Source organism: Agelaius tricolor, unplaced genomic scaffold (genome assembly GCF_023055355.1).
Source record: "Agelaius tricolor isolate 1412-34295 unplaced genomic scaffold, bAgeTri1.0.p SCAF_5, whole genome shotgun sequence".
Classification (NCBI taxonomy): Eukaryota; Metazoa; Chordata; class Aves; order Passeriformes; family Icteridae; genus Agelaius; species Agelaius tricolor.
In genome coordinates this window covers 44086832-44231010 of record NW_027269265.1, presented here as the reverse complement: position 1 = coordinate 44231010, position 144179 = coordinate 44086832, and the positions used below count along the sequence as shown (strand labels likewise).

At 39.2% G+C, this 144179-nt stretch overlaps 3 protein-coding genes and 1 long non-coding RNA gene across 5 annotated transcripts; 2 read left to right on the top strand and 2 right to left on the bottom strand.

Annotated features, from left to right (window-relative positions):
• The first annotated feature begins 11147 nt into the window (after nucleotides 1-11147).
• On the top strand, nucleotides 11148-23979 carry EHF (ETS homologous factor). Of its 2 annotated transcripts, XM_071428421.1 has the most exons (8): nucleotides 11148-11613; nucleotides 14064-14309; nucleotides 14629-14688; nucleotides 17070-17138; nucleotides 17229-17297; nucleotides 20413-20472; nucleotides 22888-23083; nucleotides 23880-23979. In XM_071428421.1, exons 1-8 carry the CDS (start codon nucleotides 11517-11519, stop codon nucleotides 23977-23979), a joined length of 897 nt encoding a protein of 298 aa, XP_071284522.1. In that variant the 5' UTR covers nucleotides 11148-11516. The 2 variants fall into 2 exon arrangements, with proteins under 2 accessions (XP_071284522.1, XP_071284524.1); XM_071428423.1 differs by lacking the exon at nucleotides 17229-17297.
• A 21155-nt stretch (nucleotides 23980-45134) lies between these two features.
• On the bottom strand, nucleotides 45135-57228 carry LOC139590248 (uncharacterized). Its single transcript, XR_011679286.1, has 2 exons — nucleotides 57188-57228; nucleotides 45135-50290 (listed from the first exon to the last, which is right to left on the bottom strand). It is a non-coding gene; the product is annotated as an uncharacterized lncRNA (long non-coding RNA).
• A 21207-nt stretch (nucleotides 57229-78435) lies between these two features.
• On the bottom strand, nucleotides 78436-91749 carry APIP (APAF1 interacting protein). Its single transcript, XM_071427624.1, has 8 exons — nucleotides 91438-91749; nucleotides 89116-89216; nucleotides 86194-86242; nucleotides 84767-84884; nucleotides 83564-83699; nucleotides 80847-81014; nucleotides 80190-80312; nucleotides 78436-79166 (listed from the first exon to the last, which is right to left on the bottom strand). The coding sequence occupies exons 1-7, from the start codon at nucleotides 91732-91734 to the stop codon at nucleotides 80213-80215; spliced, it is 969 nt and encodes a 322-aa protein (XP_071283725.1). The 5' UTR covers nucleotides 91735-91749; the 3' UTR covers nucleotides 78436-79166; nucleotides 80190-80212.
• Nucleotides 91750-91815: 66 nt separating this feature from the next.
• On the top strand, nucleotides 91816-127901 carry PDHX (pyruvate dehydrogenase complex component X). Its single transcript, XM_071427623.1, has 11 exons — nucleotides 91816-92001; nucleotides 98132-98215; nucleotides 103043-103143; nucleotides 107859-108064; nucleotides 109326-109424; nucleotides 114661-114832; nucleotides 116244-116391; nucleotides 118855-118913; nucleotides 121592-121750; nucleotides 123889-123953; nucleotides 125211-127901. The coding sequence occupies exons 1-11, from the start codon at nucleotides 91860-91862 to the stop codon at nucleotides 125473-125475; spliced, it is 1500 nt and encodes a 499-aa protein (XP_071283724.1). The 5' UTR covers nucleotides 91816-91859; the 3' UTR covers nucleotides 125476-127901.
• The last annotated feature ends 16278 nt before the right edge of the window (nucleotides 127902-144179 follow it).

Here is a 144179-nt window from a genome sequence, read left to right as displayed (position 1 = left end):
ATGTCAGTTGATTCCCTGTTGCCAGGGAACTTTCTTTTAAAAATTCCTTTCTTTCATTGTGATTAAAAGAGAAAATAAAAATAACCCAAAACCCAACCAACAAAAAAACTCTAAACGACACAACTAACAAGACCCAACCAACTAACCAACCAAAAAACCCAAACAAACAAACAAGCAAACAAAAAGGAAGGAAGGAAAAACCCCTGTAGAAATAGCCACAGTTCCACAGAACAGAAATTTTGAAATTCAGCCAGCTCTGCTTAGGAATTCCTAACTCATTTTCAGGATCATACATAGGTCAAGGGTAGCTTTTTTGATTTAATACTTCAAGTGCAGGTTTAATTGTTTGGCTAACTTATCATTCAAATCTCTACTATTCATATAATAGCCATGATGCATAGAAGAATCTTGTTTTCAGTTTGAACAGGTCTCCTTTTTTTTCCTTGAGAATTCTTTCTCTTGTTGAATACCTTCTCCCTGCCCTCAAAAAACCCACATTCAACCTAACTCATCTGCATGTTGAAAGATTTCCCAGAGACGTGATGCAATGGATAGCAACGGAGCTTGAGCTGGAAGATATGAGTTAGACTGACTTCCCCATTGACTTGTTACGTGTCTTAAGTGAATAATTTCAGCTCAATGTCTCTGTTTTCCTATTTGTAATGTGGATGCACTGCTGGTTCCTTCCTTCATTTCTATGTTTTGTGCTATTTACTGCCTTTGCTGTGTGTGCGGACTCTTCCTTTTCTGCTCTGTGGTTGTCAGTGTTTCAGTTCTTCCATCACCATAGATGCTATTACAGTAGATGAGCCCTGCAGGCTTAATTTTCAGAAGAACTTAGAAGTAGCTCAGTTCCCAGCTGAGTACCTACTTCTCATGGACTCAATTTTGTTTTTTTTTTTTCCTGTGAAATAGTAAATTAAGAGATGGAGAGTGTGTGGGTTCATATATGGGAAAGCAAACCCTCCCAGTCTTTCAGGTTTTATCTCTCAAGAAAGTCACTTTACTGTTTACACTTAATTTGATGCTTTTTCCTAGTAATTTTTGAACCACTTAGCTGCTTTTTCTTTGTGCATTTTGCATGATACTTCTGACTTTAGTCCTAGAACCGAGTGTTGCTTTGACTGGTTCCATTGATGGAAAAGAATAGTATTGAGCTCTTTTCTGACACCAGGTTATTCTGTAGCAAAGGATGTGAAACAGGAGAGAGTTCACGTAAGAATTGAAAGAGCACATTTGTACAAAACCCAGTGGGAAAAGCTCTACCGTCAAACCAGCCCCGGCTGTTGAGGCAGATGCCTGGCTTTGCTTTTTTTGTTTATATTCCAGCAAATCAAAGCTGACCTGTGTTGTTATCGGAGTAGAGCAGCAGGTGCAAAAAAATAACTCTGCTGCCAACTCAAACGAAAGGGTAAGACTAATACCCTCTGGGAGGTATTGAGGAGATAACAGAGAGCCATGCCAGCAACTGAATTAACGGCTCTATTTACGGTGGGTTTTACTTAATAACCTGCTCCTAACACTGACACATAAATACTCCATTGTATTGTTTAACGCAACCACTGGAGAAATCAATGGAAACAGGATGGGCAGCTCTTGCTGTGCCAGGTGAGAAGGAGCGACGCCACGGAAGCGTTGCTCTTCTAACCACAGGCAGGAGGGAGACAAGGAAGGTGGGAAGGTGTTCTTGGCTTTTACAGAGGTGGGGAGAGAGACATCGTTTCCCACAGCTTCTTGACTTACCTGTAGAAAGTGGCTACAGAGCAAGGAAACCTCATTTCCCTATTTTCTGTTTGCTTTAATAAAGGCAGTGAGCATAAACAGGTGGTGGCACATATGTAAAGTACTGTCCCAGTGACATGTGGCTCTGGGAGGCTCACAGTGCTGGGAGCAAGGGGGAAGTGAGCCTGCTGCTCCTCCAGCAGTGCAGCAGACAGCCCTTGTGCAGCCACTGGAGTGGGACACCAGGGAAGTGGTCTTGCAATCTCTTACTCTTTTCTCAACAAATACAATATGAAGAAACTGCATGGATACAGCTGGGCTCCAAGTAAATGTTTACTGAAAACACAAATGTGAAAGACTGCGTCGTAGCAAAAGTAATGGTCAGACAGCAGCTTTCTGAAACGGTGTCGATGGGTCCCACTGGGATGTTTCAGTGATAGCCACCCATGTGGGGACAATTTCCTTTGCAGACAGAGATTCACCTTGGGATACTTGGTAGTCTGGGGAGGAATGCAGGGCAAACAAGCATCCTGGATGGAGCTATCCCATAGGTGGGATCAGCAAGTCCCAGCTTGATGCGAGGGTATGTGGTAGAGGAGTTAAAAACCTTCTCTGGCAGCTCTGCAGAATGACTCTTCCCACCATGAACCCTGCATTAGCTCTGCTACATCTTCTCTTTGAAATATGCTCTTCCTATCCCATCAGCAAAAGAGTGTGATCATACTGTGGTTAGTCAGGCGGTGGGTTGTAACATGGTATAAATACTTCTATCAACTGGGCTGGATCCCCAGAAAGCTGCATAGTTTAGCATAAAATTCTTTGTGCTTAATTTCCAGCTTCTCTGTTAATTTGTGCTGCAGCCCTCACATATTTAATGAAGAAGTACAATCGGTTTGTTGATTGAATGAATCAATTAATATAAAAAGTAGTAGTCCAATGGGAAAATTTGCACATTCCCCAAGGCATCTTGCTGCTTCGGGCCTCCATCCCAAGTTCCTTATTCTGTTTGCTTCTCTCTCAGAAACCAGCCCTAAAGAGGAACTTTGCAGTTTCCAGGTAGAGGCCCTTTATTAAAACAAAACATATGAAAAAGAGTTTACAAAATGGAAAAGAGAAAAAACACAATTGTGCTTTTTTTTTTTTTTTAAGTAGGCAAATTAGTGGTTGTTACTGTTGAAAACCAGACAAAAGTCCCATAACAAAAGAGAAGTGTTGGTGGTGATAGTGGTTAAAGTGAACTTCCACATGAAATACTGGCTGCTGCTGCAGCATGTATCTGAGTGGCTGTTATGTCAGCACCGAGTCAGCATCTAATGAGAGCCAAACATGAATACAAACACAATTATTACTGTTATTATTGTCATTATTCACTAACAACTGAACAGTCACACAGGCTATATTAGCAGTATGGAAAACATTTCCCTCAATACGCTGTTAGTCTTTAAAGCAATGCAAAGAGAAGCTGTCGTGGAAGGTAGAGGGAAGTGGTTGGGGAACCAGAGCCAAGGGAGAAGGAGAAGGTGTTAGAACATGATGGTAATATTTTGTTAGCTGATGAGGTTCATGCGTAATTATAGACGTGTGGCTTGTCAAGTTACAGGGCCATCTAGAGTGCTTTTTGGCCATTTGTATATTTAGTGTATTGTAAGCAAAAGAAAGGTGTTTAGCAAAAGGAGATTAGGGAGATGAGCTGGCTCCTGGTTAGAGGAAGGATGTACCAGAGAGATAGGAAGGACATGAAAGGAGGTGTGGAGTTGTTCCATGAGGTGTGGTATTAAGTGCTGAAAGAAGAATAAAGAGCAAAGGCAGTTTTTCCCATTATTGTGTTTCCAAGACTCTGTATCCCTGAGGCTAGCCTGATGAATCTATGGCAAATGACTTCTAAATATTCAGGAAAAAATGGTTGACCCAAATTATCATGAACTTGCTGAGGTGGTGCAGACAGACAGTAATGAAAGCATTGCTATATACCAGTCAAAGCCAACTCTGAAAAATAAAAAAGAAAATAGCTTATTTTTGGCCAGTTATTTTTGGCCAGTTTTTAGTGAATCTAGCTACTTGTTCCAAACATTCTAAGAATACATTACTGCAAATATAATCCAAATATCTATCAAAAGAAATAAATTTTTTCCTGACTCGCTTTTGTATCAGCTCTATGATAGCTACTTCTAATATTATTATATGGATCTGTGCACAGAACTTTGGCAAAAAGGAGGATGAAGTTTTTGACAGTAAAATAAATGATGATATTATCCTTTTCATATTAAAAAACTAGTGGCATGGCAAGAAGGTGCACATCTAGCCTGTGATGTGACAGGAAAGTATGGATCTGAAACACCAGATCCTTGATAAGTGGCAGGTTGCATTTCACTGTTTTCTCTGCTAAAGTAACATGACAATTGGGAAAATTTGAAGTACAAGCCCTTGGTAGTTAACACGGTCAGACACATCTATGCCTTGAGGATTCTCTGTTCACAATCTGCCTTCTGTTTGCTTCTGATTTAGAAAAACAAACAAACAAATATCTCCTCTTATAAAATTCTTCCTTTTATTTTCATTTTACTAATGAGTACCTTGAAAATTGAAGTCAGTTCATATGAAGATTATTGGGGAAAAAAAGGGGTCAGAGAAAAACAACCTATGAAACATTGCATATCATCAAGTAATTTTTTTTTCCTTGCATTCATAAAGTGAACTTTGTTCTCTCTCAAAAAGGAAACTGAACTATGGTTTTGTCTTTAAATTACATCGTTAAAAGAGAGATAAGAACCAAACCCAAACCCTGGAGCAGAGGGATAGCCCAGATACAGATCTAGATCCTAACTTTTCTACCCAAGGTTCTCTTCAGTTAAAATATATATGCAAGATTTTGAAGCATCCATATGAACATGTTTAAACAACCACCACATATCTCTTACAAAAGTTGCCTTGTAGTGCATCATGAAAATAAGATCTTTAGTAATAAAATATTCCAATCAAGCTTTATTTGATTTTGTTTATCACGATCCTATCTGTAATGTAGGTATATGTTAAACATTCCTTTCCCATTCATCTTCCTTTTTCTGGTCTTTCAGTTTACCTTCATGTATACATTTAATGTACAAGGTTCAAAGAAAACAAAAGAATAAACCAAAGTCTTCCTTTCCAAAAGCCCACAACAGTAAATGATCAAGGTCTCAATATAGTCTCTGAAAGCTCACTGAGAGCTCACCAGTTTTGCACATGTAAAGGTGGGTTTATGCATATGAACCACAGCTCTGTACTCCAAAAAATACGTAAGCAAAGAATCGTGCACTTCAAAGAGTTGTAGTAGGAAATAAGATTTGCCCAAATAACCCAAAGCAGAATCCTGAATACTAAAAATTTTGGAGATTATTTAGTAAAGTTTTTATAAAAATGATTCCTTGAACTTTATAGTCATAATGTGATTCAGTAACCAGATTTTGTTACTGTGGCCCAAAGGGCACATGAGATGGACTAAAAATGAAATGCATCAAATGCTCAGTATGTTTTACAACAAATACTGGGTGTGATCAGAGTGTTTCTTCATATGAACTTTCTTCAAAGCTTTCTAAGATTTTTTTAGTTCTCTTAGTGGTGAGTCTTCAGGTTATCATAAAACAGGTGAAGCTGCATAGACTGTCACCTGAATGGTACCTTGCAGGCCACAGCAGAGTGGTCCAAAGTTGAACTTTTTGCTGTGAAACAGATGCCTGTGCATAATCAGCCTGCAGATGCATTGTTTCTTTTGAGGCTTCTCTCTGCTCTGTAGGCAGGGAAGGTAAGGAAACAAGGAAGTGTGTGTGCTAGCTACACACAAGGAAACAAGAAACCTGTAGTGTGCTAGCTACAATTGAATCTACGTGGCCAGAAGAGAAGCTAACACACTGCAGAAAAGGTCACATCTGAAAGTGAGCAAGGATGATACCTTATGTAGGAGTCTGGCACAGACACCAGGCATGAACCTGAGACCTTTGCAAATTAGACAGATAAAGATCACAGGGCAATCTTTGGGTCAGCCATGGCTGTATATATAGACACACTGGCTCAGACTAGGACCCTGGAGCCCTGGTAGTAATGCACATTAAATGAAAGGGAATAAAAAAAAACCATAACAGAAGACCCAAAGCTCACAGTAACATGCAAACAGGCTTTCAACATTCATATATTCAGCTTGTGCCTGCCCTTACCACCACTGGAGGTGTAAAATAGCTGGTTGGAATGCAAAGCAGCTAATTGATCATATACATTACAAGTACAAGGCATTTAGGTTTCCAAAGCAGCCGTATGTGTAAAACAAGTCCACTATGTGGACAAGTGCTATGTCCTACATGTCCTTTGTGATGTCTTGTAAACTTTGCCCATTTAGTAGTCTTTTGATTTTTCAAGAAAAGGATTAAAAATACAGACTTTGTTACTCTTCAGTTGCAATTAACACATGGTATTATTTATTTTAGATCACTGTGTAAGTCTTTGACTGTAATCCAAGATGCAGTAATGATCTAAAATATTTAACATACTCTGTAGATACTTGTTCCATAAACTCCAAGCCCTGAAAAGCAGGGATTGTGTCTTCACTGTGTACATAACACACTTCAAAGAAAATAGACCCAGGTGAAATCTACATTTGAAGTTCAGCCATAATGGTAAAAGGGGAAAAATGGGGAAGAATCCCATAGGTAAATATGCCAAAAGAGATCCACCCTTTTGGACACGCCAGGAGGAGCTGCACTGAGCTTGTCTCAGCTAGAAGTCCCTCTTAGACTTTGCATAGCTTACAGGTGGAGTCATGGCTTAGTAGTTTCAGTCTGTTTTGCCCTAGACGTTGTTGTTGTGTTTTGAGCAGAGTGCTTTACCAGTGGGATGGATGGCGGGATGGTTTTGAGCAGAGTGTTGTGTTTTGAGCAGAGTGCTTTACCAGCAGGATGGCTGGGGGCCCCGTCCCCTGTGGACCCCTTTCTCTTATGGGCTCCCCTTCCACGCCCCCTTAGTTCATTTCAGAGTTGTCCCCATGAGCAGCTATACAAATTGATATCAGAACAATCACTCTGTACTACTGAACTACTTCAGGATTCAATCACTTTCTCTGTACTGCTTATTCGCCTTTCCTGTGTTTGGAATTTTCGTGTCATTTAATATAAGCTGTTCTCAAAAGATTCTGGTTCAAAGAAAGGAGAAACTCTTTCCATGGTTGTTAAGATTCATTGTGTTGAATGTGGAAATGGGGATCAGAGTAATTTATTTTCAGAGCACACCTGTAGTGCAATAAAATAATTCGCATAGAGTGCACTATACAGTGTTCAAGGTTCAAGGATTTGTAAATATGTTTTTCTGTAATGCTGGATTTGCTCCACAGGCAGGCCATGGCTCCTTGTTCTTTCCATTACCGCTGTTTACTCAGAGTGGTCAGGTGGTCATGGAAGAGAAGAAGAGCAGAGCAAATGACCTGCTTCTACTGCCAACTTGCTGGGTTGTGGCTCAGCCAAAGCTCCTTCAGACTCCAGTGAGAGCTTTTACTAAGAGAGACCTTCAGGGTTTAGTCTTAAAATACCACCTGATATAATGAATGCTGGTGAAAGATTTTGTTTTTAAATGCATTAATCCCTTCTAATAGGACTCTAGAAGGAATTTTGCTGCACACCAGTGCACAACTATATCTAACTGCGCTGGCTGAGTAAAGTGTTATTTGCGAAGTGTTATAACTCCAGAGACAGCACCATTTCAGGGGAACAGAATGGGATTGTGTGTACAGACACCTGCCATGCAGACATAGACATTTGTGTGTGTATGTCTATAAAAATACATGTGATTATATATTCAAATGATATTTCATCCATGCTTTCATTTAAAATGTACCATGTCATAGTAGAGGGAAAGATTTCAAGGGTTTTTTTATTTTATTTTCCAAAATATAAGCTCAGCTAGAGACCCTTTTAATACAATTTCCAGAGGAAATGAGGCTTTCCTGGTAATTCCGTGTTTTGGCTTTTACATATGGCCTGTAACAGTCTTTGAGTTTCATCACCAATTTTAATTAAATTTGATATGGGGGTAGAAGTCCCAGAGATATGAAGTTTTTACAAGATTAATGAAAACTGGCTGCCAAGCACAGAAGGAAAATCCATTAATACTTGATCTGAAAGAAAGAGTGACGCTTGAGCTCACTGCTTTGAGACAATGAGATATTATGAATGCCCCAACCGTGGGAAAAACTTCAATCAGCACTCACATCTTACTAGACACTAGAGAATCCAACCACAAGATACACATTCATAGGAAACAAGGCTTCATTAGTTCCACAACTCACTTTGATACATGGAATATAATTAAAAGAAAACTGAACATTTTATGTGTCCTTCCCCTTGAGGTTTCACACCCTTTAACTGGGTTTGTCTGTATGCTGGGGAGATTTGAGCATTTGGCCCTGGACTAATGAGGAACACACTGGTTCCAATATCCTGACTCAAAATCTTTTCAAGTATGGGATGAGACACTGCTATAAGCATAAATCTTCCATGAATTTTTAGCAAAGAAAGGCATATATAGGATGACATGAAGAAAATCCCAGTTTAGTTTTCATACAAAAAATATTGTTGAGCATAATGCTGTATGCTTCCAAGCAAAGGTGTGGAAGCTGTTAGTATGACTTTATAATCCTCCTGAACAAAGTGCTAGAATGATTTCCAAAGAAGGAACACCCTTGCATTAAGATAAAGGAGGTGACCTGAAAATTTTCAAGACACCAAAAAACCTGTTCCTTGAGTAATACACAGAACTTTGGCAAAGTTTAGGTTAAAGCTAAATCCAGTCCTTCTTCTGTGATTAATGTCATATTGTAAATTCTCCTTCTTAGGCACAATTGTTCCTACAGGTGATACTAGAAATTAATTGAGTTATTGAGGTTGAGATAATTTATTTAGCTTCCCAAACTGGAATGATTGATTAATTAAATTGTAAAGCAAGTTCCATGGACATTATTTGAAAATAATATTAATGTTCAGGGATACGGCGAAGAGCAGTTATCTGCTAGGCTGCGACAGGGAGAGGACATTTTAAAGGAAAATGACTAAAATCCATATCTCAGGAAGAGGCTGTCAAAGTTCTTCTTTTCAGATCTGTAATGTGCATTGGTTTCAGTTACTGCTAGGGTGGAAAAACTGTGCAAGACACATGATTTGGTTTATTTAGCTATCCATAGCTTCAGTTGCTGAATAAAAGCGTCATAGGATCTTTTGGTTTGGAAATTCACCCGATTAGTTATGAAGAAGAAAAAATTAACTGAATTTTCAGGACTAAATTACTCAGAAATAATTTCAGTTCATATGCACGCTTTCCCAGGTGTACTTGTAAGCCTTTTGCACAAGTTGTGAATTCTGTGTAGAATTCCAGAAACTACAGAATTTGCGGTATACAAAACCACATAACACAGTACTTTTAATTCTGAGATAGATAGCTTCTGAAATTGTGAATTCAGTTCAATGAATTTAAATTATGAATTGCATATTATAATTTTTTAAAAAGAAATGAATTCAACAAACTAAGTTTCTAAGTGTGTTTTCCTAATCCTCAATTTTTATTGTTTTCCTAGAATAGATGGTATTTTACCTCACCTCTATTTGATACTGTAATAAGGTCTTTTTCATTAATATTTCATTCATTCATACCTAATTGTCTTTAATGATTTAAACCAAATTTAAAGAAATAACTTGATACATCATCAACCTTTATAGCCTCCGAAGTGTATGTATTGACTGTCATATGTTATTGCTTAAAAGTTCTTGCACGTCAAGTATATAATTTATATGCATTATAGGCTGAACATGTTTATAATCATGAGACTGAATTCAAATTCTTCCTCACACCTTCTCACTCACAATACTAAGTCACTTGGCCTTTACACAGGGCTGAAAAAAGTCTTCTAACTTGTATAAATGTACTGACTGATGTGATAATCATCTTTCAATTTGCCAGAATGGGACAAGAAGAATCTCTCTCAATTGTTAATGTTTTATAACCCAATATCTCTACTATGAGAAATTAAATCCTCCTTGCTAGTGGTCACTGAATCACAGATTGGCTAGAATTAAAAGTGGAAAGAGACTGACAAATCATCCATGGTTTGATTTTGCCATTCTGTGTATCTACCAAAAAAAAAGCCCTAAGCTACTTTACACTGTAAAGCACCATTCTCTGTGATAAACACTCTAAGGCTTTGGTTTTTTAGGCAATTGTCAGTAACCTCTCTCCCTTTCCCTCTCTAATACATATCGGGGGTAGGGGGGTGCAGGGAGGAGGGGGAAGAAATAGGTACTTGTAAGTTTTAAGTTACATGGTTTATTTTAAATGACAGAGGAAAATACCAATCCAGGTAATTTTCAGACTGCTTCTTTAAAACCAAGGCTGTAAGTGTTTCTATTGACTCCTTGTCTTTTATCAAAAAGGTTGCTGGGCATCAGCTTGTAGGGGGTACAGATGTGCTCTCAGTGGATATTTTTCACTGGCCTCAGTGGATAAACAGCCAAGACCAGTGGCTTTACCCTTCACAAGTCTATTTTGTATTTCATAACCTTTTTAATTCTAGGGTGAAGTCTAGTTGCATGCACATGCCATCCTGATGTCTAATGTTTTGTTTTTACAGACTTTGCGGCTTTCAATATTTTTGAACAGGGGTTTGGTTTTCTTTTTTTTTTTTCCCTGTGTATATAAGAATTACAATCCAAAGCCTTTGTAATGTTTAACAAGCTACTTTCCTGATGTCCTCACAAATATCTTTGGTTATTATATATATTTTTAAGCTTTACAACTTCACACCACTGAAAGATAATATAAAACGTCGAGTACCCATCACTGGGGAATTTTGTATACTTTAATTGGAATGGTTAAACATGGGATAAATGTAACATTTTTCTAGAATGTCATACAAGTAGGTTTTTAGTTTTTAAAGTAAAAAAAAGTACAGGACAATATTACTCATGGTGCTAATGCTAAGATACATGGAAAGGAAATTTTGCTTAAAAGAGGGAATGCGGTCTTGGGGGTGCTGTCACTCCACTATATTGATTCTGTACAGACAGCCACAAGAATGGCTGTCTCATTTACAAGATCTTTGGCCATCTGATTTTTTTGGTTGGTTGAAATGTATGATCTGTGATATTTGTTACCAAGAAGTGTTATAGACACTGCTGACACAGATCAGATAAGAAACTGGGTCAGCTGACAAGATATTCCCTGTAAGGCTACCTCCCTGTAACACTTTGGGTATATCCTTCTGTGTGAAGGATTTTCTGAGCATGGCTTGTAGTCTACCATATAGTTTCATTTGCAATTATTGGAAAGTTCTTTCTTTCTCCTAAAAGAAAAAAAAAAAAAAAAAAAAAAAGAAAAAAATAGGAAAACTTGTTTAAATCACATTTCTCTTTAAAGCAGAAAAAAAAGAGTAAAACTATTTAGTATTTCATTTCTCAAAGCTTGGCAGTTTTCATGTATTGCTCTGTCAGGAGCCTTGTCTTTTCATTCGGCTTCTTTTCTGATTACAGATTATTCATTTATGGATGGGCAGCTGTAGAAACTTGCTTCTTGCGTATGCAAATTAATCATGGTAATGTTTATCATAAGGAGATTTTGTGGCAGTGGAAAAGGGGTTGTGTCAACATGTTCTTGATTTCAGTTGTGTCTTCTACAAATGGAATTGGCCTCCTTGCTTCACCTTCAGTGGATTTTTTTTTTTTTTTTGCCATTTACCTCTTGGACTAGACACCGCTCACTAAGGAAGCTGTTTGATTCACTTACAGATCATGATTTTGGAAGGAGCTGGCAGGATGAGTATCAATTCCAGCAGCAATCTACTCCACCAGCAGCCTTCCTGGACAGACGGATATTCCACATGCAATGGTAGGAGGAATTGAACTGCTCTGAGCAGTATTTTTGGGAATAAAGCCAGGGGAAAGGGGCTGCTACACCTTTAAGCATGTACAAGTATTATTTTTCAGTAGTACTAATTTACCGGAGTTTCACTTCTGGTAAGAAAAATTTTCTTTTGTTACTTCATTTGTAAAAAGCTGAACTTACAATAGGGACCAGTTTATTGTTCATTTCCTTACTGGCTCTCTTTCTTAAAATTTAACTTTGTTGAAAATGCCAGAAGTTCTCTCTTAGTCCAGAATTCTTTCTCTCGTACCTTTACCCCTCGTGCTTCCTCTGAACCAACATTACTGTTTAATGCTAATCACCCCTCTGGCTTTCCAGGGGAATAGTATTTTTATTCCTTTGCTGTATTTGCTTTTTCGATTCAAATTTCTAGATAGCTTTATAATTAGACTGGCATTAGAGCACTAAGTAGCTTGTGGCTTGTGATTTTTTCTCTTTATTTCTCCTTACTGTTTTCTGATTAATATCTGGGTATGTAAAAATGTATTCATATATATTCTCTCAGTATAAAAATATATATAAACCTGTATCTGTATAGGTGCTTGACATACTTTTAGAATTCTCTTCATTATTCAATGGACAGGTAAAATTTAAAATCTACGCAGACAATCATATGCTACTCTTGTCCTTTGGATCCAAATAATACTACAACAAACCTTACAATTAAAGTTCCCACTTAAAGAAATGCTTATTCTTTTTGCTGTGTAATTTCTAAATACACAGGAATACATCAACATATGCTTAATAAATGTGCTTGTTTTTCTATAATATTGTCATACACGAAAAAAGTAATGTCTGAGTTTCACTCTTCCATAGGATTTTGTGGAGGCAAATGGTGGGGGTCTACATCCAAGTTGCAGGGCGAAACTCCTCAGGATTCACTTATGCTTTAGAGGTACAGGAATCTCAAAGTTCAGACCAGCCTGCCCAGTAACTCACCACTAAACTTACTTTTACCTAAGATACTTTCTCCTCTCACGAAAGTATCTTTGCTAACATTAGGATTCTCATGGCCTTTGAAATCACTTTACTCTTCTGAAGTGATAAGAATACAAATCAATCTCCTTTTCAGGGGATATATGACAGCTCCAGCATACCTTTTTTCGCTGACATACCACATTTTAAATAATTTCCACACTCATTCCCCACATCCTTCAATAGTAGGATGAGGAACAGTACTGCAAACTCCCTAAGTTACTTACACAAGCCTTGTTGGCTAATATTGATAGAGAAAGCTAAATAACTGTGGGTATTGTTTCTTTGTTACCTGGAAACTGTCCTGTACCTTAGCTGAAGAAGCCTGAGGTCTAGTGCGCCTGAGTTAAGGTGATTTCCTAAAATGTGCCAGTTCTGGTGCTTGTGGTCCTCTGGCAATGTCCACTGCTGTCAGTGTTTCTCACTGTGTGGTTAATTTTCTTCTAGAGGAGACTGGGAACAGACTGGTGCCATATCCTGGAGCAAGGTCCCTGCAGAGCTAGGCCATGGCAGTCTCTCCTCCCTCTGTAATCTCTCATGCCGTCAGCCTTAAACCCTTCTTGCACTTGTGAACATTTTATCTCACTGTCACCTCTGTCTGGCATAGTCCATTTTCCTCCTTTCCCAGGGAATAAATTGCACTGAACTCTGTGAGGACAGACCAAAGCAATCCTGCCTTTGCTCTTATCTTACATAATGATCCTGTCCCATGTAGAATTTCTTCCATTTGCACATGCAAATTACTGTCGTGCAATGACATACAACTGAGAGCAGTTAAGGAGATTGCCAAGAAAAGACTCAGACATTCTAACAAGAAAATTAGGCAGCTTCCATAGCTAAAAATGAGTTTTATAACTACATTCAGAAACCACCTTACATGACTACAGCAATAATCTGCACCATCAGAATGCCAGCTCTGTCGTGGAACCATGGCCCACACTGATAGGCTTTTACTGTGGAACATTATGAGAGTGCTTTTAACTTTCTTTTTCCCAACACCATAATTAATATTTAGCCCCTACTAAGTTCTTATTCAAAGAATAAGAATAAGAATCATGTCTCCTTATGAGAGTTTTGCAAGGCTTTTCCATCATTTTCTGATGCAATAAAGTAATTTTTCCACACATCCCTTTTCAGCAGTATTTCTGTAAAGTCTCTTCCCTCAGAGAACTTTGGTGTATTTAGCCAACATTAATAAGTTAATTCCTGCAAATCAATCAGCCAAGAAGTGTGTAATGAAATAATGCCCAATTTTTAGTTGGAAAACTGAGGCCAAAACCCCCACAATATCTTCTCCAGCAATAGCTACTGAGCCAATGTTAAGGCCTGAGAAAAGCATCTAGATCTGCAGACTTCCAAGACATGCAATTTGGCTGTAGATCTTATTGTTGATGACTATTATGCTATCAGAGACAGCAAATATTTTTTTTCTTTTCCAGTATCCAGTAGCTTCTATGGAACCCAGTGGCACGAAATACACCCACAGTACTGGACTAAGTTTCAAGTCTGGGAGTGGCTGCAGCACCTCCTTGATACCAACCAGCTGGATGCCAACTGCATACCTTTCCAGGAGTTTGATATCAATGGGGAACATCTGTGTAGTATGAGCCTGCAGGAGTTCACTCAGGCAGCTGGGACAGCAGGACAACTGCTTTACAGCAACCTCCAGCACCTAAAATGGAATGGTAAATAAATACTAGAGAGAGACATGTGTACATTACTCTGAATTCTGGATCTTCAGAAGTCATTTACGTTCCCCAGAAGCCTGCCTGGCAGATTATACTTTCTATGTTTGCTATTCTGCTTATAGCACATTTATGGTATTGCTAAATTTCTTGGATATGACTTAAGGCAGAAATCTGAAGGATGAAGAAGAGAGGGAATGTTTTCTACTCCAAAATCAGCCTTCTGGCTCAGGTGTAGAAGTTGCTGCTTGGAGCTAATACATTTGATTTCTCTGTGCTCATTCTCACACTTCCCATCTGCCAATTTGCTTTCTTGCAGGTCAGTGTGGAAGTGACATGTACCAATCTCATAATGTCATTGTGAAGACAGAGCAAACAGGTGAGTAGCAGTTGGGTAAATTGTCCTTTGAAAAGAGGGGATCCCTCTTCCAAGGGAGACAAATCAAAGTGGCATTAAATAAAAGGGAAAGTGTATCATGCAGAATTAAAGAAGCAATACAGATGTCAGTCCGTGCCTACTTCTGAAGTTGCAGGTAATACCACATGCATGTGGCCACTTTTCCTGGGAGACCTCTGCAGTATCAGCAGTCTACACTGATGTTCAAAGTTGGAATAGTTTGAGGTGCTCCATGGAAGCAGCTTTGTAGAGAACTTCATTCTACACTTCATTCAAGAGATTTCAAAACAACTATTTTAACAATATGCTCCATTAAAAAAAAAAAGGAAGAAAGAAAGGAAGAACAAATATTTTGTTGTGAAGTGCTGTAATGTTTAAAACACGAGGAGATTTCCAAAAACCAGCTTGGAGAGAAAACAAAATGTTACATTTTAAATGTTACATTTTCTCCACAGGTTTCAATGAAACTGAAATTCAGGCAGTAGTTTGGTTTGATCAAATCTGCATTTTTGCTGTTGCAGTTCTTTCTGAGTGTGTTTATAGTTAGATCCCTTTCCTCCCAGGGCTTTGTTCAACTGAGAAAAGAACTTGAGCTTGATTCAACCGTCCTCTTCAGGCACAATTATTTTCCTTGTTCCTTTGCCAGATCACACCTGTCCATATCCACACTCTCTATCCCACTAGTCCCAGCCTCTTTGTATGTAGGTGTGCCCATGAGCCACATTTTGATATCTGCTGGCAGAAAAAATACTGATCTGTTGCATGTGGTGTCTCCAACAAATACTGTCAGCCTGTTTATCCACTTAACCTGTTGGAGCCCAGCCTCTCCAGCCAGGAATATTGCCCACATTCTCCTTGCAGCAGGCAAGGATTGCAATCTGCAATCCACTCCTGCTATGGGAGATGTGCATGAGGCAGCCTTGCTGCTTGCCAGAGAGGTAACTCCAGTAATCCTTTAAGTCCTGATTTATGAGATCCTGGTGTGATATTATTTCCTCCTCCTACCAGACATGAGGCAAAGCACCTCAGCTGCGTATCTTGGAAAGGACTAACTGACGGGTGGTTCTCCTGGATGAGCTGAATCAGGAATGGCCTGGTGGGCCTCTGGTGGTGCCAGCCACGGCCAGTTGGAGTGGGTTAAGTTTCTGCATGTGGGGGAGCAGGAATTGTGGATTAGAACTGCTGGGAAAGTTACTTCTTGTGAGGCAGCAGGGACAGGGCTGGTGGTTTTCAGGGGAAGCCCGACTCACTCCAGTAAATCATCACAGCTGCAAAGACATGGGTACTGAAAAAGGGCAAAATGAACAAAGGTGAACACTTTCCCTGTGTTCTGGCTGTGTAAGGCCTGTTTTCAGAGGCAACATTAGGCAGATCAGGTGTCCAAGCAAGCAAAGGGTGTGTGCTATTGTAGGAACGCAAGCTCTGGGTGCCCAAACATGCAGCTATTAGTTAGCATGCCTGCTAAATTCCTATGTCATAAGTGGTAACTTGGCCAAACATGATTATTTAGCTGTAACTCATTTTGGGGTTTTTGATTTCATTTATATGAACATGAAAAAAATTAGGTTTAACCTAGATTTGAACTTTCTATCTCATCCCTTCTGACCTGGTTTCAAAAGAAAAAGAGATTTTTAAAGCTTCTGACCTTAAACAGGCACTGTGAAGGAGGTAATTTCCAGACCAGTGTACAGGTCATAAAGACAATATTTCTGTTCTGCTTATATTGATCCATATGACCAGAAGGTCACTAAAAATGATTCCTCTTTAATCATGAAGGTGGTTTTTAGGTTAAGGATGGGGACATAGTGTGCCTGGAATAAAATGGCCCTTCATCTAGGATTAGGCTTTGATGTTTCTCACTATGTGCTTAAACAATAAGCTGTGTTTCAGAGAGGACTTTCGAGTTCTACCATTGTAGAAATAAACACTCATCATAAGCATCCTTCTTTTTTACTAGATATTTGAAAACACTTTCATCTCTGTGGCTCCAACGCACTGTCATAATCATCAGGGGCTGAGAATTCAGGACTGGATTGGGTAGAATTAGAGTTGATCTGGCATAGGAAACCTCCTCCAAGGCCAGGCATAAATGATATACTAGTCAGGAAAAGGAAGAGCATAATACATTATTTCTAAAAGTCAGTGCTTTGTGTAAATATATTTGCCTGAATATGCAAAACTCCATGCATAATTTGAGTGAAAGGAAATAATTTTGTACATAGCCCCTTCACTTCTTGGTTCTCTTGACAGCTTTTCTTCTTTTTTTTTTCACATTTTAAATTCTTTCAGTGCTCAATATTTACCTCTGTGCTGAAAAACGTTCTTTTGGTGATCTAATTTTCTTTTTGGTCCTTTACCTTCAGATCCATCATTAATGGTGTCCTGGAAAGAAGAGAATTATCTTTATGACAGTGGCTATGGTAGCACAGTAGGTAACTAACATCACAATACTTCATGCATTCTGAGATGGCTTTATTGTTGTCTGAGGCTATTAGTTTAAACGTCTTCTTTTTAATTCCCAGACTTATTGGACAGTAAAACATTCTGTCGTGCTCAGATTTCCATGATGACACCTAGTCACCAATCTTCTGGTAAGAAACTTGTAATTATATTTTTAATTGTTTGTCACTTGTCCCAGAGCTACTGACATGTAATAGTCTCTGTGGTCTTCTGTCGTAGGATTGCATCTGAGCCTCCAGTAATTTTAAACCAAGCAATGATGATTCTGACAGATTTATTAGCTGTCATTATTACAATAGCTTTCTTTAAAGAAATGCTTCTGTCTTCTCTCTGTCAAGAGGAAGATGATCAAATAATCTGTAATCTCCACATATCTTTTAAAGTGACTGAGTCAAAGGGGTAAACATTAGTGTCAGAGAGACAAGACATTCCAGCTACACCACGCTTTCCTGAGGTGCAGCACACGGGGCAAACAAGTGCCCCATTCCTCCCCAAAGCGGCTGTGCTCCCCGGTGAGCCCGTGATTCATGCTGAACAGGCTGCTGGCTTTGGGCCGGGCTGGGCTTGGCCTGGGGCAGCTGCAGGGCAGGCACCAAGCCCTGTGCCCAAACGCACCGGCACAAGGGCTTCTGCTGCAGCCTCTCTGAGCTGACACGGGGTGCCCACTGAACCCCCCGCCTTCTGTGAGGAAGAGCTCAAAGCTGCCTGCTGAAGGGCAGGAAACACAGCAAAGCTGTGCCTGGCCAAAGTGCAGTCTGATCACACTGGTGAAGGCCCTGTGGGCCCTGTCCTGGCACCAGCACGGAGGCGGGAGAGCGAGGCAGTGGGGAAAGAATAAAGCAGAGGAGGCAGGGGAGCGAGAAAGCGGGGAGGGAAGGCAGGTTCTTCTTAGGAGGCCGTCAAGCAGAGATCTGAGGGAGAAGGCACTGGAAGTCCTGGGAGGAGAAAGGAGAGTGTGTTGCTGTAGTCCAGCCTTGCTCTGGGAACAGCCCTGGGCTTCTGTATGTGCCCATGGCCCCAGCCCCTGTGCCTGCCGTCCCCTGCTCCTCCATCCTCCTGAGCTGGATTGGCCAAGCGACATACTGTTTAAACCAATGCACTCAGCTACATTAATTAAATTAACAAAAAAAAGTAACAAATTAACAGAATTAACAACAATAAAAACCCAAGCCAACAAAAAACAACAATAAAAAAAAACCAAAAACCCAAAAAACCAAAAACCAAACCAAACAAAAAAAAAATCTACCCTCCCCCCACCCCCCCAAAAAAAAAAAAAGGACAGAGGGAGAAAACTTGACCAGAATAAGAAAACCATCAAACCTTAAAAACCCCAACCAAACACCCTGTCTTTCTCCACCACCTCCACCCACTCTCACAAGATGGCTACCAGGATTTCAGGGCTCTCTGACAGGGCTGGGGACCTGTCCAGATCCTGGCACGGTGTGTTTATCTGCTGACTGCTTAAGCCTAGAGCTAGGGTGGCACGCCAAGGGCACAGCCTCCTGTAAAAACTAAATTTGTATATCCCGTAAAAAAATGGCTCATTCCTGAATCATATGCAAATAATGTGTAACCTTTTGTCAAAAGTTTTGCAAGACGGCTTTGTTGAAACTGCATCATAACTCTTTTCATCTGTCAGGCCCCAGCCTCCTAACATGGCATGTTTGAAACCAGTCTCCACGTAGGAGCTGTGGCAGAGCAGGAGGCTATTTACACAGCTGAAATCCAGAATAAATCACTGGCTAGGCAGAAGGCAGCTGAACTTCCAAGAATAAATTTCCAGCTAAGTGGAGCATAACAAACATTTGCAAGCGAATTGTAGGATTTTAAAATGAGAAGGATTTATATGAGGGCAAATAAAGAACTGGGTCCTGCAGTCGTTACCTGGAGTTCCCACAGGCTTTTAATAACATATGGGGAATAATAATCTGAGGAAAGGCAGTGAAATAAGCCTCATTTTACTTCCCCCAAACCACACCCCCCTCCAAGCTGAGTGAGGTTCAGGCTAGTTCCTGCTCTTTGAGAGTGGGAAGGCAAAATGACTCAGAGCACGTTTGCTGCTTGGGGGTCAAGGACAGTAATTTATCAGACTTAGAATAGCAGAGGTTAGGCCTATCCCCACGGTCTTGTTCAGTTTATGTTTCCAGTTATGTATGAATAAAGCAAGTGTGTGAATAACTTTGCATCTACCTTTTCACATGCAGTTATTGCAGTAGCTTGTGCAAATCTGACAAGTTTCTATGCAAATAAATATTTCCTGTGAGTCATTTTCCCATGCAAATGCCTGGTTTCCATGAAAAGTATGATAATTGTGCATTCATAGAAGCTGGGAAAACATGCGTGGGACCTTAAGCTTTGCTTTATGGGATTCAGGGACAAGGTATGCTGAAAAGCAAACACAGAAGGGGCTCCCTCTCAGGTCTATCCCACAGATTTTGTGAGACTTAGAGCAATCAGATGAAAGCTATTAATTAAGTACAAGAGCAGAGCCAGGCTGCGGTGGTTTGGGGGCGGGAGGGTTGAACGTGCAGACTGCGAGGTAGGTTACATTCATGAACAGGCGGAACTTCTTTTTTTTCATTTCTGAAGAAATGCTTGTGCCAGAAATCCTATTTCTCCTCTGGCTGGCTGCAGGTGATAAAATACCATTGATGAGAAATGGCTTGTTCCTATGGCTCTGAGCCACAGAGAAATATATGCTTGTCCTGCTGCCAAAAACTCCTACCAGCGCAGCCCCTTTCCCCCACCCTGCCCCCCTAAACAACAGCACTTTGCCAGTTCATTATGTTTTAGTCAGGTAGGTGTTCTGTGCATTGGTACCAGCACATACATTTCCCATTAGATCATCTCTTCAGAAACAAATAAGCCCCCAAAGATACGTGCTTCAGCAAAGACTAAGATAATGGGACAATTCAGGATTCCTTTTACAGATGTGATCATCCTATTTTTCCCTCTCTCACACACAATATGAGGTGAGGTATTTGTTAATCAAATTTAGCTTTCAAAAGTCAAATGTTTACCTCTGCATTCATTCTTTATTCATCAGTGGTCTCTTTGAGAAGTGTGCTGATTAACATATAGTACAGAAAACAAAACTCTCCCTCCTCACTTAGATTACCTTCCGAAAAGTGATTATCTTTAGAAGAGATATTTGTTCTTTTTTGTGGTTTTATTTCTTTCAACCTGCTAGTCAATGGAAAGCCTTTAATCAAATTTACAAATAGGCTTAATTTTCCTTCTCTGCAGACTCTTCAGATGCAAAAAAATCGCAAGATCATACCCCAAAGTCCCACACCAAGAAGCACAGTAAGTCAACATCCATGCTTATAAGGGTTGGTTAGTTGATTGAAGGAAAAAGAAACAAATGAAAATCAGATCCTATTTGGGAGGGAAGAGGAAGCATTTTGAATGCAAAACTCGTTAAATCATTATTGTGAATGAATTTGGAGAGGATCTGACTATCTAGTACTGCTTGTTTGCGTCATTTTTGGACTCAATATTGTTAAACTTTTCAAATTGTTTTTATCAGTGAGGGCCTATGGGGAAGCAACCAGAAACCAGCTTCCTCTGCCCTGTATTGAGCTAGGCTGGTGGAGTGGAGGAAAGGAATGATGAGGAAGACCCAGGATTTAATCAGAAGGGCCTGTGCGTGGGCACAGTCATGCTGGTGCCTGTGCCTGCCAGGTGCAGCACACACCACAGACCCTGCTCAGCATCTCCTTGCAGAACTTCTCACGCACGACATCACAAGCAGGCACCTGTGCCTCAGTCTTGCCACCTTCTTATCCCCTGATATGACAGTCTCTGCTCTCCCCTCACCTACATTTTCTGCAAGTTTTTATACAACCTGACTCTGAAGACAGGATACCATAATTGTGATTTCTGTACATAGTTCCATTTACATATTTTACCGAGATTTTTTGATGCTGAAAATATCCTATGTATGTCTTTTCCATCCTATTTATTTCCCTGATTATAGGGAGGAAGCTATAGGAAAGCTTAGTATGGTCTTTCACTGCATTTTGTGGTATTTGCGTTCATCCTTTTTCAATATGACCTCCAGATTATGTCTCTTCCTGACTCTTCTTACTCTTGTTCTGTCGCTTTGCCCCAACAGAACTCCTGAACTTCATATCTGTACATAGATATCTAGGTGGTGGGGTTTTTTTGTGTGTGTGTGTGTATAATAAGGTTGTTCATGAGAGGATCAGACCGGACTGGTGTGAAGAAAGTCCTGGTGTGAAGAAAGAACTGAGGTCTGTCAGCCTGTTCAGCTTGGAGAAGAGAAGGCTGAAGGTTGACACATCCCAGTCTCCAGCTTCCTCAGGAACGGCAGTGAAGGGGGAGGTGCTGATCTCCTCTGTCTAGTGACCAGTAATAGGACATGAGGAAATGGAGTGAAGGTGTGCCAGGGAAAGTTTAGACTGCACAACAGAGAAGGTTCTTCACCCAGAAGGTGGTCAAGCACTGGAACAGGCTCCCCAGGAAAGTGATCACAGCACCAAGCCTGACAGAGTTCAAGGAGCCTCTCAACAATGCTCTTAGTCATATGGCTTAGTTCTGGGATGTCCTGCAAGAAGCAGGGAGTAAGACTTGGTGATTTTTATAGGTCCTTTTCAACTTGAGATATTCTGTGATTCTAACATCTCATCAGTCACAGCCTGGGCATATAAAACAGGTGACACTGGCAGTCTGGGCTGATCCTCTTCATTTCCAATTCCTTCAGTACTGCTCCATATCATGACCATAAGTTACTGATGTCCAGATAGTCTACCACATTTTAATGGGTCCAGGAAACAATTATAATAATAAAGAAAAATAATGGATTCGTTGACTTAAATCTAATTCTACTTATACTGCACTGCATACCATTTTCAAGTTACCTTCACATCTTTGACTAGCTTGTTTCCTTCTTAATTTGGTCTAATTGCATGCTTTTGAAGTCAGACCAAAGGACTGCTGTCTTACTGGCTCACCTTGTCACTGTGTTTGTTATTCTTCATTTGTAAACTACTTCATCTGACTTGATGGATTTATTTTTTTTTTTTTGACCTGGACTTTCTGGTGCTATCTTTATAGTAACTGTGAGATGTATTTGTGATTAAACTGAGAGGTCCACCTGTTGAACTTGGAGATCTGTTTTTGTCTTTTCTACACCATGGTCAAACTTTTTGGTTTCCTTTTTACACATGGTTTTGGCTGGCCAGTTTTGTCACTGTCTTTCTATCCACTCTACACCTTCTTACTTACTTATTCATGCAGAATGGCAGTTCACCTCCTGTGCCTTCTGTCTGTCTGTTAAATGCAAGGAGGTTCAGTGCCTCCTTCACAGTAATCTCAGCTGTTTCATGTGCCGCACAATAATATCAGGTTACATGCTGTGCTGTAGACAGGGATCAGGAGAAATGGGCAAATGAGATGAGGGGAAGGCTTAAGCATGTTCTCTTTAGGGCAGAAACAGTGCCAAAGGCAGAAGGAAGCAGTGGGAGGTTTGGACTCTGCTTCCCCTGGTTGCTGGGGCTCCTACCTACCTGCCTGAGGCCAACGTTTACCTGCAGTCGAAAGGCTGCCAGTGTTTTTCACCTGCATATCTCTGAGGTGGGGGTCGTGTGCTCCAGAAACTATGGCCTGAGTGTTCACCCTCTGTAGATGACATAAAAATTGCAAGCATAGCCCAGAGAGCTCTTGAGACACTCCTTCCTGCCCTCTTTCCTTTTTCAGACCCTCGAGGAACTCATCTTTGGGAATTTATCCGAGATATTCTTCTCAATCCTGAGAAAAACCCAGGATTAATCAAGTGGGAAGACCGGTCAGAAGGTGTCTTCAGATTTTTAAAATCTGAAGCTGTGGCTCAGCTGTGGGGAAAGAAGAAAAACAACAGCAGCATGACTTACGAGAAACTCAGCCGGGCTATGAGGTGAGCTGGATGTTGCTGAGGAAGACTGTGGCTCATACACAGACCAACTGGATGGAGGATTTGTCTGACTTTTAAAAATGATTTCTCAACAGCAGAAGTTGCTTTCTTTGACAGTCTCTTACACCAGTTTTCAGATTGTAGCATGATGTTCTTCTCCTGTTTCTGTAAAATATATGATATATAAAACACAAATAATTGCTAATAGATGTGTAAATTCTGTTTGGCTCCATCCATACAACCAATGTAGGAAGGGAATATGGTTGCAGAAACCTGAGAATGTTTAAATGGCCCAGTAATGGCTGGAGAGCTTGTTATTTCCAGCAACATTCAGAAACTAGGTATAACCCACCATCCATTGTCTTAAAATCGGTATTAGGATTTTCTTTCCTCTTTAATTCAACATTTTGAGAATTTTTCCATAATCTCTGAAACTTCAAAATATATTTTTAAAAGGGTGATGAGGTTCTTTCCCAGTCTGATTTTCAGATCCTGGCTTATCTGGGAAAAAACCCTGTGAAATCTCGTAAGAGTGTGTGATAAATACAGCAATATGCCTTGACCTGAAACACGGTGAAATTCAAACTCAGAAGCTAATTAATATAAAGGAAAAAGAAAACATCAATTTTTCCTTCTCTGTCATTCAGTTATAATGATCTTAGATATTATATATATATATATATCTCAATAGAAAATCAAGACTTTTTAAGCTAGTCTAAGGGATTGTCTAGTTGGCAGTGGCCTTTTAGGACCATAGGTGAATTTACTCTTATATCTTTTTCTGTTTTTATTTTAACAGATACTATTACAAAAGAGAAATCCTTGAGCGTGTGGATGGTCGGAGATTAGTATATAAATTTGGAAAGAATGCTCGTGGTTGGAGAGAAAATGAAAATTAAATATATCAAGAAATAACATTTAAAACACGTGGATGTAAATATTCAAAGACTATTTTCTTATATTTATGTATCAAACTGGGGTGAGAAAACAATTCTACTTCTGTCGGGAAGAAAGAACATTATCATTATTGGTGTTAAAATTATTTTATTTGAAGTATGTCCTGTATGGGGAAAAAATGTACACAGTTTTCTGTGATATAAGTTAACATTATAGAATTATGATTATTTTTCCCTTCTTGTGAAGTTTTCCTCTTTTTTTTTAATCATACAGGCATAATGTGATTTACGAGTCATGTAAAGAAAGGGAAGGAGCTAAATATTAGGGCATTTAGGGAGTATGATAATCCACTTTGGAAGGCAACAATAAGTGGAGGAAACAGTAAAGCATCTCTGAGCCAAGTAGCCTTCTTCCATAGTCAGATGGTTTATAGCTTTCCTTGGCCAATACCACTTGTTCCTTCCTGCCTCTGATTTCTGAGTGTTTTAATTCTTTGCTGGCTTTCAGCTGCTTTTCTTGAATTAGACAGTGGGTTCCTCTTCAGCTGGCTTATCCCAGCCACAAGAACAGTGGCTCTGCAAGCTGGCTGTCAGCATGTATTTGGAGAGCCCATACTACCTCCACCACTGAGACCTTTTTTTGTGGGCAGACATTTAGGACCAGACCTTACATGATACTCAGTGTCCTCCCTAACCTCCTGAACTGCTGGAAGAGTGTCGATCTTGGGGACCAACAGCTGTTGAAGGAGGATTGTTTTCTGACTGGGAAAACTTATTAAAAGGCACTGGTTTCCCAGTAGGAATGTTAGTAATCCTCTCACCCTCTTGTACTTCTAATTAAAGCTTTCAAATGTGTGCCATATAGAGCAGTGAGGAGGTGGGCAAACAGAATCTTTATTAATCCCTTGGCATGAGGAAGCAGTCTCCCCAGCTGTGGTCCTCCTGGAAGGTCAAGTCTCACTTGGACAGATACTTTCAAAAAACCTTTGAGAAATGCAAAGCTAAACTGTGTGTAAAATATTAGTTCCCTCTGCTTTCCTCAAGTCTAACTCTGTACTGCACTTATATTTGTCATTTGTGCTTGGGATTCTTGGAGGAAAAACCCCATTAACATAAAGACACTGAAATTTTAGGGACATTCAGATCTGGGTCAGTATTTTGGGTTCACCTCTAGCAGCACTATGCAGGCACTGAGTGTTCATCAGCAGCTTTTCCTTTCTCCAACTCACAAATGCTTTCTGCCAGCACTGAGCATATGCAGAATGTAGGGAAATAAAATCTAGAGAAGGCAGCACTTCACCAGGTCACTGAGTACGTGAGATGTGGGAGTCGAGAAACAGGATTGTCTTGGTGATGTTAACAGAGGTGAAACCAAGATCAATTTCAAATTACTTTTTCAGGGATTGGAATTTGGAAAACAATAACAGGGACTGAGAAGTCCAAATTTAAAAAAAAGAAAAGGAAAAAAAAAAAAAAAAAGAAAATCAAGCATATTAAATCCATCCAATATCTATTTCCTGAGGCATCCCCTGGGTTTGAATCCATATTAGCAAGATACAGCTGGAGGTTGCAGGATATTCTATTTTTGTTTGTCTTAAAAGGAAATAGAGATGAAACCAAGAGACAACAGAAGTATCAATATGAAGGGTATAAAAAGTGCTTAGCAATAATTTGTAGGCAAACATGAGAGCCTAACTTGTTATCTACACATGTAGGGCACGTTAAACAATAGCACCACCACCTACACTGTGTATGCGAGAGCTGTCACCATCAATTACCCATACATGACAATTTTTACTTTTCATAACCTGGGTGGAGAGAGCTTCATCTTATTTACAAATCAAATAATAAGCTTGTGTACTTCAAAGCATTTTTTTCTCTGTCTATCTCTCTTTGGTTTTTTTTTTTTTTACTGTCTGTGCTAGCCTTGCTTGCTTTTGCAAACTCAATAATTTAATTTTTTAGCTTGATTTGCTACATTTCACTTCCTTTACCATCATTTTGTAGTTCATATAGCAAGGATCAGGCCACCAGATAAGAAGAGCACTTTCACTTTGCTCCTAAGACCATTTCTTCCCCTTACCTGATGGTTGTTTGTAGCCCTTTGCTCTATGCTCTTCACACCACCTCCACACCCTGGGTGAAAATCTGAGATCAGTGGTACCATCACAAATCTGCAATGCAGTTGTATCTTGTCTTAGGTTAATGTTTATCTTAAAGCAATGGATAGTAATACTTCTTGGATTTGCTTTCTACTTGATCTCTCACAAAATTTCTTGGGAGATAAAATGAACCTGCGATACATACGTGCCACCACTTGGTTGCTGAGCAGCAGCTAAACCTGCTTTTGAAAGGTTTTGAAAGATAAAACTGTACTTAGAAGCATTCTGTATATATTGAGAGAGTGTTTACGTTGGGGTGCAGTATAAATGGTCTTCCACTGTCACATCTTTCAGCACATGGAAATCATGCAAGTCTCTGTTTCCACCCTGCAGAACTTTGCAGTGTTGTAGGTACTTGTACAGCATTACAATAGCAAAGTTGGAATAGAAGCCAGCCAACATTTACTCTGTTTTACAAACCTTTGCCTAAGACAAACACAAAGGACTGTTTAAAATTACAGTTCTTGCCAAGGACAGATGCAACCAACCAAAGAGAGTCTTTTTACCAGACCTAAGCAAACGGAGAAAATGAAGAGATGAATTTTTATGTAAATTGCTATTTAAACAAAAAGCATTTCTGATTGCTCTTTTATTTTGTGTTTCAGAGGCTGAGCAATCATATTTTTAGATGTATCCTTTAAGTTAGCAGCTGCTGAACTGGTAGCACCATGTGTATAGATTTTTATTGTACTATAATTTTTCGTATGTATAAAGCTCTAGATAGGAAAGTATATTGTATTTATACAGTCAGATGCAAATCACAACGTCAAAGGGTTGGCATGAGCACTCTCAATATTTTCTGCACAAAATTAGAGCAACTTGCTCTAAAAACATCCTGAGAAAATGTATGTAGGCTGTTGAACTACATAGACATTAAAATGTTTAGTTACATTTTCATGTTTCTTTCTGCAGCACATTGCATAATTCCTGCTTGCTTCTCACAGCACCGTCTTCAATGTCTACGTATGGAAACAAATCCAAGTTAGATATTTCACTATTGCCATTGTAAATCTCAGCTTGGAGACAATGTATTCACAAAATGGTTCTAAAGACTGTTTCTATTTTTGTGAATATGATATAAATTCAAATAAAACACTAATGAAAGAATATATTTGATTAATTTTTATCTTCCCTTTTTTATTTCTTGTGATTGGAAGTGACTAATGTGAATTCTTTCAGTACTGAATAATATTTTAATATTTATGAAAGGACTGCCGTAACTACAACAAAATCGAATAGCTTAAATTTACTGATATGTTGAATACCTGATCTATTGTGAAGATACCCAGTTTCCAAACCTGTTTTATGTCTCACAGGTCTCACTGAAATAATGGATTATGTCAACACAGCTAGATTGACTTTCTTGTTTGGCTGCTAAACTTAACAAAGGCCTGACTTCAGCACTGATTTAACTTCAAGGTATTTTGAAGTGTGCGCAAGGGCTAGGCTGATTAAGGATGCCATTACTCAAACCGAGCATTTCCTTTACTGAGTCAAAGCAGCTGAAACGAAAAAATCCTGTCCTTTGTGCTATTTTCCATCTAAATGGTGGCTATGCAAAGGGGACATCTCTCCTGATCTACTCTGCAGTTTGAGGTAAAAAGAGTGAAAATGCCTTCAATTAAAAGCAAGTCAGGGCAGACTCCTCCTGTGGCATTTGCAGTCTGGGGGCTGTGGCTGTGCCAGCTGGGTGCGAGGGTGCCCTGTGCGGCCACCCTGCAGCCCCTGTGGTGCCCTGCTGGGTGTCCCCGGCTGGCAGCACCAGGTGGTGCAGAGCAGCCAGTCTGACACACAGAGCTGAGCCTGCTGCTGGGCCATCACATCTGGAGTTGGGCTGGAATCTCAGTCAGGAGCTTCACTGCAATAGGACAAGCCTCATCATCATGCTCTAGTCTGCAAACGTGCAGAATTTTAAGCGAGTGGTTCCCCTGCCATGGAAATGATGCATATGGGTGTTTGAGGATGGTGCCTCTGGAAGTGTTCAGTCTATATTGAACCAGCCTATATTTGAACCTGGAATTTCAAAGGGGCTCCAATATTATGTCCACATAAATAGGAGAATGGGTTTGAATTTTGAACCCAAGTACAAACCCCATGTTTAGCATGCAAAATCAGTGTCCCAAGAGTGGTCATAGTTTAAGAACTTGGGAGTCCCAAATTAGGCTTCAAAAGGAATCGGAACTAGATTTCAGGCAAGTTCAGACTGAGATTTAAATGAGCACAGCTGGTTTTCCAGTAAGTGATTGGGGCTTTTATTTCTAGCAAGCTGAGGCCAATATTTGAGACAAACAAATATTTGAGGCCAAATTTTGAGACAAAAGTTTATTACACACCTAATAAACTCCCCCCGCACCCCTATTTAAAAAAAATTAAAACAAACCAAAACTTTTCTTTGGTTGTCACTTAAAATCGAAGAAAGCTGCTGCTTTCAGCTGCAGTCTAAGGCCATGTGAAATATAAACTCAAAGCAAAATTCAGTTTACAAATCCTATGTAAATTGAGAATAACTAAGAGGAGTGCTGTAAACGGAGTCTACCTACATCTTAACACGATATAAATTTGGGTGTATGTCTGCATCAAGGACAAGTGAGAATTGCTTCAGGTAAGCGAAATCTGATACTAGCAAAAAAAAAAAAAAAGATGATTAAGAGTTACCAATAATAATAGCTTCCAAAAAATGGGTTAGTTACAATAATTTGAAAGAAAGGTTGTCTCTCTGGATTTTCAGTATTTGCTCCCTTGCTGATGGAGATTTGCACAATGCAGTCTAAGTCCTAAACTTTGAGCAAGCCAAGAATTTTCTCCAACAACCACCCTTTCCCCAGATATTTAGCTCCTTCAGTCACTTCGGTGTTAAAGAAAATGATAGGGAAAGAAACAAATAAAGCAGGAAGAAGTGACTGGGTCAATGACCAGGTCTTAATGCACCAAAAATTCTGTGTGGAAATACAAAGGCTGTATGTGCAAAAAAATTTAATAACATCCAAGTCAGTCTATTTATAGTCTTTCCATCACAAGTTGGTCGCAAAAATTAAACACAAATTAGTGTTTACAAGTTTAATTATAGCTTTTAGAAGAACAAGAAATTATAGCAATATTCCTGTGTGTACTGCATCATCTTGTGTACCTAAAACAAATTTAATTATGAAAAATGACTGAAGCATTATTTCTGCTGAAGAATTTCTCCCCTCTGTATTCAGTAGGATATGATATCCTCTTTGCTTTCATCTTGGCTTGAAATTCAACAATAAGATCCAATCTCAACATGGGGAATGAAGAAGGAGATGGATGATCTGTATTGTAGCAGGTATTTCAGCAAAAGGCAAATTGTAGCTTGTTCTTTCTAAATTCTTGGTTCCTTATTTAGCATTTATACTGTCCCTGGGAACAAGATGTGAAGTTGGGGATAAATACCACTATCAGTGACACATCTTGTGAATTTTGCAGAGAGGGAGCCTCCCGGTCCCTCTGTAGGAGTGGTGAAGAGACCTTCAGAGCATGAAGATTGTGAAAGCCCCCTTCTTATACCTGAGTATGTTGAGAGGCTGAATTCAACACCTTAAAACCTGTTTCCTGAAGCTCCTGCCTGTGTTTTGAAAGCTTTGGACAATAATGAAGCCTTCAGCATTGTGTGGCAAGGGGATTATTGTACTTCACAGCTCACTAGGGAACGGCACGGGATGGCCTCATAGCAGCCAGAGGTGAGGAGAAGTGCTGTGTTTGAGTCCATGCAGAGCTTCTGGAGACTGCAGGGCTCAGGAGAAGTGCTGTGTTTGAGTCCATGCAGAGCCTCTGGAGACTGCAGGGCTCTCCCTGTACCGAGGTCTAGTGCCACTGTACACCTTCATCTGCATTTCTCAGATGTGCCAAGGCAAAGAGGGGCTGGAGACTTTTAAGAATGCATTGCAAATGCTTTTGTGAGTGCTGCAGAAAGGTCAGAGGGTTACTGGCACTGCTGAAGTTCCCAGAGGTGTTGCTGACATGAGGATGCTAAGACACAGGTGCCAGCTGGAGAAATGGTCTGGGAGAAGGGGACTCTCCCTTCTTCAAGTCTTGCTAGCTTTGCTCTCTATTTGTCCACTTCTGTCTCCATTTTTTTCTCACATCCCTTTCTCAAGTGGTGTGGTTGTAACATCACTGACTGTACCCACCAAAACTGCTCTTTCCCTGGAAGGGGATATAAAGTGTTTGTCTTCTGAATTGTTGAGTTCTAAGACCAAACCTTCTGGCTCTAGTTCATGTCTTTATAGGTGGTTAATTTGCCAAAGTGGGGAGATTCAAAAGTGCAACCCAAATCTGTAACCAGGGGCTGTCTTAGGGAGTCACTGGATTTCAGAGAGGATGGAGGCTCACACCACAGGTCTGATCTTGCCCAGCCTCCTGTAGACTGCGGTACTTCTCAACACAGTCATCCTGTGAAGCCTGTGCCCAAACACTGACAGAAGGAGAAACAACATTCACCACCAAATACTCATAGACTGGAATCTTATGCTGTCTAAGATCCCTGTATTTTCAAAGAAAGCTTAAATAGACATACAATTAATTAAAAAAAAAAAAAAAAAAGAGAACACATCACCTTGAATTTCATCCTGCTCACAGCAGATAGAATCATAATGTCTCAGGTAATTAGCTTTGCCTGAGATGATGATCACTCATTTCAGGAGTATATAAAATCTATGAGTTGTGATGTGAGGCAACCTGCAACTCCCCGTGCATCCTTCTAGAATTCCCTCTGTACTCCTGTATCTCTCTCTAAATCGTACCTCCTCTCCTGGGGAAAGGCTCCCCAGAGCTTATCAGATTCAATTATTGCTGTTTCATATCAATGTTCTCATGTGAAATCAGAATACAAATAATCCAAGACTACCTCCATACCCCCAAACAATTACAAATGCTGATGAATCACCAGTTATTCATGCCAAACCAATATTTTTCAGTATTTTATAGTTCATGAGTGAAGCATTTCAGCATGTTCAGACTGAAATCACTGGCATGCCAGGAGGCATTTCATGGAGAAGGGCACTCTGCATGGGGACACATGGCAAACCCAGCAGCTGCCATGCAGTCATATTTGTCTTATGGACACTGTGTATTTTTTCCAGTAGGTTTGGAGGCGAAGGGTTATTAAAAGTTATACTTACTTTCAAGAAAGTTTAGCGTTAGATGATAAAGCTAATCCAATTTTTTACTTTGCTGCCACTCTATGACACACACATGCACTTTGCCCTCCTACTTCCCCAGACTTTTCATCTGATGTAATTTTTAAATACACATACAATGAAAAATTATGTGGTGGTGTTAACACTTTTTTTTTTCTGGTGTGTAGAAAGAATTTAATTCACTATGCATGGATAACCCATTTGTTTATACTCAGGTTAAGAACAAAGCCAGCTAATAAGCTTTGCTGTCACCTTAAATAAATGGTTTCACAAGATAATAACTCCATGCAGCTACGCCCAAGGGTCATCAGCATTTTTAAGGACTCTTTATGTTTCAGAAAAAGAAGTCACACTGTAAAAGCCAGCAACACTGTGGGAGAGATATTAAAAACTGGTATTTTGTTTGGATATCAAGGTTAAGAGTTACTGGGGACCTGTGACCACAGAGGCTTTAAGCAGATCCCCCACCCCACAAAGGGCGTACACCAGCAAGCCTTTCCTCAGCTTGGAGGAAAGCAAGGCTGGAAATTGAGCCTTATCACAAACATATGTCCCAGATCATCCCCCATGTGAAACACCTTGAGCTTGATTGCAGATAATAGTCATAGCCTGTTCAAGCTGACTTGAAATCCTGCTGAAAGGGCAGCTCCGGCTCCCTTGTCTTGTTTCTCTGTGCCTGTTTGTTGCCTAGTGTTTGTACCAGCACTGCTAGATCCAGAAGTTATTCTGAAATGAAAAAGGTAAGTCTTTTTGTTAGATCTCCATATGCTGAGGCTGCAGGATCCTTAGTCCCAACTCAAGAGAGCAATTGGAAACCTGCAGTCAGAGGAACAGGAGTGGGAGATGACTTCCTACCCCTTTAGCAACTCTTTCAGTGTAAGCCAATTTGTGAAACCTGAAGTGATCGCCTGCTTCATGGAGAGACTTCATGTGCATGTGTGTGAGAACCTAGGAAGTGTGTAAATATCTAAATTAGCAACACCTTTCTTTTAATTTTGTATGGTAATGAGATAATTTTGTGTTTTACTTTTATGATGCTGTTTCTCTGGCCTTAAGAGTGTTTTTGTGTGCTTATCAAAGCACAAATATCCAGGGACCAGTGAGACTGGGGCACGAAACTCTTTTAACACTAAATGTGGCAATCCAGGGGTATTGCAAACTTCCTCTGCTGAGCAACACAGCCAAGTTTTCTGGGGAGTCAGTAACACAGGGTATTTGTTTGAGAAAGATACCTCCTACTAGTGAGTGTCCTCACAGGATGGTGAGCAGGTCACATGAGTCACAAGGATCTCTGAAACTCTGACATCTGTGCCTGAGGAGTGAGGGAAGAAAAGGAATCAAAACTACTGATAAATGGGTTTGGGATGATGTTGGTGTTTTTTATTTGTATCACCAAGATAAAGAGACATAAGTAGTGGAATGTAACTTTAAAAAGAGAAACTGCAAAGATGAGTTTTGGGAATAGCTTCTTGACTTGTCCTTCTGAAGGGCAGGTTGAGTAACTGGAGCTGCTTGGTCTGCAGAGCTGTTCCATGCTCGCTGTGCTGCAGTGCACAATCAGAATTAAAAACTATTATAACTGTTATGACTGAAATTGCAGTGTGATGCATCAAGTCCTTTTGAACTCTGGATGGTGCATTTGCCTGTTAATATCTGAGAATAATTACCTCATCTCTCCTAAGAGAAGTGGTTGAGGCCCTGTCACTGAGCACCAGTAGGGCCTGATTTTCAGAGGCAGTGAGCAATCACCTATCAATGAAAAACCAAGATGGAAAATAAACTGCAGGTAACAGACTGGTGCCAGCAGGATAGGATAGCTGTGAGCTGTTACATATTTTTTCATTTTCAAACTTTTGGGATTGCATTATTTGTGTTCATGTGATATACTAGTAAATATGGGGTTTTTTTAAAAATACTCTGTAATCAACCCACACAGTTCAGTTCCTCTGCCAGTTCCCACACCCTCTTTCCTCTGCCTACTGAAAATGCTTGGTTGAAAAAAATCCTAAGAAACCACAAGTGGAGTGGATCATCACACCCCTGCAAAGGCTTGGTTGCAACAAATTAATTTCTCTTGGCTAGATTCTTCCCAGGGCTTACACATCTGCCCAAAGGAGTGAAGCAGAAAAATGCATCTCCTACCTAATGCTGAGCAACAACTACACATTTGGTTTTGGGTGTGATGTCCAGGCCAGACATCTGCTGTGGGCACAGAGGTGATGTGGAGACAGCAAAGCTTCTCTGCCTCAGGTGGTGGACACGGGCAGATGGGGAACTGCCCTGTGAGGAATAGATGCTGCTGCTTCCTTCCAGGAAAATTAGCAAAGAAAATATGACTCTGAGGAAGTTTATGGGTTTATTTGAAGCAAGACAGCTACAAGTCCTTTTATACCCTGACTGAGGTACTAAGAGGTCTATGGTCCAAATGTTTGGGTAGCAGAAGGTGGATCCCTTTACAGCTGGGGAGGCCAAGATACTGCAGTAACAGTGCCCATCCTCCTTTTCCTGCTATGTCCTGGTGAAAAGGCAGGTAATGCACTGCAGTGGAAAGGGATAGCATGGAGAGCTCAGGTTTTACTATCTTGAGATGTTCTGGAGTATGTTGGTTTTTATCTACCAAATGCAATAAAGCATAAATCCTAGCTATGATCTGGATCATGTGGAAATGTACCCATGACCTGTCTGTCACATGTGTTCATATATCTGTGTGTTCCCAGAGAAATTGTCCTATATAGTGGGAGTTCAAAATTGCCAAGCATTTCAGGATGTGTCCTCTCATTTTCTCACTGGAAAAGTCTGATTTTTTTTTTTCCTCTGGCTATTGTTTTGAGATAATGAAGTTGGAGGCTACATACAATTACACTTTCCTTTAGTGTAATTGTAAAAGTGTTTCTCCTAAATTCTGCTTTTGATAAACAGAGTGATGTGTTCATACCTCTGTGACGTGCTATGTGCTTACTTATTAAAGGACTTTGTTGTGTGCACAGGAATATGAAAAGAACTGTTTTGGTTTCAGTCACTTGGAGGGATCTTGTAGTGGATGGTGCCAACTGTTCCAGACAGAGACTCTGCAGCTCATCACTGTGCCATGGTGTATCCAGACACAAATCTTTCTCAGTGCTTCAGGTGATTGCAGCTGAAGCACAAAGTTGGCTTATGACAGATGTCTGTGTGGGAGATGCAGCTGCAACACCTATTCTTGCTGAATTATTTCTGGAGCATGATATGTTTGAAAAGACCATTTCTGCAATGCCTTTTGCTTTATTATACAGCTTTATTTTCTACTCTAATGTGGGGAAAGCAATAGTTTGCCACAGGGACCCAGTATAACCCACAGATGAGACAGCTCGGATAATAGTCTCTGGAGTTTTTTTCTCATAAATTTTTAACTCTACTTTGGGCCTGTCAGTTTTATTTCACCATGTAGAAACTATATAACTGAGCATGGTATGAAAGTGGAAAATTTCTGCTAGTAAGGTTTTTCTTGATGCATGACTCAGGGGAAAGAACAGGAAAGAAATACTAGGTTCTTAAATTAATCACAATGTTTTTTGAATTGGGTTGGTTTTATGCCTATTTTTTATCCAGAAAGCATGTTGCAGTTAAGTAAAAGCAACCATGACTTATGACTGCTACAATTTTAACATATTATTTTTTAAAATATTGTGAAAGTTTAAAAAAATATACTGCAATATATATAAAAAGCTATTTTTTTAGTTTGGAATAGATTTATTTTTTCTTTTTTCTCTGTACCCATCTGACTAGTGAGAGCCTTTTGAAACTTTTCCACTGGAAATTTGGTTGGACTCCTGATCAGCATGCCCACAAAAATCAAGATCAGAAAAAAAGAAATGACACCTTAGAATGGAATGACTAAAGAATATGAACTGAATGTTTCACATCAGCAGGTCTTTCCAAAATCTGTTCAAGTGGTTTAGGAAGGTGTTTGAGGCGATCTTTGAGTTAACAGTGTGTTCAAAGAAGAAAGTCAGAGCTATGGTAAACTGAAAATGTAAAAGCAGAAACTGTACTGTAAAAGGGGATGGTGAGGAGAAGAGGACCAAGTCAAATGTAGGTCAGAAAGTGTAACTGCAGCTTCTCCAAAATTGCTACCCATACTCTATTTGCAAAACACGTGTAAAGCCACAATGGATTTCCAAGGACAATCCCAACCACTGTTATGCTGTGTCAGTGTGATAGGCTGACATTTCTTTATAAACAGGAAAGAGACCATGTAAGATTTACATGTTTAGGCTTTTGACTGCTTCATAGATACTTTCATAAACAAAGCATGAAAACAGGATCCTAATGAAATTACTCTAAACTGTGCTCAAACTCATTGCAAAATTGTACTCCAGGAGTGGCTATTAGTGATTCACTGTCAAACTAAGTTGAATTAAATGTGACTCCCCTGTGATCTTTCATGGGCCAAGTACTATTCAGTATTTTCATTAATGACTTTGCTTATGAAGAAACAGAGTCAGTTTGCTGAGTTTGTAGGTCATGCCAGCCAGCCCTTTGAAGGAAAGGGTGAAAATTCAGGATCACGATGATGATACGCTAGAAAAGTGATAAGTAAATAAGTAAAAGGCCATTCCAGACAAACAAAAGCAAGAGCAATGGCTCAATGTGTTGCACAAATATGCAAATTGCACAAATATGAGGTGGTAATGACTTATTGGATGGTTGTTTTGTAAAAAGAAGGAATGCAGTGTTGCAGTGGCTCACCGGTTATAAACGAGTTGGCAGTGCCATGCTGCTGTGAAAAAAATAGATGAGAACACATAAATAGGTGTGACAGCTGTGAGATAACAACACTGCCCTTCCAGCCTACTCAGCAGAAGTGGGACTAGCTTTAGATGCAGCAACATGTTCAGCTTTGGACACTGTACTTCCTTTAAAATTAAAAAAAAATAAAAACCCAAACAAAACCAGTTACCTGGTAGTGCAGCAAGAAGGACTGGAGAGCTAATGAAGATATTTTATGAAGAAAGTTTGGAAAACCAGAGTAATTTTACAGAAGGATAGTAGCAGTCTTCAAACATGTAAAAAGTTGTGAGACAAAAAAAGATGAATCTTTCCCCATTACTAGTGAGACAAAAAGAGCAATAACAAGCCAGAATTATAATGAATGAAATTTGGGTTACATGTATGCAAGAGATTTGTGATGGTGTGGACAGGAATCCCAACAGCAGGCATTTGTAAGAACAAGTTAGACCAACATCTTAGGGAAGTGCAGATGATCTTTCTTTTGGGTGAGGGATGAACTGGCATCATCTTAGATCTTTTCCAGCTTGTCTTTTTATGACTCTGCAGTATGTCTTCATGAATCATGTAAGCACCAATGAAACACAAATGTCTCCATGAAAAAAATATTTTTCAAAATCTTCTGACCAAGCTACGTACATTGACAGTTCATAAAGTTGGCTTTTGTTAGGATTTCACTGTTGTGTTTGGTCAATTTTTTCTATATTTTGCAAGAAATCATAGGCATTTCTTGGACAGAAGAGTAGCATGTGGACAAACCTTTTAAATGCAAATATGTGCAGTATTCAAACTAGCTGCAGAGGACAGGTGGGAGAACAGCTCACAATGACCTACTCTGAGTCATGTTTGAGCCTCACCTTTTTAACCTGCTAGGTAATTGTTTACTGTGTACTGTTTCCCTGCAGGTGAGTGATAATGAAAGTTCAAATGTTAAAAGAAATTGAGAGGTTGTTGTTCTCATTACATTGTGGAGAGCATTAACCTAGACTGGTCTATGCTGCTACACTGGCAGCATCATGTGCTGCAGATAACTGCTGTCCTAGCTACAGGAAGATGCAACAAAAAATTTCCTGTATGCATATAACACAATTTCATCACCCAGCCTAGTGCAGTGTCCTAAAATACCTTTCAATCCTGTCTTCAAAATATTTTTGTCAGAAACAGAAGTACAGTAATCCTCACACCATTTCTATACACGAAAGAATGGCAGTCTCTAGTTGGTGTTTTTGAGATGCTTATGTACATGCCTATGTAGACTTGAGCTGAATCAACTTCCTCAATGACCTATGAATAGACCCTGAATGCAAATGCATCTGCCACGTTCAAGCAGCTGCCCTGCTCTGGGATTGTCCTTTCCTTTCATTTAGCTGTCACAAAGCGCTCTCATTTCTTGTGAAATGCTTTTGCTGAAAGTGTTAGAAAAATAAGGTTAAATCGGTTTTATTTATTTGTTAGAAAAAGTTCTTAACCTTAAAAAATGAAAGGTAACATAGACATTTCTGGTTTGACAGAAAAGATCATCCAACCAGTTAATAAGCCTGCCTAGTTGACTTTTGTTTCATGGAAATTGAAACTTTTAGCCGATCCCGTTCTTCTGGTAGGCACCCAATGAAAGGTGAATATGTGGAATCGGTTTCAAAAGAAACAGAACAAGTTAAAGGAGTTCGTGCCATTTTCCCCCCCTTTTTTTTCCCTTTTCACATGTAGATCATCTCTTTTGCAATAGTTTCATTCTCTGGTTTCACTCTCCAGTTTTAGTCTTCAGCTGAGTTCTCAGCTAAAGAGAAAAGCTGAGAAATCTTATTATTGAACTTCCATATCGCTATCAACAAAGCACCAAGGAAAGGAGATCTAGCCATCCAAAATGCAGCTGATAGAAACAAAACGCCTTAGTGTTGATCTTCTAAGCTGAGTTATACTTGCTCTGTAGGAAAGTAGTAACAAAAGCCTGGCTGCAGCCTACTAAGATCAATTATCTGAGGATCCTCTGTAGTGAAGGAACAATTTTTGTGTTTGCATGTGGGTTTGGGACATGCAGGATGTGCAATGCCTGTGTTGGGAGAGTCAGCAGACAAACACTGCAGGTCAGCAGCACACTCTGCACGACACTGCAGGAAGAGTAAAAATCCTATGCAAAGAAAGAGCAAGCCTATGCTGGCTGCGGTGTCAGATCAGATCAGTTTGGAGCAACAACAGATAAGTGCTAATGACTAATTTACTTAGCACTACTAAGTTAATTCTATTACCTAGAACAAGGCTCTCTCTACCTTTAGCATTTGGAGAATTCCAGTGCAAAATCAAAAGAGAGATGATGACCCAAGAGTTAACAAGAGGGAAACATCTTCCTGCACTTGCCAGACCACAGCAAAATGGATTTGGCACTTAGTTCTGTCATCCTCAGGTACATGCAATGATGTCGGGCTTGGATATATCAGCAATCAAGGACTCAGTCTTATGCTGCTATCTTCTGAGGATAACTTGCTCTCTTCCTGATGCCTAATAGGAACTGGGATATGCCTAATCAGACCAAACAAAAGATGTAGAGATTAAACTGCACCATTGGTATGCACTGGTGAGATGCCTGGGGAAGATCTCTCACATGCAACAGCTTCATTTCCATGCTTAAATTATTTACTTCTTTATTAAGTCCACTTGAATCAGCATTTCATCCCAGGAAATTAAATGTATGTGAAAGAAGAGTTGGCATCTTGACCACAAGATATGCTATAGGTGTGGATTTAAATACACAAGCCTGCAGAGTTAGATATTACTAATGAGGGAAATAGAGCAGAAAAATAATTTGCATGTGCTCACTCTTGGGGGGAAAAAAAAAGTTACAGAAATCCTAAAAGATCAATGAAAAGAATTTATAAGCTAAAAGAAAGCAGAGATATCACAAAGATATGAATTCTCAAAGTACTTCTGTTTCAGTTCATGGGTAGACTCTTGATTTCAGCAATGTAGGAAAGGTGGCAGAATGATCTGCTTATAGTTATGATACAGCTTTAAGACTCTCTGAATATTTCCATCATTCTGAGAAAAAAATCTATAGCTTGTGAATAACTCTGTCCTCCCCTGCTCAAGACCAGAAGCAGTCATGATATTTTGGCATGAAATGTTTTGTCTCCAGAAACTGCTAAGGTAAAATTTTCCTTGTGATCCCCTGTAGATTTTATTGTCATTTTAAAATCAGCTCCTGCCTCACCCCTTCTCAACTGCAGGATACAGGAGGAGGTCTGGAGAGATGCTGCTGGAGATGGCAGCCCTGATAGACACCAACCTGGTGCTCCAGGGATGATGGTCCTGCGTAGGCACCATCCAGCAAGAAGTTTTAGTGATTCTTCATGTGAGCTGTGAATAGGAGCTGACTGCTGCAGATGAAAGATTCCATATCCCAATTACTCACTGCTCAGTTATCCAACACCCCCCAAGGTTTTAAATTTCTAATGAAAGCACACTTTGATCTTGATTCTCTCGAAAGAGGGCAATTTGTTAACCATGAATCAATAGGATTGCCTCTTGCCATACCAAATAGTTCAGCCATGTTTTAAGAGCTTTGTAAAATCACTGTAGCAGAGAAACTGGGAACTTCTCTCACTGAGAGTTTTCTCTATTCTTTACAGAATCTAGGATGTGATGTAACTTTTCAGTCTGGATTTCAGTTGAATTTGTCAGTGAAATGAAGATGTCAGGAAAAATAAAAATTAAGAGGCATGCCAAGTTAGTTATGGGAGAAATCTTCACAAACAGCTATTTGCATTCATGTGAAGCACCTTAGATTAATATTTATTTAATTATTAGCTGATAACAGATTTACTTTGTTGTTGTAAAGTGAAGATGTAGAGGCACGTGGAGAATCAGTCATCACAACTGATGGAGAAACATCGAACCCTTCCCAGAAGCTGACAAGAAGAAATGCACAGAGTTGCTGGGCAATGCACTTGGATACTTGAATTAAAAAAACCATCCCTAAATGGGACTCGTTGGTAACTGAGCACCTCACAACCATCATCACAGCACCCATCACATAACTGAGCCTGGCCTAGAGAGGAACAGCATATTTTAATGAGGGCAGATCTGCAGGTTGGTACAGGGGAGCACTGGGGCTGTCCCAGGCCACACAGGCAGTGCCAGGATGAGGACATTCCTGTGGCTTGTTTCTGTTAATCCAATACATTTGTCTTCATCATATAGAAGAACATAGTCTAAACAAAAACCTGGCAGATGGGTGGAATTTTTGAGGTAGTTGAAACAGTGGAAGAATTTTATTTATAAACATAGGTGATCAAGTATTTGAGAGGTTTTCCCAAGAAAACACCAGCAAACAACTGCTTTTTAAAGGCTTGGAGGAAAGATTTGGGAAAGCAAGGGCAGGTCACTAGGGAGCTGTAGGATCTCTGGCCTTTCCAATGCTTCTGAACAATATCCCAGCAGTGAGTCAGTGCCTGGTGGAGGCTGGGCACTTGCTGGTCCCATGGCAGAGTCCCTGTAGGTCACACAAGTTTGTCCCTGTCCCCAGTGCTTGCTCAGCAATGCTGTGGTTGCTTTGAATCAGGTGGCCAAAAGGAGCTGCAGCTTTCTCCTGTGGTGACTTTGTTTCCCTTGGTTTACAGGCTGCAGTCATGCACGTTCCCAGAGGTAACAGGGCACAGCTTTGGGCAGAAGGCATACCTGATGGCTTTCTTTCTCAGTTCTGATCCTGCATTTCCTTCCATGTGAGCTGCAAAATTCTTGATTTCTCTATTGGTGGCTGGTATAACCCAATGGTTACCTTGAATTGCGGGTGTGAAGCCAAGTGCCTGGGAGGCAAAGCTTTGTGCCCAGGTTAAGTGTCCCCTCCAGTTTCTACATAGAAAAGATAATTTTATTAATACCTAACATTTTCTTGTCTTTGTTACATGTAATGATGCTAGAGCAAACTTGGTGAAGTTGCAAAAGGAGCAAGTTTATCTGATTGTATTTGTTTTCCTCCACTGTTCTTTCAAAAATAATTAGATGTGATTAGTAATATTTGCTGTAGCCTGGCAATCCATATAGCGGCAACAGATGAGATTCAATCTCAGGTGAAACCGTCATCCCCAGCTAATGTGTGTGGGAGAGGCATGCAGACAAGATTTTCAGCCCATTTATTCAGTTATGTAATGGCCTTTTAAACATTTTCCATTTATAGTCCCTTTTTAGTTTACTCTAAGTTACAATGGCTTCATGTCAATCCAAGCCATAACATACACCAGACAGCCCAGCCATAAATCAGAGCAGCCTATGGTCTCTGTAAATCTCCTCTTTAATGAAAAAAATGTTCATTCCCTGCCCTTTAAAATGAGACTTGAGAAAATTATTATTTTGCTTGCTACATTGAACAAACCTGTTCAGGGAGACTAAATCTTCACTTAAATGTTTCAGAATATAATAATGGTTCAGAAAAGCTTCATTTTTAAAACATTTGAACATACCTTTTGTGTTATCTGGCTTCAATCATGATTGAGAGAGCAAACATGGTGGGGAAAATCAGTCATGCAGTATAACTTTCAAACTCTCCAAAGTCAGGAGCACTGGCAGGCTCTTTTTGCAGTATTTCCATACATCTCATTAAATGAGGTTTGGATTGGTGTGTAAATTAGGATATTTATGGGGCTAAGAAAAACCCTGGCTCTACTGCAAACTAGTCACAACATGAGTTTCAGCAGTGTTTGCTTCTTTAATTATCTTCACTTTAGAGCTTCACTCTCTTCCTAACTTTTTCAACCACCACGTACCTAACACTGAGGATGTTTATTTCTTTTTATTAAACATGTCCATGGTGAGTTATTTGAGCTTCAGTGTTGGGAGTCAATGCTTTTCCTTCCATCCCCCCTCCCTCTGGGCCCTCACCATAGGCATGAGCCAGGATGCAAACCATGAAGATGGGGCCCTAAGGAGTGTAACCCAAACCCTGTGATACCCACCCTGTGTACCCCAGCATGGACTGTGCAGGGTTATGCAGTGAAGTCAGGCCCTCTGCAAGGTGCATCTCATACATCTTCCCCAAAAATGAGCAGAAAAAGTGAGGAACATGGTAATGCTGGTAAGAGCTGTGTTTTCAAGAAAATCACTGTGATGTCCTGGGGCTCCCATTATGTCAGAGCCAGCAAGTTCAGCTCAGGTGTGACTCAGGACAGGGTGCAGTGTTGAGGTGCCCTGGGTCATCCTGAGCAGCCAGGCTGGGGACAGGCTTTTGTGGAAGCAGGATGGCCACAAAATTAGCACAGCTGCTCTGCTGAACTGCCTGTGCACAGTGCAGCAGAAATCCATCCCCCGTGGTTTTTCACCTGCTGCCCAGGGCTGTTGTAGCTCCTTAATTAGCAGGGCTAGCCTCTTACATCATTAGGTGGATCTCTGTTTTAAGGATGATGTTGCTTCTGGTGTTTGGACTGGCTTGCACAATTTTGCATGGTACTGCTTGTCACCCTGACAGACAAACTGAAATATCTGATCAGATCTTTTGCCTCTGTACTGGGCAATGAAAGGCACATGGACAATTATGCACCCATCTTGTCAAGGTAGACAACCCATGTGATTAGAGAATGTGCCAGGGAGGCATGCAGCTGTGTTCCATTTGGTGTGCCCAGGTACTGGTGGCACTTGAATTGTGTGTACATGGCCAACAGCCAAACCTTCCTGGGAAATGGGATAAGCCTCTGGCAATCAGCCCATGCAGCACTCCATGCAACCACTGCTGGGTCTCCAAGCACTGGGTGAAAGCAGCTGGGGTCTGGCCCCTCTGTGCTGCCTCCTGTGTGCCTCAGGATGCACCCCCAGTGCCCTGGGTGCTCCTGGTGCTGAGAGGCAGTGCAGGAAGGAGAGGCATGGCTGTGCTGGGGCACTGCTGAGCCTCCCTGGTTCAACACCCATGGCCAGGGCTCAGCCTCTCCTGCTCTCCACCTTTTCACTGTGGTGCACCCCACATTCTTTTTTAACTTATTTCTCCCTTGCTATGAGGGACCCATGAAAACATAGTGGGCCATAGGATGGATGTTAATGCCCTGCCAGCAAACTGATTGACAATGTGGGTGCCTCCCTTCCAGCTGCAGGCAGAGATGGGGATAAGGTCAGTCCCTTGCTGAAGGTCTCTGGACAGGTGCTCCCAGGAAACCAAAATGCTGCCTGGTCTGTCTGCCTGGGGGAGAGCAAGTCCCTTCCAGGGCATTCTGAGGGATGTGAGCTCTGGTGGAAAACCACAGATCTCCAAGTTCCAAACTCCCACTCTTTCAGTGCAAGAGGCTGGTCCTGCTCTCTGTTGGGTTAACAGCTGCAGAGGGAGACTGGCACTGCTCTGCCTGTTTCTGTGCTAATAAAGACAGACTGTACACTATATTTCTTCTCTGTATTGACTTTATCAGATTGAAATCTGATGGGTCTGGTGTATTTGTGAGAGCCTTGTGTGCATTGTTCTGCTGTTTGGTTTTGATAAAACGTGGTATTGTACTTGATGTTCTTTAGCTACGTCAAACCTTGCTTCATGGCTAATGCATGGCATTAGTCCATACCACAAGTTGTGCAATGCTTTACAGCAAAAATATTGATGCTTCTTGGGGATTAAGAGTGTTATTTCAGTGTAAGTTCAATTGAAGAAGGAAACGCAGGATTGAGGGAAGAATAATTTCACTGCAAAATTAATTTTGGCAAGTTGGTTAAAGAAAAATCCCCTTTTTTCTTTACCCATTCAAGCATTATGTATTCATCTGTTTCTAAAAGCAAACTTTTGTTTTCCTTTTTGGTTTTAATTTCAAGCTGAAGCAAAAGAGTAATGATAAAAAAAGCAAAAAGTTAATGTTTTGTCTGGAGCCCTTCAGAAAGCACAACTAACCCAGGCTGGGGGAGAGAGAGAATTATGTAAGATTTTACTGTATCTGGTCTCTTTCCCATTCAATATTTCCTGTAAAGTCTCAAGAATTGGGAGAGTTCAAGCCAGTAATGTTTCTTGTATCTGACCAAGTTTCTACAATTCTGCTGAAGAGAATGAGGTGTCAGCAGAGGTGTATTTAGTCAATTCTGCACAGACCTGGCACTTGAACATAATGATTCTGGGAAGCTCTGATGGGAAGTAAACACATATGGCCTCTGTGGTTATATCTGAGCTGCTAAATTGAACAGTGAAGAAACACTCCTTGCTTGATGGTTTATGCCATCACACTTTCACAACATCCCTGGCACACTTTTCCAGCAGTTCTCAGCATGTTTTAGGATGGGCTGCTCCCCACTAGAAGTCTGTATGGAGAGAGGGAGGCCAATGGTCCTGGGCACTGCAGGGTTTAGTTTGCCTGCAGGGACATGGTGGTGGGATCTGCAAACTGAATGGGCTTTGCAGTCCTACAGAAGCAGGGTGATGAAACCACCTGGCCCTTTGGCACCCCAGGCCTGTCTAGCTGAGCCCTTGCTGAGCTTGCAGCTCTGTGGTTTTTGCCTTTATGATGAGAATTTGAGATTCTTTACCCCTGCTAAGTGGATAGCTCCTTGTCCTAGCAGGGCTGAATATATTCTGCTCCTTTTTCCCAGCCAAAGAGGCCCCTGTAGTCTGGAGGGCAAGGACCAGTGTGGGTTAAATGGTCCTGCTTTACAGGAGAAATGCCACCTCCATTTCTACAGGTAGCAGCAAGATAATTCTCTCACATCCACCCTTTGGACTCTGATTCATGAGCTCTATGCATTCATGCTGGGCTGATAAAAGAGATTAACAGCATGATGGGCTGCCACACCTGTCTGTCTGTTATTGCTCTGCAACAGAGGCAGTGAAAAGGCAGAGTGTCAGCTTCGTATGCTCTCCAGGTCATATGCTGGTAGAGACAAACAAGCTGATTTTTGCTTTTGTTTTATGCTACTCTGCCTTAAAACAGTGTGTGGCAGCAGTGTGTGACACATGACCCCTCAGATAAATAAATAAATAGATTTTGAAATTTCATTTCCAGCATAAATTCTTTGAGACTTGTTCTGCCTTTTTTTTTTTTCCCTTACAAAGCCCAGTCTCTACTAAGACTGGCAGATTGTTATTAGCACTGCTACTATTAACCACAGGAATAATAACAGCAGTGAATACCTACATGAACCAGATGAGTTTATTAGATGCCACAAACAATTTTTATCACACAATGAAAACGTTTATGTCATGTAGCTTAAATAGCTAAAAGCCAGACCACTGGCTTTCCTCCAGAGTATTTGTGACTATCCACAAAGAAATTTTGGGGTCAGTGTTGCACATTCAGAGCCAGGCTGTCTGAATCCAGAAGTTCAGAGAAGGATGTTCCACACTTATGCAATGACTTATTCCAGCAGGATCACTCCATCTTGCTCTAAAGCCAGCACTCATCCATATTACAGGGATCTTTCCCCACTGAAGTTTGCATGTGGTCTTTTTGCATATTAAATTCCCGAGTCCTCAGGTCATCATTTGCATCGTGTATCTTCCTCTCCTGGGCTGATGAAGTTGCAGTGTAACAACACTGAGGCTAATTGTTCCAGTGCTACAAAGATGTCTTGGAACAAAGCAGGTTTGGAGGATGATGCAGAGCAGGTGCTCTGCAGAAAACAGGATGATCTGTTGTCCAGTGGCAGGTACCGCATGAAACCACAGATGGTGTCCTTGGTATTGGCTACATTTACCTCTAGATGTTTCAAACCTTCACAAAAAAGAGAGGCAGCATAGACAACCTCCACAAGTATCTTCCACATCTAATCCTACAAGCATAACATTAATTTATGTTTTGCATAATTACGTGTGTTTTTCTTGAAGTAGATCTGCCTTTATTTTATTTACACCGTGTTACAGCTGTTACTACATTCAAGGACATAGATTCAAAACTGGATTTAATCTCTGTGGATAAGTCATCTTGAACAGATGAAGGGAGGAAATCCTGCAAAGTCCAGTAAAAATATTTTCAAGTAATACAAATTTTTTTAATAGGATTTTGTAATTTACCCTAATGATCCATAAAGAGAGATATTGCTGTAGCTGAGCTGCCTAAGGGTTTTAAAGTTTTTACAGAAAGATTATACATTAAATTCCACAAAATTTCCATGAGGAAAATGAGAATATGTGCTGTTATGATGACTATTTGTCCTCAGGCTATAGTAAGAGAAACAAAACTTTAGCCAGTGAAAGCAGAGAAAGCTAAACATCACATTGCAGTTCCTTGCAAAATCTGTCCTTTTCTTTTAGCTGCAAGTATTAATTGGTGGCAAAGAAAAGCGAGTAAGGGCAGTGGAGTCAGATATAGCAGTAACCTTATAAAGGGCCACTCAATTTTTAAAAGTAATTTCCATATTCATATACCACAAAGTATTTTTTTAATATAAGCTTTGTTTTGTTCCTGGAAACTTGTAAGTTTCCAGGTTGTAGTTGTAATCAAAATACAATGAACAAACCTAGGAATATTAGAAATATTACTATCAAATTATTCATGAAATACTGACAAAACAAAAGCTGGAAAACAACTGTAGAAATCAATATGAGGGGGGTTTAGAGGTATGGTTGGAGGTTTTTTTGGTGGCTTAGTGGTCTCAAACCAAGATACTTTTCTTTGTGGTTTTTTTGGTATATAAAGTATCTTATTTTTCTTCTTCAATACGAGTAGCATAGGATAAAGGAAAACCTAACTAAAATGCAATAATTCCAAAAGTGAATCTGGAGAAGCTGTGCCACTATTTTACCCTGAAAGAAAAACTGTTTTAAGCTAGCCTGTGAAATTTACTGTTTGATTCAGCTGGACGTTCCAGGAAAATACCTTCCATATAATACCCAAATAGTTCAACTGCAAACACACTGGCAACTATAGCAATATCCAATTACAGCACTCTATAGTCAAGCAACATTGTTTTATAGCAAATACCTTTGATAGCAATTTCCTAGTGTTTGTTTTATGTTTAATTTAAAGCAGGCTCATAATAAAACACGCTTATAATGGCATGACTCCTTAAAATATATATTTATATACTGTACCTCATCAGTTAAAAAAAAATCCCAGCAAACCAAGAGAAATAGTCATGCTTAGCAGAAGAAAGTGCAGGGGAAATTAAAAAAATAACAAAAAGCCCAAATGACATGTAAATGAGCAGTTATCTCTTATCCTGCTGTGATGTCCAGATAAATAAACAAGAATTAGTGTAAGCTTTTTTTTTTGTTAACAGATCATTCCATAGAATTAGATATGTTTGGTTCATTATGAGCTTGTGAGCTGTAATTAGGGATTTTCTAGGTGCTGTGCAATGAGCAGGTAATTCAGTGTTGTAGTGGCTCTCACATTAACCCCCTCACATACATGTGCTTCCAGTGCACTCAGTATTAGCAGCTAACTAATGAAGTAAATGAGCTGAAATTACTGCATGTGAAGAGTTAATTAAGAGTTTTTAATACACTTTGTGATCATAATTCAGTGTGCTGCACAATTACATACCTGGGAAGAGTAGAGCTTTCAACCTGATCAGAGGCTAATATGGTGGATCATTTCTCTTTTATAAAGGCTGCTGATTTAGCATTCCTTAGTTGATAGAGTTGATCTCCATAAAAATAGATGGTAAGAACTAGGTAGAAATAATAACTAATTGCATAAGGCTTTTGGGATATGCATTTGCATTGCATATATTCATGCCTACTTGCTAACTGCCATCTAAGAAATAGATGTATGTATACATATGTGCCTTATGTGAATGGATGAATGGGTGATTCATATTTTTCAGAAACTTTATAGACAGAAATTCAAATATTTATACTAGTTTTAGGAACACCACGAAGTTAGATTTCTTAATAGCTTGTTTTCTTTCTAGAGATAATGAATCACATTTTATGTTTCTTAACTACCTAGGAGTAGTTCATGAATAATCAGTCATGCAAAGCTGTCACACTTGGTTAAATAGCTCAGTCCTGTTTTTACTGCTTCAGTCCTTTATATCTTTAATTACCTTTATTTAGCTGATATGAATCACCCCAGAACACATACTCTCCTAGGCAGCCATATTTCTGCATGAATTCTGCAAAGCACTGATTGCATTTCTGGCTGAAGTGCAAAACCCAACAATGTATCTCTTTTTCTTTGGCATGGTTATGGGAAGATTTTCCGTGGTTCTTAATCCTTTTATCTACAGAGAGCTTGTTCTTCCCCCCTCCACCTTCCTCCTTTCACCCCCTGCCCCCCACTTTCTTAGACATATTTCACTGCATTGGTATTTTTGCTCAGTTGCCTTCTCATACAGATACACACATTTTTGCTTTATGCAAATCCCTTGTGAGAACACTTTTTCCAGCACCTTCAGTCCTGGAATAAAGTTCTTTGGATATTCAGCCCACAATGCGGTTGTGGTTCCTCCGTTTGCAGTCGACTCTGCGCTCCTCTGTGCCCAAAGCACACTGACTCTAAAACCACCCCACACAGCTGGTCTCCAGCTGGCAGCATGCAACCCTGTGTTTAAGACAGCAATTCACTCAGAAGGGGCTTGATAATTTCAAACATAAACATTACTGACATAATAAATGCCTGAAAAAGCCGCTTGGCAGCCTAACCTACTGCACTGCTCGGGTACTTGTAATGAAAAAGTGATGATGGGTTAAAGTCATAGCAACTAGAAAAGCCAGTTGGTGACTGCCAGAAACACTCTCAGGCTAATGTGAATGTCACTTTCCATTTATTTTTTCATAATCCTGCTGTTACAGTGGACAGACAGATTTGTTATAATGGCTAGTGTCTGGAGATTAAGCGTGATTAATTCTCCAAAATGAAAGGACTTCATCTTCATGCAAAAAGTTAATTAAGCTCTAAAAATTGTCTTGCAAATCTCCAAAGGAAAGACTGTCAAAAAACCCCAAAGAAGATAAACTAGCTGGATTATTTCAGGATGATAATTTAGTTAGATCTATTACTTCAAATTCTCTCCCCTTTTTTTGAATATGTTTTAACTTCTTTTCAAGGACTGCAGCTTATTATGTGTACACGAATATAAACAAATTACTCTTCCTTGTTCATTGCAAGGGGTTGGTCTAAATGACATTTCAAGGTCCCAAGCCATTCCATGATTCCACTACTGTAGCTGAGAAGATGTGCTTTGGGCACAGAGGAGTGCAGAGTCGACTGCAAACGGAGGAACCACAAACGCATTGTGGGCTGAATATCCAAAGAACCTTATTCCAGGACTGAAGGTGCTGGAAAAAGTGTCCAATATTTCTGATTTTTTAACAGGCTTATGACCAAGGAGATGGTATTTCACATTTCTGTGTTTTGGACTAGGTAATGTAAGTATTCAGACAAGCTTTCTCTTCTTCCCAGTTCCCTTGAGTCCCCTTGAGCTTTTATCTTGTTTTCAAAATTTTCCCTTGAAACTTCCAGCTCATGAGTAATAGGGAAACATGTATAAAAACAACACTTTGAAAATACCTGCTCAGAGATGGCTGCACATCAACAAGTCATTAGCACCCTAACCTTCTGATGCATGGTCTGACATCAGCCATGCCTGCAATCAGGCTGGCAGAAGCTGCTGTTCTGGCTGGTCCTGCTTTTTCAAATTCCTCTTTGCATATTCACTGCCAACTGCACAAAACTGATACGCCTTTTTGATGAAACAAAGGAAATATTATTGGACAAACTGCTGATAACAATGTGCTGTTATTTGCATATCTAAATGCTGGCTTATGAGTAAGCACTCTAGATCTGGGAATGGGTGGGTTTCAGTCAGAATGACTGAGACTGTACCTCTGCTTCAGTGAATAATACTCACCAAGTGTCCTCCCATTGTCTGTACACAGGAAGGTAAGAGCCACTCTTTCCAGTCCACCTCTCAGTACATACAGAAAAAACAGTAATTTTTTACTCTAGTGTGATTTTTCTTCTAGATGTTCCATGAATACATTGATAACCTTCATCCCAGAAAGTTACATTACATGGAATGTTCACAGAGGTATTTAACCACGTTTGAAGTTTCTGGTACCCACAACTGTGATTCCACTTGAGTGCAGTTTATTGATATTTCTAACACAAATGTGTTATCTTTTCCAAGCCTTGGACAATGAAGCTGATGAGGTCATTTGTGCCTCAGTCTGAATGTCTTACCTCTTTAATTGGGATGTGGTTCCAATGTTTTCCCATTCTTCTTTTCATCCCTACCTACCTGCTTATCTTACTTGCCTTTTACAGTTCTGCTCCTCCACAATTTCAGTGATAGACAGCAATGTCCCCTCCAGTTCCTCTTGTACTTCCAACACTTGATCTATTTTGGTAAACAAGATGACAAAGGTGCTCTCTTACACATTGTGCCAGGTACAACATGGCTCAGAGTGCGGGGCAGGGGTTTTACCCACCCACTGCTTATTTATTCCCTCCAAACTGAAGCATGCACTTGGGAGCTAGCACAGATAGAACAGCTCCACGTACCCACCCTTTGAAGGGAAAACCCCAGGTGAAAATCAAAATGAAACAAACTCTTTATGACCTATGGACCTGTTTCTTGTAGAACAGGTGTTTCCAACACTGGAAATTCAGGTGCTTTTTGCCCTGCTCCAGGCTCTGGAGGTGGTCCAAAGCTGCTCTAGGAAGACCCTGGTGAGACAGGTGTATTTGGCATGCCATAAGCCAATGTGTCACTAGTCCACAGTCTCTCTGAACTCCATAATTTCCTGAAAAAAGGATCTTCCTTCCAAGTCCTTTGATGGATGAAGACCTTTCTCAAGATACTGCAGCTTTCCACCCACAGAAGAGATTAATTTGGAAAATGCCAGCAGTGAGGCCTCACACTGGCAAAAACTCTTCTGCCCTGCATTTAGCTGAGCAGCAGGTGCTCCCTGTGCCATCCCTGTGCACAGACAGGGGAACAAGAGTCCCCAGCTGTGGCACTGGGACATGGGGATGATAAGCAGGGGGTAGCCTGTGCCTGGGTTTTACCCTGGTGTGAGTTTGTGTGTGTGTAGCACTGTCTGAAATAAGATTCAAGGGATCAAAAGCTCCCTGTCTCCCAGGCTGTATGTGCATGCTTTACCACCAGGAAAGCTCTGCAAGTGGTGATATTGTTAAGGATTCTGGGACAGTGGGGATTGTGCTTATGGATGAAAATTCAAAGCTGTGAAGATGATAACCTGTGGGACTTTTTAGGAAGCACAGGAAGCAAGAAAGAAAAGGATAAATAAAGAAAGGGGCTAATGGACTTTCTCCCCTATGTCTTTAGTTCATGCAACACCCAGATCTTTCAACTCTCATCTTCACTGTAAGAGACCTAGTGGAAAAATAGGAGCTGGGTTGATGTTAGGAGTGCTGCACAGTAGACCCATCCATGGTGAATATGTGGGAGATGATTCCTACCCTGGGTCTTAAAAAGCTACTCATGTTCTCGTGTTCTATTCAGCACTTTGTCCTTCCAAATGGTCAGGGCAGTTTGGAAAGGTTGGTACGGGAGTACTTTAACAAATAATCCCACAAAGTAGTGAAGGATGTTGATGGACAGGTCTGTTTAGTAGTGCCATTTTAAAGAATTCTCCTCTCTGCTGTAACCCAAAGTAGGCCATTTTCATTGTGCCCCTGCAGGACCCCCTCTGCAAGGGCTGTGGGAACAACTGGAATCTGAGTTTTCAGAGCTCTGCAGAAGGCACTCCTACAGAGAGCAGCGTAGCTTGTCTGGCTATGACCGATCTGACCTGGTCTGCAGGCAGGATTGGGTAGGTGATGATGCCCTCTAGTGACTTCCTAAAGAGAAAATGGGATGGAGCAAATAATGAGGGAATGTTTTTGACCTATGCTGATAAAGAATTTAGGGCCCCTGTCTTTATTTTTCTGTCTGACTGAATGCAATTATTGTATTTATTGCCAGCAGCATGTTAAGCTGTTCCAACATAACGAGGCCTTTGTGAAATATTGGGCTTGGTATAGTTTAACTCTTGAGCCTTTATGTTAAGGAATTCTGCTCTACTCTAGTAGAGTTTGCATAAAACAAAATAACACAGCTATACTATTCCTCTTTAAATAAGAAGATAATTTTTTATAATACAAGGGCTATGTTTTCATACAAACCTTATTACTCATACTATGTCAGTTTTCTTGCCAAGGGAAATTCAGATTAAAAGAATATAAAAACTGGATTTATTCTCTGCACTCATTTAGTGGTCCTTACTTAACTTTTGGGGATGTCTCCACAATTTCCTTATTTTTTCCCAGCTGAGTAAAATGGAATTTGAATCAGATGTTTTATAAGAACAGTGTTAGTTTTGTGGGCAGTGCTTTCTGAATGCAGCTGAGTCAGTTGTAAGGAGTGTAAGAACAGTGGGTATAAAAGGTTGACAACCAACACGTTTGCATTCAGAGTACCCTGACCCACTCAGCCCCTTTGGTATGCCCTCAGTGCTCCATGAACTGAGCCTTTCTGCAGAGATGCTCTTGTTTGCTCCCACACTCTCGTGTCTGTGCAGCTTTTCTTGTTTCCCTTGTAACAGAACATCACAAAAGATCCTCTTCTGTGAGATCTATCACATATACACATACTGCTTTAATTCTTGAATTACAATCAGAGTTTTGCTATATCATTTCTCTTGGAAAGAGACCTCTTTTGTGTGTGTATATGTGCATCTTCTCACTGAAAATATGCCAGTGCTAAATAAAAAACTCCAAATCATCTCGCATCCAAAAACTCCAGTAGTTTCCCTTGTTGTTTCACCATGGTTGTTCATAGCTTTGTTTAGCCTCAGTCAGAGGTGAAGGAGTAGGATAATGAGGAGGGGAAAATATATCCCCTTTGTGCTTGGCAAAGGAGCCACCATCCTGCCCCTTCAGTGCCTATTATTTGTTCCCAGAATGTGTGAATATGGCGAAACATTTAACAAGCAAATATTGTACCAAATCTGCATCCTCTTTGTTTGCTTTACCCCTTGTATCTTCAAATACTCATCCTGCAGGATCTCCAGGATGAGGGGAGGGCTGTCCTCCTGCTAATGGATTGTGCCCAGCCCAGCATGGCCCTCAGCCCTCCCTGTCACCTCTAGACCAGCACTGTACCAGTGGGTGGTGTGTGAGGTCGCAAGGGCTGCATGGGAAGCCTGCAGGCATAATGAGCACCAGGTAGTATTGGTGAGCTGAAAAGGGATGCAAAATAGGGAGGGGGCACTTAGAACAGAGGTGATAAATTGAAAAAGGTAGGGAAAGCAGAATTATGTATTTGACTTCCAATTCAACCGGGTTTTGTGTGTCTCAATGCTCCCAAAGTCTGGGAAGCAGAGGTGCCATGTTTGTAAGAGTAACAAGGGCGACAGAGGAGGAGAGAAATGCACAAAGAAAAGTGTGTTGGAAATGGGGCAGATAAAACCCAAGTACATGCCACAACATGCCCCAGCCTTTTATCTTTGCTGTCACTTGCCAAGTGACCATCTGAAATCATCAGAGGCTATTAATTAGATTGGCAATAAGAATTCAGTAGGTGGAAAAGTGGGACAATCTGCTTACATTACACATGTCAGCACCTATGACTTCTGTGCTAATTCAAGGTGTCTGTTTTGACAGTTCTTTCAAGCTGACAGAAAAGTGCTCTGGATGGAAAGAGGTGTACTTAATCTGTATTTCACTACTTACAGGTCTCAATTAGAAGAGGGTAAAAAGTGTGTTAGACCGTGTATTAATAGGCCCTGTGTAAAAAGGGCATTCTACCTACAGAACCTCCCATCTGAGAGGATAAAGTGAGATGTGAAATAGAGGGAGGTGCCTCTATTTGTTTGGCTTGAGGAGTCCTCAAGTAAGACTGTCAATTATCGAGGTTAATCTTATTCTTTGATCACAGTCTTTTTTTCATGTAGTAGCTGTCCTTTTTAATGTACACAAATGCTTAAAAAAAAGAAAGCCCTACCTTCTCGGTACTCTTATAATTCAAATTGTTTTCTTAGTAACTTTTTGTGCACAGGTTGTTTTTATATATAGATAATATTTTTGAAAGCTTGAGTGAGTTCATGCCGTACTGGAGGAGAAGAAAGCAAGCCTGTGCAGGTGAATTTGAAAGAGCAGGTCTCTTTAGGACATGTGATGTGCAAGTTCAGAACTGTATGACATGGTCTTTACTGGCTGCTCTGCCTGCACTTGTGGGCATCCCTTCAGCTCTCACTCTGCCTGATTCCCTCCTATGGAAGGGTGCTCTTTAAGGGTGTGCCTGGCCATCACCAGAGGACAGTTCCAATTTATTTGCTGTTTTTCCACATCAACAGTTAGTACAGATGGTGCAGGTGCAGGATGTCACACCTGTGTGCCTACATGGGGTGAGGAAGAAAATAGGTTTTCTCCTTGTCAGGCAGGGTGATGGTGAAGGAAAAAGTCTTTCCTAGATATACATTAAATATTTGAGCAGGGATTGACAACAGAACTGGAGAATGCCTCACTGCTATGTCCCTTTAGTTTAACAGGGGGAAAAAAAAGAATTAATTAGTAAATTACTTCTATTAGGAATTATTGGGGCAGGTTTTACTCAATTACTTTATCCCAGTATAAGGGCTTATCATGGACCTGGAAAATTTATTTCTGAGTGTTTACAGTCCCTGTGTGTTGATGTATTGGGGTTTTTGTTTTCTTTTTAGTATCAAGTAGTAATCTCTGACACTGTGGTTTTCAAAGTACCTCTGTGCATGTACTCAAACCACAGAGCTTCCAAGTTTATGCTTTTTCTTCATGCTGTATCTGAAAAAGCAGAATAGATAAAAGAAACACCACATTTTCAAGGGAATCAACACTTCGGGGTTGGATGGCTCTTACATTTAAGCAACTTGTTCTTTGCCTATTGTTGGAATATCACAGACAGACTGACAGGAATAGGTCTCTGCAGGCAGAACTGAGAGCAGGGTTTGGCTGCAAAGCCTGGATGACTGGGAAGGGTACACAGGAGGGCAAGAACCTGTGTTGTAATTGCATAACCGACAGTTGAAAAAAGCTGCCTTCAATTATGAACTAAAAAGTGAACAAGAAACACTGAGATAGAGATTCTTTTAATCCTACACTTTCAGTCACATGATGGGACAGGACCACACTTCGAGGCAATCTGATTTTCTTCCTATAGATTTAGGATTCTTCCACAATTCCCTAATTGCTGTGGAATGTTGGTAATAACAAGCAGGGCATTATCACTACATCTGAATTGTACAACACTAGAATAGTTTGCATTTCTTTAGTCTCATTTACCATGGGGAATTTAGATGTAACCTGACTGGTGAACCTACATGATTATATTCCTCTTTTTAGGCATGCAGAAATTGAGATGAACTGTGCTGGTATTTTTTTTTCCTCCACACTGTATAGACTAGAAAAGCCTGAGATTGGAACACATCCTTAAAGGATTAATTGCCTTAACCCCTAAAGTATATCTACAGCTTGCACAAAAAAATAATTCTCAGCTTCAGGGTCTTAGGCATAGTCCCAAGAAATTCACAGAAGGAACTTCTTTAATGGTTCTTAACTTCTGGGTTCTTTAACACAGAATAGGTTTTCTCAGGCTTTCAATATACATTGCATTTCTAAGAAACACATTAAAAATGTATTAATACTGAGAACATGCATAATCTCCTATTCCTGAGACCTGCTTTGTGAATGGTTATTTGAGTGGTCAGATCATAGTTCTAACACTCTTTCTAGGGTCTATTTCTACAGCACACAGAATTCATACACTTCTTACCTGCTGGTTTTGACTGCACTGTAAGACAGCAAAAGATTTGAACCAAGGCTTATTTGAACTAAATAAAAATTTTAATGCTTTTAAAATCTACACAGATTATTTCTAAATACCACTTCATTTTGAGCAAAATGTAGTATATCTTGTCAGTAGAAAGTGGATCTTTACTTTCTCAGAATTGACATCGGAGAAACTCTGCTCCTCTGGCAGATGAGGTTTACAAATTAAGTGAAAGTGTGTCATGCTGACTACTTTAAAATGCTTCATTATTAATATCTCTCCTTTCTTTTTTTTCCTCTTGGAGAAACACATGTAATATAACAGAGTGGTTTGGATGGTGATTACCAGACAGTGGTGCACAAAGAACCAAATGTATTAAAGACAGGAGGATCATGTGTGTGTGCTGGGTTTGGCTGCGATAGAGTAAATTTTCTTCAGAGTAGCCAACACAGGGCAATGTTTGGATTTGTGCTGGAAACACTGCTGGTAGCACAGGGACTGGAGCAGCTGTGTGGGGTTTTTGTGGCTGGCTGGGGTTGAGTCACAACACAGTGGGTTGAACTCTCTCTGTGAAATGCTCTTACACGCTTAAAGTGCAAGTCACGAGAAGCAAAATGACAGTCTCTCCTTTCCATACAAGTGTGAAAACAACTAGATACCCCGTGTTGATAGATGGAGGAAAAAAATTACATAATTTTTGGGTTTTCTGTTTCCCAGCAGCACAGTTAGCAGTATGCCCAATAGCTCACTATACATTATGACCCCAAAAGTGTAAAATCAGTGTCACAAAGAAGTAGTTTTTGGTCTGATTGGTGAGATCTGGTGAGAGCTCAGGACCCTGGAGAGATGGGTATCTTGTATTTCCTTCTCCCCTGATTATTATTCTGAAGGATGTGTGCTGAAATGCCCAGCCCATTGCCCAGGATCTCTCAGCCATCTGGTGACCCTGACTAGCCTTGACCAGACTGGGATGATTGTTCAGCCATTTAACTGTGGGAGATAACATTAGCCCAAGTTCTTGGCCATAACCCCTCAGGTTCCAGGCTAGTGCATGTAGGCAAGATGAACCTATCACAGCTGTGGTTTAATGGGTAGAAACAATTAAGTAATTATAAATCAATGAGCTCTGTAACTCCGGCATTATAATAATTACATTTTAAAAGGCACTACTTAGTTACAATTCAGGAATTATTTACAGGCAATAATTAAGGTCAAACTGACTTCTTCCTGTTACATAGAGCATTTGTATGAGCAGCATGTCAAACTATAAATAATTAAAGGCAAACCTAATTGCCTAGTGTACTGAAGTGTGTCATTATCCTAGAGATTATGCTCTTGTGTCTATCACTGGTTATATTTTAAAGATAAAATATGTCTTTTTTTAATAAAAATGCAAATTTTCTTAATATGTTACTTTTTGGTTAGAATGGTATAATTTCCTTCAGGGTTTTCTTACTCAAGCCACAGGAAAGGATATAAACTTACAGGAAAAAGAGTATGGCATATTCCATGTATGAAGCAATCCTATGAAGAAAGAATAGATGAGAAAAATTAGTGCAATCATTTTACAGGATTATTCCCCACAGTATATTTCCCAGTGCTTTGTCTGGTCTAGTTTGCAAAGATGCAAATGATGTTGGTTTTATTGCTTCCCTTAGGGGAGATTATTCCAGTCTAATAACACTCACAGTTAGGAAATTTTACTGATGTTCAAACTGTTTTTCTTTACCTGACTTTACCCCCATTGCTCCTAGTCATAAATTCCCACAGGCAATTCAGAATAGCTCCTCTCCTTCCTGGGTGTTCTGAGCCAAGCAACACACAAGTATTTCTTTTAATCTTCCACCGGAGTCTCTCTACACGGTGGACGCTGCAGCCTTGGAGAGCCTCCAGGCTTGGAGGCAGCCTCTGGTCCCTGCCCTGTGTCCCCACCAGGGTCAGTGCCTGGACACAGCTGTGTGCAGAGATGGCCATTCCTGCAATGCTTACCCCACACAGGGCCCTCATGGTACCCACTGACCCCTCAAGCATTCCCTTGCAAAAGGATTTCTTTTCCAGTTAGAAGAAAAGTCACCTCCATCGTTGGTAACCTCAAGGAAAGTGAATCCATAGGATCAGCACAGTCATAAAGGTAGGGAGGGATCCCAGGAGGTCTCTGCTCTGACCTCCATCACAGAGAAAGGCAAACTATGAAAGCAGACCATGTTGTAGAAGGTTAGCCCAGATGGGTGTCAAAAGCCCTCAAAACCACACATTCCCCAGCCTGTCTCAGTGATCTGTTTGGACACTCCATTTTGTAATTGAAATAGTTTTCCCTTGCACACAGCCAGAAACTAATCTTGTGCTTGGTAGTCTCCTAGGATTCATTTTATGTTTTAGCAGAAACAGTAGTCAAAAATTGTCTCGTGAGCTTTGAAAGGTAGAACACACCTCTCCAGTTCTGGGTCAGCAGAATGCTGTCAAGTTACCTTCTCTCTTTCTTTCCAGTCCACTGTCAATTTGTTTAAATGTTAAACCTGGAGAAAAAAAAAAAAAAACCTTTGCAGTAACATCTTAATGAAGCATACTTAATGCTTGTGTTAAAACACTTTGAATTTAGTCTTATAATTATGAGAGTCATTTCATAAAATGCTGCTAAGTTTCTAACAAAATATTTCATATTACATGACCATGGTTGTCACACTGTGCAGTGTTTCTGCATTATTTGTATGGAGAGTGGAATTTTCCACAGGGAATATTCTTCTCTCCTGTCATGATATTGACACCAGATGCCCTTGGTGACATCTCCTAAAGGGATTTGCTTTCAGAGTGTGGTGTACAACAGAGACTCTGTCACCAAACTGTCATCCCTGTCAGTGCTCCTCTGCTATCTCTGTATTCCTACTGCTGAACAGGAACTGAGCCTTTTCCTGCTCCATCTCACCAGTGCAAACCTCCTCTTTTTGATCTCCATTGCCACTGGATAATTAAGTCACTTATGGTTCCCTTCCCTGAAATATATTGCTGTATCTCAGAGTTCTGGCAGACTTGATTCTCACCTGGGAATTGTGCTCCTCCCAGATGGATGTGTCACTGATAAAGGGATGATACCTATCCTTTTTGCAACTGCAAGTGTAGTGCACATTTATTTGAACTGGTTTTTTTCAGTTAACAATCTCTTGTTCTTGCAGTCTTTTGGAGACCCCTGCCTCTTCTTGCTCTCCTCTGTCACTTCCAGATGCCATATTTATTGAAGTGGGATTATCAGTTCCATAGGCTCAGTATTTCAGTTAAAGTCTTGCAAACACTAAGAACAGATATTTCATGCGTCTGTCAGGCTGTGCTCTGCTTCACACATCTGAGGGTGATGTCAGTCTCTCATTTTTTGTTTGTGGCTGCATAATCTTTACTCAAGTGCAGCCTGGGCTTTGGTAGATTCCCTGCCTCCATGTACTCAAAATTATTTTTGAACAGTCAGTTTTGAATTGCCCATTCTCTTTTTGTTGAGTTGAACATATCTGTGTAAGTGTAGCATCCTCCACCTGACCCTTTCTCAAGTTCTAATCTGTTTTTCTTCCAGTTTCTTCAATTTTCTTATTGATAACTACAACAGTCACCATTGTTTTCTGAGGCTCTTCTCCATATTTTATTCTGAGTAAAGGGTTTTGTAAAATATAGTTGTAGTGCCCCATACACCAACAGAATAATTTGACTAAAATATAAAAGCCACATTATTTGTAGTGGGGAAAATAGGCATTAGGTTAGGAACAGGTATATCTGTAAAGGGAACAAAATAGAATGCCTGCTTTATAAATTATTGCAAGGGAAAAATTATATGTCTCTATGATAAAAGGTTTCTAAAACTCAAGGATGATGTATTTCATACAAGGGCTGCCTAGGAAACTGTTTCAAAAATAACAAAATGAAAGAGTTATGTTCTAAAGCAAATGTGTTTATTTTTCATTTAACAAAATATCGGGTTGACAACAAGATTCTTTTGTGGAGATGAACAGATACGCATAGAATCCAAAATAATAACTTAGGGATACTGGAATAGCCTTTAGCAAAAGTATTTCAAAGGGGACAGGATTTTCAAAAACTTGGCTTTGTCTTAAGAACCAAATCAACTCACCCTGTTCTTAAAGACTTGTGGCACACACGGCTTTGAGCACTTCTGAAAATTTGCCTATGGAGGTGGATCCTGAGCACTTGAAAAAATTATCCTTGAGCTCTTTGGGAAATCTGGCTAGATTTTAGACAAATGCCTGTTCTATGATCTCTTGCCCTTTGATATACCAAAGCTTCTCATTGCTATTTGATGAACTGCTTGCTGACAGATATTTATTAGTTTTTAGCTGACTTTAAAAAAATAAGGGAGGAGGGGAATCCTGGATTTTGTAGATATGTGACTGAACTATAGAGGGAAAATAAAACAGCCAGCCAAGCAATCAATGGAATTTCTCAGTCTCTTGAGATGACCCAGAGGGTACAGTCCAACTGCAGGCCTGGAGAGACTTTCTTGCACTCCAATCTTTAGTTGCATAGAGCTTTCAAGGTTTTATTAATGTTACTGAGAAATGTTTGCATAGCCTTTTCCACCAGCAAGGGGTAAGAAAACAGAACAAAATTTTGTGCTTATGCAGAGAATGGTTAGACAGTTTGGGAAGTATTTAACAGGTAAGTACCATAATTAATCCCACCACAGAATAATTTTTTCTGATAAAAGAAATAATAAGAGCATGTGTAGTGAGATGTATCCTATATTTCACAAAAAGCTGATTTTAAGTATCACTTACAATGGCTGTATTAATCTAATTAAGTGTAGCAGGCATTTATCAAGGTTTCTGGATAACATTCATTACATTACATTCATGTTTTTCTGGTACACATTTTGACACAACACATCATGCCTATTTTCCATCCTGACAGCATAAATGTTCACCTGGGCATTCTTTTCCAGCCTCCCACCCACTGAAGAGCATCTCAAGTGAATGTACAGAATACACATTCCTGTATATTTAACTGACAATTAAAATTTTAAGGCTTCCCTGCATTTCTGAATATATATTGGACAAAATGCAATCTGGTGCAAATTCAGATTGGATCAGCAGGGATATTTTGGCTGGCCTGGAAGTGTTGTAGGTGAAACTGTAAGGTACCTGCTGCAATATACTCCCAACTGTTACATGAGCAGAGGCTGATTCCTGCCAGACTGTCTGGAAGAACTCTGCTGAATTCTTTTTCATCCATGTATATTGAAATGGGCCATTTTTTTTGAACATGCCTCTCTTGCTGTACTCACAGATGTTAAATTTACAAGAGTAGTAATTATTTGCAGGACTAAGTGGTTAACTTGCTCTTGTTTCAACTACCAGTGTTATCCTGACTAATCAGTATTTAATTCTGCATTCCACCTCTCTATTGACCTTTGAAAACACTTTTTTGCTATCTATCAGATAATAGTACATAGTAGGAATTATTTCAGATCTTATGTGGATGATTAATTCTCTGCTTTTCAACATGGTGAGAAGGGTAGGCTTCTTCAATGCATTTCTAAAAATTACATTGAAGTAGTTTCTGACCAATAGAAGTGGCAGAATTGTGCTATGGGTGCAGTGATCCAAGCTACATGATAGAAGACAACATTAATGCTTTGTTTTTAGAAGTTGTTTGCTTATTCCCCATAGCCTCTTTTCAAAGATTATCCAAGAGATGCTTAACTATAGGAGCAAGGTAAAGATATGATTGCATAATACATATGGTTTAGGATGAGTTTTAATCTGTACTGAATCTTCTCACTAAATAATGAATGATATGTAGCTGATGGAAGAGATACAGGAGAGAAAGAGCAGCTGGTGTTTTGACTGATTCTATGATATTGTAATTATGTTTCTAAATCTGTGCCAGGTGCTTTAACAATTCTAGCAAGGATTTATTTTATGTGGATGTAAATAAATACAGATTGTGGTTAATTTTCCTGTTTCCTGAAATAAAACTTTATAGGTGTCGGTGAAAACAATGAGATTGAGGCCTAGGAAAAATAGGAGAATTTATTACTGGAACTGTGCAGCAAAAGTAATGGGGTGCTTGAGAGATTGAGTGGGCAGAGAGGGGTGATTTAGAGAACATTTAGCAGGTTATTTCAGTCCACCAAAGGGTCTCAGTAAGCACATGAAAGCTAGGAAGCGACCAAACTTAGGGCATGAGCCCACTGGGCAGAAAATGACTGGATGGGTACATATTGTATGGCTAAGTCATTAATCAATTGAAAAATGCCTTGCAGATTGATGACAGAAGCTAAGCAGCAGGGAATACAGGGGGGAAAATCAAAACAAACAGATTAGATGTAATTAAAGAGCAAGGCAGAAGAGATTTGCATACAAATTTTTTGACTCACCTGCTTGAAAGCTTGACCGGCATCATGCTTGGTTATTTACTGAATTACACCAGTACAGGGAACCAAGGCAGCAGACCTGGTCTGGGTTTAAGCAGGTGGTGAAGGGCCACTGGCTGAGTGAAAGCCCCTGCCTGGCAGCAGAGAGAGGCTCCTGCCAGGGGTGAGGGGCTAATGAAGGCACAGCCACGCCTAGAGCAGCACCCAGGGACCCCAGACCAGCGCCAGTGGGGCACAGAGGGCAAGGAAGGATTTGCAGCTGGCAATAGCACACGTATCGGTTTGAGGGCATCTTAAATTATTATATTCTTAAGGGTTTAACTTGATTCAAATTTAGATATATATTTGAATGCAACATAAGTCAGATAGCATTGGGGATAAAATGTTATTACTTACTCCCAAATAACTGTATTTAACACTGGTTGTCTCCACTGAAAGCATAGAAATAAATGAGAAAGAAACAGTCTTGTTCAACCCACTGTGGAAAAAGCTTGAGATTTTTGTGAAATGAGGTCATATTTTCTATTTCACAAAATTGTTTTTTTGGTGGGTTGTTTTTCTTTTTTCTTCTTCTTTTTTTTTTTTTTAATATCCTCTAAAACCATATGAGATTATAACAAATCTTATAATTTTCCATTTAAGTCTTTATGACAATGGTTATTGTGCAATTTACATTTCAACATACAGTTATGCTCTCTGGACTTGAGCCCTACTGGAGCATGATCAACCTCAGGATAAACAACAAAGAGAGGATATAATTATATATACTCACAGGAGATGAAAATTAAAACTGTTTTCCAGTTTATAGATGTCAAATGGGCTTAAGTCAATTAGAAAAATCATCTTTTGCCATATGTTATAGCAGTTAATTAATTTTAAAGTGAGGGATGGTCACCTAGTACAACTTCTTCAGCAATTGTGCTTTTTTCAGTGATAAGCAAAGTATTAAATCTTTTCCCTGCTGCAGTCCCTAGCAGCAGAAACCAGTCCTCGCCAAAATCATAAAACCTTATTCCTTATCCTCCTCTAAATCCCTCCTCAAAACGTTTTTCTGCTGTGATGCTCATGAACCACTCCCATCAGTTAGACAAGTAGTGAGCTGCAGTGAAGTTTGTTTGCTTTACAACTGTAAAGCAGACTTTCCAATCCACTCCCACCTTGTTCATCTCTTTCATCCATTGCTTTTATCCTGTCTGATAAGAACCCTGTTAGATCTGTGATGCAGGAACTCTTTCTTATTATTGTTTGCAAAATACCTAATTAAATGGAATCCTTTCATTTGGGGTTTCTAGGTGCAACTATAATATAAACAGTAAATAGTAACTTTGTGAGATTACCATTAACCCAAAAATCTCAAAATAAGACCTCATTAGTAGGTGATGTGCAGTGCACTGGGGTGCCACAACAGAATCTCAGCACCAGACAAATCCTGCCCACTGACATGGAGGAATGTTAATAGATTTGTGGAACTGTGCATGTGTGAGTCTGCACAGCTTGCTCTCAAAACACCATCCAGACTAGGATGGTAGAACAAAAAGTATTTCCATTGTAAGATATTTTGTAGTACACAGCAAAGTACTCTGTACATACTTAGGTCTGTTTTATTGGTTTTCTGGTGCCCAAAGAGCCTCCCACAGTAACAGAGCTTCGATAAAAAGTGTAATCTGGGATTGCTCACACTGGGACCATAATAGCATATCTTGTCCTGCAGTGAAAAGTGTTCCATCCCAGAAGGTAAACCTTACAGGAGAGGTTGCAGGTGAAAGTGCTGGGTCATTTCTGTGTGACTGGGCTTTTAGCATGTCAACATGGCTGTGGTATTGATAATTAAGTCAGAACTGGCAATGAAAATGAATACCCAGGGCATCACTAAGCCAGGAGGAGAACACTTTGTCTTTTGAGAAGTCTGTGTAACTGGTCATACCTGTTCTAAAATGAGTACATTCTTTGAAAAGCATTAAAGGAAACTGACCTTACCTTAGTGCCTAATCATAATAAATGACAGACTGAGTTAATTATTACTTGGCAATTCTTTATTTAAACTTTGTACTAAGATTCATTTGCAGTATATTCTTTCATGCAGAACATAAAAGATGTAATTGTGTGCAGAGTGGGAGTGGTGTTTCCCTAGGTCAAGTAAGGAATAATTCCTTTATATATTTGCCCTGTATGAAAAATACATGCAGGCTGTACATGAGTATCCCAGTTTATGGGACTGCTTCTAGTAATTGTTTGCACAAATTGAGGACAGTCACTTTCCTAATGCTTGGGTGTCACTTTTCTTCTTAGACTGGTAGAAGGGAGCAAGATATTGATGTGTTTGCACAGTGCAGCAGAAACTGGGTGAACCCTTCAACACCCAGTCTTCATCCTTGCCTGCCACATGTATCAGTATTTCTGAATTAGCTGGTTTGATCACTCCATGCCACAGTCTTGTAGGACCTGGTAAAAAGTCAGGGCTCAGACCTTGCTCCCAGGCCATTGATTAGCCATCCCCAGGGATAAAACAAAGGAATTTTTGCTGAACCTTTATACTCAGTGGACTGAAGCTGGCCTCCTGCCTTAAGAAACCTGTTACAGACACTGTCTCACTGGATCGTTTTTCTGACCCAAAACATGTGTGTAGCTTCAGTATGTGTCCCACATGTGTAGTTGTTGCACCATGAAATTTTTGTGAATTTACAGAGGTATAGGACATGTGGAATTAAATGTAAGCAAACAGAAGCAGAAGTCAGGTTGGAAAACATTCATGTAACTTTCTGAAAATAATGCAGCATCATGAGAAAGGGGGAATACTAGCAAATACTCTGGGATTTTATTCTGCAAAGTAGGATTCTTCTTTTTATTTAGTCGTCCTCTTTCCCCCTCCCTAGCTCTCCCCCCCTCCAAATAACAAGTTTCACCTCCCTCCCTCCCCCATCCCCCCAAAATAAAAACTAAAAGACAAACCCTCTGACAACTCCTGAACCTGACTTCCCTGGATAACCATCAGGTTTCTATCAAAATCAATAGGATCCTGTTGAGATTGAGATAATTCAATGCCAAAATTGTAAATAATTCTCAGCCAGGCATGAAAGATTTCTTCTCCTCAAAACTCCTGCCTTTTCTCCCATCTTTGAGGGCTCTTCCTACAGCTCACAGCTGTATTTTGAGCCCTTGGCCATTCCCTGCCTTGGGAATGGTGGCAAGCTGGTGGCAACTCCCTGGGCTGGTTTTTAGCAGGGCACGAAGCCTGCCATGCACGAGAAGGGTGAATGAGCTGAGTCAACATCAACACAAAGGTTAAGAGTGAAAGTCAAACCCAACCACTTCAGTCATGGCTGGCTGATGTTTGTTAGTAATGTCTGGGCTGGTACAGGTGAGCTAGAGAACACCAACAAAAGCCTAGACTCCATTCAACTTTAGAAGTTTCACGGAGAGGGAAAAGGAAGAAAAGTAATTGCCTTTGCTGCAGGGGATCAGGAGTGATGTCTTAGCTGCACTACACACACAGAAATAAGCTGTGAAAGTCATCTCTGGACATCCTGTGGGAGACTGGAACCACAAAGCTGCTAACAGACACTTTAATTAGTGCTAAAGTTACCAGCCCTCAGGGCAACTTCTTTTAGTAGCCTTTCTCTGCAAGTACTTTGGGTTTACCTACTCAGCTCTCTGGGAGTCTCTGCACTGTGGAGCTCTCATCTCAGAAGGGTCCAAGATGTGTGGCTGTATCACAGAGGAATGCAACCAATTACAGAGGAAGGAAACTTGTTTTTCCAGTGTAGGGAAAATGAATGGTGTGCCACAGAGTGCTCATTGTTTCATCACAGAGCCACTGTTTTTTCTGTTATCAAATACTTTTATAAAGTAAATGTTTTTCTAAGCTCTACTATTTTTCTGCCCTTTAGATACTCTTGTTCTAGGTTCTTCACCCTATATTTTTCCTAGTGCTTTCTTCATGTGTGTGTTTCTTAATGTCCTCTTGGCATCTAAAGTCTTTGTCCTATTTGACTTTTTCAATAGGCTTCCTTTTCCTTTTTTTTTCCCCCTTTATTCTCTCTTCTATACTCCTCTCCCTTTCCCCCAGTATTGTATTTATTTATTAACTGTACTTAAACAGCCTCAGTTGACCACAACTGACCTTCTACCATGAGGGCATATTATACTGGTCACAATCTACAGAGCACAGCAGAAAGGAATTTTATCCTCTTTTCACAGATAAGGAAAACATGGCTCTGGCCATTCAGTGTCTTGACCTAACCCATGAAAGGAAGCCAGATGCTTTTTGGGGTTGAGAGGAGGACAGGATAGAATAAGATAGCATAGAATAGAATATTGTATTTCAGTTGGAAGGGACCTACAGTGATCATCTCTAGTCTAGCTGCTTGGCTACTTTCAGGGCTGACCAGAAGTTAAAACCTGTTATTAGGGAGAGTGCCTATATTATCAGGGAAAGTCCCAGATGCCTCTGAAATACTGATGGGTTTGGGGCACTGACCAACTCTTTAGAAAGCCTGTTCCAGTATTTGACCACCCTCTCAGTAAAGAAATGCTTTGCAATGTCAAGTAAGGGTTTATCTCCCCTGACACAGCTTTGAACCTGTCCCATCTGTCCTGTCACTCAGTACCAAAGAGAACAGATCAGCACCTGCCTCTCAGTTCCCTTCTTAAGAAGCTGTGAGGACCAAGGAGGCCACAGCTCTGCTTCCTTTTCTCCTCACTGGACAAAGCCAAAGACTTGGCTTCCTTGCTATAGGACATTCCTTCCAGCCTTTTCATCAGCTGTTTTGTCCTTCTCTGGATGCATTCAAGTACTTTCATATCCTTCTTAAATTGTGGGGCCCAGAACTGCCCACAGTGAGCAAAGTGAGGTTGCACCAAAGCTAAATACAGTGGATTGATCACCTCTGGGGATGCTTTTTGGTGCACCTCAGGATGGAATTTGACCTCTGGGCTGTCAGGGCACACTGCTGACTTCTGCTGAGCTGCTGCCAACCAGCACCCCCAGATCTCTGCTGCTCTCCAGCCACTCCTCTCCCAATTTGTATTTGTGCTCAGCGTTCCTCCATCCCAGGTGCAGAATCCAGACTTTGTACTTGATAAATCTCATCCCATTAACAGTAGCCTAATGCTCCAATCTATCCAGATCTCTCTGCAAGGCCTCTTGTCCTTCGAGCCAGGCAACAGCATCTCCCAGTTTGGTGCTGTCAGCAAACCTGCTAATGATGCATTCAGCTCCTGCATCGAGGCCATTGATGCAAACATGGAGAGAGACTGAGCCCAGAGCTGAACCCTGAGCAATGCTGCTGATGAATTGCTGCCAGGCAGGTGAAGCCCCCTTCACTACAACCCTGTGGCTTTCAAACACATCTTGTCCCAGCACACTGTGTACCTACTCACCCCACAGCTGGACAACTTGTCCAGAAGGGTACTGTGATGGATGGTATCAAAAGCCTTAGGAAAATCCAGAAAACCCAGATTGTCCATGACTCCCACTGATACAAGGCTATCAGTCTTTTTTTTTTAATTTTTTTTTTTTTAACCACACCCTCTATGTACACTTTGTTTCCTCTTTTGTACTTTTCCAGAGCGAACAGTACTCACCCCTGGCCACTTTGCTGAGTGGATACATTTCCACCATTCAGTAGCAAGGATCTCAGGTTACAGGATGTTTCATCAAATACAGAACACCTGTATTGCATAACTCAAGCAAGTTGAACAGTACACCCATCTTGAAATAACACTAGACACACAAGTTAATTGCATAGTTGCTGTGGAAAAAAAAAAAAAAGCCACTAAAATTAATTATTTGGTGGTAACTATTCTGTGACTCTATCAGCAATGGCAATAACTTGCATGTTTAAGTTAAGATAACATGTTCAGTGCTTGCTATTTTTCAGTAATCATGTAACTGACTGATATTTAAACATTTTAAAATGACATTTTGGAAGAATGCTTGCACAAAAAATCCCAAGCTAATACAGCAAGAAAATGTTACTCCCATGACCTCTCTAAACATTACTGACAACTCTTATCATAACTTATTAAAAAACAAGTGGAAAAAAATAGAGTGAGTACCCTTGTTTAATTTTATCCTTGTGCTGCTGTAGGGCAATGGGGAAAGGTGCATAACTGGGGGAAAAGGAGGAAGAGAAGAAGTACTTGATTGACATGCATAAATGAAGATCAAATAGTCTTTTTGGTTTTGTTGTCCTCTTGTGTGGCAAATGATTTGGTTGAGGACAGGTTTTTTGAGTTTCATGGTGAAATTAATGCTCTATCTCATTTACAAAGCAAAAGGACTATTGTCCTTTTACTCTGGGTGACATTAACTCTCCAAACCTCAACTTCTACTTCTGAGAGCAAGATAGAATCAGCTTCATTTAATGGGAGTGGAAATGAAATATCCAATAGATCTAATAATTAGATTTGAAGTTCCTGATGTGGAAATGAATATTTGGCTGATAAGGGAGAAAATTTGATCTTTAGGCTCTCTAAAAAAATCCTGGTTCAGGACAAAAAAAAAATTATTAAAAAAGAACCATTTTTTTTCAATTCTCTCAAAAGAAGTTTTGAAAGAATAGGTTTTCTCAGTGGATTTTAGCATTTATGGTTGCATGTTAACAGGAAGAGCCATGTACACCTACCATTAAAATAAATAGGATACAAATAAGAGATTGTTTATTCACATCCTCAATGTATGTCTGTATTGCAAGAAAAAAACTTATCTGTATTAAACCACTTGTTTTAGAATAGAAGACTTCACCGGTTACAATGATGCTGTTACAGAGGTATTAAAAACTCCCTTCCTTTCATACCACACAAAGGGGCTTCTGCTTTTATTTTGGGTGAACTTAACCTCTTTATAGTCAGAACAATGCAACATTTAACACTGTAACATGACTGCATTCACAAAGGCACTATGTATCTGTGTTACTGCATTATTTTGAAAGTGCATTTACTCATTTTTACACGTCAGCAGTTGAATAGGGCCTGGTATCTTTTATTCTGGGTGTCTGGAAGATTGGGATTCAGTGTTTTGAGTGCTAATGTAATACAGAGATCTTGCAGGAATAGTTTCTAGTAGAAGCTCACAGCAGCTGTTTTTCTGTCTGTATTTTGTTAAGATGCTTCATTATTAAAGGAAATTCTAAGGGAGTTGTTATCCCATATTAACACATAACAAGAGATTTCAATCTGTTATTGAGTCATAATAGCTACTGGCACAGTGGTTTTTTTTTTTTTGAGTAGTAACTGGTTGGAGAGCAACTTCTGGACATGTTCCTGCAGCAACGCCCACTCTTCTAGGGAAAAGGATTATCAATGCAAATTACAGGGGTGTGTTTATTAAAGGTTACTAATTTGAAAAATGAAAAATTTGCTGAGATGAATGATTGGACCAAAGGAAGATTATAAGAAACATGGAAAGCAAAAGAGGTTTTTGTTAAAAGGGTGGCCTGGAATCTGTAATTGCTCATTTCTTTAGATTTATTCCAAAATGTTTATTCAAACCTCCATTTCAAGATCAAGGACTTTTCTCAAGCTTCTTAAGTATTTTTATTAGAGATATCAAATCCATAGGTTCTTTTCCTTGCCATCTAAATTTCTTCTGGAATTGTGTGCAATAATCAAAAGCCTTGAACAACCAGGTACATACAACAAATTTAAGGTTTAAACCTTTCAGGTTTAAATTTAATTAAATTTCAGCCAAAATCTTGATGTCTTTGGAGGGTGTGAGCACATCTGGGTCAGGCTCTGAATGAAATGTTTTTTGTAACTGACACAGAAAAGAAGCTTTTACAATTCCATTTTATATAAATGACACTCATTCAAAAATCTCCAGTACAGAGTACACTGTGATTCCTTCTGCTGCTGGAGGTTCTTCATTTCTGCATCTCCCATGACAAAAGCTTTGCTGAATGACAGTACTTTAGCTTCCTTCTACTTACTCATCTTACCCTAGCTCAAGCTAAAAAAACCCGACCAACCAAGAAGTAGGACAGAGATGCAAGCATCTATCTATAAACTAAATCCAGAATAAAATTCAAGACTCCCCTGTCCCATGTAAATGACCTATTGGTTGCTTGAGGTTTCATAGGTACCCCTTGCTATCTCTTTCTGAGCCAGTGAATAATTTCACAGCATTTTCAGCCAAAAGGAATGACAGTACTCCCACCAAATTTAGGATAACTAAAGTTTTAGCTCTTGTCCTGAGATGGGAGAAACGTAGTTGTACCTCCTTATTACAAAAGGGTACCAGGTTTTCATAATTCTGAATAACTGCCTTGGATACAACTTGATGGAACTGGTACTTCCTTCTCCTCAGGAAAAAAAAAATTCCCTGGTTACATTTTATTCAAAGACAGTGCTTAGTCATCCACCTTTAGGAATGGATTCTAGGTTGGGATTTCTCAAATAGGAGGAGGCTGCTATTCCGCTCTGTTCAGTCTAACACCCAGATATGGCTCAAGATTAAAGAGCTACTGCTGCTCCCATTGTCTGCTACTGGTTCCTTATTTTACTTCACATACAGCTTGCATTTTAAAAATGGAAATTTTCTTCTATTGTTGAGTACAAAATTTTTACAAGGCAGTTCATTCCAGGTATCAGAAACCTACCTCCTTTTTTTGGGCAGCACTTTCAAGCCATAAATGCTTGAAAGATGCATAAGGAAGAACAAAACAGTTACAGAGCTTAGGTACATCACAGAAGAGTTAAACACCTGATATTACTTCTCTGAACAGGAATTGATTTGTACCCAACTTGGAAATCACACCTTTCTCTTTGTGCTGGTTTTGGCTGGGATAAATATAATTTTCTTCATGGTCCTTGGTGCAGGCCTGTGTTTTGGATTTGTGCTGGAAACACTGTTGATAAGAGAGGGATGTTTTTTATTATTGCTCAGCACTGTTACACAGAACTGAGGCCTCCTTGCCCCACCCCACCAGTGAGGAGGCTGGGGGTGTACAGGGGAGAGGACACAGCCTGGACAGATGGCTGAAGACATGTCCCACACCATATGGTGTCATGTTCAGCCTATAAATCTGGGGAAAGAAAGAAGAGGGATATGTTCAGAGTGATGGCATTTTTCTTAAGTCATCATCCTGGCTGATGGAGTCCTGCTTTCCAGGGGATAGCTCTACACTGCCCATGTGAAGTGGTGAATTAATTCCTAGGTTTGCTTTGCTTGTGCATGTGGCTTTTGCTTTACCTGTTGGACTGTCTTTATCTGAATGCTTGAATTGTCTTTTTTTCCTCTCCTGATTATCTTACCCAGCTCAGCAGGGATCATTAGGCAAGTGGCTGTGTGGGGCTTAGGCTGGGATTAAACCACAACAGGAACTTGGAGTTCCTCTAAGAACTCAAGCCTTGGAGTTTGGGGAAGGATGTTGTGATTCTATACTGCTCTTGTGCTCTTGGAGCTGAATTCACTAAATATTTTAGGTAATCCCAAGAGCCTGTTTGGGTTATGGAAGCTAATTCCCAGGGATATCTGCAAATCCTGAGGAAGAGTTGTATCTCCTGCTGCTGAAATCACAATCTGTGCTCAGCCCCTCAAGGAGGGCGTGCAAGAGTTCTGCAAGGAAATCTTCAGTTGCTTACATTATTCTTTATCCTGGTGAAATTATCTCTGGCCTGATCTTGGACTTTTTAATGTTTTAGTCTTTCTAGTTAATATAAAAAGCATAGAAAACTACTGATAAATTTTCTCTATAGATGGAATTAGTCTAATTAATTAGTTATAGCCAAAAGTACATTTTCAACACAGAGGTGGCAAGGTACAAAAATACAATTTATGAAACTATCCTGACTTTAATCTCTCCTGGATAACAGCATTTTAGTGATCCCTGCCGTATTACTCGGATTTTCTGGGGTTTTAACACTGATTACTTGTGGCTTTTAGCATACTCCTTCCTGTTCATCTGCACCCTATTCCTCTGTTCAGGAATCTTGTGTTCATGGTAGAACTTTTACCATGTATGAATAGTCTGTATTCCTTCTTTCATACTGAAGCAGTTCTCATGTGTGGGCAGTTCTTCTATGAAGAAGTCTTTGTAAATCTGTCCCCTGTGTTGTTAGGATCAATTCTGGATATAGTACAAGGGGAAAAAATGAGACTGGTAAAGATGGGTAAGGCAGATTGGAACCTTGCAGAGCTTTGAAGGATTTCTGGAAGTGAAGCTGTGAATGGCCTATCATTAATAACAAAGGAAATAAGCAAAGTAGTTTTGGGATCTTTTTTTCCCCCCAGAGATTAAGCCTTCTGATAAATTTCTTCACATCAATTTCTGCATAGATTTCCAAACGCACAGAAAGATGATAAGGGAAAGCTCATGTCTTGCATAATGCTGCTATATGGCATAATGCCACAATTTTGGTCTCAGTGTTTCAGCTTGGGAACCTTCATCAAGTTAAACATAGGCTATTTTTATGGAGAGAAATTAAATATAGCTGGGATGACTGTCTTCAGTCTGTTGTCTCCCTATGGGAACAGGTTGCATTGTATTGTCATTTCATTGTCTTTGAGAATTTATTTTGTGCAATGCGAGTTTCAAGTTACACTGAGGGTTACACTCAGGTTACACTTATTGTCTACTCCATCAGCCTTTGTTCTCTTCTGCTTTGAATAGAATTAGCTCCTAATTTTCAGTATTAGATAGTTTTGCTTTTACCTTTTCAAAAATTCAGTAGGAATCGGTGCTGTATGAACTACTTAAAATGTCTAGACCTTCTTTTTCATATATAGAAGTCTTCCTTACTGAGGACTAGAAGTTTCAAACAGGACAATACATCTTAATGTAGGTTAGTATACAACTCTTTTATTGATAATATTGAAGTACTCAGGCTACTAGAGCTGTACTATTTTAATCATAGTTATAATAAATCATGGTACAATTTTCTAGTGGAGTGGAACTGTTTAATTGGTTTAAAGGTTTAAAAGGTGTTTAAACTGAAATGGACAGTGATCATCATGCTATTTGTTTAACTGTGCTTATTTGCCAAAGTTGCTACCACTGCTACTAGATGCTTTTTTATTTAGGTGTCTGAGACCTTAATTATAATCTCTCTTTTTGACTTTCCTACAATTAAATAACCTGTTATCATAATGTTTTGCCCTTTCCTCTTGTGCTATGGTTGGAGGCTTGATAGCCTGAGCTGTCCCTGAAGTGCTACTGAATGGGTTCTCCTCCCTCAGCTGCTTTTCAGAAACAGCAGCTGCCCTCTTGCTACACCTACACATCTCTTTGTATGCCCATTTATTTTAACCATGGCAAACAAACATGACAGCATTGGGATTTTTTTGCCTCTTTTTTTTCCCCTGGTAATTGGATTCCTGGGTTCAAATAACTTACTTATCCAAGCAGAGTAAAAAAGAAAAAGAAACCAATTCTTTCAGGTATCACTAGAGCACTCTAGCCATTAGCCAGCCTCTAAGCCTGTTTACCTGGAGGAAGTACCAGGTGGCAAGTATGACAAATTCTTTGCTTTGATAATGAGATTCTCCAAATAAAACTTCAAGCATGCGCCTGAATTTAAAATGGAAATAGAGAACCTCCAGCCCTAAGTATTAATCTGTTCAGAAACAGCACTGGTATGTGCCTTGATTTTTCATTGCTAATGTACTTTCTTTTGTACTTCTTTCTGCTGAACTCCTATGTGGACACTTCTTTATTTATATACAAGTTGAAAAAAGTACTGCATTAGGAAATCTCATTGGTTTTGCCTATGTTTTTCATATGTGTAGTCCTGAACCCCTGTTTCTGTGGTGCATGCAATATTTCTGAAGTTATCATAACCTGAAGGGGAGGGTATCAAATAAAATGATGACCCAAGAAGATGCTGTAGCTTGATTTTGAACATGTGACAGAAATTCATAAAAGGAATAGTTTTTTTATTGTATTAATTAAGTTGCAGGGACTGTTAAGTTAAACTTAAAATAACCCTTTTAAAAGTTGTTGAGGATAATGAATTACCCAGGAGGAGTTAGAGCCTGCTGCTGCCAACTAAAGTGCTTGGAGACTTGAGATAGAAGTGAACGATAAGGAGCAGCTTTCATGCATTCAAATAAATTACATGTTGGGCTTGGCCTAATCCTGGCAGCAGAATGATCTCAGGGGTTTTCCCTACATTATCTTGGTCTATGATTATGCAAATATCCTTTTAATGTAGCGACTCCTTAACAGGAAATTAGTCTCATACTTGCTCATATGCTCTTGCAATCAACAGACACTTGCTTGCAAAATCCTAGTGTGTCTGAGATACAAAAGACACATTAACTGTTTTAAGTACCAAAATTTTGCAAACAGACAATAACAGGACATGCCCAGATATGTCAGGGATGTAGCAGATGAATCAGGAAAGAGATGTTTGCAACACAAAAATATTCCTGGGTTTGAAAGTTCAACCAGAATGCAAATGGTACTAAGTTTACATTTGGTTTCAATGATTGTAAGGAAAACACCAGAAGGAAGAAAGTCTTACAGAAAAGCAGGATTAAAACTGAATAAAGCACGGAAATGAGACAAAGCATAAAGACAAAAGAAATGGAATCATTCGTGTTAAGTGCCCAGCAACCTGCAGAGCCCAGGCAATGCTCAGTTGTCATTCACACATATTCCTTCTCACAGTGCTCTCAGGAACTGCCATGCAATGGGAACTGCTTTGTCTGGAGAACAGGAAATAAAAAATGGCATTATAAAACAGAGGTTTCATCTGGAAAGACAGAGAGCTGGTGTCCTTTGGGAAGGGAGAAATTGGAGTCACAAAAATTGTGCTGTGTTACTTTTGGTAGTCTTAATGCACATTTGAGTAAGCAGGACAGCTCAGTTCCTGATTTCTTGGGTTTGTAAATTCCTTCTAGGTGCATTCAAGTTATGTAACCTTTTTCTTAACTACAAGTTTCTAGCATGGGGAAAAAATACCAGTTAGGTATTTGATATCAAACAGGGACATAGCAGTGATTAAGTTGGCAGCTCGTACTCAAGGTGACCTTCTCTGTTTTTTTTTTTCTTTCTTATTCCTGATTGAAATAAAGACAGCTACATCCTTAGAGTTAAGAGGGGAGCCTAACAAAATGAATCCCATAACTTTCCAATGGGATTTAGGGTAGTATCTGATTCATTCAAGGTCTTTTGAAACTCCCATCAAAGTGAACTGTTTAAGGCATGACCTTAAGGTAACAGTTCAATCAGCCACAAAATCTAGACATCCAGCTCTTTGTTTTAAATATAAAACCTATTCTTTCTTCTATATCCAGTGTATTCTGTTTGTAATAACCAGAAATTACCATTAGAGAAATTGAAGCTAATCTGAGGCTCATTAAGGAGACAGAATTTATGCTTAACTACTTAAATAAATTCCTGTTGATCTGGTTTCTGGAGATTAACCTGTAATTTTATCTGTCATAGATGGGAGAAATTTGCTAGTCCAACAGCACAGTCTCTTAGAGTTAAAAACCCCAACAGACATATATAAGTACAGAGTGTATTTGTCAATGGTACTCAGAGTATATGAATTTCCACGATTGCCCATCCACACAAACATGCTCAATCCATTTTTTGGACTGAGCATTAGGCAGTCACTGGTTTTCTTTGACTGCTCTAGCAAAAACTAGCAGATGCTAGATTAGGTGTGCAGACTATAGAAAAATTTAAAAATTTAATATTTGGAATTGCTTTTGATTTCAATAGATTAAAATCCCAGGAAATAGGCGATGGATGTGGTTCCACTAGAAGTTCCACCTCCAAAATAATTTTGCAATGGTTCACTCAGTATATGCTGAAACTCTGGCACTCATATTTAGCAGAAATACAAGCCTGTGCTAATCAAGTCAACCAAAAGTCAGATTTTATTTACCATCCATTATATGCAGTGAAACCTTTAGCATTACCAGAATAAATGCCTGAGAGCTCTTTTTCAGACTTAGGGACTTAAAAATTCACTCTTAAAAAATCAGGCCAGGTAGCATTCTTCTGTAGTAACATTAAGCTGACTTGAAATTTAAGCTAATGTCCAGACCCATGAAGGGTCAGATTAGCTGGTAGCAAAGTGCAATCACAGGCTCCTCTACACACTGTTACAAAAGTCTGTCTCAGCTCAGAGGGCTGTCCTTGAAAACTGCCTGGCTCTGTAAGGCACAACTTTCTATTGTACCTAGGAAAACAAAACAAAACCAAAGCCTGCAAGGGTTCACCTCCCCTTAGAACAAGCCTGAAATACAAATATGAAGTGGCTTGAAAAATGAAGCATTTTTCAGAGGTTTTTTAATTATTTTGAAATCAGGAAGGATTACTATCAAACTATATATTTTCTTCTACCCCTCAGTATGGGAGTAATCCATTCAGAGTGTTCCAGGGATCTTTTTTCCCATTTACCATCTTCTGTAAAATAGCAAAAAACTGTTACAAACCTCTTTGCCAAAATATGCGGCAAAAAAACAATTTAGAGGAAGGCTACTGGTTTATTTGTAATGCTGCACTAGTCAGTGGGCTTTTTTAATATTAATTTTTTAATTAAAATTTCAGAGTTGAAGAGGATGCCAATTGTTCAGGCATTACAGCATTTACAACAGAACATACATTGGCATCATAACTGCTTATGGTAAGTTAAGAGTTCTATCTCTTTAACATTTTGAGATCCTGTATTCTGCAGTTTTATTTCCTTCTTGGAAAGCAAGCAGGATGTTTGCTAGGAAGTTACTTTTATTGAGAAACGTTGGAACTTACTTAGCTTTTTGGATGAGCCATTTAAATGGGAATTATGTCATTCTGCCATGAGCCTATCTGTGATACTAAACCTAGATAATCAGCTTTGGTGGAGATCAAGTCTTTGCTGCAAACAGAAAAACACCTAGCTGGCTTAAAAGCCTAATATTCACATCAGGAAAAGAGATAGACTTAAAAATTATGTGAGTCAAGAAGCTTTGAATCGTATGAGACATTTTCCTATTTTTGTTCTACATAATCAGAGCTGTACTGCCAGAGCTTTGTGAGCACTTCAGGAAACAGTAATCATTTCACAGGGTTATGAAGCCACCAGAGTTGTGAAGGCATTAGTTTCTTTGATGAGGATTCATATGAGAAGACATGAGATGGGTGCATTTAACTCGTTTCCAAATCACTGAATGGGACTCTGAGCATCTAGGAATCCTGTATGAAAGAACTTAACTACTACTGTAGAAATGTGATTATTTACAGATTTTAGAAAGGCTACAGAGCAAATTGTAGCTGCATGAGAAAGTGAATATTGTAACTAGCACAACCCCAAAGGAATATATTTGGCAAAAAGTACCTTTCCTCGTGCGTGTTCTTTTATGGTTTGTCTTTACATATGCAAAACAAAAAAACATCAAATGTAAAATTTTCTTCATGCTTATAAAACATCAGTATCATGGAATGACACAATTATCACCTATTCTGAAATCATCATCTGAATACCACACGAAGTTATTTTTTGCAAAAATCAGACACTTTAAATAAATAATTAAAGGCCACAATGAATAGATGGCAGCTAGATTTCAAGATTAATTGGATTGTCACATGAAGTGCTTTTATTAGTACATCCACAGGGAAGAAAAGTTAAGAGAATTAGAGTCTGCTTTCCCTTAAGGTCGGCTGCACCTCTCAAGTCTTGAACACACTTCAGAGATATTTTATGCTTAAGTGAAGTAGCCTGTCCAAAGTCACCCTCTGGTCTAAAAAATATCATTTTCATACAAGTTCTTACTGCAATCCACAAACATTTAGAAGATATGGAATCACTGCAAACTATTTGCCACTGACAAATGTCTAATAATGAAAAAAAATCAATAAACATATAGCAAACAACCTGTAGTTACTCAGTGATAACCATTATTTCACCACAACCAAGGTCCCCCTAAGGGTTAAATGTTGCACACTGCAGGTACAGAGGTAAAAGAGGGAAGGGCAAACATGCCTAAGGTACACAAAACACTGACCTTAATTGTCATCCTCAGGAAAAGGGGGAAGTGGTGTCTGCCATCTCTGGCATCAGCCATGTCCTCTTGCCCTGCTCTAGGTTCTCTTTGGGCCCATCTTTGACTTTGATTCAGTGTTTTTATCAGTGGCTTAGTAGGAAATAATTGAAACAATTTTTCCCCCACTCCCACAGTAGTTTTATTTTAGGCTGATGAGTTAATTCACCTCATGGAAGCCCCAAAAAAGTGCCAGAGATGATGGAAGGGAAAGTGGTGGGAATGCACAGCCCCTAGCAGAAACCAGGGTCAGCTGGCACTTAGCCTGGCCCAGCTCACCCTTGGGACTGAGGTCTCAATACTCAATTAGAAAATTGGTCAACTGAGCTTACACTGATGCCACCAGGGGGCCATTCCAGAAGATTCTGAAAGAAGACTCTGTCATAATTATGTGAGACTGTGTTTTAATGAGCAGGTTGATTAAATCTACCTTGGGGTGGGGGCTAAACAGAGGTCATACAAAGCTGTTATTCAAAGTGAAGGAATTTAAAAAGGTAAGACCCAGAGCAGTCCCTCAGTAACAACTGCAAAATACATGCTATAAAATTTCCTTCTCATTATAATGACAATTAGGAGAGTTTAAAAATACATATGCTACAGGCTTAATTTAAAAAAAGAAAAAAAAACCCCAAAAACATAAACACGAACATGGTATGAAGGAATCAACAGTTCAAACAATGCTTTAAACTTTATTAACTTCTAATTAAGGGGTTGTCCTCACTTTTTTCTGGAAGAATAAAAGCTACAATAACTTTCAGAAATATGCAGACTTATTTCAAGTTAAATGATGTAGCATTAGGGCAGGATCAACAAGTGCAGGTTGTTAAAATATGAATTTTTAAGGCACAAAACCAAAATGTGACATTAGTTCTCCAAAGTTTTTCAAAGTATTTTTGCATCTGAATTTTCATTCCTCCTACTGTGGCATTCGACAGGACTTGGAAATTGCAACAATGATTGTTCAGTAGTTGGGTTTTTTTAACTCTCCTTTAATTCCTGGGTGCATTTAACAGTTAAAAGTTGCTGCTGACATTTGTCAATCAGCTGAGGATCAGCACCCCCTTCTGGCTTCAATAGTGTGGGGTGAAAGCTGGAACTCCCATCATCATGTAAGAAACCTGTACAGGAGAAATAAAGTAAAAGCAAAAATATTCTAAAACTTGTCACAATAAATCGGCAAAGGAATATTAATGCCACTACAGAAGCCCAACTTATCCAATTGCAGGGGCTGAGGAGTAAATTTAGAATGGCCCTTGTGGGCCATGAGTTAGCTTTGTGCAGGAGTGGCAGCCAGCCTGTCTTCATCACTGCAGGCAGCAGCAGCAGCACCCTGAATGCCAGCTTAGGCAGAGCTCACTGACAGCACACCTCCTGCCCCACTGCTTTGGTCAAGAAATTCCTTTATAATCTCAGTACTGGTACCTTTAAATTTGTATTTTCCAACTCTGAAATGTTATGCTACCACTGCATTTTGCCATACCAAGCTGTACATATGTGAGAATTGTTTCAGGTATCCTTCAGGTAGAGTGCCCTGATCATATTATCTTTGGGCTTTAACTTCAAAAATTTCTTATGAAAACTTTCAAAACTGATCATTGCTACAGTAGAAAACAGAAAGTCAATGTGATTTCCTACAGGAGGTAAACAGGTAACACTAATCAGTGAAACTCAACCAGCCACACTGAAGGAAAAAACCAAACCCCCTAAAACCCCCAACCAACCCACCACATAAGTAATATCACTGAGATGGTCTGAAATCAAACCTGATCCTGCAAGCAGAACAAATGTGGGTGTTCAGACATCTCTGTCTACATCAGCTCACTAGGCTCTGGCCTTTTTAGTCCATTGGCTTTTCTGGAAATACTTGATATTATTTTGTTTTAAAAAGAAATCACACTCCATGCTGTACATTGGCACTAAAGATCCACTGGACTTACCTAACCGTTAATACATATAAATTTTGCTGCATTGTGTGGAAAAGGAGCACTATTTCAGGCATAGAAACAACTGCAGTGATAATGGAGCAGACTGGGGGAAGATGAGCAATACTGAAGTTTCCTGAGTGGGAAAGCAGACTGAAGTGATGGTGTCATCTATAGTCTCCCCCTCCCAACAGATCATCTTTACAGATAAATTCACACCTGAGTATAAATGTTGTTGACATTTACAAGATCCCATTTTCTCCTGCTGGATGTTTTGAAGGATCTAGCCCGTGCTGCTTCATCTGCACTGCGATATCAAACAAGTAGTCATAACATTCACACCTAAAATAAATAGGGAAAAAATGCAATGTAAGTAAAGCTCAAGCCTTATCATGTTTTATGAAAATTAGTATTTTCCTTCCTTAAGATTTTATCACCAATGTGATAGTCTGACTGGACAGCTCTATTATTGTTTATTTCCAATGCTGTTGAATGGAAAGTGCCATTTTCCTACATAATACTGATTTGCTGCATTTCCATCAGCAGATGAGGTAAATTCCAAAAATGGGACTAGGGAGGGCTACACAAACAGTATTGGCAGGTGTCATATAAAAGCATAGACTGCCTGTGTGTTTCATATGAGAAGGGATTTGTTGACTTGTCTGAAAGGAAAATGTTGGCAACCCTATCAGCCAGCACTGATATAGAAGGAAAACCAAGCAATGGAATCATGGATGAATCCATTCCCAAAAGCTCCCTATACATGCAGTGAGGCCTTAATATTCTGAATCATTGTCCATGGACTGGAAATACACATGGCATGAAGCTCATTAAGATCTTGAGGCAAGAGACAGCATATTCCTGAAGTGTACTCACATAGTTTTGGCTTTTTCCCATGTCTCTCCCCATACATAAACACCGTGACGTCTGACCAGCACAGCACAAGAGTCTGGGTACTTTTCCATTGCACGTGCCATTCTCTCCTTGAGATCCTTCTCTTCTGGTGTATTCTCAATAATAGGAACCACTAGTGTATCATCATATCTAGAAAAAAAAAGACATCTTCATGTATTTAAAAAACCCCTGTGCTTAGATGTATGAAACTTTTCCCTAAGAAAGAAATTATCCTCTGACTGTGTAAAAAGTTTAATTCTCATCACTAGATTTTATTCTCTTCTCTTGTGAGTCATGCTGTAGCACGGGAATTCTCAGGAACATCTCTCACTCCCAAACACATATTATGCTGGCAATGCCTGAGCTACACTTGAGGCACAAAAAGAAAATAACACTTTAATCTATTAGGTGTAGCTGTTTATTCCCATATCACTTTGTAGTTGGGTCCCTTTACAACTTTTTCAAACTTTTTATCCTGTACTGGCATCATCTACAAGTTTTACCTCAGATTAAATTATTTAAAAGAATCCTATCATATAGAAGGAAATGAAGCTGTTTGCTGGAGAACAGAAAAAAATAATTTAGGTAGTCCAAAAAGCCCCTGGAAGATTGTCCTGCTAAGGCATATAAATAGAAAGTAGAGTCAACACATGAAAAATAAATTCTCTATGATGGAGTCATTGGTGGGCTACATGTGATCTTAAGAGAGCCTGAGAAGCCCAGCTCCAAAGACAAGATGATGCACGTTACTCAGTGGAACTTGCCTAAGAGTTTCTTCTGAAGGAGGACTGGGATATTTTGGCATTGTTTGAACCTTAATTAACACTAGCAGAAACTTGTTTAAATAGTTTTAATAAGTCCCCAGTTCAGGTTCAGAGTTATCATTGAGATCACATAGATATTTCATGAGTGGATGCTAGTAGTACTTTCTTTTGTGAAACACAGAAAGCAAGCAATGGTAAAAAACCCAACACCAACAGCTTATATTTGAAATCAAATATTCAGAAGATAAAGTCTCATCTCTTACGGTTCTCAATGCTGACACTTTCTCAAGGGAGGCTATAAAAACAGTGAATGAAGAAAGTGAGGTGGTATTTGAAGCTCTGACTCTTATAAATTTGGAATGCTAAAATTACACTTGGAGTGTTTGTTACTAATGAGGCCAATTGAGTTAATGGATTGGCTTCCTAGTTTCTGCTTGAGCTTGGAAGCTGCTATAAATATCATAACTGATTCCTAACCAGGACTATAAGCTTTCTATCAAGAGCTAATACCTAAAAAATGTCAAGAAGACTCTGAATGAGCTAAATACTTGGGCTCTCTTTTTTTTAAAAATTGAAATATAAGCAGCCTATGTTTAGTCAAACATGGATGTAAAATACCTTGTGACAGTCTGACTTTCAAACCTGTTTACTACTGATCTAATTCTCTTCTATGGAAATCAAAGGTAAAACCAGTGTGGCATCACTGGAGTCATATTTAGGCAAACATATACTTCTGATTATTCTATCTGTAGCATTTTCCTGGACAGCTTCCAGAAAAGATTCATGTAACTAGAAACAACATGCAATCCCTTTTTTGAAAAGCGCCATTTTGTATTTTGAATCCAAGGACCCATTTTTCCTTTGAATTCAACGGGGAGGCTTGTGTGAGGCAAGACAGTGGAATCAGTCTAGTGTGAATGAACATGTGCTTATGAACCTGGAGCTTTGATTTCTTGGATTTTTCTGGTAAATTAATAGAATGACACAGAAAACTTGGAGGCATGGAACCCAATAAATCCAATGTTTCCTGACTAACGTTTAGGAGTGCTTCAGAGCTCAAAATGCATATAAAAAATTGTTGTGGATTTAAAAAAAACCAATGTTGTTAGACAATTGAGTACAAGGGTTTGCATTTTACCACATTAAAAATGCACATGCTAATGGTGACAAGAAAGTAAAGCTGGCAAGTCAACCAAAATGGAATAAAATATGCCTGGTCATAAAATCACATATGGCTTTCTCCCTTGCCAAAGGGCAACAGTTAGATACAAAAATTAACATCAAAAAGTGGAAAGAATTTAGCATTTCAATTTCTCATCTCCTTGTCACATGTTATATAAATGTTGTTTGCAGATCCCAATTCAACACTCTGTGGGTGGAGACCTCAAAACAAGCCATCACACATAATTTGGAATAACTCAGCACTTACCTCAGAGCTCATCCTTGAAAAGTAATAACATTATCTTTAATGAGCTGTTTATTCTGAATTTTCTTTCAAACTCTGTCAAGTAAATCTGAAATCCTCTACTCTCTTAACATGCCCTAAACTAGCACAGGCAGTGATATGTGAAGTCCACCCAAATGTAGTTTGTACATGCTATCAATCCAACCTGGTGTTGGCTGGCTCCAGTTTCAGCTGAATGTTGTACAGATGTGGTAACATCTCAGGATGTAGCTCTTTATTTGGCTTCTTCCTGTAGCTCAACAGACCACAGCAGCCTTGGCAGTACAAGATCTTATCTCAGATCTCTTACACAGGCTTCAGATCTTACAGAAAGCCAGTGGTGACTCATTCATTCCAGAGGTCTTTTTACTTCTTATTCTTAATACTTTGTATTATACACTTTCAAGTATATAACTCAAATGACTTGTATTGATATTGCTGAAAACAAATGATCAAACACCACACTTCTATTTCTAAATATAGAGAAATACCTGTAATAGCCTCCTGAAGTACACTTCTGGATTCCTTTTATCATCTCCTGATGGGTAATAGAGAACTCACTCCCTGGGTAAAGAAGGGTAGCCATAACAGCAGCCTTGGAATGTGTATGGATCACTGCGCCTGCCCCTAGGAGCAGAAAAAGAAAATTTAGAATTAATTTTAAAATGTCTCTATTATGAAAATTTTATTCACATACTTGATTAATTTCCTTTGATTAGGCATCTTAGCAAATGCTGATCTGCTGTATGAGAGGAAAAAATATACAGCAACTTAAATGAAAGTATAAGGTAATTACTCATATAAGGGATAATTATGGATTGTCTTAGGACACTTGTGTCAGCTTTCAGTTTGTGACACATTCCAGGAGAGACACTGCTTGTACAAATTCAAGCAGAAACACTACTTGAACACTTCTTTACATACTACAATGACTGAGACACTCTAATTTTATCAGAGTTCTGAGGTTATAAGGAATTCCCAAACTTATTTGTTAAATGAAAGTTTAAAGCTTTTTACTCTCTTTTTATGTTTTCCTCAATTATCTGCTGATTCTCTGAAAAAAAATCATCATCTTACTGCATCATGATGGAAAGATAGGTAGAAAATAATTATAATCTACTTATAAAGATGCAATGTTGTTATTCCTTGAGGACACAATGTAAGCTGCTTGTGCAGGAAGACCAGAAGAGACTCCCAAAATCCTTTCTCACATAACAGATGTAAATTCTACACAACATCAAAAGCTCTCTATTACTATCTACCTGCAAAAGAAAAGTTTCATACTCTTTTCAGTACCCATTCCTATTTTATAACTGTTAATCTCAGCCAACGGATGCAAAAGGATTTAAACTGTAATAGCTGAATTGGCAAAACCAATGTAAAACTGATGTAAAACTGCTGTAATCCTGGGCTTCCCCTGCAACCTACCAATATTCTGCACTAAAATCTGTGCTGAAAACATGACCACAGGCATAGCTACAAGACAAGATTAAATTGCAAATGATGCTGACAGGATGTTACTGTGGATTATATCCCACTGTATATATATACCTTTGCATATCAATTTATTTTATAGTTTCATGTTTATTCCACCCTAACTTCTAGGTATAAAGAATATGGTACTGAATAGCAATTTTGTGGATGTACATATACAGTGTTTCAGTCACTGCTGAACTGCAAACATTGCTACATACCTCTCATAGTGTAGGCATTCATAAAAAGAGGTGTGCACTGGCTTTTCTTTAGTTTCTTGTGCAGTGGAGGACCACTGATGTCCTGTTCATTCATGTCACAAACAAACATATCTTCTGGCTGTAAGAAAGAAGAAACTATTTTGATCTGTGATAGTTTTGTTTGATATTTAACCTCAAATAGTTTTGTTTTCCCTCTAAGGAAACAAATATATACAAACCATGTATTTAATAGAGAATGTGATTTGAACTTTGTAAAAGTGCTGTAATGCTCCACATTTATTCCAGCTTCTAACACTACTTACCAACACTGTGTAATGGAAATTAGTATTAGGTACTTTTTCCTCAGACTGATGCCATGCAGATATTTGTAAAACTACAATTTTCTGAGAAAGGAGATAGTGTAGCTCAGTAATAACAACTGATCAAAAGAAAAAGTAGTAACTGATTCAAAATAAGAAATGTAGATGTACTTTTCCTTCCCTACTTAAAAGAACCAACAAACAACACAAGTTAAACTTAAAAAATAATACACTAAACTTGTAGAACTATTTCTTTTTAAAGTTTGCTTTTAGTAGCTTTACATGAATGTTACCTTTGCATCAATTAACTATTCATAATAGAATTGTACAAAGAATTGTTCAGGATAGTAATAAAATTTTAATGTTATTTTAAAAATCAGCAGAAAATACAATTACAGGAGATTTCCTCACTGACTGTGCTTAATCCTCTGTTACTGTGAGCACAGACCACAGCATTGTGGTTATCTTACGTACCTTTGCCTGCCTTACTTCTCCACATCCCCAGCAAACACTGCTCTAAGAACCCAAGTTTCTATCAGAGAAGAAATTCCTTTCCCTCCTCACTGTATTTATCCTCAGATTTATGAGATGACAAATCCTTTCCATGTATTACTCTATCCTGGGGGAGTTCCTGCTGTCATAAAATAGGTATTGTTTACCGTTCCCCCTCCTCTTACATTTTGGGTTGTTTTTTGGAAAACAGAGACAGGTCACCTTTTCATGGGGAGAGCCTAGTTATTTACTGAGTATATCAAGACAAATATTTGCAATCACTCAAACGAAAATAAACAGCAATGAGGTGTTAATGTCTATTTACATGGGTAACTTGAAACTGTAGCCAGACAAGTCCAGCCAACCAAGCCTGACAAAGAATAAAGCTGGACTGGAGTAATGCTCCACTCTCATGCTGCTTTGTGTTAATTTAAAGCAAGGAGAACATCAAGACTAATCTACACTGGCCACTGAAACACATACTGGCTTCCTATCATAGTGGACTGGGAGAAATCAGCAGTTGTTTCAAATGCATAACAAGTTTGTAACTTCACATAAGGAAAAATCAAACTCTAAACAAAGGGACTTTCATCCATCTCAAGATGAGCTCTGAGGTAAAAGCACAGTTCAACACACCTGTATTCTTTCCTTTTGGACTCCTGAAGGAGCGATGTAGATTTCATCCCTAGGAAAAGTTGCAGATGAGAAAAATCAGTAAACACAGCTGAGCAATGACTGTTCCACCAGACAGGCATTCGAGCTCTTGAGCCACTGAAAAGGAAATAGCAAATCTAGACCCTGACAATTAAAAAACTTTCTTGTTCTTTCCATACATTGACAGGCAGATAGTTTTCAAAATAGAACCAAATTGTACAATAAATTGTAAATAAAATCTTTAACTTGCAGGGTTACAAAACCCTCCTTTCAACTTGACAGATATCCGAAACACATATAAGAAGTGCAGTCTTATTTTTCCAACAAAGAAAAACAGCCTTTCCCTGCAGTAACTCAAACTCAAATTCTAGAATTGAGAATAAAAATTAAATGACAAATTGCAAACAGATACTGATCTGTGACAAGGCAGGGGACAAAACCATTACATAAAAATCCATAAACTATCTTAAAACAGGAATCATTATCTGCAACATTTAACATTGTAAATACTTTTTTTTTTTAAGTGTGCAGGTTAGGTTTCTAGTGCAGTTTCATGTTTAGTTGTGTTGATAAAGAGATAGCACTAATTCAGTGTAATTAAATGACTGAAATTTAAGGAGAAGAGCATCACTTCTTGCAAAGACTACATGAACAAAAAAATCATAAAAACTGATTGAAACTAAAATGATTTCAAGATGGCACTGCATTCTTTTCATTATTAGCACAAAATCCCCAACTATATTCTCTCTCTGAACTGCAATCACTATTTGACTTCAGCAGTCACGTACTAAATTCAGGAGCACAGAGACATCTAGTGAATAATTAGTCAAGTTACAGACACATTTCCTATGGACCATGGGATCTTTGCAGCTCTGGACAAGAGTATGGAGCTGGAGAAGGGTCTGGAGCACAAGTCCTGTGAGGAGCAGCTGAGGGAGCTGGGGGTGTTTAGCCTGGAGAAAAGGAGGCTCAGGGGTGACCTCACTGTTCTCTACAACTGCCTGAAAGGAGGCTGTAGTCAGGCGAGGCTGGTCTCCTCTGCCAGGTAACCAGTAACAGGACAAGAGGAAATAATTTCCATTTACATCAGGAGAGGTTTAAATTGGATATTAGGAAAAATTTCTTCTCTGAAAGGGTTACCAAGCATTGCAATAGGCTTCCCAGGAAAGCAGTAGGCTCACCATCTCTGGAAGTTTTTAGAAGACCTTTAGGCATGGTGCTTAGGAATGAGGTTTAGTGGAGAACTTGGCAGCAGTAGGTTTATAGTTGGACACTTGATGATATTAAGGATTTTTACCAACCTAAACAATTCCATGATTTTAATTCTTCCAAAAATAAAACTCTTAAGATGATGTACTATTCATAGTGATAAAATGTCTGTGAAGCACAGAAAAATGTGGCTTTATCATATTTGTAATTTTTGACATTCATGAATTAACGCTGCTGCCGTTGCATTAATTTAGTCTTGATTCATTTGTATGAGCAAGATAAGAAATCAAGTGGTAAACTCAGTTACTTATGACAGACACACAATTTTTCTTGAACCAGATTTTTTTATTTTTTAGAACTTAACCAGAAAATCAGATGATAAAATAAAGTCTTCAAATACAAGATACCTCACAAAGAATTCTACATCAATTTTTAACATGCTATGCCAAGTCCAAATTGGCAATTTTTTTCCTTAATAGTTGATATGAACTGCACAGTGAGTAAGGCTGATTAAGATTACCTGGTAAAAACAGTTGTTATATTTGAATCACATTTCAACTGTTCCTTTACATTTTCCTGTCTAACAATGCCAACTAAACAAGCTATAGAACTACTAGGGAAAACTACATTACTGTATTAGTGCATTCTCTGATAATGCCATTTGTCTTGCCAAAACCAACAGGAGTTGCACTGGAATGACAAAGAAAATAGGCTACATTTAGGTACTGATGACAAATTAGTGCTAGAAAGGTCTTCCCACAGAATTTACCCTCTTTTAATTCATCTCATTATTATTACTGTTGTGGCTTTGCTTGCAAAATCAAGCAGGGAGGTGAAATGACCTGCACAAAATCCAAAGAGCACAAGTATGAGCATTTAGGGTCTTTTATTCATATATATAAAATACATCTTTGAATAGCAATGGCTGTTTGTGCATTCATGCAAGTGTATACCAGAAAAATGAGATGTCAGATACTCTCAAGACAGTGTTACAGCCTGGTGACTGGGCACAGAACTGCAGGCACTGTGCAAGGCTCTTTGCAGAATGAGGACTTATCTTTTTTTTCAGTGGCCACTGAGAGGAGCTCTGTTCCCACTAAAAGGATTGGAGATTATGAAAAGGTGGGAGACAGGCAAATTAAAACACAAAGTGGTGCTTCTTCGTAGGAGACACAGACCAAAAACTGTTGTTACCTGTCATGCTTTAATTATATGTAAAGTATTTGTCTCCTTAGAAATTACCTCAGTGAAACAGCAATTTCCTTCTTAGAAGAAATATCTGGCCTGTAAAATATATCCAGGGTGAGACTGATCTTATTTAACCACAGGCATTTGAAAGCCATGTGCCTGCCTGATGTAACCCACTCTAAACTCCATAGTCAGCGAAGTGAAAAAGGGGGAACACGTTGTTCTTTAAAGGCAATTCATCTCCTTTAAAAAAAAGGTAGGAAAAGGACAGGATAAGGTCACTCTCTGAAGCTGTCTCTCCCTGTTGAAGGGACTGCAATGATTAATTCAGACTATTCACCTTCCTCCTATATGGTTAATTTTGGCACACTGCTCATTTCATCCTCTAACTTCTTGCCTACTCTCAACTTGCAAACACTTCTCATGGAACTGTAAAGCCCTCACCAAGTACTAAACACAGCCACCTCTCTCTCACCACCACATTATCTCTCTTTCATCATCACTTACCCATGTTTCAAGCTGATTCCTCCACCAGTTCCTGTTACCCAGCCTAAACCATAAAACAGCCTACAAAGCTCTGGGATAAGATTCCTTGGATGTAACCCATCCTAAAAAGAAAATAAATAAATAAATGAGAAACCATCAGAAACACCTCACACCTAAGAATTCAAGCTCTCAAATTGAGTTTAAAGGATTAGTACTTTCATACTGCAGCAAAATGGTCTAATTTATGCTAATGAACTTCAATTACAAAATAACTGCATGTTTACACAATGCCCTTTATGCTCTGCCAGGGACATCACACCTTGAAACAAACAAAACCCCAAAGAAGGTACAAGTCTGACTATCCTTCACAGAACAGATCTCATCTAAAGTTCATCTGAGTGCAGTGGGCCATAGCCATGATACTATTGCACAAAAAAAAAAGGAAAAATAAATGCATCTAACATTATCAATTTTTAAAAGCTTGACTAGTGGTTTTCCTATTAAATCAGTTTTTATGTAGGTTAATTTTGCTTGATTTACAAATTTCAGTAGAACAGACTTTATTAGTCAATACACATTTTTAAACAGCACTCAAAAATACCACAGAAAATACATGCTAATTATTTTATGAACTTTACATTCCTACATTTTTACTACATGAAGTTACTTTACATGCAGTTTAGTCAGAAAGAAAATAGCATTATTTTAAAATTTCTTTAGGAGGGAAAAAACCCCATCTTGTATTTTTTCCATATTCCATTGTTTATTACATTAATATCCATATCTATATATCAACCAAAGGTATCTCTGGTAAGGTTTCTACCTACATTACCACAGTAAAACAGCTGCTTTTATGGTGTGCTTTTATATAGGATTCTTTTTTTTTTATTGCAGCAACTAGAAGCATTAAAAGTTTTTCTAAAATGACAAATGGTTAGCTGCTCTACTGCTCACCTCAGTCATTAATGCCCACCAAAAACATTTATAAGAAAAATATTCTGTTTAGCAGCAAGAATCCACCTTGGGGTGGGGAGTATTTTGTCAACACCAACAGAATAGAGCAACCCAAAGCAAAAGCAGCACACAGCAAAAATGGCAGGCAGTGGTTACTTGGTGCCAATACCTCTGCTGAGATGTTTAGAAAGAAATGCTTCCAGGTGGTGGTGGACTTGCACAACTAAGGGTGGGGATGGAACAGGAGCACAAGGCAGAGGCAGTGGAGAGTGGGAAGGTGAATTCCTGGAGATGGCAGCCTGGGGCACATTTTACAATGTTTGGAATCTCCTGCTCTAACCTCATCTTTACAACCTCCAGTGACAGTGAGATGTGCTCTCTCTTACCAAAGATGATAGACATGCAGGAGATGGTGTTCCCTCTCACCTACACTGTGACAATGTTTTCTGTATTACAACAACTCAGTCTGCTGCCTTTTTTTTGCTTTACTTTGTTGATAATGAACTGGATTATTGCCCACTTTCCTGGCAGGCCACATTATCTAGGCTGCTGATACCTCTCATCTCCCTGCTGTCAGCTCTGGCTGGTTTTGAAGCTTGGGCTGGTCTCTCCACCAGTGTCACACACAAACTGGAGAGGTGTCTGAGCTTTGTCCAGGCAATGCTTCCATATGCTCAAAGTTTGGTGAAGCACAGCACTGCCAGCTCATGTTCTGGTTGTGATGATACATAAAACCCCAATCAAAGACCAATTAAAAAAAAAAAAAACAAAACAGAAGAAAACCAAATCACAAAACAAACCTAAACAACTCCAGTTAACACAAAAAGAACCATGAGTCCTGTAGATGCCAGACTGACAGCTGGCAACATTCTGGAAATTGGCCTAAATTTTACAACACGTTTATATAGGTGCACAGAACTGCCAGGGTTGGAAGAGACCTTTGGAGACAATTCAGTGCAATCCCCCTGCCAAGGCAGGGCCACCCAGAGCAGGTGACACAGGAAAGCCTCCAGCTGGGCTTTGAATGTTTCCAGGGAGGGAGCCTCCCCGACTCCCTTGGGCAGCCTATTCCAGGGCTCTGCCAGCCTCAGTGTAAAGAAGTTCATGGCCGCGTTGAGGTGGAACTCGTGTTTTAGCTTATGAACACTGCTCCTGGTGTGCCGGACACTGCCTCTGCCTGGATCCTGCTGCCTGAATTTCCTCTCGGCCGCCAGGGCACGCTGCCAGCTCATAGTCAACTTGCCATCCACCAGTACTCCCAGGGCCTCTCTCCTAATTAGCAGCTGCGAGGCTGCTGGCCAGTTAGCGAGGTTCAGGAGCAGCCCAGCCCCGCGCTGGCGGGGGCTCTCGGAGCGGTGGCGCGGCCCCGCCGCCCCCCGGCCCCGTTACCTGCGCCGCGTCCCCGCCGGCGGCCGCCATGGCGCGGCCAGCGCGGGGTCCTTGCTCGGGGGCTTCTTTGGGGCGCCGCGCGGGCGCCTGCGGAGCGCTGGGCATGCCCGGCCGCGGGCACCGAGCCGAGCCGCGGCGGGCGGGATGGAGAGGCTGCTGCTCTTCCCCCCGGGCCGGGAGCCGGCAGGGACCAGAGGAGATGCGGGTGCGCCCCAGGGACGAACCGCCAGGCTGGACGCGGGTGTCCGCGCGATTAGATTTGCCCACGCCTGAGGCGATCGAGGCGGCCAATGCCATGGCAGGTGCCGCGGGCGGAGCAGAGGGGCTCGCTGAAGCCACCCCCCGGCGCCGGGGGCGTGCCCGGTTGTTTCTGCTCAGGCAGGCAGCGGGGCAGCCCCGGCGCGGTCGGGGGGCGGGGGAAGATGGCGGCGTCCCTGTGGCTGAGCGGCGGCGGGGAGCGGCTGCTGCGGCTGCTGCGGGCCGGGCGCTCGGCGCTGGGCGCGGGGCTCTCCCTGCCCGCCCGGCCAGGATGGAGGCACCTGCACGGCACCTGGGAGCTGCTGGGTGAGTGGCGGGCTGGTGCCCTGCTCTAGGTGTATCTGCGAGGACATGCGGCGGAGAGAAGGTTGAGAGTGGTTGCGGCGGGTTGACCCTGGCTGGATGTCGAGCACTCAGCGGAGCTCCTCTACAGCTCCCCTCCGCAAATGGGCAGGGCAGAGAAAATAGAGCAAAAAGTTCAGGTGCTGAGATAAGGACAGGGAGACACCATTGCTCCATTACTGTCATGGTAGAGCAGACTCGACTTGGGGATATTAATTGAGTTTATTGCCAATCAAGGCAGAGCAGGATAATGCAAAGGGGGGAACAAAATCCCAATACCAATACACCTTTCCTTCACCCTGCTCTGCCCTCTCCCTTCCGGCTGCGCAGGGAGACGGGAACGAGGGTTACGGTCACTTCATCGCATGCTGTTTATGCCGCTGCTCGGGGAGCGGAGCCGGAGCCCCTGCCCTGCTCCAGCGTGGGCTCCGTCCCCCGGGACACAGCGCTCCGTGAGCTGCTCCGGCGTGGGCTCCCTCCCCGCGACACAAACCTCTGCCCGTGAGCTGGGCAGAGGCACAGGGAGCTGCGGTGCCCGGGGGGTTCCCGGCGTGGGGAGGCGAGCTGGGCACAGCTGGGCAGGGCCCCGGGGAGCTGGGTGAGCCGCCCAGCACGGGGCTGTGTTCGCCTTGGTCTCTGGAGGGACTGAAAGCACATTGGCATGTGTAGGAGATGAGCTGGTAGGAGAACTCGGAGAGACATGTAAGAATTGTTAAAGGTCTAGAAAGGAAGGAAGTGAAATCTACAGAGGAAAATAAAATTAAGCCTAAATATATATAAAATATTTTGTTGGGGATGAGGAAAAGTTCTCACCATTGAAAACAGGAATGTGTTTTCTAAGTGGACGTATAGCTAAGCACTGAAAAAGAAAGTTTTTTCTACTTGGTTATTTTGGTCCATGTTTGGTAATTCCACCACATTTTTGTCATCTTACTCTCCTGATAATGTTTCAGGTAACTGGAGAAGGGTGTGTGATGTATTTTTTATGCAATTCTATTTGGTTCTTTAAGGGAAAAATAGAATTTATTAATTGCATGTCTAGCATGCTTTCCTACATAGAAGTCAAGGTGTGAGGTTATGACAACACCCTTTCAAGATGTATTTTTCGGGAGTTTGTTGTTACACGAATATCAGGCAGGTCATTTACCCTTCCATGTTTTCCTCTGTCTCTAAGGGATGTGGGAAGTTACAGATCCTGAAATGAAATGTGATCTTTCCCTGCTTGCTCTGTAAATTACAACTTGTCAAACATTTAAACAATGATCAGGTGCATTGTCATGAAGTCCTGGTGTGAAGTACCTGAACTCTTTGAGGTTTAAGTGTACTTACACAAAAGTGAGCTTTCGTTAACCTTTTGTAATAAAACTCAGTAGTAGTTCAGAGCCACTTTCATCATTGTGGTCTAGACCTCAACATCCCCTTCTTTCCAGCACTGGTTGCCTTTGCTACTTTGCAGTATGAAAATCTTTTCCTTTGTAAAACCTGCTTTGTGTGATGCAGGGAAGTCTGTCCCTTTCTTGAAATAAATGTTATTTGTTTCCAAATTTTATTAGAAAAAGCTTGCTTCTTTCTATATATAATAGTATGCAAATATAATATAATGCATGATAAACTGCTTCTAAATTGGTCTTATTATTTAACTCCTTAAATATATTTTGTCTACAGTTCTCCCAGACAATCTATCGTGTTTTTTTATGTTGAGAGTACTTAATATACAGCTGGAATTAAATTTCTAAATTTGGATAGGCGAGTGACTAAGTTCTTTTAATTCCTTACAGTAAGCTCTGAAGTGTTAGGGTGGGTAGATCACACCTTTAACTCATTCAGGCTTTCCTCATTCAACCCTTCTTAGTGTACTTACAGCTTTCTAAGGTGGTGTGTATTTTAGTGATACCATTTTTCTTAACTTCATTGTTGCTTCTAAAATTAAAGATGAGAAGTCATAAATTCCCTGGTAAAATACAGCTCATTTGGACATAAAACTCACCTTTGATTCCTAGTTTGACAATGTAAGTTTAAGTAAATTTTATTTTAGCATTGCTTTTATTTCTCTGCTTTTCTGTTTCTGAAAAAGCCACTATTTGAAGTATTGGTTAATGTGGATCTAGTTTTTCAAGTTACGTGAATTTTTTTTTTCTTTCTATGTTTCTGTCCTTGTTTGTGGTGCTGGTAAAGGAAAAGTTGTTTTGCATAATTAAAACAATTAATTCAGAATGTAATTCCTAGTTGTTGGTCACAGAGAAATAGGAAAAAGAGAAAATAGACTAGCGTGACCTCTTTATGTTAAAGTGTGTCAATTTTTCTTTGTTTTTAATGTTTCATAATCTTATCATTGGTGTTATTCTCTACTGACTGCAGAGTGTGTGTAGGAAGTTATGAAATCTCTTTCTGGTGGGACAGGTTAAATTTGCATTGAATTCCTTCACGGAGAGAGAAGGCAGCAGAAACGTTGCCAGACTCGATGTTTAAAACGTGTCACCAGGAACAAATTCTCTTGGATACACAGAGAGCTGTCTTTAAAATAGCAATCTCTGGTTTGTGTGAGGTTTGTTTGGGTTCTTTTTAAGTCTTCCTCCTTTTATATTCACATAATTGAAGTGTAATAACACAGCTGCTGTTGATAGAAGTAAAAATCAGTGGGTGGTGACTGGAAGTTCAGAAGTTTTACTTGCTTATGGTTCTAAATTCTGATCTGCCCATGAGCTTAGCCTTTGAGATTCTGTGCAAATTGCCAGAACTTTTTGCTGACCCACAATTGAAAAGCAATAATATTTACTTCCCAAAGTGCTTGTAAGGGCTGCCTCTACAGTGCAACTAACTTATGGAAATGCAGCGATTCCTTTCACTATCCCCTTTTTTAATTTAATGAAGGCAAATAATATTTGGTGAAGGTAATTCGACATTGTAAGGTTGCTTTTCTTTGAGGAGGCACATTGAAGCCTGGTTTGTGTATGGTCATTAACTCAAAAGTAACTAAAACAGCTCTTAATTGCAACAGCACTGAACTTCTCTGAGCATGAGCCTCTCTGGACATAAGCATTAAATGGGTGCACAAGGTACTGTCTTCTACTTTGTATCCAGCTTAATTTATTTGTCCATTTCCTAGCTACTTGCTGCTGGAATTCCTCTCCTAACCAGAATGGATTGTATACTTTGTGGTAGTTGCTCATAACATTGAAGGGAAAATGTTACAGTGGCACAAATTTGTTGCTCAGTTTTTGTATTTGTGCCAAAGTACAAAGCATATTCTGGGAAATGGATCAAGTAGCTCTTCATGGAAGAGAAATGTAAACCACTGTGTTTAAAAATTAATTTTTCCTCATTAAAAATGTGGATTATTTTCACTTTTTAAAATAAGGTCTGTCCACTAGTTCTCAATAAACCTAGATATTTGTGGGATATGACTTCAAAATAATGTTTTGATTGTGAAAGTCAGACTTGTCAAGTTAGACTAATGAAACTGAGAACACTTCTTTGCATCCTATAATGTATCATATAATATATAATGTTTTCTACTTACTGTTATTGAGAAATATTATTTTAGGGTAAATATGTATAGTACAAGACGATTGTTAACTCATACTTTAATTTGTCAGTCATACTTCAAATACTAACTACAAAACTTTATTTGGTAAATGAACACAGATAAGCATTCACATACAGAACATAGTTAATTTTTCTGTTTATTAGTCCTAGATGAGAAGTTGCAGAAAATTTTTTAAAGAAAGTGCATGGAGGTAATTCAGATGGAAATTGTGAGTGTTACAAGGAACATTGTCTGGATACATTTCTAAACATGACAGTCATGAGTAATATTAACTGAAACTACCATGGAAAGACTGAGGAAAAAAAATGTGCATCAGCTCATGCAATCTTCTGGGAACATCAACCATGCAATTGAGCTCATTTCCACAAAACTCAAGTGGTTTTGGTAGCATTATCCTGATTGTGTTGCTGTCTTGGGGACTTTAGGGAATAACTAACATTCTGCTCTTGGTGCATTTTGAAATGTAAGGATCATTGATGGCTGCTTAGGTCACTAGAGGTTTGCTACAATGTTTCCATCACATTTTAAAAAAATTTTGGAGTGGTTTGGATTGGAAGAGACCTTTAAAGGTCATCTAGTCCATCTTCCCTGCAATGAGCAGGGACATCTTTGAATAGACCATATTGCTCAGATCCCCATCCAACCTACCAGTGATGGGGCATCCACCACCACTCTGGGCAGCCTGTTTCTATGTTTCACCTCTGTCATTGAAAAAAATCTTCCTTACAGCCAGTCTAAAATTCAAACCACTACCCCTTGTTCCATTGCTGCAGGCCCAATTAAAAAGTCTGTCTCTGTCTCTCTTAAAAGCCCCTTTAGTTACTATTGAAAGACTGCACTAAGGTCTCCCTGGAACCTTCTCTTCTCCAGACTGAACAACCTTGACTTTCTTGATGTTTCTTCATATAAGAGGAGCTTCCTCCCTCATCATTTTTGTGCATGTCCCCTGGACCCCCTCCAACACATCCATGCCTTTCCTGTGCTGAATATTCAGGAGCTGGATGCATTTCCCCAGGTGGGATCTCACCAGAGCAGAGTAGACAGGCAGAATCACTGCCCTTGACCTGCTGGCCACACTGATTTTTGTGTCCCAGGCTGTATTTACCTTCTGGGCTGTGAGCCACAACCTGCCACATCACAATTTTTCATGTGCAAGTACCTTTAACAGATTTGTCACCAGTGTCTGTGGGGGCATTGAGATGATGACCACTACCCCGTGGATCCAACCCATTCCTCACCCATGAAACAGTCCACCCATCAAATCCCTATTTCATCAATTTACAGAGAACAATGCTGTAGGTCCAGAGAGGTGACATCCATAGACCTTCTCTGTGCACTGGTGGAGTCATTCTATCCTATGAAGCCACTAGTTTGGTCAGGCAGGACTTGCCCTTGGTGAAGCTGTTCTGGCTGTCCTGAATCACCTCCCTGTTCTCCATGTGCCTTAGCACAGCTTTTGGAAAATAAGGGGGCAAGGAAAAAAAAAACAACTTAGAAGAATTTTGAGCTGAAAAGCAGATAATAAGGAAAAACCTGAAAAATTATTAATTTCTAAGTTTGGTTTTTTTTTTAGCTGTTTCTAACTACTCCAAGCAATACAGCAACTAGGAGAAATGTGGTGTTGTTTCCTATAGAATGATAACAATCCTTAATGCTGGGTATTAGAGAAAAGGGAATATGAAGCAGAAATAAGCCTTGCCATTGTATACAATGTACCTTCTATGTGTCTATTTCTGTTCTGTAACTGAACACAAATTCAGACGTAGTAGTTCAAGAAAGCTTCAAAAGTCAGGTAGTAGAAAGCTACTTTTACAAAATGGATCTAGAAAGATTCTTCTTTTTGGCCTCATAAGTATATTTAAAAGTTCAGAAAGGTAGTATCTCTCATATTAATGTCCTCTTTGGTGTAGAGGATCAGGTGACAAGAGGTGTAATTTGCTGTGAAGCCAAGCTCTGTGCTGTATCCTGAGCTCTGCCCTCAGAAGAATCCCACTAACATGGCACACAATTGCTGTTGCACAGTGCTGCTTCTGCATATGGGTTTACTGAGCCAAGACAAAATCACTGAAACTTGAAATCAAGCAATTTTTGCAAAGTAGATAAAATTTTATAGTAAAAAGGATAAATAAACATTACCAAACTTTATCAGTGAAAGAGGTGTGTCATCAGCATCTGCAATGCTAGGATCACAAAGGCTTTATTAATTTAAAAGATATGCTTTAATCTGGAAAAAATTCCACAGCCTGAGTCAAGGAGGAGAAGGATGACAGGAGAACGATGGTGTATTTTGATATGATCAACAAAAATTCAGGTCTAGGAATTCAGGGTTTGTGAATTTCCCTTTCTTTTGTAATGTGCCTTTTTTTCTTTGAGCTCTTTGGTGGACTTGCTTGTATGTAAGCTTAAAAAGAGCATGATAGTGAATCCTTTGTTCAATTATCTTTCAGATACATGCGCTTTTAATTTCTTTCGTGTTAAGCAGTTAACTGAGGAAAGAATTATACTGAAAAAGTTCTCAGTTGAGATAACCACATGCTTGTTTTGCAGGTACACCTGGTATTAAAGTTCTTATGCCTGCACTTTCTCCAACAATGGAAGAAGGAAACATCGTGAAATGGTTAAAAAAGGAAGGTAAGATAGCATTTTCTGTGGTCACATTTCTTTGTAATTTTTCAGCAATGTAAATCTACTCTGTAAAAAATAAGATAATTCTTAATAAAGAAGACAAAACTAAGAGAAATAAAAAATAAAATAAGATAATTCTTCCTGGTTATAGATCAGTATAGTGATCTATAGTATAGATCAGTATTTTGAAGCCAAGTGTTTGGTGTGGGGATTCTGTCATGAACTATATCTGCTTTGAAATTGTTCATTCTTGAAATTTTTTTTTTTGCTTCATTGTCTTCCAAAAGGTTGCATTGGTCATATTTTTGAAAAATTTCCATTAGGCTCCTCCAGGGTTTGAGTGTGTGTGTGCTGTTTTTAATTCCCAGTTTTGTCATGCTGCTCAGTAGCTTTGGAAGTCTGAGAGCCATTGACTTTGGGGAGGGTCTCTTTCATTATTCTGCTGTGTTATGGAATACCATGAAAGATATGCTATTTTTGGAATATCTTTTCTAATATCTTAATTATAGTCTACAGTTGAAACTGAGAAAAATTTAAATTCCTTTCACAACCCTAATACCAAATGGGGAAATTTTTTCCTAAAAGAACCCAAACTGAAAACCAAACTCCTCATCCAAAAAAAGCCTGAACTCTGTGCTCTGACAACTATGCTTCTGCTAAAATATTTTGGAACAACTGGATAAAAAGTCTGGATAAAAGTCAAGTTTTGCCTTCACGTAGGTTGTATGTAAATGAAAAATGATCTGTAGAAGAATCAGCTGTTCCTGTTCTGTCAGGAGACCTTTGTCCTGTTTACTCCTGCCCTGTCCCTTCTTCAATTTAATATTAAACCTGAATTTTGACTGTAGATTTGGATTCCAGATCGGTATTGTTCATTGTGCATTGTAGGCTTTTGCATAGCAGTAGGAATGTATCTTGTTCACAGGCATTTTTAGATTTCCTGAAAAGATGAATACATCTGGAGAAAGGAAAATATGTTAAAGCTTATTATCTTTGACAGACACAATTTGGATAGCTAAACGTGTTTTGACTATTGTGCCTAGATAAACCTTTTCCTTTGGCTTATCCTTGGAAGTGTTGATACAGCTCCCATTGTTGTGTTACTGGAGAGCTTTGCTTTCCTGCATTTCGAATACATTTTGAGAGGTGGCTGGAAGACAGCTTCTTGCTCCAGTAGTGGACTTGGCCTTTTGCTCATGAAACTTTTAGTAAGAATTTTGCAGAATTTACTGTGAACAATTCAGAAGTTTATGTCAATAAAAAAAATTGCACCAGTGTTCTTGAGACTTGAAGCTTTAGTTAATAAAGTCTTGCAAGATGATGCAGTCCAAGATGATGCAGAGAGGAAAGAATGATCCAAAGTCCTTTTTATATTTGTTAGTTGTCAATAGCTGTAAAATTTAAATATCAACAGTAACCTGTTTTGCAGTAATTATAGCATTCAAAATTTCAAGAGAAAACAAAGAGAGCATGGTAGGAGTTGAAGTAGATTCCAGTTTGCTCCCAACATGAATGAGTCCACTTTCCTTATAAAAAAAGTGTTACAATGTAAAAGCTAAACAATTTTTTTCTCAGTCTTTCCACTAGCCTTCCACCCTAATACAAAAGAAAAAAAAGCTTCACACCTATTTAAATTAAATTACAACCAAGTCTTAATTGATATTAGACTTTGAAGAAAACGATGTTAGTATTTTTATTGCTCGATTTTCTATTTAGAAAGAAGACCAAACCCAAATAGAGTATTTTGTCTTATTGGCCACATCTATGACCATAATTAATTCCTATCAATACTTTTGTTTCCTGTAACAGTCTGGAGAATAAACATAAAGACAATATTAAGATGAATTTTGAAGAAAATAGTGAAGCGATTTAATGTTTACACACCTCTCTGTAAGGAATGCTCTTAACTACTTAATTTTCTAGAGCGTTTGCCATGTGAAAACAGTGTTAATGCTTAATATGGATGTTTGACAATCTCATGTCCAAGAAAATAAATATTTTTAAGCAGTTGACAGAAGCAAGCTTGCATACGAAATGTTTTTCCCACTGTATAACCAGAAGGGGTCAGTATAATACTATGTTGATAATCTTTCTGTTCTTTGTGTAAGTCTCAAATGTTTTCATCTCGTGGTTTCACAGGATGGACAGATAATTTCACTACTACAGAAGGGAAGGCACTGAATTTAATTGATAGCTTTACTTTTCCTTCTCATGGTTAATGCAGTTTCATGTTGATTCCTGTGGGTAATAAAGTCATTCTCACAATGATAAAACTATGTTTCTAAAAACTTGTATTTATTATGTATGAATTTAATGTTGATGAAAGCTGGTAGACTGACAGCCCAGGAGACCAAAATCCTCTTGTTAATGTGGGCAGAAAATAGAAGATACAACAGTGCTGGCAGCATCCACATGCAGTGTAACTCTGCCACCTTTTGAGACATCAGCTCCAGGGACTTCAGTATCTGTGTTCAGTCAACTCTGATTTTATGCTCAGCATTAAGAAATGCTGTTTGTATCTTGTGATCTGGATACTTGTCTGTCAGTAATTGAACAGAGCACCAAGGCTATTGGATGCCAATTGGATCTCCTGGAAGGAAACTCTGCTTCAGTAGAGATCCTAACCATTCAGCTTAGCTATGGGAATTTAATAATTAAAACCAAATAAAAAAACAAATGAAGAAACAAAAAAAACCCCAAAAACAAATAAACAGAAAACCTGAACCCCACACAAAATTTTTCAAGGGCATTATATATATAATTTCAGAGAGCTTTGGTTCAGGCAGCTTCTGTTGCAAATACTACTTGGTTTAAAGTGCAAAAGCAATGATATGGTTTGCAAGAGTGTTCTTTCAGATCTTAATTATTGGGAAAGCTGATTTGTAATTGACATCAACCTGGACATTGATTAGGAGCTAGCACAAATATTGTAATCTCTAATGAAAGTAACTATGATCCTATCCATTGCACTTGGGTACTGAAACAGGCCCAGGACTTGAATGCTGCACTGAAGTGAATTCTTACACTGCATTTATTCAATTGCCTTTCAATTTTGTGGTAACTTTGTCTGCAGCAATGAAAGGAAAATTTAAAAAAAGGTAGTGGAAAAGTGGTCTATCCAGTCCTCTGAAGGTTCCTTGCCCTCCCTGTGCAAGATGAAGTTAGTTTTCTGGGAACATCTTCAGGTACCCAAGTTGAGGTGTGACATGTGACAAACACATGGATGAAGGTATTTGCTTGGCTGGCCCACCCTGCTGGAGGTACTGCTGTTGGTCTCTGAGCACTGAGATTTCTTTTTAATGGTGCAGAACACTTAGAGTCTGATGACAGATTGAGATTCAGAGTTAACCTCCTTTCTGCTTGCCAGTCTTAGCTCTGTAAATTGCAGAATTTGCCCAACAATTTGATTTCTTAACAACTAAGAAGTACTTGCCTAATGATCTGATATATGGCCTACTTGAATTAATGATCCAGTGAAATTAAAACACTTATAGAGCCTAGAGTTTTGACTTCCTCTTATAAACTGTTCATGCTCTAGTTATTGCAAAGTGGAATGTGGCTGTTAGATTATTACATTAAAAAGATGAAGTATATTTCTCTACCAATTTCTGTAATAGGAACATTTATGACTTATAAAACTATGTAGGTAACTGAGCTTTTGATGTTTTTATTCAACACAAATGAGGTACAACACCTCATTTTCCCTTTCTAATTCATGTAGTCCTGAAACAGGAGATGTTTTTTGTATTGTTGTGTTTTTTATATTTTTATATATATTTTTTTTTAAATATTTTTATATTTTTGTCTTTTATAGTGTTGTCTCTTGCCTAAATGTAGGTGGTAACCTGCACTAGGTTTTAATTCTGCTCCTTAAGCATAATGGAGTGATATCTGTAGTTCAGCTAAATGCTTAGACAGGTAATGCTGTTGCAGCATTTCTGGTAATGGGGAAATATTAGAATTTTACTTTATGTGAAATTGTAGGCATGTTTTAGGCTTGGATGTCTCTCAAAAGAAAAAAAGCTGTATTTTGTTGGAAGGCAAAACATTCAACTACCTAACAGTTTTTAATGTAATGTCAGTTTTAATGTTGGACATCTAGTCAGTATTGATTTGTTGAAATAATCCAGACACATAATATCTTTATCATCTGCTAGCAGATACAGATATTCTTCAAAAGCAGAGGAAGAGTATGCTTCAGAATTAATCTTGGATTTGTGTAATGTAGCAAAAGCAATTTCTAGCACTTGTGCATATTTTTATTTCACAAAGTATGAATGAATGCTTGAAAAGACCTTTCTGAACTATATAGGAGATTAAGCAAGCTTGCAGCTGTGCTTTCCCAAAGACATTAAAATTCCTGAGGTTTATTTGAATTTCTCTAATAGCATAGACACCAGTTACTGAACTATGATACCATTGTCCTAAGCAGTTTTAGATAGCTTGCTCTGACTGGTGGCTAGCAGTGAGTATGGAAGGCTCAGTATTTTATTCATGGCAGTGCTACTGAGTATGGGGTTCTGAAAATAAATTTTGGGGTGATGATTACTTATTGAAAAGATTGTACTTCACCTTGGAAAGTCTGCTGAAAACATCAGTACTGGGAACATGTCAGTGTTCTGTCACTGCAGCTTGTGATTCTTGAATCTTGGTGATTTTATTTGGAAAGGAAAGATACAATATGATAAGTAATGATGGGGGATCTACTAGCTATAAAATTTATTAAGGAATACAAAATAACTGTATTCTATGGTGAATATCTATCTTCCATGGTTGAACAAATCTGAAAGGAAGTTTAGGGTAAGTATTCTCAAGTTCTGTTGTATTTTGCAGGTGACACAGTGAATGTTGGAGATGCATTGTGTGAAATTGAAACGGACAAAGCAGTGGTTACCATGGAATCAAGTGATGATGGCATATTGGCTAAAATACTGGTAGGAATCCTGCATTTCTCAGTAGGGTTATAACTTCAGACTGTTGTTTAGCATATTGCTTCAAAAACTAGTTTAGATAGCTGAATTTCTGCTCAGCCTTCAGAAAAATGCACTTGCTTGTATTCCTGGGGAGAAATAATTGCCCCATTTGTGCCATGTGTGTACCAAACTACTGGTACATGGTACATGATTCTGTATATATTTAATGGATTTTCACTTAAGCTGTTGTTTTGTATGTTTTACACCTGGTGAATTATGTCCAGGAAATGTTGTAGTTTATGACACCTTTTAGTCTGAGTTATAGGAAAACAGTTAACAATCAGTTGGAATCTGGAATTTTGGGTGGTACTTTACCCAGGATGTGTCATCTCTCTGCTAGGTTGTCTTGTGCTAGTCATTCAAGGTGGCATGTTATACAACATGGGCTGACCCAGAGAACAGTTCTTGGAGTTAATAATTTCCTCTATCAAAATTAGTTTGATTAAGCTTAATAGAAAGAACAAGAACTGGGATGAGTAGGAAATTTTCTGAAGCAGTCTCAGCTGGTGGTGTCTTGCAGCTGTTTCTTCTCTCCCTCCACAATAATTAAACAACATGGTGAATTGCAAGAATTTGGGAAAAAATGAATAAAAATGAGAGATGAGTACTTTAAGTAAATACTATGTCATTTGGTTAGGGAGGTCTCATCAAGGGCACATCTACCCATGAGGTGTGGATCACATAATCATACAAATTAGGCATGCTGGTATTAATTGCAGTCCAGCTACTTAGGAAACAGCAGGATGGGAACAGGTACAAACTGGTTCCTGGAACCATGAGAAAATTCTACCCTATGCTCAGTCAGACATGTGTTTGGGCTACTATTACAAAAGCTTTTTGGATTGGTATATTAGACTTCCTATCTCTGTTACAGCTGCATTTTCTTACATCAGCATGTATTTGCACAGTTATCCTTTGCAAAAACAGAAAAGGGAGAGTAGTTTGCTCTGTGGCAGCATTTGAAAAGCAATGTTCTGTTTGGTATCTTCCTCTTTTGTATAAGCAAAGGCAACATTCTTTGCAAGAATGAAAGTCTTGAGATAGATGGGGGGCTGGGGTAGGGAGGAGAGGGGATGTAAGATAGAACTCAGCTGGAAATGAAGTCTATTAGGGCTTACAAAAACTCATTAGTCTTCAATTCTACAGGATAACTTGTATTTAAGCACAACTGCATATAGACAAGAGTTTTTAAAATATTTTTCCTTCTTTTAATTGTGTTGCTAAATTGGTGTTCAACTATGGAACAACACATTTAATAGGTTTCAGAGGATATGTTCTGCCATGCCAGGATGAAGTCTCACATTAGACATATTTTTCAATCTGTGTTTAGTTTCCATGCAGTTATTTAAATAATTGCTGGGCAATGCTTTCACTATTTTTAAATCTCTCTTCTTCAGTTTTGAATGTTTCTGATAATCAGTTTGCCTCTGCATTTGCAGACACTGCTTTGCTAGATAGTGTGAGGGGGAGATATGGGGATTCTCTCTGTCAAAAGTATTAAAGAATTAATCCTAGAGAGATTAAATTGAAATTTGCTTAGTTTCTTTAATAGTAATTCATTATGGCTACAAGTAATGTTAGTATTTCAGAAGCTGTGGGAGTTTTTTGTTTCCTGTTTTGTATTTCAAATGCATTGCAAATTTCAAAATTTCTCTGTGTATTGCTCTTGTGGCACATTTTTGATAGATCAAAGCCAGACTCTCCAGCAGCTAGATGATATCAGTGTCATGGAGCAGTGACATTCAGCCTTAGTTATATCTATATGATCCAGTAACAATCCAGTGCCAAGAGCTGAACCTGAGAAGGAGATAGCAGGAGGTAGAAAATAACTATAACATCTTTCAGAATAAGGGAAGAGAGACAGCTTTGTTGGGGTAACACGAACAGATCATTATGCAAACCCATTTTTTAATGGATTCTTTTAATCCTTGAAATCTAGAAATGGTGGGCCTAAGAGTTAGAGTACATGATGGACAGGCTTTTATTCCAGTCTCCTAAAAAGTACAGAGAAAACCTGATGTTTCAGAAACTAAAATAATAAAAGAGCAATAAGGTCAGAAATTTTTAGACTTTTTTTTTTCTAGTGTGTGATCCTTGGTTGTCTTTTTGCACTATCTGGTGGATATTTCTGCTCTGTATTAAGTGTTCAGTAGATGTTTGTGTAAGGCTTATAAAATGAGCTGTGTCAGGTTTGTGGATGGGGTGATGATTACTTACTGAAAAGATTGTGCTTCCAAGGGCCACTCAGAAGTTTCACATGTGATGTAGTTAATGGGAATTTAAAAATGTTTTGTGCCTCTGAGCTATCATCTGGCTGGATTTCACTCACTTCCTAAAGCAATGAGACAAAAGTGTGTGCCTTTGATGCCAGCTACAATTCTGAACCATCTTGACAGAGTTCAGAATGGAAAACTTGGGTCAGATGAGCATACTGTCTGCTTAATGCTTTGGGTTTTGCATTTAAGGATAAGAGGTTCATTAGGTTAAATTAATTCAACTTCTGTAACTCTTCTTGGTTTTTCTTGACTGTAGAATCTATGTATGGTTTAGGAAGAGCAGTCTAACAGTAGAATAGAAACTCATGCATATATATTTCTTCTCTGTATGAATAGTTCTTTTAATGATCACATCTGATTCAGTGTAAAATGCAGTAAAAGATTAAATAACTGACTGAAATATTAGAAGGGTAATTTCAGAATGATGACTATTCTTGCAGTAGAGTTGCTTCTTAAATTAACACTGATTTTTTTTTTTCTTAAAATATGGTTCAATTTGGAACAAAACAGATGATGAATGATTGTTTAAGAACTGTAATTAATTGTTGAGGAATAGACTTAGAGCAGGTAGTGGGTGTGCAGCTGCAGGTTTTTCCCTGGGTGGGGGATGTGGTGGGAGCACCAGAAAAGGGGCCTTGATCTGGTGCTGACCCTTTGCACAGCAGAGGGCACAGGGACCTGTGGCAGTGGCCAAGTGACTGGACACTGGGACACAGCAGGAGCCAAGGACTCTGTAGGAAGAGCCCAGACTATTGGCAGCACAGACTGAGGGTATGAAAGCACAGGAATTCCTTTGTTTGTGGTCCTTCCCTAGAGGCACCAGCTTGAGCTGGTTTTGTGCTACTGGGCTACAATTAAAATTGCTTTGGGGATCCAGGTGTCTGAGATTGTGCTTTGGGAAACCCAGGGTCAATCTGGTGAGGAAACCCTGTCTGAATGTGTGGGCAGGGTGTGCAGGGAGCCACGTGAGGCACCCATGGGGTTACTGGCTCCCACTGTAAAGGGGCTCTGGCCCCCCCTTCACGTGGTGGGACTGGGACTGTGGCTGCCAGGGTTGCTCCTGGATGGTCAGACAGGAAAGTTTCCCTAACATTAGTATCTGTTACCATTTTCTCATTCATGACCTAAATGAGAATTGGTATGGAAACTACTTTGTATAAAAATTCCACTGCAGAATGAGCCGGCATAAGTTCAGTCTCTTTTTCTTCCCAGTGGAGGAAATAAACATTTCAGTATCTATTTGTTAGTGACTAAAGCACTATGCTGCAGTGGCAAAAGCCCCAAGGGAATTTTACTTCTCTGTTTGCTTTATCTCCAATTTTTTCTCCCTGTCACGGTCACCTGTGCTTTGTTGGTTTGGTAGCAAAGCTAGGATTCTTTTGACTCTTCTTGCCTACATAGAATCATTACATGTTTTGGCTTGTAAGGGTCCTTAAAAATCATCTTGTGCCAGGGATGCCATTCACTAAATTAGGTTGTGCAGGGCCCCATCCAACCCGGCCCTGAGTGCTTCCAGGAATAGGGCATCCACCACCCTTATAGGCAACCTGTTCCAGTGCTTTTCCACCTTTGAGTAAAGCATTTCTTTCTAATCTAAACCTGCCCTCTCTGATTGTAAAACCATTGCCCCTTGTCCTGCCTGTATAAAAAGGCCCTCTCCCTCCCTTTTATAAGACCCTCTTAAGCACTGGAAGGTTGCTAGAATGTCTCTCCAAAGCCTTCTCTTCTCCAGGCTCAGCAGTCCCGTCTCCCTCAGCCTGTCTTTGTAGGAGAGGTGCTTCAGCCCTCTGGTCATCTTTGTGCCCCTCCTCTGGACCCACTCTGAACAGGTCCATGTCTTGTTGAGGAACCCAGACCTGGAAAAAGCACTCCAGGTGGGGTCTCACAAAAGTGGAGTAGAGGGGCAGAATCATCTCCCTTGCTCTGCTGGCCACAATCCTGTGTTTGTCTCATCCCAGCACCCTAAAGTCCTTCTATTTATTTCAGCTCTTTCCACATCTGAGATTCTAGGGTTCATTGAGGTTTATGTAGAGGTTTTCTTATTGTGAGTAAAGAAAATGTAGTAGTGACTCAAAAATCCAGGAGATGAAAAGTTAAGCAGAATTGTAATAATTTTTCTTTTTCTATTCTAGTTCTGAGCTGCAAAGGCTGTGTGTATAAAAAGTTACTTTGATTTCTGAGTGCTAACTTTAGGTGTATGGGATTTGTGGCATAAATGATTGTTCCTCTCCTTGTAATAGCAATTATAATTAATTTCAGTCATGAAATATCTTATTAATAGTAGCAATAAATATATCTTACTGATGAATTGTCATTAATATGCCTGAAACTTTGATGTCTACTGGTTTTAGTCATATCAGAGCAGACAGTGTAATATGTAACTTAATGTTCTTAATTTAGGTGGAAGAAGGAAGCAAAAATGTTCGCTTGGGTTCACTCATTGGTCTGCTGGTAGAGGAAGGCCAGGACTGGAAGCAAGTTGAAATACCAGCTGATGCTGGAAGTCCATCTTCTGTGGCTCCACCAGCACCTGCACCTGCCTCAGCTCCTGCAGCTCCTTCAGTTTCAGCTCCTCCTCAACTGCAACATCAACCTGGGAAATTGCAGTAAGTTTCTATGTTTGTTATGAAATGGAACTCTTCATTAGATCAGGAGAACTGAACCAAGAAATATTTTTTGTCACTTTTTACCTTGTAGTAGGCTGTTTTTTGAGGGTATTTCAGTATGAGTGAGGTGATAAACCTTGCAGGCCTAGACTATGTCTTTGCTCATAAGCCCAGTAAGTCAATTCAAACAGCATAATGTTATTAGAATTAAATGTACTTATATTCTGTCCTGCAATTAAATTATGAAGGATACTAAGCTTACAGTTGGAAAGAAGTTGTGCTAATACAGGATGGACAATAGTGTTTATGCATCAGATGCCAGATGTACCTGTGACTTATTTTCTATTTATTTGAGGAGAAAAAAATAAAGAAACGGCACACTCCAAAGTCCTTACAAGCTCTTGCATTTTCGATATTAGAAAAAAATTATTCTAATATTTTCATAACAGTGGAGTGCGAAAAACTTAAACCAGTCAGTTTATGTGCTCTTTGTTAGTTTGGTTTGGATCTGTTGGTATTCTAAGCATTGCAAACACCTTGGAGGAGGGGTCAGCTCCAGAGTGTTAGTCAGGTAGCAATAATGCATAATCACTTTGTGTCCCAGGATATATCTTGTTTGGAGGTATCACTCGTTATTTGTGCTTATTTTTTTTCCCCCCAAACCTCATTATCTTTTCTGTCTGCTGGTTTGCTGTGTTCTAAATGCTGCCAGCATTTAGGCTTTCCTCATGCAAGTGGATGGCAGCTGAGGTCATTGCCCAGGCATTACCTGCAGCAGGAGGATGATCCACAAAAGGATCCTTGAAAGGATTATGTCTTTCATTTTAGTACCAAAGAACAGAAGTGCTGTTTCACTGCAACTTTAGAGATGTATCAGCATGTTTGGAACCAAATGATCACTTATGACATGGGTTTTTTTGGCAAGGGCTTAATGGACCATTCTTAAAATTCAATGAGGTGCAAATATAATCTCCTTTGGGAAATAATGAATAGGGGATTTTTGTGGAAAGACTTGAAACCAAGTATTTATTCTTTTATGAGTGTGTGGTTGTATCTAAGAATTCTAAAATAATTTCTCTAGATGTTGGCTTTTCTCTTCATTTCAGAAAGTAAATAATATTAAGATGCACTAGGTACTCAGTACCAGTGTGCTGTGCTTTGTAGTTGACCAGAGAGAAATGTAGTTTCTCGTGATGTGCATTAATGAAATAAGTTAATCTTGCAATTTAAATAATTGAAATTTTCCCCTTCATTTCTTTAGGGTTCGCTTAAGTCCTGCAGCTCGCAACATTCTGGAGACACATGGACTAGATCCAAGCAATGTTACACCTACTGGGCCTCGAGGAATCTTCACTAAAGAGTATGTAGAGAATTTGGTAAACCTACAACTTTTGATATTAGACTAACCTCCATTAGATTAAAGTTTGCTTATTAAAAAAGCCATGTCTTTTTTCCATTTTTTTGCTGTGGATGGGTATAGTTAAATTTGAAAAATCTGTTGAAAAGATAGGGAGAATGGGTTAGGCAGTATTTGAAGAAGGCCTTAATTAGAAAAAAACAGAACACATATTTATATTTTTTAAGTCCCATCTTAGCTGTGTGGTACTGCTGTCACATTTCCTGCAGCTCAGCCTAATGGTGCCTATTGCCTCCTAAGCACCACTATAAGCTACCACTGTGGATCTCAAGAATTTTACTTCCCAAGATGCCCAAATAAAAACCAGTTTTCTGGTATTTTCTTCAACTCCTTTTCTTCAGGGAGTTCAGATCTTTTGCTTTTTTTCCTGTAGTTCTGTTCTGTAATTTGTCAGAATTTTAATTTTTTTCCTATATTTATTAGGCTGGGGAGAGCAATGAAGTGTAATGATAAGAAATTCCAGAATTGTGTTTTTCTCCCATTTTTCTTTCCTCTCTATGATTTAAAGAATGTTCGTTTACCAAGCTGTGGTTTGTTATGAACTAGTAGTTTTTTATACCCTTTTGAGTATTGCAATATAATGATTGGCACTCAAGCCTTTGAGTGAGAAAGTAGAGTTTAAAAAATGTGGTAGATTCGCTGCATTTAGCCTTGAAATGATGCATTCTCTTCACATGAGTATGTATGTTATTGGAAGTGAGGATTTTGGCAGAAATAAATAATTTTGTTCTCAGTAAAATTATTTCTTTTGACAAGTACCATCATTCACTTACACAGACTTTGCTGGCTACTGTTATTTTAGTTCCATTCAGAGACAACCAGGACCAGGTCAGTGTAACTTGCAGCTGGAGCCAGAAGAGTGGCAGACAGTTTTTCAAAGCTTTTTTTTTCCTTATGACCTTTGGCTGAGTTGAGATGTAATAAGGAATTGAATAGGTAGAATATGCTATGTAACAGCAAATCATCAGAGAGAGTTCTTTCTTAATTATGGAAGTGTAATGGTAATTTATGGTGTGTAATGAGGCTATGGCAGGTGGAAACCCTCTAGGACTTTGAGCTAACAAATTAACACTTTCTAGTTGTCATGGAGATCTAGCAAAGATTTTTCTGTAGTTATGACAATTGTCTAGCAAAATAATTTATTTTTAAAACTGTTTTTTTCATGCAAAAGATTTGACTATGAAATGTCAGCTTAAGATGAACAATGTCTGGGGCTTTTTAACCATTCTTTTGAAATGGGGCTAATCTTTCAGATGCCTACAGACTATTATTATATTCAGTTTGAAATGAAATTTGCAGATTTTTATAGAGAGCTGCTGCAGATATTCAGGGAAATATTTCCTTTGCTGCAGTCACCAGACTACAAGAAAGAAAGATAGTGAGTTACATAAGCAAGCAAGATTCTTTCCCTCAACTTTCTATCTTTAAATTCAGTTCACTGTAAAACTTGCAGCAGCAGTTGGAACTTCCACTCTACTGGTGTTCTCTGTCATGACTTTCTCCTTCAGGAGGACAATACTTTATTTTATTTATCTGGATACTTTTATTTATTTATATTTCTCTTATGTGTCTGTTCAAGGCTGAATTACTGTTGTTTTTTTCCTGCCTGTTTTGTTGTTGGTTTTGGGGATGTTTTTTTTTAAGGAGCGGCAGGGGTTTTTTTGTTTGTTATTTCTAAGTAATATCCTCTTATTTCACTTAATATAATTTTCTTCCAAAATGTCCTAGAAATGTCCTAGAAAATTGGTGTGCCAGTACAAAGTAACTCAAATATTCTGTCAAAGATTGTACCATGTTTCTACTCATCAGCTCAGACACTCTTTGGGAGGGCTATATTAAAATGGATTGTTTCAGCTACCACTGCCTTTTCCCATTTTGTTTCATAGTGGTCTAGGGATTTATAAATGCAGCCATGAAAAGGCTGGCTATTGAGAACCGTGTTTTTTTGAAGCCCTGTTGCTCCCAGCTGTTAAGTCAGTGTGTCTTGGGATCTCTGAGCTGCTCAGGCATTTTCAGCTTGCAGAGAACGCATAGCACACCCATGGAATGCTGTTTTTCTGGAGATGAAATTCATGTGCATGTATGGAGTATGAACTGACCCTGGGATCTCTGCTGTGTGCAATTTGTTAGCTGCTATATGGGAGGAATGAGTTCCTTCTACAATCATAGTGCAGTAGCTGTGATACCTGGAAGTTTCTGATGTGCTCTGAATCTCTTCTAACCATTTGCCTTCTTGCAGGGAATCTATGAATGAGTAAACAGGTTTAAACATGTGGAAAGGGAATCTGAAATATATGAAAGGGGTTGGGTGCAATTTAGTAACAGTAACTGCCCCCACAGGAAGCTTGTGTCAATCTAGGCATCTCTTGTTGCACTGTTGGATCCTCGGTGATCCTTAGGTGTCTGGGTAACCTAACTTGTATCAAGAAAAGTATTTTGAACACAAAATACTCAGTTTGCTTTCACCATTCTTTGGGTTTTGGGTAACATGAAGTAAAAAGACTACATGCTTCTGTAGTAGTGGTAAACCGAAGTATAACAAAGTTGCCAGAATCTGCATATTTCTAATAATAAAAGTTTGGTAAGGCATATTTTTGTTTAAGAAATGTTTAATAAACGTTCATATCTTTTCTGCAAAGTAGGCTGCTCTTTCATGTTTGTTGCCTCTCTTCTCTTACTCTGTTACTGATCCATGTTGATAGAAGTCTATAGAGTTGTTGGAAAGATGTGACCAACCTTTCATTTTCCAGTTGTAATAAAATATCTATTTCCCTGATTTTAAGTTAAAGCTGTTTAATTTTATGTGCTTAGATGACTCTTCTAACTCTGCTTATATTCAGGCTTGCAGTGTTGCAACCATGACAGTCAAAACACTCCTGTACCTCTTTTTCTTAACCAGTTAAATAATTTGGAATTGATGGAGGGATCTCTATTCATATGTATGTATAACAAATACATGTGAACTTTGATTTTTATATATGTGCCTTTTGTACAAGTTAGTTTCAGAAAGTAATGAGCGAATCTTTTAATCTAAAAATAAGCTTAATTTTGGCAATGTTTTCCAATTAACACACTAAAAACCACCAAAACCAGATGGTCTCTCCTATGACTGCCGAGTGCAAGCCCTTAACAAATTTTTGGTAGCTTCTAAATGTTAACCAAAAAGCTTGTATTATGTCATGCAGTTACTTTTTATGGCTCAAATTGTCATGCTCAGGAATGATTTTCATTCTATCAAATCTAATATTTTTCCCTGATTTTTTCCCTGATAGTTGTGTCAAATAATAAACACTTAATTTGAAAACAAATCTTGGCCAGCATATTAATTTGGGAAAACAAGTAACTTTTAATTAGGAAAAAATTTATCTTGAGCTCATTTGCTTTTTTGTTTTCAATATTGTTTGTTGAAGTACGTGTTGAAGGTAAGAATAAATTGAAGCAAGTCAGCAATGGTAAGAGGCATTCGGCAGAGGTTGTCCATTTTTAATTCTTGTTTCTGGAGTGCTACTTTTTAGGAGGAATGAAGAATGCATAGTGTTTTGAGATTTTGTTCTTTCTGTAAAGATTTAATAACAAACTCTTGGCTGTCACTCAAGAATAGTCTCTCAAGCAGTACTGAAATTAGATAGCTTTGTTTAGTATTTATGGCTTGTGTTTCAAAACCTTGGAAGTGTTGTAAGGAGTCTGATTTTTAATTTATTTTAATTTCCTCTGCCAATTTGTGGAATTGAACTTTTGTGTACATGCTGTGTCTTGGTGAAATAGTGTGGCCAGCAGGAGCAGGGAGGTCATTCTTCCCCTGTACTCAGCACTGGTGAGGCCACGCCTTGAGTATTGTGTCCAGTTCTGGGCCCCTCAGTTTAGGAGGGACGTTGAGATGCTTGAGCGTGTCCAAAGGAGAGCAACGAGGCTGGAGAGGGGCTTGGAACACAAGCCCTATGAGGAACGACTGAGGGAGCTGGGGTTGTTCAGCCTGGAGAAAAGGAGACTCAGAGGTGACCTTATCACTCTCTTCAACTTCCTGAAGGGTGACTGTGGTGAGCTGGGGGTTGGTCTCTTTCTCCAGGCAACAACAGACAGAACAAGAGGACACAGTCTCAAGCTGTGCCAAGGGAGACACAGGCTAGAATTAAGGAGGAAGTTTTTCACAGAAAGAGTGGTCAAATACTGGAATCATCTACCCAGGGAGGTGGTGGAGTCACCATCCCTCAATGTGTTTAAAAAAAGTGGATGTGGCACTTGGTGCCATGATCTAGTTGAGGTGTTAGAACATGGGTTGGACTCGATGATCTTAAAGGTCTCTTCCAACCTAGAAATTCTGTGATTCTGTGAAATGATAGAGATTTGTCTAGGGTATATTATCCAGGCTTCTGTTAGCAGATCTGGAGAATAAAGAGAGGAGATCTACAATTGGCAGGGGTGGTGGAAATGCAGTTATTGCTGTTCAGTCTCATAGGTGCTGGTTTTTAGTTTGTTGCTTTATGAATGCAGTGCACCTGGAGCAAGACACAGTGTCATGGCTTGGAGATAGGAATCTCTCTTTTCTCTCATACTGTGCCCACAACAGGAAAATTTTGTCTTGGTAGCTGTATCAGTAAAAAATCCTTGCAGAATGCTTTGGCTTTGGTTCTCCAGTGTGGTGTTAGGAAGTATGGGCCTGTATAACATCTGTGCCTCACTCTGCAAATTTATGTCAGAAAGGTGCAGAGAAATGAGTGATAAATGTATTACTCAATTTTCTCTTAGCACTAAGTAATTACATTAAATTCCTATTATTACAAATACAACAGATGAAACAGCTTTTACTTTAGACTTTGTAGGCTGAATAAATGTGTTCTTTCATTTAGAAGAATTGTTAGTGCAATTCAGAAATCACTTTGCATGCTTACAGTTAGTGATGATGATTGTTATGCATCTCTAACACAAATGTTTTCTGTTACTGCATATTCAGGCCCTTTTATTCGTAGAAATTAATGAGAATTTACTAAAAAGATACCACAAAGGCAACACAAAATTAATATAATTTAATAATAATCACCTTCTTAATGTTTGGTTTGATAGCAGGAATTTAAATGTACAGAAGTGGCTAATTAAATAGAATAAGTGATGGAATAGAAATACTTAAGTAATTGTTAAGTAGTTTCTTTGATGTCAGTATTTCACTGTGTTTAATCACCAGGGATGCTCTCAAACTTCTGCAAGAGAAGCAGAAGGGTAAACCCAGTGAATTGAAACCTGTGGTTTCTCCAGCTCCTGCTGCAGTGCCTTCTCCTTCACAAGCAACAGCTGTGACTTCTTATCCAAGGCCAGCAATTCCACCAGTTTCCACACCAGGACAACCTGCTGCACTGGTAACACTTCTGCTAAGATTTCAGCATTGCTACAGCTGAATAGTGCAAAAGCTGCTTCAGTAGCCCTGAGATCTCTAGATCTAGAGACAGGAAGGAAACTAAGGCCACCCAGATGCCAAGCTCAGGGATGTGCAGTTTTTAGTATGTTTCAGTGATTCTAAGGAAATGTAATTAAAACTGTGAAATCCTTGAAATGATGGTCTGTATACTATTTTGTGAAGCTTGCAAATTGAAGTGATGGGAAAATTTATATTGCAGGCCTTGGAGAAACTAGAATGATGATTTATTTTTACTGTACTTGATTTGTTTGCTTTCCTGCAAGATATAAGTGTCCATTAATGAGTTGTCAAGAGGTGAGGAAGGAAAAGTCTTCTTGGTGGTTGCCTTGGAGAGTAATTGTGCAAACTCTAGGACTTAAGTAAGTTTCTAAGTTAAATTGAAATGTTAGAAATACCAGAAAGTATTTTTTTAAAGAATAAATGCCCTTGATGAAATAGACATCAGTGGAAATTGAAAAGCTTTTATGAAAAACATTTTCTGTCTCTAGAACTAAATTTGATGTATCTTTTTAGTCTGAAGTTTACAATGTAGCTACAATTCATAATATTCAGAAAATGCTGCCCTTTTTTTTGCACTGTACAAAGAGCCAAACAACTCAAAAGCTCAGACTTCTATCCATTACAGAATAAAACATTTCTATGATTACCGGAACATACATATTGTAATTTATTGTGTGTTGAGTAGTATTGAATATGTACTAAGGATTCTATGAATCCTTATAAGTTCAAGAGATATGTGGTAAAGATTAAGTATACAGAATAACGTTTTACAAAATCATTTATCTTCTTGCTTTCTGTAGTCACTAATATTTTAAGAGATTTCTTGCAAGTTGACCTGCTTCTAGGAAGAACTTGGGAATTGAAACATTATTGGATATATCTGGAAGGAGAGAGAAGAATAACTGAAAAGATGCTGTAAAGCCTGTCTTAAGGGAATTGAAAAGGCAGTAGTTTACTGAGGAACTGTTCTTTTGTAATTTAAATGGAGCAAAGCATAATCTGAGCAATATGCCAAACCTGGAAGATGGAACAGTGCTTATATACTCTGGCTGAAAACAAATGCCTCAATATTTGGATTATTTTTTTAAAAGCAAGGTTAATTCTATGCAGTAAAATGTAATTGTTATGTAAAACCTGTTGTGTTGATCTTAGTTAATAGAAATAGACTAGAACAATCAATGGTCTTTTTCATGTTAATTTAAGTAGTTGGAATGTATCACTTTTGGATACCTAGGGTATAGTTGACATGGGCAGGAGTCACTGATGGTAATGTGTAAATGCTGGAGTACTTTCAGCAAAGGGGAACTGTTGGCTGTCCTGATATTTAATTTGCAGCATATGATTTCTTTCAGGGCACATTCACAGAAATCCCAGCTAGCAACATCCGAAGAGTTATTGCTAAGAGATTAACAGAATCTAAAACCACCATACCTCATGCATATGCTGCTGCTGACTGTGCCATTGATGCTGTTTTGAAATTAAGAAAAGAACTGGCCAAAGGTAAGTAGTCTGATTTACTTTAACATGTGGTAATACTAATGTGGTTATACTATAGTTTAATTTTTCCTGTTTACATAAACTTCCCCAGGAGGTGTAGATTTTGTCTAGGTAGACCACTATGCATTCAAATAGATTTTTTTTCAATACGTTGGACTCAAGCTGTAGTTCCTGTTAGTTATTGAATTGGACAACTTGTCAGGATACAGGAAGACAGAGGTGTTACTTTGCCAACTCACACATCACTCTGAAGTCTTATTTTCCTCAATAACCAGACTGCATAAGCACTAGTGATGCTCTGTTTGGTGATGGAGACATGCACCTCCTAGACTGGTACTAAGTTTGTGACTTGGGTAAAATAATTTTAGGTCTAAGACACTTAAAATGTTGATCTGAAGCTTCACAGTTGCTGTCATGGTTTAAAAGCTTATATGTTCAAATGGTAGCTTTACTAAGCCATGTGAGCTCTGCATTCAGAATAATGCAGCAGAATATTTTAATTTACATTTTTATTGCTCTACTGATTGAGAAACTGAGGCCAACTGTTCTGTACTAGTGACTAGCCCATGCTTGTTTATCTGTTTGTGGGGTCTAAAATTAAATTTGACAGGTGTATTCAGGTTTCCTACATGATCATAGGGAGCTGCTTGTCCTTCTACTGAAGTTTTGAGTGACTAATTTTTAATGCAACAGTACCCAGGTCATTTTTCTACCTGTTATTTTTCCTAATGGTACCTTATTCACAATTGAATGTCAAAGACATTTTCTAATGCTGATATTTTCTTTAAACAGCAGCAGTTCATAAGGAATGAACTAAAAAAGGATCTTAGTTAGGAATACTCACTTGATATTTTTCACACCTCTCCTGCTGTTGTTGATTCTTAATGAGTATTTCCTTTAAATGCAGAGGTGGAAAAGCCATATGTCTTTGCATGAAATTGAATTACAGAGCTTGTCCTGGTAGATTTTTATGTTTCCTCTGATGGAAATTGTGGAGTTTTTTACTATTATAAACTTAAGTGATGCAGGGTAAAATATTACCAGATGTGGATCATTTAACTGTATCGCTGCTCTACTACACTGGACAGTGACGTTTTTGCCAGGGATTAGGAATGTAGTATGTAAACAGAAACCAGTGTATATTTGATGATGAAGGTACAGGTTTGTCTGATGTGAAATTCTGCCAGTGCAGCATAGAATTGAAAGTTCCATTATGTTCTGTTGGAATGCTGTCTCTCTTCTTATACATAAATTACTAATCATGGCAAATGTTGCAGGCCAGTTATATGGTAAGTGAATACTTGGTTCACTCCTCTAAATTTGTGATGATTTAAGAATGTTTCACTTGATATAATTATCTATAAATTATTTTCCCTTGCAAAAATATTTCTAAAGATGTGTATGTTATATGCTATGGAGTAATAATCCCAATATTTCTGGGTGGGACGTGCCTGGCCTCGTCTGGCCCTTGCTGCTGGGCCAAAGGCGGCAGCTGTGGTGTTTCACCCCAGAGGTACCTTTGGCCGGCTGGGTGCTGCAGCTGGGCACTCAGAACAAATCCAGGCATAGTAGGAACTCAGTTTACCTCTGGTGGAAAAGGTTCAGGTGACAGTGAAGAGAAAGGAGAGGATTCTATCGAAGAGTCTTAATCCAGAGTTTTATTTCAGCCTGGTAGACCTCTGAAACAGCTCCTAATAGAACCCTGACCGCATGGTCCCGTCTCCTTTTAAGCCCTGGGGACAGGGGGAGGGGAAGGGACAGGTGAGGGCCAACCAGGTGTGAGGAGGGGAAGGCTCAAGGGATACAGACACTTGGACAGGCCAATGAGCCCGGACCTGAGGGGATCTTTTGAACTTCTGCCAACCACACGACGCCCTTGCTGGAATGTTAAGATTGATGGACAGCTCTTAGCAGGAGGGCAAAGGGGAAAGGAAGGGTTGGCACACCTGAGGGGTTGGGATAGGTGAAACAGGAAATGGCATCACACTGCAACAATATGCCATAAACCAGATTTGAAAATTGGGCTGTTTTGCTACTTGATCAGTTTTGCTGACAGTGGTGATGGTGGTGGAAGGGTAATGTAGTTTTTTTGTATTGTGAGAATGATGAGTTTAATATTGTGTAAATGTCATGCATTTCAGGGTAATTTTATGGCCTAATCTGCTTTGTATCTATTATCCCTGCTTCTGATGCCACTCCTGATTTTAGTTATCATTTTTAGTCTCCTGAAACTCTGAGTGTCTTTGCATGAGATTTTTCTTGATGGATATGCCTTTTGTCCCAAGGGGGGGAAAAGTTTTCCCTCTTTTATTATTGGATTTTGAAGATAAGTGACTTTCTGTTAATGCTTCAAAGAAATAAATCTGCTGAATCACTAGAATCTTGTCATCACACAAATGCTGATAAAGCAAATCTTACGAACAATGATTGTTGTCCTTTTTAAAATTTTTCTGTTTCCCTTTGCAGATGACATTAAAGTATCTGTAAATGATTTTATTATCAAGGCAACAGCAGTTACTCTGAAGGTAAGCAAATAATTGACTTTAAAAATATATTTTAGTAGTAAACTGCCAAGGAGACAAGAATAGTATTTTGTGAGTATGTGGAGATATGAGTGGGATCACAGTAAAGCTGGTAATTCTGTATTACTTATTGTCAGATTTTTTTAGGTTTCCAGGTAAAATTCTCTTCACCGTCTACGCTGTGAACTATAAAAATGAGAGCTCCTTAGTGAAGATCCACTTACTGCAGTTAACATCTGCAAATCCCAGTAGTTGCTTAGTCAGCAGACTAAAGCCATTGCCAAGATCATTAATTTAATCTTAGGTAGATCTTATCTCTTTTAGTTATAAGCAAGTCTTTATCTAACTCTTACATAAACCTTGTTATTACCTCAGGTGTATTCTGATGGCACATTGAGTGATACCTGCTTTGAAATAAAAATTCTTCTGGCAACCGCTCTGCTCATTGCTAGGAATTCTCATGGCCTGGATTACCTCACAATAATATAAAAACATTGGAAAGGATGTGAGAGCTGGTTTTCTCATTTGTGAGGATAATTCAAACTGTTTAAAGGTTGAGAGGAATTTATGTTTAAGTTGGGGGAGTATTCCTGTGGATGTATGAAATTGATAGAACACCGGACTGGAAAAGACTTAACAGATTTCTAGCTGAACATGTACTAAATATTAATGTATAATTTGAAGAGGTATAGCTTAATGTATAATTTGGACAGAAAATAGACAGGATTCTACACAGTTTCATAAGCAAGTGCCTGAGAGAAATTTGAGGCCTTATTTAGACTGGAAAAAAAAACTCTGCAAGTTAATACCAAAACCAAAAGGAGGGGCTAAATATGTGTGCTGTGCTTTTGTTAGATGTGTACGTAACAAGAAGTTTTTTTTAGTGGTCTACTGAAACCTTTTGTGAGGAAATAGTGACACTCAAAGTTTACCATGAACTGCTGTGAGTGTTGGATTACTTATCTCTGCACCAGAGAGCAGGTAAAAGGAACAGGAGACAGAGAGCAAGAGGTTTTGTGTTTTGTCTTCTGAGGGGGCTCTTAGCTTTTGAGCTGATAATATTGTGTTGATATGGAAGTAATCAATAAAGTTCTTCTATCCTATTGCTTTGTTAGAAATCTATGCTAGCATTTGTTTGACTATTAAAATAATACATTAAACAAGACCCAACAGATTTAACTCAGTGTATCAGGAAACAAGTTCATGATCAAGCTCACATCTCATCTACTTTGTATCAGCATTTTAGGGAAAGATGTGGGCAACTGCTTTAAAAAAAGAAAACCCACTTCCACCTGTACCTCTCTTCCCTGAAACTGGGTGGTGTGAATACATCTTCAAGTTTCAATTCAAGGCAGTTCAATTGACTTTTCTGAGTGCTCTTCAGGGAATATTTTGTTACTATTTTATTTCTGAACAATGAAAAATGTGTTCTTCTAGCTCTAATGAGCTGACTGCAGCTGGTTTGACAGTTTGACACACCTCAAGATACTGCTTGTATTGGTTCCTGGACATGTGAAATTTCTCCTTCACTTAGGATATCACAACTCCAGTTATGGCTTCTGTGTTTCAGCTTGGTCTTGACATTTGACAGCCAAGATTTTGTGAATGTGCCAGTGGGCTCACCAGGTGACAGCCCAGTAGAACCATTCTTCTTTCTGGTACAAGGAGGGAAAAGGATGCAGGAAGGAAGTAAAACTTCCAGGCTGATATCCTGAAGTGGCTGGGCTTTGTAGCAACACCTCCTATAGCAGCTGTCCTTTAAAAAGAAATCTTCCATTGTTGAAGTGACAAATTCTGTCTCTACCATCTCTTTTGAATACCTTTATATAAAGAGTTTGAGTTGCACAGCACCTGCTTGAGAGCATCTTAAAACTGTGTAAACTGTAGGACTTCTAGAAGTTTATTTAGCTTGCAAAGAAGAATACTACATACTTTTTTCTTCTTTTCTCTTTCCTTTTTTTTTTTTTCCCACTATACATGCTGGTGTTGAAGAATAGGAACACAGAGTACTGTCATACCACTTCTTCCCAGGAGTGCAGTTACTTTAGATAGTCAGTCACTTTTGATATTGTGTCCCTCCCATAATTTTTCTGGAATACCTTCTTCATTTCATTGAACTCAAAGAACTAAATGAAATTATCAGTGAACATCTCAATTTTAACTTAGTCCACCCACAAAAAAAAAAAAAAAAAAATCTGATGCATTTTAGGAGAACATCTGAATAACAGTGAGTGTACCTGCAACATATTTTATTTGTTGGGAATCATGCTTGAGACATCAGTGAAAAACAACATGTGAGTATAGTAGGATGTCCATTTCCATGCTTTAAGATCCAGCATCCTGTGATTTGTTTTGTGGGAGAAGTTGCACTGCTTTGAGGCTTTACATGTTGGCCATCATAAGGTGGTATCAGTGAATAAATTTACATTACATTTGAAGTAATGTGGGTTTTTTTTTCCTAGCAACACCAAACAAACTTCTGTCTGTCCTGCCATTTTTAGTTTCTGGTGCATACATTTCCTTCTTTTTGATGAAGTAAAAATGAATAAAATCAGCAAGCTAATTCGCTTGGTGGATTCCTGTAGGTAGCTATGTGTCTTAAAGGAATTTCCTTTTTCTTAATAACTGATTGCACTGTTATTCTTCTAACAGCTGTCTTTTTTTTATTGTCTGTGTTTTAGCAAATGCCAGATGTGAATGTAACGTGGGATGGGGAAGCCTGCAGGCGGCTGCAGTCCATTGACATCTCCATTGCCGTGGCAACGGACAGAGGGCTCATTACACCGATCATAAAAGATGTTGCTGCCAAGGGAATAAAGGAAATTGCTGCCTCTGCAAAGGTGGGTCTGAAATGTGCAGCAGGCTGAGGAATGGAGCAGCTGTATGGTTTTCTGTAGCAGAAAATGTAGCGTGACCCAGATACACATCAGTAATAACAAAGGCAGTGGAACTAAAGCAGTTTCAGCATTACTTACACTTCAAAATTCTTATTAATTTTGCAACTCCATTTTTCATCAACAATAATATTGTGTTATTTAGTTGAATGGTGGCTAGACTGCTTGAAAAATAAACCTGTGCAGACTTTTGCAATTTAATATAATTGAAATTCTTGAATCCTCAAGAGAATGCTACTTAATGCTAGTTTCATTAGTATTTCCAGTCTTGGGGTTTGAAATTCTGGGTTTTTTGTGTTTTTTCCCTTTCCCAGAAAATTTCTTGTCTGCTTTTTCTCTCTTTGCAGTTATATTATGGAACATATTTCTGTCTGCATTTTTTTCAATATGCAGTTCAATTAAGGCTGTAACATTAAACTCCTCAGACTAATGAGCAGTATTTTGCATAGACCAGGTGCCAGTCAGAGTGATATGTGGCAGTTGTTGCCAGATAAAGGAGTGGTTTTTGGCAGGCAAAAGTAGAATGAATGATGTCCCAAGACAGGCCATTTTTAGTCATTTAACGAGTGCTAATCAAAGGCCTACAGCATCTGAGGAATGCAATAGAAGCAGATCCTCGGACATAAAAGTGTCCCCAAACTAGACACTACTGCACTTCGTAAATTCTTGCCTTTTGTGTGAAACTATAGAAGCCATAATAGTCTGTGTTGATGGACGGGAACAGCCAAAAAGTTGTGGCAGAAAAAGATGGATCATACCACAAAACATTCATCAATGGCTGTTTTTAAGATTTTTTTTCCAGTCCATATTGCTTACTTTATACTGAATGTGTTGTGAAAGCAATTCCTTACACTAGTAACCAGTTGAGGAGGAAGGTCAGTTGAGGTGGTTGTGGGGTTAGTGATAGAATGACAAGAAGAGAAGCATTGTTCGGTGTTGTACTTTCATTATAATCCCCAATACCTGTAATAGTGTGCAGCATTGTAAACCTCTCTTACCACAGATCAATGTCCTGCAGTTCCCATGATGGAAATGCAGCTTGTGTTATGTCCAATGGGGCCATGATAGTGAGCATTCCCCTTGCCTTTCAAGGGGAATGTGTGTGACATAGGTGTCCACACCAACATCATTTTGCTTTTCAACTTCTTCACTGAATTACTGAAATAAACACGTACCTGATATGCACACACTGGAACTGCAGATGCTTCTCTGTCAGTCTCCCTTGTAGTTTGGCAGGCACTGTCTTTGTGTAATTGCTTATCTGTCCCCTTCTGCTGCATGTTAATGTTGACTTCTTTCCAGGTCATATGCATCCTGGCACTGGATTGTCATCATTCAAATAATGCAATTGCACAAATGCATCACGCTTCTATTGATCCTGTTGTGTGAATGCTGTTCCCATGGCTATAGTCCTCACCAATTTTTCAGAGATGAGAAAAAGCCTAAACTGAAGCTTAGTGTATCTTTGTAACTTGACATGCTTATTATGAATTTCAGAATTTTTTACAACTCTGTGATCTTATCGTGGAACATAGTATGAACTTCTTGGGCTGTATTTGACGCTTTCTTTTGTTGAATTTTAAAGAAAAGTTTCAAAAATGAAATGGAGATCACAGGAGTGGCCTTAAAGGCAGCCTTCAAAAGGTAGTTTAGCTGGGAGAAATATATTCATTCAATCTGATAGAAAGTTCTGAAATGGTACACGTCAGTTTCTTTAAACAAATATGTTAAGAATACTGTAAATTTATCTCATCAGTATTTTGCTAGATAATCTAAAACCACCAGAGGGAATGGTGGTTTCATTGTAAAAACTGGATCAATATTTGTAAGGTGAGAGAACAGCTTTTATTGAACAGCCAATATTGGTGGGAAAATGAAATTTTGTGTTCTAGTCTCTTTGCCAAATCATTGCCGACAGAACAACAGTGTTGCTGAGGTGCTTCCCTAAATCCAAAAGCAAGTGATTTTTGCTTACTTAATGGCTGTATGGTACTTAAAATGTCTTACTGAAATAAAAATAATTAGTCTATTGCAACATAATAATTTTTTACTTTTCTCTGCCTGTTTTCTTTCATTTTCTGTAGGCTCTAGCAAAGAAGGCCAGAGATGGAAAACTGTTACCAGAAGAGTACCAGGGAGGATCTTTTAGGTAAAACTCTAGCAGCATTTAATACATGCACCATGGGTTCAGAATTGTTTTATCCTCAGCTATTCCACTGTCTTTTAATGCATTGCTTTTAAAATGTTGCTCTGTTTAGGATGAAACTCCTTCTGATGATTCTGAGGGTCAAACCTAGACTGGGTGTCTTGATCAGGGGGAAACAATTACCCTGCTACGGGTTCATTTCATCTGTACTTGGCACTGGTGAGGCCACACTTGAGATCTGTGTTCAGTTTTGGTTCCATCCCCACAAGAAAGACATTGAGGCCTGGAGTGTGTCCAGAGTAGGGCAGTGGACCTGGTGAAGGTTCTGGAGCACAAGTCTTGTAAGGAACAGCTGAAGGAACTGGGATTGTTAAGTCAGGAGGGACCATATCACGCTTCACTCTTTCTACCTAAAAGGAGTATAGTTGTAGTGAGGTGTGGGTTGGCCTCTTCTCCCAGGTTGTAACAGGAGGAGAGGAAATGGCCTCAAGGGACACCAGGGGAAGTTTAGATTGGATATTAGGAAAAAATTCTTCATGAAATGGATTGTCAAGCATTGCAAGAGGTTGTCCAGGGAAGTGGTTGAATCACCATCCCTGGAAGTGTTCAAAAAGCAGGTGGATGTGACATTTAAGGACCTGGTGTATGGTGAACATAGCAGTGGTGCCATTTGGTCATTGGACTGTACAATTTAATCCTTTTTCCACTCTTTGCTGTAACTGTAACTAGGAAGGAGGAGATGGTGGGCCACCTTTCTCCATAGACAACTTGTCACAGAAGAATCCAAGCCTTTCCTAATATACCACTTGACAGGTGGTGACACAGACAGAAATGTTTTCATGTGCTACCTGAGTGATACCTGGATGCCCAAATTTTATTGCTTAGTGGATACCAGCAGCCATTGTAACTTGTAGCTGTGAGGTTCAGTCTAAAAGATATTTGGCTTGTAACAGGGACAGGCAAAATATATTTAAAGACATTGCTTTCCTGGTTTACTTTCTGGTTTCATTGTGTGCAGGGCAAGACTATATTGCTGTAAAGAAATGGGACTTTTTAAAAGGTGCATAATTTTTAATTGCAAAAATTCCAAACCCTTAAGAGTCTGAATGTGCTCAACTGAAAACTGTTCAGATCTATTTTTAACTTAATGGGTTTTGCCTTGGAGGAAATTTAAATCATAGCAGTTCTTGTATATAGATTATTTCCTGGAGGGGTTATGCAATTTCTGATGTTACTGGAACTCTTTTCTGTTTTATTCAGTATCTCCAATCTGGGCATGTTTGGCATCAGTGATTTCACAGCAGTCATAAACCCTCCCCAGGCCTGCATCCTCGCTGTGGGCCGAGCAAGACCAGCGCTCAAGATTGTGGAAGATGAAGAAGGGAATGAGAAACTTGAGCAGCATCAGCTCATGACAGTGACTCTCTCGAGTGATGGTCGGGTGGTGGATGATGAACTGGCTTCAAAGTTTCTGGAGACCTTGAAAGCCAATATAGAGAATCCAATGCGACTGGCCTTAAATTAAACTCAGTGAAGATTGCTTCCTGTTTTGACAACATAGATAACTATTATATACTTAGGGTTGTTTTTCTGTATAGAGGAGTAAATAGCTGAAGACGGACAGTTAAAAATATTTAATTTATGAATTAATGTGAAATACTCATGATTTTAGTCTTCTGTGATAACCAGGTTTCGTACTGTAAAGCTAAAAGACTTTGAAGTTAACATACCATATTTCTTTAAACACATAGTACCAATGGCACGTGTTTGCATAGGAAAGTCAAACTCATCTGTAAAAAAAACTCAATAAAACTTCATGAAATATAAAAGGGAATAATAGAATAATTTGGGTTGCAAGAAACTTTTAAAGGTTGTCTAGTCCAGCCTCTCCTACAATGACCAGGGATGCCTTCTGAGCCCCACCCATCCTGACCTTGAATGTTTCCAGAGATAGGGGATCTTCTGCCTCTCTGGGTAACCTGTACTGTCTTTTACCACCCTTGCTGTAAAAATCTTCCTTATATCTAGTTTGAATCTACCCACTTTCAGTTTAAAACTATCACCCCTTCTCCTATTGCAACAGGCCCTGCTAAAAATTTATTCCAGTCTTTCTTAAAAGCCTCCTTTAAGTATTGAAAAAAAACAGAACTTAATTGTGCAAACAGTGTTCTCATAGAGGTCCCAGTATAAAAGGTCAAATTTTGCACACTGAATAGTTGCTGATTAATGCTGTTCTTTGCATGGATGGAATGTAGATGTAAGTAGAAAGTGTTTCATCATCAGTGTATATTGAAATGTAACTCGGAGGCTCAAGTGCAGTGGCCTGATCTTTAACAGAATTAGATTGGTATCTTTCTTACATATAAATATGGAATCACATATTGCATGTAAATGTTATGAAATAACTGTGTTTACAGGACCTCATGAGAATATAAATTGTCAATAGAATTATGGGAGTTTGTCTTATTCTGGTTTGTGCAATTGCTTTTTCCTAACAATTTGTAGGAATTAATTATGGCAGCAACTCAACAAGTAAATAGCTACTTGCAAGACAGCCTTTACTTTAAACTGAGGTGAGAGTTTTTGATAAATGAGTTTGCCTCTCTAGCTTCTTCTATCATAAATTTCACAAACTATTGGTTTGGAGAGATTTTTGATTACCAGCTATAGTTTACTGTGCAGGAATGGACATAGCCATTCTGTATTTCCAAGAGTTTTTTACTGATAAACCATATTAAAGACTGGTTCCTGAGGATTAATTTGCAATTTGAAACTATTGACTTCCAGTTTTTCCAAAGCTGTTTGTTACCCTCGTATTACCGTGGGGAAAAAAAAAAGGATCAATTTCTATATTGTCTTTAATGTACAAGATCTCATTATTTGCTGAATCTGCTCTGCTCAGGACATTTTTCAGGCCGATTATAAAACTGATTTCCTGCTTTTCACTTGTGCACGTGTTGCTGCAGGGGTGCTGTGTTTTCCCCAGCCCGCCCAGCTGGTGCTCCTGCAGGTGAGCGCTGCATGGCTGCTCTGTGTTGCTGCAGTTCTGCATGCGCTGCGATCCCTTCTTGCCAGCCAGGGCTTTTCCTGCGCCCTCGGAGCCACTGGAAGGCGCTGTTGCATGCAAGGATGGGATGGGATGTGATTTGTGTCCCGTCTCACCAGCTCTCATCCCCTGTGCTGTCCCAGCAGGCAAGGCAACTTCTGCAGGTTAAATAAACCTTTGGAGCTTCAGAACTGGGCAAGGCTAACAAGGTTGAATTGCAGTTTTTGCACCTGCCGGCTTTGCCAGCATTGTTATTTGAAGCAGATATAATTTGTCAGTCATCAGCCTGTGAAGGAAATGTGTGGAGTTCAGATGGGTGATAGCAGTCAGATCTTAATTCAGAGGAAGTGTACCCTTTAGCAACATTTAGCACTTCAGCAGAAGTGAGACAGCAAATATGTGCCCATACAGATTAAATATTCAGTATCTTCTTGATGATTTGGGATAGGAACAATGGGTAAATTGCCAGAAAGTGAATAAGTAGTAATGGGTATGCTTGCTTTTGAAGCAAATTTTCCTCAAAGTAAAATTTTCACAGATTAAAAATTTAGCTTTCTGTATTTTATTCTTTCAAATGTCTTCTGACAGCCTATTCTTTACATACCAAAGCAAGACATACAATGAAGACATCTACTTTTGTGAGTAATTTTTTAAAAAAACATTGAAATGGAGTATACTAATATGTGCTGGAAATGTGTACCTTTAGGATACATACTATCTTTGTATCATTTTCCATTGCAGGAGGCATGATTGAAAAAAAAAGCTATTTTGGACTTCGTGATTGTTGGCAAATATTGAATTGTGTGTCACACTTTAATCCCTAATTGCAATGTCAGAATGTTTGACTTATGGGCATTTTTTTTCCCTGTGATCTACTCATAAAATAAAATTTCTATAATTCCTGCTTGATGCTGTATCCTGCACCTCAGGATACAGTTGGCTCTTCTGGCTGCCAGGGCCCACTGCTGACTCATATGCAGTGATGTTCTATTCTGTTTGTCCCTAAAATGTTGAAGGTATAGAAAGCAGATTCCTCTGATATAGCAGTTACATCCATAATAGATTAATCAGGAAAAAAATCCTGATACGCTGAAAGTATCTTTCAGCATGTTCTTTAGTTAAGCATATGTTTTGAACTTTAAACTTGGGATTTCTTTCTGTGTAGTCATGCTTGAGTGAATCAGGAGGATGTTCATGGTAGTAGATGTGTAGAAACATGTCCAAGAAACACAAACTTAGGATCTGGGTGAAATCACGTGTTGATTGAACTGGGGTGAAAATCGTTTATTGGAAGCTACAGGCTGCTCTGCGTGTTTACTTTACAAAATCTGCATCTTTCATCTTTATCAGTGAAAAGCCATCACTGTTTGCCTGAACTCCGTTTGCGCTCCTTCGCTTTTACGTCAAGTTTGTTTCAACTTGTAGGTGTTGTGGTACGTAATTATTCAGCTACAATAACCATACTGTTCTTCCCTTTCTCCATAATAATGGCCCTACCTGGCAAGTTAAACATTTGTGTCATTATGAGAAAATAAGTAGCTGGAAAATGACGGACATTTCTGTTTGTTCAGTACCTGTACCAAGGAAAGTGATTCATACTACATTAATGAATGCCACTATTTATCTCCTTAAAAGATAAGAGAACAATAGAAGATTCCCTTTTATACTTTGGAAGGTTTTCTTGTGTCCTAGACCTAGACAGGAAGAAAGGGCAGCTGTGAACATTTTTATTTCTGCTCACTGTTGTATAAGGAGTGAAGTGAATTGTTAAAGCAACAGATCTCTCCTGCAGTTTCATGATTTTTGCATTGTCTGTGTGATGTGCATTACAGCACACTCTTCAATTTGCAGGGATCTGATTAATTGAAGGATACTCTCCATTGACCTAGCCATCAATTAATTCCCGTTTCAGTTTCCTATTTTAAAAAATAATTATGTTTCATTTTGCAGCTTTGGTACACTTTTAATTTCTTCTCTGCCAAATAAATGATAAGCTTACATATCTGAGGAGGCTGTTTGTTTCTGCAGATGCTTATACTAGCTGTGTCACGTCCCAGTCTGCATTAGCAGCATGCGCTGACTTTCTGGAGGTTTCTGCAGACAGCAGCATGCTGTTTCTTCCTTCTTGCCTGGAGAACAGGAACTGATCCCTGGGTTGATCAGAAAAAGAACTCTTCTTACACTCTTCTGAAGTTTGAAACTTTTGACTTGCAGTGTGAATTTCAACCCAGTATTCTGAGTGCAATATGTTACTTGGTCATTCTAGCATAGTAGGAAAGAATTCTACAGCACCTTTGCTATTCTTTTAAAGTACAAACAATGCACAGATTCAAAAGAAAGTAACATTCAAATTCCACCCCCACCCCCAAGAGTATTTAGAGAGAGAACTAATTTGCAGTTATTTTGGAGCCAATTCAGAAGTTAATTGGTTGTGCCCAGGGAAATTCATCAGATGTTTTAACACCTTGCATTTCCCTGTTGACAAATATAGAGGAAATACAGCTTTTTCAGGTAGATTTAGAGTCTTTTTTTCTGTCCATTCATATTTTGAACCTACTATAACTATCACTGTCTTCAGAGCAGGTGGTGTCTTACTCAAGCTCATAATGAGGGCTAACGATTCTGAGTGACTCCCAGGCTGGAGCAGAAGAAACATTTCTGGATATGTGAAGTTATCTGAAACAATGCTCTAAGGTACCTCCTTGGCTGCTATCCATATGCATTTGTGTCCTCTCTGACAGCTGCAAACAGATGCCACAGAGGGTCGAGGCCCTCTTACTGAAGTGGATAATACTCATAGAAGAGAAGTGATTATTGAAATTCACCTGTCAGGGCTGTCTCAAATATTCACATGGCTTAAATTTTAAGTGTAGTCTGAGCTGAGAGAGGCCCTTTAGCCAAAGAGTAGATTTAAGCAGTTGCAGAAGACATCTTTAATTTTGAAGACAATCCCTATTGTAGAGGGTAGAAGAGATGAAAGAAAGTCAAAAGAAAGGAGTCTTTTTCACCTGTATTTGAACAGCATTCTTTGTGTAGCATTATCTCTATTTTATTCATTATCAAGAAGTGCCTGGATTTCTTTAAGCCATAAAGTATAAGCAGATGATCTCTGACTGTGTAATTGTCATGGACAAACTCTAAAGGAAATAATGCTTCAAAACTTTAATATTCCATAATGCATTTAGAAAGGGAATTTTACTTCTTGGACCTCTTTTTAAAGGAAATGCATAATTTGTGTGTGTGAGGGCCCATGTACAATCTCTATGTGTGCAGAGACAGACAGGTAAAGACCATGTGCTGTGTTTGTTAAAGCCTTTCAGATTTCGGCTACAGGATGAACAGGGGCGGGCTTCTGAATTCCCCTGCTGAGACTTCAACATTTCTGCTTTAATGTTCATGTTTCAATGTGTGTGTGCAGGTACAACCCTGGGGGAGGCCTGAGAGAAACCTGCCCTGATTACATTTGAAGAGAGTAATTGCAACATTGCATCTGTTGCTCAAACAGGAGTGATGAGACAGGTGCAATGATAGCTGGGAGCAAATACTCTTGGCTAAGAGAGACACCCTGAAGAATCTGTGAAGCAATCTTTGGGTGAGAAAGCAGCCTTCCCTTGTACCTACCTCACCACAGTATTTTGGAGCTGTGGTTTTGTGAGAATAATTTGTCCAATTGAAGGGGTTTTAAACTTTTTTTTTTTGGTTAAATAATAGAAAGACATCTAACCGAGTAAAACCCTCAATAGTTGCGTAATACTCAACTTACAGATAAATCTAACATAGATTACAGAGAAATCTAACATATCTCATCTGAGAAAACATAGGGTATTGGGACTGATTTAGGTATAGGCTAAGCCATTATTTTTCTCTGTCCTTTTCTAAGCATGAGTCCAGTTTAATTTTTAAGCTGCCTAATGTGGTAATTGTCCTCCTGTGGATGTGCACTATGTACAGCTCAGTAGTGTGTGTCTGTGTATACCATTCAAATCAAACTGGTCACGGATGGTAATTGATTATTTACTTTTAATTTCAGAATTGTGACATCAATGCCAAAGGAAATGACATCTCTAAAATAGCAACAAGCAAAACAAACAAAAAACCAACCAACCAAAACCCCCCTCCTGAATAGCTATAATGCTCCACTGAGACAATAGTTTGCCTAACTGGTGGCAGAAAGTGACATTAGGACAGGAAAATGGAGAACTCAGTGACATAAGAACTCTGGATTCTTGCATACCTAAACACTGAGAGGGTGGGGAGTGTTTGTTTTGAGGTTTTTATTTTCAGTTTTTAGATTAATTAAATACAGAAAGATGTGGCTTTGTTGTAAGTGACAATTTTTTCCCCATAGCAACCACAAGTTCTAATTAAAAGTTCTAGAATGTGTTCTTTTGACTCTGGAACTTTTAGGGATTTCTTCTGAAGTTCTTGTGGTATTAAAAATAATTGTTTTCATGTGGTTTGCCATTATTTTTGTGGTAATTTAGAATGCTTGGCTGTAGTTTCATAAGCAAAGAACAGATTAAACAACTAGAGATTGCAATTTTCTTTGCTTGAAGTATGTAACTGCTAGCTAGGTTTTCTGGAGTAGGTGCCCCTGTCACCAACAGTGGGAAATGTAAAGATGGCCTTTTTGTAGGCTTTCAACCATGTGAGAACAATATCTAATTTCTTCTTGCTCAATTTCCTTTTTTTTTTCCAGTTAAAATTAGTTTCAATGTACTGAAAGAAGCAGTGACCTAGTTTACCAAAACATTTATAAATACAATGATGTTTTTACAAAATTTTGAATTATATCTGCACATAAAAATGTTTTCATTAGAATTCTGAAGGACATTCCAAAGATGCTCAATTGCACAAGTTTTGTTTCAGATGTAGATTTATGTCAGCAGCAAAGTGTATGCATAAAGATTATTTTAGTACTGACCACCACTTTTAAAGTAAGAGGTCATTTTAGTAAGAGGTCATTTTAGTAAGAGCTCATTTATGTGTCAGCTGTTTAAATAATTTGAGGAATTTCTTATCTGGCAATGTGTAATCAGTTTTTACGACAATCCCAGAAAACCTTGACTCACCTCACCATGAAGTCCTAAGAATTTGTGTTATCTCTGAAATCCTTATACAAACAGATGTTTTTACAATAGAAGCATATTTGGACTTGAAAGAAATCTTCAACTTTTTTTGAAGGCTGTGAGTCAACTTTCTCAGAAAGAGTTAAATTTTTGTGAGTTTCTGTCTATCCTTCTTTTAGCAACTGTTTTCTTGCTAGTATGCAGAGAATGTAGATTTCTGAAATAAAAATAGCGCTGGGACTGCCCACAGAGGTGCCAAGAGACTTTTAAAAAGATTAGAATAGCAGCTCCAACTAAATCTTAAAAAGCTGCCTTTGGCTTCCAGTGATAATGTGAAATATCAGTGAGGAAGCCCTTTGTTGTTCATGTGTCTCAGGTCTCTTGGGGCTGCCTCACATCTTTCAAGTAATCAAACTGTGAGAAGGCACAGAAAACAACTGACCACGCAGCAGAAAGCTGAAGCATCTCTCAAATGTTTACTAGCAGTCCTGGCTAAACAGGGAGGTCTCTGCTGGCTGGAATTCTGCAAAAGTGTCACCCATCTACAGAATGAGTTGGAAGGAGGATTTGGGGAACCACAGGTCTGTCAGCCTGACCTCAGTGCCAGGGAAGGTCATGGAGCAGATTGTCCTAAGTGAGATCCCACAGCAGGAGCAGGGCAGCCAGGGGATCAGCCCAGCCAGCATGGATTGGGAAAGGGAGGTGCTGCTTCACCAACCTGATCTCCTATGACAAAATGAACTGTTCAGTGGATGAGGGAAAGGTTGTGGATGTTGTCTACCTTGACTTTGGTAAAGCTTTTAACAGCATTTCTCATTTTCAGCATTTTCTCCAGCATCCTCCTGGAGAAGCAGGCTGCTGATGGCTTGGAGAGGTGTTTACTGGGTAAACACTGACTGGATGGCTGAGCCTGGGGATGCTGTGACTGGAGTTACATCTGTGCTGTCAGCCATTGGAACAGGCTGCCCAGGGAAATTATTGAGTTGTCATCCCTGGAGGTATTAACATACATGTAGATGTGGCACTTAGGGACATGGTTTAGTGCTGGACTTGGCAGTGGTAGGTTTACATTTGGACTTGATCTTGAGGATCTTTTCCAACTAAACGATTCTATGATCTGCTTCAGCTACTTGGGGACATTTTAAAGATTCCAGAAATTAGCATGAGAGATATTTTACCAGAGAGCTAGGTTTCTGTTTTCCTTGTGCTGATTTCAACAGTGCCCCACACTATATCTTAAATAATAACAATTTCTCCATCAGCAGAAGTACGAAGTCTGGGTGTTCCTGGGGCTGAGCTCATTCTGTTTGTGATTGAGATGATCTAGAGGCACTTGGTTTGTGTTTGTTAGATGTAGTTCTTGAAATTTCAGGCAGTTTGTGAATCTTATGGCAAAAACCCCACAGCCTTGCTGCCTCCTTCTCTGGAAGCCCAGGCTGCTGTCCCTTCTCAATCATTAGGTCCACTTCCCACGGCTCTGGATAATCCTTGCTCATGCTGTTTCTCCCTGAAGCTATCTCCTGTGCTTAGCAGCACTGTGGCACAAACTGGTTGATATTTATCTTCACAGTTCTGCAAAAGGAGTAAAGCAGTGGCTTTAAGTAAGAATTGGTGATTATTTTCTATATATATATATATGTGTGTGTGTGTGTGTGTGTGTGCTGTTGTATTCATTTGCCTGGCCAGAAAACTCTTTGAATGGTTTGTTTTGAGCTAAGTACTAAAAGTCTGTGAAGCAGGGAGAAATATTAAGATTACTTTATTTCCTCCTTTGTAAACTGTTCATGTAGTCCAGCAGAATTTGCCACTCCTAAATAATTCCTTTGTCTATCTGTAAACTGGTTTAATTCTTTTAGATTCACTAAAGCAGGACTCCTTAATGACATAATGTGTTTTACATTTTAGAGCAGGGTACCTCTGACTGTTACCAAATCACTTTACTAGAGACTGTTCACTGACTGATATATAAAATACATTGTTGAAGCTATCATGGTTTATAATTTTATTTCACTGTTTTTTTTTTTCTTTACCTCTCAAGCCATGTTGTGATTGTAGTGGCCGTTTACATCTGATTAAAAAAAAAAAAAAAGCTACAGGAATAGGGGACAATAGTTGCTTTTCAGCAGTAGTGGCTGCAGACCAGATGGGATATCCAAAGGTGTGTAAAATAACACAGAGGCTTGCATGTAAACAACAAACTCGTTTCTAAGTTACATCAGTAAGCACAGAGAGAAACCACTGCTAGGTTTGGACTTGCCATTCCTTGTTTCCCTAGAGAATAAGCTTGAATGATTTTTTTTTATTGAATGTTGGTTTTTCTTTTGATAGGACCTTTGTACTTTCACTGTAAAAGGTAAGAAGTCATTTTGAGTGCTATTCTCAACTAGATAACAAAGGATTTGCTGGGAAACAGCTTGATTTTATTATTGTTCTGGTAGGTTTCAGATTTTCATAGCAGTGAACTGAATTTCAATGGAATAGAAACAGGAGACACTTTCGTCTTCACTTTTGATTAAATCATCCAATCTTCAGCATCAGCTGCTGTTATCTTTAACTTGGAGATTTGGATCATGACCTGAAGGGGAGGAAAGCTCTGTCTAGTGAGTCCTGGCACAAAATTAACTGTGTACAAATGACTGTTGAGTTTTAATTTTAGGTGCCCAGGAATCTCCAAACTTCAAACGTAGTATCACCCCAGATTTCCAAGGACTGCCTGCTCACCAGGTGCTTACCAGACTATTTACATATGAAAGAAAACACAGAAATTTTTGAAAATCAGGAACTGAAAAACATGTAACTGCTACTAAAACTGTATAAGGTATGTGCAAAAATAAATTAGAAGCATGCTCTGATTTCATATTTAACACATCCAGCCAAGAAGACAATCATCTTCTTTTTTGAGTATTTAGAGTAGTAATAGCAGTTAAAATTTAATAGTTCTCCTCAGCATACATAGGAAATTAATGTGAAACATAGTTACTACTTCTGTACAAATTTTTTTGATTTTCTTAAATGAAAAAGCCCTCAACCTAGACATAAAAAAGACGAAAATCTCACTAAAAGTATACAGACATTTTGCAGCATACATTACTTTCCAAAACCTAAGGATGATTAGCTAGGCATCTCTTAAATACTTGGCATGTACAATAAAACATTTCTTTAGTGAATAGTAGGCTGACACTGGGGCAGGAGAACAGCAGGGGAAGAAAGCAAGAGATGCATGTACATGTTGGTGCTGATTACAATACACCAGCTTTGTTGTCTTAAACCAAGAACATCATCAAACCAATGCCTTTGTTCTTAAACACCAAAGCAAATTAATTGCTATAAAATGCCACACAAAGGATTTTTTTTTCCACTACTGTTCCAGCTGATTATATGGAATAAGAATTAACAATTAATTAACATTATTGTAATTCAAAGTTAGGTAATTAAGTCGATAATTAGGTCTGATTTTTAGAACAGATGAGAATGCAATTCCAACTGTATTCCAAGGAAGATAAATTGTCTGGAGGGGGAGTACATGCTGGGAGTTGAGATAGAAGGTTCCAGAAAGAGACTTGCTAAGAGAGTTATGGATTTCCAAGAAAAAAACAGAGACTAGAGATGAATATCAAAAATGGAGGTGCAGGTGACCTGGCTGGCACTGTAGGAAGCAGAGCAGGTCTGGGGAACCAAAGAAGAAGTTTGCCTTAGAGTTGTTCACTGTCCCCTTGTGTATTCCCCATGAGAACACCATGCTTCAAAGATTTTCTGCCTTTACCTTCTCCAGCCGTGTTATTAAATTCTGACATGTCAGAGAGTCAAATCTTTTATCTACATATCAACACCTTGTATGGCAGATTCTTTTATAAAATTGTTCATGCTCTTTAGCTGGAAAAAAAAAATCTGGACTTTACACAGAAGAAAATCTTTCCAGAATAATTAACAGTAGTTTGGGTACTTGTGAAAGAAGGAGTTTCTCTATAATAACTAAATACCTGATATGGTATGTCACCCCTAAGGTAGAGTGATTAACCTCCAGTGGGGGTATCATTCATTCTTTCTGGAACTTTGGAAATGGTTGTAACTTTCCAGGCTGCATTTTACCAGTGTACTGTTTATCATTAATCTGCTGGAATTTGAAGCAGGGATACCCTTGTGTTCTGATTCTGCACCTATTTCACCAAGCAAGTTCAGTTTAATCTATTATAAAGTAAGCTCTGTTTTCTGGAATGCACCAAAGGGTGTGGAAAACTCTCTAAATATGCCTGCACTAGGGACAGAAAACAGAATTACATAGGAGAAAGAGAATTGCTGATACCTAAGACAAGTTAAAAAATCCACCTACTAACTTACTGCATTACCTTATAACAGCTGGAGTGATACAGAGAAGGATGTCTGGAAAATAAGTCATTTGCAATTAAGTATGGACATAGATACATCACTCATAAGTTTTCAATTTCTAGTATGGAGAGAAAGAAGCAGGAATTAAAGCCTGTAATGCAGCTGTCCCCTAGATTTGGAAGAAACTTGCTGCTTCTTGTGACCTGAATTTTCCACAGTTTTTTTTAATCTTCAGCCTATAATAGAATAAAACGTTTACTATCTTAAACTCTAAGAATGTCACGATTTCCATCCCTGACATTTAGATCCACTGCCAAACCACCAAAGTAACTGCTGTTATCCTTAAAACAGCAGATTAATTTCTATGGCAGTAAATAAGCTAAGGAAATGAAAGCAGTGTGTTAGAGAGAGTCAGCACTGCTGTGTCTTCTTGAGAAAAGTTCCATTGTGCTTCATAAATAATAAGCTTCATCTCTAATGTTTACTACAGTGTTACTGCATCTTACTGATTCATTATTTGCAGTCTGTCTCTGAGAAAGAAAAGTGCTGCCATTGCTCTTCTGTCTGAGCTGCAGAATTGTTATAATATGCCAATGTGTTTCTAACAGCACAAATGCACTACGCCCTGTGAACACCAGCTCCTCTCTGCAGTTTTCACAAACTCCAGAAAAAACAGAATCTTTGCAGTGCTGATAAACTTCTGGTGATCAACCATGGCATTGTGACTGATGGCTGCAGCTGAAACAAAGCAGGAGCTATCAACTCAATCTTCCACTCAGGGGTCATTGAAGTCAGGGGTAGATAGCCAGAAGAAGGGGCACATTTCTGCTCAATGCAACCAGAAAATGGTTCTTTGGTAGCTAATGTTTTATTTGTATGGAAGTAGCCATAAGGGCTCTGTTTGCAGATTGCTTTGCACAATCCACCTGTCCTACCTGTTGCCGCCCTTTCCAGTTCCAGCAAGCTGTGTGCACCCACTGTTCTATTTTCCAGACTGCCTCATCTTCTTTTCTCATATCTCTTTCCTTTCCTTCTTCCCTTGAGGCAGTTTTCTTCCTTTGCTCTGTTTTGGCATCTGTAAGTATTTTGCTGGATGGGTCTTATGCTTATGTGATGACACAGTACCACCAAAGGAACCATGGTGAATGATAAATGCAATATTGCTGAAACCCTCAGAGGGCTTCAACAAAAGACATCACCTTTATAAATTTGTGTAGAAGAAAACTCTTAAGGAAAACCACCCTTTTCAGAGTGCATAAATGAATTTCTGAGGGTGTATACTGCCTTGTAACAGCCTCAGGCTGACCCAGAAGTCAGTACAGAGAAAAGAAGAAGAAAATAATCTTGAGCATGTTACTTGCAGCAAAGTCCATTCTGGAGAAATAGCTCCAGAAGGATTTAAATTCCTCATGAAGCTTCTCAGACTGCAGAAAGTAATTTGTTAAGAAAAGCGAATTACAGACATTGGACCCTGGCTGTCGGTAGCTTATCTCCTGGAACTGACCCTTTGTACATAGATGTACATACTTTTAATTATGGATTTTCAAATAAAAATGTGAAAAAGGCAGTCCCAAAGTTCAGGCCTACATTCTCCTCTTGAGGCCATTAGCAGATGCAAGACAAACAAGTTTTTTCAGCTTGCTGTGGATGCAGCTGCCTTGATGATGGCCAGAGGAACCCTAGGCCATCTCCAGGTGTTCTCCTGCCTAGCTGACCATGCAAGTCTGTGGCTGTTGTTTTATGCTCTCTCCACTACCTTCTTTTCTGACAACTGAGCCTATTTTCAGTGACTGCAAAGCTCTTTTCACTCAAAGCTCTTTTTTCCCAGTGCTGATCCAGGGAATGGTTGGCAGCCTTGCACTGTGCACAGCTCACCCATGGGGCAGGCAAAAGCCTGATGCAGTGATCTGCCTGCCTGCAGTTCTGTGGATTCATCCAAACCTGTGGGTGACCTTCACCTACAGGAATCCAGACCACTCTTCTGTCTGCTTTCTTCTGTGGCTCCCAGTCTCTGTGTATAGACGTAAGTTATCTCTGAGAAGTCTCTCTGAGTACAGAAATAGTCAGGTGCAGAGAGCTTAGGTTCACTAGAGCAGGAGTTCCAGTCACTTGTTTTGGTCTAGCAATTCAGTCTGGGAGATAACAGCTCACTTCTGCGTGCTGTTCTCTGTAGTGTGGTATGACAGATGAGCTAAAGTAAAACAGGAACAAGACACATGAGGAATCTATTCAAAGTTATACATAGAGGTGGGGAGAGGGAGGGAGTTTTGCAGTGATTACACCCTGGCTCATGAGACTTAATTATCCAGAACAGTCGGATAACTAATGAAATTTGTTTGCATAGCTAACCCCCTGGTTAGTTCTGAGGAGGTGTGTGTCTTTCTTTCCACTTCAGGGAATTTCTTGTGTAAGTTTCTTCTGAAGGTGACAAATATCTTATTTCCCTAAATGGAGCAGACTCTGAGAACCAAACTCTGAGAATCAAGCTCTGCATTCAGCAACTGAATTTTCAATTTCTTATTGTTTGATAGTTTCATCTGCTCAGAAGTTTCTTTCTCCTTTTCAGTACATACCTTGTACACATTATTAGCTCACACTTCAGCCCATGTTATAATATCTTTAAATATTTTTCAGAGTAAACCTTTTTCAAAGTAAACCTATTCAGCTGTGACGCCTCTTTCCATAATTTATCTATTCAAATCTCTGGTGTTGTGTAAGAAAAGACAGAATTGTCACAACCACTCATTTAAATGGCAAAACATCTTGGGAACACTAACCTTTTTGTCCAAAACTTAATGGTATTGTCATCTAGATTTGGGTTTGTTTTTTAACAAATGAGCAAATTGTAGTGCTCATGCATGGTGATCTGTAAATTGTTCAGTACACAGAGCAGGTAATCTCTTGACAACACCAAACTTTACAGGTCAATTAGTGGGAGATCTCATTGAGAAAGTCATTTTTAAGACCTTCTATTTTGGTGTTTGTTTTGCCCATCTAAGCACGTTTCTGGACACTTAATGGAAGAAATTTTTTTCCTTCTGAAAGTCAAGGCCTCTGCCTGGCATAGCAAACTGAGTGAAATCAATAAGAAAAAAATTAGTACATTAGTAGTGCCTCTTTATGCTTGTCACGTCTCCTTTGAAAGTAACATTTGAAATGTTGACTGCAGCTCTGTATTAGCATGGGGACAGAAATAGAGATGAGTTAATCCTCCCACTGACTTCATGTCATGCTGAACTAACTGCACTTTAACAAACAGAAGTCATGTTTTCAAGATGAAGTGTGCTGCCTCAGTTCACCTACTTTCCAGACATGGCTGTTTGCTAGTTCAGACAATGCAACATTTGCTGCTGTCTGTGTGCTCAGATGTTGTGTTTTCTGCTGCCTTAACTGAGCTATGGGATCATAATCAGGAGAGCACACTCTAGTGATGTTGTTTGCCTTCTCACCTGAAATTGCCACTAATTGTGGATATAGAAGAAGGAAAGAGAATATTGCATGAAAGCTGACAGAGGCTTTTATTTTTTTCCCTCTCAAAGGCATAAAGAGGAAAAATCCACTCATCATGAGAACAGGATGTAACACTCCTCAGACTGTGATCAGAGGTGCATGCAAGGAGGCTTCTCATTCCAATGAAATCTTGTGGAGTAAATGTTAGCTACACATGAAGGAAGAGTACAGGTTTTTGTCATGCTTTTGTTATGATTGTAATGGTCTTGCCTGGTGAACTTTGCATGCAGAAGTTGATTTTTTTCTTGCCATCCAGCATCTGAACATTATGAAGGGGCAAATAACACACTCCTGACTTTCAACACTCTGCTTTACAGATTTTGAGAGAATATGTGCTTCCAAACAAGGCAATCAATTCACTGCTTCTTCCAGAAGGAAGAGACTTTGGTACATGCTTTTATAAGAGATTTTCCCACATATTTAGCACACAGCTGTCCCAGTACTAACAATTATATTCCTAATTCATGCCCTAGATTTCTTAGTCTCTTGGGCTGTCAAAACTACTGAAAATCTTGGAAGCTAATGAGAGAAGTCTAAGTCTCAGGTAAAAAAGGAACATCTGGACATTAAGCATCATGCAATACATGGACAATTGGGCTAGAAGTCAGTCTGGTTGTTTAAGGCAGAATTAAAGAGGACAAGAGAAGTAATTCTTAAATCTGGCCTTTTTTTCTGTGCTTGGAATTCTACCCTAGTCATTCCTTGAAATTCCTGGTTAGAAACCCCATTCTGGAGCTCAGAGGCCCATTTCCTTTCAGTTGGGATTCTGGCTCAGTGGTGTGAAGTTTTTAGCATGCATTCCTTTGAAAGGAAATCTGACATAGACTTGCTCAGGAGTAAGCCTATGCCTTATTAATTATTACTTCCTCTAAAGAAAAATTATCTTACTGTTCAGTTTTGGTTGAAAAGTAAAAGTGGTATTTCCCATCAATGGTAAGAAATCTGATCACACTTTTAGCTCTCATGATCTTGGTGAATTTTGTAATTGGACTTCCTGAGCATATTCAGTAACAGGAACCAAAATTATTTAAAGGACACAAGCCATAGATCTAATCTCTCTCAAAGCTGAAGTTAGATTGTTGGCAGTCACAGCCTTCAGCTGAGATCTGCCTGAATCCTTTCTGGTTTTTAAGAGTCTGTTTTGATCTGGTTCTTTTAAGGCACATATTTCTTGGGTTTGCTGTCTAATTGTGAATCAGTGCTCTGTCATTTCAGGTCTTAGAGAAAAGAAGAGCCAAACATTTATCAGAGAAAATAGACATAACCCTCCTGCCTGCAGCCTAGTTTTCAGTGAGAAGTGATGTCTCCTGCAAAAGAAAGGTGTAAATATCTTATATTCTTCCTTTCAGCCATAATACTTGATGGGAGAAGGTGGAAGTGTTGTCTTCTAAATGATTGACACCAGTCTCTACAGGTGTTTCTTTATTAAGTGCAGCATCAGAGAAGTAAACATTTGAAAGTGCCAAGGGAATTGCAGCACACTGTAGCTTCACTATCAGTCTTTCTGGGTGGAATAATCCTGGCCAAAGATGACGTGTGTGTCAGCAAAGGAATTTGTCAAATTCTGAGTGTGGTAGCTCACAGCAAGTGAAGCCAAGGGAAGCCTTGGATTGTGAGCAGCTAGACTGAGCTGACAGCAAAGCCTGCGTGCATGGGTTACATGAGGATGATTATCCCCCTGCCACAAAGTTTTCCATGATTGTACTACAGAGCTGCAATCCACGCAAACCTTGCCCTGCTATAGCAACATGACTCATTTGTTCTTTTAAAGATATTTTTATTACATCAGGGAGACAATTTTTGGAAATCTGATAATTTTCACTGAGTCATTTAACTGTCTTGTCTTCTTGTCTTTTCCAGATGTGTCTGGTTATCTTCTGAGTAAGCTTGGAGAATGTGAGGATGAAGGGCAGTTGTTGGGGTCTGTCTGTCTGTCTACTGGCAGAAAATACCCTGAGTAAATACCTGGTTTGTATGACGTGCTGGTATTATTCATGCACATACTAACTACGAAAGAGAACAATTTAGCAAACCAGTAAATTTATTTTTTTTTTTTTAGTAAATTGAAGAATGCCCTTTAGGGAAGAGAGAACTCCTCTTTCTCAAAGGACTTTTCCAGGTTGTTTGTGCTTGGAAAAATAATTTTTAAATTAGTACAGAATAACTCTATGACAAAACTCCAAGTATTTCTCTGTGTTATACAAACTGCACTTTATGAAAAAGCAACTTTGTATCACAACAGATAAATCATAGGTAGTAAGATTTAAGGAATTTAAATGTTGATATGATAAAAATATGATGTTATTTATTATCATGTTGTCTATTTCAAAATTATTTTTATTAAGTATACAGTCCAGGATATTTTCTCTGAATTTTTGGAAATTTTTTAACTAAACTTTTTTACCTGAAGTCATCAAAAGAATTTGGTTTTATATCAATTTCTATGCATGGAGAAGTTTATAATAGAAAGCTATCTGTATGAGAGTACACTGATGTGTGTGCTATTTAACAGAAAAGTCAGATTTTCTTGTTTATGAAACATTAAGCCTGCAGTAAGCATTTGATATAAATCAGAGTAAGCAAACAGATAAACAAATCCCACTGAGTAAATTGAAAACAGTTCTGCCTGCATGCTGCCCATAAGACTTGTCTATAAATGGACAATGATATATCCTTGTAACTGGAAAATATAAAAATTAGAGTGAGGCAAGGCTTTTATTTTTTAAAAGAATTGTTTTCTTAAAATGGCTGTAAGGAGAATACAGGCACTGATTTTTAAATACTACTGTTGTTGTGTTGCTTTACTGACATAACTATTCTGCAACAAAAAAATAATTGTGTGCCCAAGAGGAATTCAGGGAGTGCTGGTTGTAATTTTCAGTCTCAGGTAAATCTCAGCCTAAGTACTTATGGAATGGCTTGTGACTGTCTCGGAGCTGGTAAGAGTTACAGTAGGGAAAGGGAACAGCAGGGGAGTCCCCAGGCTTGGTGCTTGGTAACTTAGAAACGCTGATTCCCTTAATTTAAATTGCTTAAAAAGTGTCTCTTCGGGAAAGCTGGGTTGTGCAGGCTTGGAGCCAGCAGACCACTGCTGTCTCGGGGTGCTCTGATGCGCTGCTGGCACTGCAAACATTCCTGTGACTGAGTCTGGAGCTACGAGCAGGAGCTTTGCTCAGCATCACAGCAGGCAGGAGCAGCTGAATTAATAACTGCTCAGCTATTAATGCTGCTCTCACAGCATCACCATAACCAGCTCCTAAGAAATAACATGTCTCAGCTTGCTGGGTTGCCTTTAGTTTTACTTTCCTGCATGCAAAGGCAGCTCTTGCTGCAGCAAACAGCAGCGTTTGGGGCTTTAGTTTAATCTCAAAATACACATAAACTTTCTAATGAAATGATTCTTTCAAACTCTTACTTTATTCTAGGACCCTCTTTTAAAATTTTTTTCACATCCTTTTCTGTTTGCTTTTATACAAAATGAGATGAACCAAACACCTGTGAAAGCTGGAACAGAAGTTGCAACTGCTCGCAGTTATATGGTGTCTGCTTGGCATTTAACTGCAGGTAGGTCAAGATCAAAAATAACAACAGAGAGCTCCTAATTAACACATAGGTGCTGTTTTGGCATCCAGGAGCTCTTAAAATATGAATTCACTGGATAAAGCTCTCTCAAATCTTGTCTCCCTGTACTCCAACTTTATATGAAAGACACATCTGCAATTTATTTTCTGCATTTATTCATATCTGCTTTAAAATGTAATATGTTTAGTACCTCCACAAAATTTTGCATGCAAATCACTTAAGATTTGATTTTTATAGGCATTGATTGGTCATATTTAGCTGGTTATGGGGAGACTACCACAAGCTTTAATCCTGCTGATGCAAGCCAAAAACCAAGCAAGCCTACAAGAGGACACAGGAAGCACCTGGAAAAAAATAGCATAGAGAGTGCAGGTACTAAAATGTCTATGCATATGTCTGGGGGCTGGTTTTGTATTTCTTCAAAGCAAACTTTGTTTTAAAATATTTTGCTGTGGAAAAAGACCAGTTAGGATCTTTAACACTTGAGAAAACAAGTGATTGTTTTCTACATATTTTCTTTTTTTTTCCCACGCAATGAATCATAAACTTGTTTTGGAAATTTTTTATTTTTTTAATCATTACGGGAATGGGCCAGAAAGAAGCAATAATTATATGATGCATTACAAAATAAGGTACTGTTGAAACCAGGAAAGCAGCAAAGCAACCTGCTTGTGGTTTATTTCCTGGGTGAGAAAA

Bases quoted from the DNA above. Each gene is read 5' to 3' on its own strand.
- APIP (XM_071427624.1), bottom strand. From the start codon at position 91,734: ATGGCATTGGCCGCCTCGATCGCCTCAGGCGTGGGCAAATCTAATCGC. The intron at 86,243-89,115 runs GTAAGTGATGAT...AACTTTTCCTAG, and splicing joins GGAATCAGCTTGAAACATGG to GGATGAAATCTACATCGCTC. The intron at 80,313-80,846 runs GTGAGTACACTT...TATTTATTTTAG, and splicing joins TGGGAAAAAGCCAAAACTAT to GTGTGAATGTTATGACTACT.
- EHF (XM_071428421.1), top strand. From the start codon at position 11,517: ATGATTTTGGAAGGAGCTGGCAGGATGAGTATCAATTCCAGCAGCAAT. The intron at 14,689-17,069 runs GTGAGTAGCAGT...CTTTACCTTCAG, and splicing joins TGTGAAGACAGAGCAAACAG to ATCCATCATTAATGGTGTCC. The intron at 17,139-17,228 runs GTAACTAACATC...TTTAATTCCCAG, and splicing joins TGGCTATGGTAGCACAGTAG to ACTTATTGGACAGTAAAACA.
- PDHX (XM_071427623.1), top strand. From the start codon at position 91,860: ATGGCGGCGTCCCTGTGGCTGAGCGGCGGCGGGGAGCGGCTGCTGCGG. The intron at 116,392-118,854 runs GTAAGTAGTCTG...TTCCCTTTGCAG, and splicing joins AAGAAAAGAACTGGCCAAAG to ATGACATTAAAGTATCTGTA. The intron at 121,751-123,888 runs GTGGGTCTGAAA...CATTTTCTGTAG, and splicing joins AAATTGCTGCCTCTGCAAAG to GCTCTAGCAAAGAAGGCCAG.